This window comes from Etheostoma cragini, chromosome 18, assembly GCF_013103735.1.
Source record: "Etheostoma cragini isolate CJK2018 chromosome 18, CSU_Ecrag_1.0, whole genome shotgun sequence".
NCBI lineage: Eukaryota > Metazoa > Chordata > Actinopteri > Perciformes > Percidae > Etheostoma > Etheostoma cragini.
Window position 1 is genome coordinate 11,150,393 of NC_048424.1, and position 120,010 is coordinate 11,270,402.

The 120,010-nt window shown below is 39.8% G+C and overlaps 9 protein-coding genes and 2 long non-coding RNA genes across 19 annotated transcripts; 4 read left to right on the plus strand and 7 right to left on the minus strand.

The window, feature by feature from the left end:
• Positions 1-11,632: 11,632 nt before the first annotated feature.
• On the minus strand, positions 11,633-15,565 carry eif2b2 (eukaryotic translation initiation factor 2B, subunit 2 beta). The gene is made up of 8 exons (XM_034900598.1): positions 15,256-15,565; positions 14,507-14,627; positions 12,842-12,993; positions 12,556-12,719; positions 12,336-12,431; positions 12,121-12,258; positions 11,974-12,040; positions 11,633-11,826 (listed from the first exon to the last, which is right to left on the minus strand). Exons 1-8 carry the CDS (start codon positions 15,425-15,427, stop codon positions 11,669-11,671), a joined length of 1,068 nt encoding a protein of 355 aa, XP_034756489.1. The 5' UTR covers positions 15,428-15,565; the 3' UTR covers positions 11,633-11,668.
• A 1,985-nt stretch (positions 15,566-17,550) lies between these two features.
• Positions 17,551-23,460, minus strand: tmed10 (transmembrane p24 trafficking protein 10). The gene is made up of 5 exons (XM_034899512.1): positions 23,187-23,460; positions 22,375-22,495; positions 21,943-22,016; positions 19,297-19,423; positions 17,551-18,937 (listed from the first exon to the last, which is right to left on the minus strand). Exons 1-5 carry the CDS (start codon positions 23,361-23,363, stop codon positions 18,816-18,818), a joined length of 621 nt encoding a protein of 206 aa, XP_034755403.1. The 5' UTR covers positions 23,364-23,460; the 3' UTR covers positions 17,551-18,815.
• Positions 23,461-27,897: 4,437 nt separating this feature from the next.
• LOC117961113 lies at positions 27,898-28,642 on the minus strand. Its single transcript, XR_004660324.1, has 3 exons — positions 28,597-28,642; positions 28,412-28,479; positions 27,898-27,931 (listed from the first exon to the last, which is right to left on the minus strand). It is a non-coding gene; the product is annotated as an uncharacterized LOC117961113 (long non-coding RNA).
• Positions 28,643-33,998: 5,356 nt separating this feature from the next.
• On the minus strand, positions 33,999-36,284 carry LOC117961111 (proto-oncogene c-Fos-like). Its single transcript, XM_034899511.1, has 4 exons — positions 35,992-36,284; positions 35,380-35,604; positions 35,149-35,256; positions 33,999-35,033 (listed from the first exon to the last, which is right to left on the minus strand). The coding sequence occupies exons 1-4, from the start codon at positions 36,124-36,126 to the stop codon at positions 34,359-34,361; spliced, it is 1,143 nt and encodes a 380-aa protein (XP_034755402.1). The 5' UTR covers positions 36,127-36,284; the 3' UTR covers positions 33,999-34,358.
• Positions 36,285-36,518: 234 nt separating this feature from the next.
• On the minus strand, positions 36,519-38,428 carry LOC117961114. Its single transcript, XR_004660325.1, has 3 exons — positions 37,937-38,428; positions 37,492-37,651; positions 36,519-36,655 (listed from the first exon to the last, which is right to left on the minus strand). It is a non-coding gene; the product is annotated as an uncharacterized LOC117961114 (long non-coding RNA).
• Positions 38,429-40,308: 1,880 nt separating this feature from the next.
• Positions 40,309-43,108, plus strand: LOC117961110 (proto-oncogene c-Fos-like). The gene is made up of 4 exons (XM_034899509.1): positions 40,309-40,636; positions 41,181-41,390; positions 41,877-41,984; positions 42,184-43,108. Exons 1-4 carry the CDS (start codon positions 40,484-40,486, stop codon positions 42,901-42,903), a joined length of 1,191 nt encoding a protein of 396 aa, XP_034755400.1. The 5' UTR covers positions 40,309-40,483; the 3' UTR covers positions 42,904-43,108.
• Positions 43,109-50,276: 7,168 nt separating this feature from the next.
• Positions 50,277-61,572, plus strand: LOC117961616 (jun dimerization protein 2-like). Its single transcript, XM_034900417.1, has 5 exons — positions 50,277-50,477; positions 51,528-51,580; positions 59,012-59,229; positions 60,128-60,232; positions 60,473-61,572. The coding sequence occupies exons 3-5, from the start codon at positions 59,035-59,037 to the stop codon at positions 60,662-60,664; spliced, it is 492 nt and encodes a 163-aa protein (XP_034756308.1). The 5' UTR covers positions 50,277-50,477; positions 51,528-51,580; positions 59,012-59,034; the 3' UTR covers positions 60,665-61,572.
• A 656-nt stretch (positions 61,573-62,228) lies between these two features.
• LOC117961765 (leucine-rich repeat-containing protein 74A-like) lies at positions 62,229-67,235 on the plus strand. 6 transcript variants are annotated; one of them, XM_034900654.1, is made up of 14 exons: positions 62,229-62,466; positions 63,216-63,430; positions 63,530-63,631; positions 63,937-64,044; positions 64,210-64,303; positions 64,398-64,447; positions 64,540-64,618; positions 65,460-65,545; positions 65,641-65,835; positions 65,947-66,042; positions 66,153-66,281; positions 66,459-66,563; positions 66,700-66,785; positions 67,134-67,235. In XM_034900654.1, exons 2-14 carry the CDS (start codon positions 63,401-63,403, stop codon positions 67,186-67,188), a joined length of 1,215 nt encoding a protein of 404 aa, XP_034756545.1. In that variant the 5' UTR covers positions 62,229-62,466; positions 63,216-63,400; the 3' UTR covers positions 67,189-67,235. The 6 variants fall into 6 exon arrangements, with proteins under 6 accessions (XP_034756545.1, XP_034756544.1, XP_034756540.1 ...); XM_034900653.1 differs by having other exon boundaries at positions 62,230-62,466; positions 63,530-63,705; positions 67,130-67,235; XM_034900649.1 differs by having other exon boundaries at positions 62,230-62,466; positions 63,530-63,705.
• A 4,182-nt stretch (positions 67,236-71,417) lies between these two features.
• Positions 71,418-78,143, minus strand: LOC117961637 (dihydrolipoyllysine-residue succinyltransferase component of 2-oxoglutarate dehydrogenase complex, mitochondrial-like). Its single transcript, XM_034900443.1, has 15 exons — positions 78,003-78,143; positions 75,313-75,346; positions 74,991-75,033; positions 74,749-74,813; positions 74,588-74,662; positions 74,406-74,461; positions 74,193-74,301; positions 73,715-73,849; positions 73,135-73,202; positions 72,932-73,029; positions 72,632-72,762; positions 72,392-72,465; positions 72,197-72,280; positions 71,931-72,098; positions 71,418-71,591 (listed from the first exon to the last, which is right to left on the minus strand). Exons 1-15 carry the CDS (start codon positions 78,063-78,065, stop codon positions 71,457-71,459), a joined length of 1,338 nt encoding a protein of 445 aa, XP_034756334.1. The 5' UTR covers positions 78,066-78,143; the 3' UTR covers positions 71,418-71,456.
• Positions 78,144-78,927: 784 nt separating this feature from the next.
• Positions 78,928-86,221, plus strand: LOC117961230 (prospero homeobox protein 1-like). The gene is made up of 4 exons (XM_034899742.1): positions 78,928-80,382; positions 80,823-80,924; positions 81,486-81,680; positions 85,811-86,221. Exons 1-4 carry the CDS (start codon positions 79,003-79,005, stop codon positions 85,976-85,978), a joined length of 1,845 nt encoding a protein of 614 aa, XP_034755633.1. The 5' UTR covers positions 78,928-79,002; the 3' UTR covers positions 85,979-86,221.
• Positions 86,222-91,590: 5,369 nt separating this feature from the next.
• ylpm1 (YLP motif containing 1) lies at positions 91,591-113,075 on the minus strand. Of its 4 annotated transcripts, none has more exons than XM_034899738.1 (22): positions 112,359-113,075; positions 109,949-110,164; positions 107,452-107,640; positions 106,658-107,172; positions 103,727-106,468; positions 103,260-103,383; positions 102,909-103,050; positions 102,733-102,822; positions 102,247-102,427; positions 102,122-102,145; positions 101,818-102,008; positions 101,280-101,431; positions 101,125-101,187; positions 100,801-100,920; positions 100,478-100,654; positions 100,303-100,386; positions 100,113-100,196; positions 99,927-100,001; positions 93,453-93,504; positions 92,801-92,922; positions 92,464-92,648; positions 91,591-91,907 (listed from the first exon to the last, which is right to left on the minus strand). In XM_034899738.1, exons 1-21 carry the CDS (start codon positions 112,941-112,943, stop codon positions 92,502-92,504), a joined length of 6,075 nt encoding a protein of 2,024 aa, XP_034755629.1. In that variant the 5' UTR covers positions 112,944-113,075; the 3' UTR covers positions 91,591-91,907; positions 92,464-92,501. The 4 variants fall into 4 exon arrangements, with proteins under 4 accessions (XP_034755629.1, XP_034755628.1, XP_034755632.1 ...); XM_034899737.1 differs by having other exon boundaries at positions 101,280-101,434; XM_034899741.1 differs by lacking the exon at positions 102,122-102,145.
• Positions 113,076-120,010: the final 6,935 nt, after the last annotated feature.

A 120,010-nucleotide genomic window follows, 5' to 3' on the forward strand; every position in this document is an offset into this window, starting at 1 on the left:
TCTGGCACCAATCTTTGGATCTGCTTTGAAACACTCCCTTTTTAGATCAGGGCTGAATCCAATCCAACCAATGTAATCCTGTAAAATCCTTTTTAAAAAAGCTGGCCCCTGTACTACTGTACTTTATCTGAAGGTAGGTCTGAAAAAACACCATGAATACACAACGCTGTAATGCTAACCCAAACAATGACAAGGATGTGTTCAAAGGGGGACACAGACTTAACACACAGGGAGAAAAGGGAGAGACAGGTGGCATAAGGGCAGGGTTGGGAATCGAACAGGCGGACAACACACAAGGACAGGAAGTAAAGTTACAAACGATTGGCCTAACGATTTCAAAAATAGGATTTTGCCTTGAGGTCAATGAGGGTCATTTTCTGTACGTCAGTAGTGTGTGCAATTTGCTACCTACCTGCCAATTTTTGTGACTTCTGGTTTTACGGTTTTTGCTGAACTAACGGACCACTAATAAAATGACGTTGTTAAGAACCAGAGAATGAAAGAGAGCGGAGTAAAGCGACTTAAATTACCTTCCGCATCTCATGAGAAGCTATTAGAGAGAAATTTCATTAGAGGTGAATGAAGAGATCAATGCCACACCAACAGCTATGCTAATGAGGTTTCTACATCACACACACACACACATACACACACACAGACACACACACACAGACACACACAGACACACACACACACACACACACACACACACACACACAAAAACACACACACAATGCATATGAATCAAATCCTTCCACTTGGATCAGGCTGCAGCTAGAAAAATATTTTTGCATCCCACAAAGCATCAAATCTCAATGCTTTCGAACACAACAGCTTCTTAAAACTTTAGGTTCATCTAAATCCTATTGCTTTACGAATGTCTGTGTTAAAAAAAGAGAGAGGAAGCACAAAAAAATAAAATAATGTGTTTAAAATGATTTCATGAATGTACTGGCTGGCTACAGTAAGGTCTTTGCCTAACACAAACGCATCGGCACGATCCAATCTAAACAGCGAGTTGTGTTTTGGGTTGAAATAAACAATGCCAATTTAAGAACCAGTTGTGAGACAGTGTAATGTGTAAGGCATGGTACTCTGTGATCATTTGTATCAACCTTTGCTACATTTAATATGCGTAACATATCCACTCATTTGGTATTATTTAATCACTCCCTGTATCATAAACCATTTGTTTCTATAAAGCACAAAAATTACCTTATCTCTGGTTATAAGACATGGATTAAATCTATGGGGAAAAACTCCATGTACAAGAAAAAATTTGATCTAAGTTTAAAACAGCTAATATTGTGAATACTGAGATGTTAACAGTGCAGATTGCACTATACTGACTAAAACCTTCTGTCACTGGCATACATACACACTCAATTTTAACCATAATAAAAATGAATTTGTTAAAAAACTGATAAGACTGCAGCTCTATCAATGTGGTGAACACAACAGCCAAACCGCTGTTTACGAGCTGTACAAGAGCTGCAAAGAAACACAATAAAGAGAGAAAACACCATAATGATGAAATTACTGAAGGAGACTGTTGGGCAATACGTAGGCTATACTCCAAATAAGTCTTTGTCCACATTTGCTTTCTATCAAATGTAAAAATGATCTACCATAGAACATGTCACTCAACTCTCAACACATTAGAGCTTCAGTGATGAGTTTAATTCTGAACCAGCTCTTTCTGTCTGATCCATTTTTCTCTCAGTCTGAGGCTCAAGAAATGGCTCTTCTAATCTAGCTAATTGCTGTTTCCCAGAGCTCTGCATTTAAGAAAAAGAGCTGGGTCACCAAACAGCCGTTGATCAAAACATCCTATTAAGGTGAAGAAACAAAAGGCTCTCACAATCCGAACAATGCGCCACTGGTGATTCAACAGTTTGCTCTGTGGGCACAAAGCATTAATTAGGGCAATAACTTCATGCCATTGCCATTCTATAGTCTCCATTTCTGTATGAGTGCATCTATTTAAGCTCTAAAGTTTGTGGGGGACTCTGACTTGCCGAGTGTGCCACATTCCCCTGTTCCGTGTGCAGATGTGTTATTGGCGTAATGAGGAAAATACTTTGGGGAAAACGTGGGAGACAAAGCCCCCCAAACCCCAAACCTTTCCGGACAAAATAATATTCCTCATTGTAGTTACTCGTAAATGAGAATTGACATAATTACTTGGGCCCGTTTCTTGTCTAATTAGCACACTTCCACAGTGGACAGGGACTAGCAGTTGGGCAGGGGAAAGGAATCGGACAGGCATGGCAGTAGCAACACAAAAAGGGGCCTCTACTTTCAGCGTAATTAGGTGAGACAATGCCCCTGACTGTTTTGAGCCATGACAGTGGCTCAGAGCTGGGGCCGAGCAGACGCCCCGTGAACTACGTCTCCCCGAGACCCTAATAAGCCCCTAATTGTCTTTTTTTGATTCACATGGGCAGCACCAGCAGACATGAAGACAACATACTCTTGATCTCCCGCAGAGAGCGTTTTTTTTCTTCGTCAGCAGGACTGAAGAGATTTGAGTTGACTCACTCGGGACCTTTTCTGCTGGCCCTCAAACTCCAGAGAACTTGTGTTAAAGTCCTGTGACAGCGTCCCAAACCTGGAGAGCTGCCAACATGTTCAAAACAGAGACGCAAGAGCAGCTATGTTTCTTCACAGCAACAGTTTTCAATGTCAACATCTTAAGATGGTTGAACTAACTATCTGGCTTGTCAGGTTATGAAGAAACATGAGGTTGCATCAGAAATTATTCATATTATCTGCTAGTTTAATAGATGGAGAAAATAACCTTATAGTCTTGGATTACCCTTGACATCTGTGTGCAATCACTTTGGCTGAATAATCATCTGAATATAGTCAATTTTGATTTATTATAGATAACAATGTACTCATTTATGTATGTTATCTGTCTCTTTATCTTGATAACATTTGTAACTGTATGGGCACTCAGAGAGCGTGGACCTCCGACAAGGCCACACCACATCACACAATTTTAACTAAGGGGAAAATTAATTTATGTATCCACTCTGTGATTTGGTTCTCCTCCAAAATATTATGGGTTCTTTCTTTGCCAAGTCAGCATTTGAATATGCAAATAGCTACAGAATGAAGAATTATACTTGTTTGTTTCTTATTTCGAATAGTTGGTTTGTCTTAGCCAACTGGATTCATTATTATTATAATTATTATTATTATTGCATACACTTTCTTTTTTCTTGCAGCTCAACAAAACTTTGAATCCCAAGCAGCTGGACTCTACAGGCTGCATTTCAACACTGAGCCTGTTACACCAAACACACACACACACACACACACACACACACACACACAGAGTTCCATATGTTTGAGGCCACTTCTAATGGCAGGTGGTAACCAGAAGACTCAATATTTCATAATTCCTTTCTCTATAACATCCCCTGCAGTCAAGACCTCTCCACTCAGAGGAACGTCAATCTGATGTGCCCTCACTCCTTTAATTAGCTGTCAATTAGTGCAAATGAATCAACTCTTCGCCTAATTAAGCAATGCCACCAGGCAGCTCCCATATACAGGCCATTGTGTGAGCAGCATGAGAAAACCACAGCTAGCAAACTCGCTTTGCATCACGAGTGCAACTTAACGATCACTGACACACTGTGTTCAGGGAGCTGTGTGCGTGTGTGTGTGCGTGTGTGTGTGTGTGTGTGTGTGTGTGTGTGTGTGTGTGTGTGTGTGTGTGTGTGTGTGTGTGTGTGTGTGTGTGTGTGTGTGAAGAGCGTAAAGAAGGGTAATGGCAATGCTTCATTATTTTCCTATATTACATTCTTTGACGCAAATGCACAGGACTAAAAACACACTCTGACACAAGCACTTAACTCTCTTTAGGCCTTTAAATATTTCTGATCTTATTATCCTAAAATATCTATAACAGTTTCATGTCTGATTCAGATGGCTGCTCTGAGGATTTATGACCAGCTTGTCCTTTACTGAGAAGACGTACTTTCACCAAACATGTCACTCATGGCTGCTGCCATGCCGGGTGATTTAAAAACCCTGGAAGTACATGAAGTTCACTGTATTTGGTGATGCATTTCAAAAAGTTGAGGTGTAATTTACAATTTTGTTTCTTTTTTTTTAATTCAAGTGTAGTTTTCTGGAATATTTGTTCTCCCAGTGACATGAATAATCAAAAGCTTTAGGTTTTTAGATGTGACCTTCCACCAGCCAACTTTCTCCTCCACATGAAAGGGTTGTTTTTAACACTAAAAAGAGTTGAGATTCTATTTTCTAGGATTTCTCCTCTGAGATTCAGACCCTGTGTTTAAAACCTCAGACTTCAGTGATGATGTTGTCATGCAGTCCACATACTTAATTTACAGTGGGAGTGAAAATGTAATCTCTACAAACATCTGTTCACTTCTGACTCAAGGCAAAAGCCACTTTTTATTCTAAAGAGCGATATTTCTAAATTGATGTTGGCATCACCTTCGATTTAAGTCATCAGCACTTTGTTTACAAATGAGTTCAGAGGACATTGAATTAAGCGTCTACAGTTTGACTTTACACAATCATTTTTCAAGGTTGCTTCATTACGGAGAGCACACTTATAATCATGAACTAGATCCAATTTTCACTCAAAAAGGCACAGGCTATTTTACACTCACACACATCATGAAGATTGATGAATGAATCGGTTAAGGTGTTGCAAAAGGTCAAGTGGGCTACTAATTACACAATCTGCACCTTATTGTGGCTCTTTCTTTGTATCAAGAGCATGAGCTGCACGTGACCTGACGGTCAATGCAGTGATAAATCAATTAGTCAAACATTAAGTCCAAAACATATTAAATGTTTATCTTGGGATGACTGCAGAGACGTAGCCAGGATTTTTTTAAATACAGAAGTCATGAGGCAAAGTCCAACCAAGACACCGAAAAGAAACTGGTCTGAATCTTTTGATTATTTTGGATTTTTCATTTATTAAATAATTAATTAACCAACTCAAAATGAATTAACTCAAAATAAATGCCTGCTTTTTTCCTTTAAATAGTACATGACATAAACGTTGACAGGAAACTTCCTAGGAGATGATTAGGAAATTAAAGATCCATAAAACGTAATATTTGTTTACCTGCTAAGAGATCTCAGTGCTGGTTAATTGGTTTGACTCCTAATTCATTAAAAGGTTTTGGAAAACAGAACCAGGAGCTAAAACCAAACACTGTTTTTTGTAATTCAGTAAAAAGTGTGTCAAGTGGTTGTATTTTTGACAGAAATTTAAAAATTAACATACGTATTTCCTGATATAAGGACTTTGTTTTTAGGTGCATGCTTGGCCTTTTAGTTATTATAAACTGAAGGGTTATGCACGCTCCTGAGCTAGCGCCCTCTTGGAGTGTCTGTTAGTGTGTGTGTTAGTGTTTCACGTGTTGCTGAGGTTACCTGTCGGTCTGGGGTCTCTTGTTATTTGTCATGTGCATGGGTGACCAAACAAGTTTCCCCTGTGGTAATAATTAATGTTGTCTAATCTAATCTATTTTAGTTCACATATTTGCATTGAGCCAAGGAAAATTGTACATACCTGTAGTGTATTGTTATACAGTATCAATGCTCCTTCCCATTCATATGAAAGAATTATAAAATAATGTTCATGTACGTTCACAAATATAAAGCAGATTATATAAAACAAATAGAATTGCAACCGCATCAACAATAAGCAAAACATCTTCAAAACATAGGAAGTAAATAATTAAATTGAATAAAAAACAGACAAAGATCAAATTACTAAGTAAGATGCAGAAAATAAATATAAATCTTAGAACATAACTCAGATAAGGCATTCTAGGAACATGTATTTCCTTTCTTTAGTCCACTTCTTTTTAAATCAGTTATAAAGCCCTCTGAACACTGATAGGAAATATTAAATCCTTTGTTTATTAGGTTAGCCTAAAATTAGTCCATGTATATGGAGTCTAGAAAACACTGAAATTAGCATAAAAAGTATCCCCCATGCGTTTTTTACAGTAGAACACACGCAAATTACTTAGAAGGTTGCTAAACCCCCCCCCCCCCACACACACACACACACACACACACTTGCCCCCAAAATAAACCTTTAACAATGTGCATGCTGCTGGTCCACTCAAACACCGTGACGTAAGGATGCTTTGTGTCATGAAGAAGCAAACTCATTTTCAGGCCTGTGAGCAGTTCAGCCATGTTGCCTCCCTCCCTCCAGCAGCCACTCCAGACCATTACAGGCTGTAATTGTTATTTAATGGATTAAACATTCATCCTTCCTGTGAAAACCCCCAGAGGGCCGAATGACAGCCTCACCATGTTCACACAGCTAAACATCCCCCCATCACACACACCCGTCGACGCTCATTTGACGGCAGTGTTTGTGCTTAAAATTCAATTACCCACTTATTGATAGCTCTCTGGGGTGTTAAAGAAGTGGACACGGTGCTGGTGGAGGTGTGGATGATTTCCCAGGAGGCCTCAGTCTCCTCCGCACATCTCCAGCTGGATCTATTTCATGGCTTTACTCATCAGCGGCAGACACAGATGAAGCAGAAGCAGCCGTCATACACCTGCACACACCAGCAGAGACACACACACACACACACACACACACACAAACACTGAACTTTTCACTATTCACTGATATTTCACTGAAATTTGAAATGAAAAATTTAGTAAAATAGAATACTTAAATCAAATATCCCCACAAGTAACCAAACTAAGATTATGTTTGATGAAAAACACTTTAAAATTCAGGGCTTCTACTGAGGATTACTTTTAACATCAATTATTCTATTATTCAAATGATTGATTTAGTCCATAAAATTCCATAAAATAAAAAAGTGCCTTACACTATTTCCTAGAGTTCAAAGTGTCTGACAGTCCAAAACCAAAATATTTTAATTTAAAATAACAGAAAACAGAAAAAAGGGTGACACACTGAGACCACAGTCTTACAATAAATGAAAATCCGTTATCCGGTTATTATTATCCAGAGTTAATTATTAATGTTATCTCCTCAGCTCTGATAATAAGGGTAAAATTCTAAAGCAAATCCATATCCAATTGCTGTCTCCAAACATTAATAAGGAAAAACAGGTTTGTTTCATTGCTTTAGGTGCAACAAATCAGCATTTGACTCTATGCAAAAAGCCACAGGTAGCCCCACAGGTTAGCCACGCGTCTGAAAGTCCCCTGAGGCCTGTAGGGGCCCCACAGGATCACTCGGCTTGCTGCTGGCCTCATTCCCCCGCTAATTACAGCACTCATCTCTTCTCTCCCATGAGACGCCACCACTCTGATGACAAGACGCTGCACAGTTTGGAGCTCTGCATCACCGGGCAACAGCTGGGGCTACACGTCAATACCCTGAGGGGGGAGGGGGGGTATTGTGTGTGTGTGTGTGTGTGTGTGTGTGTGTGTGTTGGGGGAAGCATGCAGGGGTGATTTTGTTGCTATTATGCAGATGACTCCCAAACTCTGATCTAGTAATTGCTACTCAAGCTATTGATTTTGACTTGCTTTGACTCTGAAACTCAAACCGTAACACAATAGCATGCAGTCTTAGAGCTTAGATATACAACATCATCATATAAACCAACGTGAGTTCTGATTAGAAAATAAAGATGAATCCTGTTGTCCTTTCATGTGACAGGGTCAGACTACAGCTTACATGTCCCTAAGGATGACACTGGATCGATGAGCTCTGTACATACTGTACTCCTCTCAGGGTGATTGCACTGACTGTTCATTAGCAGGACGCTGGGCTTTAATGGCCTGCTCTCTTCTGTCGGCCGTAAATCTTCAAGACTCCACCCAGGTTTGCGCCCCTGTCTCATCAAAGGACTGTGAAGAATGAAGTCAGCGTGATGAAAAAGCGAATGAGATTTATCTGCCGCTCTCCTCCTCATCGTCCTCCTCTTTAACGCACCAGGACGAGCTTGTAAGCACAGGAAAATGACAAGTGGGATCTCGCCATGGCACACCCGTAAATGTGATGAAGCCACTGGATGTGTTGGAGATGCTAATCAGCCTGCTGGCACAGTAACATCAGTGGGTCTCTCTGTCACATCTAAATGTGGTTAGTGTGGGTTTACTTTGTTTGTTCAAGCCAGGAGGAAGCAACAGACAGGCAGCTGGCAAACACACAAAAAAAACAAAAGGAAAGAGGCAGAAGAGAACGATGTGGCCGTGGCACAAAGACATGTAGCGAAACTGACAATAAGGCAGTTAACCAGTCTTTGTGGGCAGGTATATATGCTGTATGTTGAGAGGCTGATTAAGGGAATAAGGGGACTATACTGGACCTGCAGGAATTATCAACAGTGGTTAAAAAAGTACTCAGATCTTTACTAAATAAAAGTAGCAAGAGTAAAAATACTCTGTTACAAGTAAAAGTACTCATTATGCAGATTGACCCATTTCTGAAATGGGTACATACTGTGTAAACTTATGTTCATAACTTTAATGTTGGAGCTGGCAATAGTGGGGTTTCAACTACTTTATATACCGATGGGTAGCTTAAGCTTTAGTAATACTACATCATGTTTTAACTGATTATACTTTGTATTAATTATCTGACTTTGCAAAGTAACTAAAGTTAGTACATAAATGTATGTGGTAGAGTATAAAGTACAATTTTTCCTTCTAAAATGTATCTTAAAGTATAAAGTAGCATACGTTGGGAAATACAAAATTGTACTTAGTTACATTCCACCCTTAAATAACGGTGAGTGTAGTGATTGTAATGGCAGGACATGAACTGGAAGGCTTGGATAATGAAAGGAAAAATGTAGAAAACGTATACATCCTAAACAATGGAGGTTTGAATGAAAGCGCATTTTGCCAGGATGGTGACTTTTTTTATTAAGTGTGTTTTTTGTTTTCTCCCTTATGAGTTGCTGCTGCATAGTAATATTTCTTTTTCAGGAAACAACAAGAGCAACCTTAAACCTTGACTTCTCATCTTACTCCTCCTTTCATAGTATATGTGTACTATGGTAGAATTAATAATGATGGTTCTTGTTCTGGCACTTTTAAGCCCAGCAGTTACCAAATGTAACTAAATATATTTTCCAGTTATCTGTTCAAATTGAAAAATACAGAAATGCCATTATTTCCATTAATCCTTAATAAATTTCTCAATTTAATGTCTGATATGAACTTCAGGAAGGATGATGAATTCAGAGTCAGATGACGTACTCTTTGGATGTTTTACCAATAACTAGGCAGTCACAGCCAAACCTATTCAACACAAGTTGGATGAATCATTCCGATTATCTTTTATAAACTGAGACCCGATATGTTACACTGCTGGTTGCAGTTCTAAGTCTTAATCTTTTCAGAAGGGCTAATTGACAGAAAATGTTGTTTGACAGTTGGATGATGTCATGGTCTGACCAGCGAGTGTTGGGCACTGGAGAGTGAAGACATGTTGCGTCCCATTCATTCTGACCTTTTTTCATGCAGTTCCAGGTCAAGAAATTTAGGTCAGAGAACAATGCACTCTCTCTCTGTTAGACCGTAGCGGGGTGCCAGAACCCCTCTCATGCTCCCCTCTGACCCTCATCCCAAGCCTTCACATCCAACCACTCAACACGTTACACTTGGCAGACACACCAACACTCCCTGTGGATTTCCCTGTGGAGAGCGGTTTCATACCTTTGAATGAAGCAGGGTGGGGAGTCACCTTGTGGTTAGACACTACAATTACACTTCTATCTCTATGGACTTTGAGGTCATGTTCTTATCCTTATTTTTGTGTGGGAATTTTTAAAAGGAAAGTTCCATTCCACGATTTGAAAGAAAAAGACACATAATGAATATTTTATAGAGTGGTTCAAGTATTTCTAACAAGGCATAGTTAAATGTTCCACATTTTAGGTCATTAAAAAAACAAATGTCAGATTCCCCATTAGAATTGAATTCCTGACAGTCTAAATAAGACTTAAAATGGCAGTAGACAAAATGTACAGAAAACGTAGTTATACGGTTAACTAAATAAACAAAAACATGAAAAATCCAGGTGTGTCTGTGTTCTTTTGATTACATTTTCAGTATATCAGCTGTCAACATTATGAAAACTATTAATAAAATGAGCTGTAAAATACGTAGGGAGTTTTTTTTTGGTAGCAAGCTTGGAAACAATAGGCTATTGGGGGATGCAACCAGCAACAATAAACCTTTCATGGCAGCAGAATAAAGCATCCCCAAGGCAGCCTACATGGACAAGTATAACTAATATAAACTCCACATCAGCTGCAGCCACAAGTCACATCTTTCACAATTACTTGAATGTGTTGTTGTACTCACCTAAAGTATGTGAAGGCATCTTGTGAGTCTTGAGCACCATGAAGTCCTCCTTAATCTGCTCATGGTTCAAGTTCTCAGCTCGTTCATTCTCAAAGCATAAATTCACTAGTCCAATCAGTCCCAGTAAAAGAAGTGAACTCAGTAATATAACAGTCCACTCAGTCCCTCTGTCTCTGTCTGTTGTTTAGCTACCTGCTGTTCATTAAACCAGTGACTAACAAAGGTTTTTAATCAATGCGAAGGTACAATATTACTAATCTTGACCATGACCACAACCTATAATTACGTTATTTGTTGTATTGCTTATTGTATACCACAGTGTGCTAACCAAATCAGTATACTCCACTGCAGCTCTGATTGGACCAAGTAACAGATGCTGTAGTAGGCTACAGCCTGAGAATTACAGCAGAACTCTTCAGCTTCAGCAGCGCTTCTTATCATCTTATTATTCACAACATGAAAACTTTGACAATCCAGCAACTCTGCATGTCCTATACTGCCTCCACCTGATGGACACCTACATGTTTAACAACCACATATGACATATTTCTCAGCCATAAAGCTTTTAATCGTATATAATGGGGGTTTAATTCATCAGGTTTGTTCTGACTATTACACATAGTCACACATGTGACGTATTACACATAAAAATGCGTTTACATGTGCACTAATATCCTGACACTATAATATACAATAGGACTGAGTCCTATTGTATATTATAGTGTGTAGTGTGTCTCCCCCATGAGGAATTCTAAGTAATGACAACACCACTGATTGTTACATGACGCAAGCCTTTCATAATCACGCAGGCGCCCCACCCTTCCTCCACAGTTGCTAGTAACCAAGGAAAGGAAGATTAAAAAAACATGGACTTTTCAGAAGAGGTAATTATCTTCACCTGAGCTTCTGCGTGGCATAGTCGCTGGACGACACCATGTTCTTAACATACTTAGCCATACTGAGAAATACAGTTTTTTTGAAGCTGATCAACTAATTTGGCAATGGCTTGAATGTTACAGACGGTCATTAATATAAAAGGTTACGCACTAAAGGTCTATTCCTAATTGGGATTTGGCTTTACATGGAATATAAAAAACTGGTTATTCATATCCCTGTATAGTTGTGGAATAGAGCATTATTGTCTATAGAGGAACATTACACAAAGATTTGACTAAGTTTGGAGTAATTTATTGGCTACTAGTTGCCTTTCTTTTTACAGTAAGTTACTGTGAGACACTTAAGCCTTCAAATCACTGTGATATAGCAGAATGCTGCCAAGTCATCAAAAGAGACACAAATGATTGCATCAATAGCTATTTGATTTATTTGTTAAATACACCAGTTAAAGTTCGTGGTCTTCTGGGTGGTAAAGTTCGCTCATCAGTCGGTAGATGTATGACGGTGCATGTCCTCCAATGTTAGAAATGAACAGTGTGATGAGCTCAGGCGGGACATAGTCAAACACTGGACAGTGCACGTTCACCTTTGAGAGAATCTCCCCTGAAATACAAATTGTAAACAGTGAATACCTCAGAAAATGAACCAAAAGACGATCATTTATTGTAAAGGGTTAAAAGCCGATGCCCTAAGCATGAAGACTTAGTTGAATTGCAGTAAACAAGCATTCTGTGAGAATGTCAGAGTTACCTTCAGTGAAAGGAAGCACCTCATGTGGAGAGACAAACTTATGGAAGGTATCCTCTTCATTTGGGAACTAGGGACACAAAACAGTTCACCGTCACTTTGCCGTCAGCAGAAATGACAGAAATCTGGCAAACTAGAGAGTCTTCTTACCTGAGGCGAGAGCTTGAACATTGGAGCACAAACAATCAGCGGTGTTGAGTGGTGCTTGGCTGCAAGAGCCAGAGTGTGTGTCCCATTAACGGCCCTGAGACCTCCGTTCGCCAGAACTGTCTGCGTACCGATGATGACCTGGAAAGAGATCACCACACAGGTTAACCCACGTGCTCTGACATGACTGTTTCAAAGTCTTCTGTGGTTGTAATTACCTTATTTACACGAGACATAACTGCAAATATGGCAGCGTCAGTGATCACGGTTGTTTCAATGCCGGCTTTCGAGAGATTAGTTGCCATCTCATGTCCCTGATGGGAGGTGAATAAATGTGATAAAAATGATCATCTTTAATCTCAGAAACAACAAATTGTCTTGTTTTTCCTACAGAAAAACTAATTCTTGTAGCTTGTGTCTTTAAAGTGTTTTTCCTACCTGGCAGAAGGGGGCGCACTCTGCCACGATGACGTGGAACTTGCGTTTGCGTGCAGCGTCTTTGAGGAAGGCCTCCACGGTGCGAGAGCGGCCAACAGTCATGATGACCTCATTAGAGTGAATGTGCTCCAGGGCCTGCATTGCAATGTTGTCAGTTGTTCCCTCTGAAAAGTGAAGTGGTGAAGGGAGAAACAGCAAAAATTGTATCTCACAGAATAAATACAGACTTCACTTCACTGTGAATAATGAATACCAGCTGATAAATGACCTGCTTCATAAAACCTACCCAGCTCAGTCAGCAACTCGTTGATGGCCTCGATGACATTTGCTTTGAGGGCAGCAAAATGCTGTCTGAAGTTTTCCTCGCTGAGTCCTCCAGAGGTCAGCAGCTTGTGGAGTGATTCCTGCTGGTCTGTCTCTTCACTGCTACCTCGAGATCTGCAACAAAAAAAAAAAAACAGAGTGAAAAAGCTCACAGAAAGAGGAACTGTGCAAACTCAGCCATTTTTGCTGAAACACTATTGTTTAACTTAAACGATGCAAGACAAGGCAATGTAATAAACAAACCATACAAGCGCTACAGAAAATACACAAACATTGAATGACGTGAAAGACACATTGAAGGTACCACATATGGCTCTGTATTTTCCTAGTCTCGCATTGTGAGACCTTCCTCCACAACGCTGCGGAGGAGGGTCTGGCTAGTCCACACAGCATTCTGTGATGGGAGAAAAACGTGCTCTGGTTTATTTGAATTTCTTTAAAGCAATCACAATCGTCTAGGGCGCTAAGCTCTGTACAAAGCAACAGTGCCGCTGTGAAATAGCCTCGGGAAAGATTTTTTTTTTTGGTAGAACGTGTATGTTCATTGGTTGTTTTAGTTGTGCCACAGAAAACTCAGATTGGACAGATAGTCTAGCTAGCTTTCTGAATTTAACGTGCAGAGATCGGAGGAGCAGTTAACCATAGTGCTCATAAGGCAACAGACCTAAATGAGGGACATCAGGCGGAATTACCAGTGGCCCTTGAGGTTGTACCAGAATAGGTTTACATAGTTTAATTTTCAAAAACCACCACATTTGTGTTGTACGGCACATTGCTGCAGATTCTGTTTACACCCTGTGTATTTACGTCTCTGTTTTAGCTACAAAGTGTGACATCTCACTTCTTTACTATCTTTGTTGGGAGTCACACATGCGCAGTGGCTAGGTAAGATCAAATCAGCTCTTTCTCCAACATTGGTCAGTCCAAGGCAGTATTAACTGGTAGACTTCCTCTAAACAAGGGCCAACTTGTGGAATACCCACAGAACAGGGATTTGGAATAGTTCTCTTGTAGATTATGGTGAACTAGTGTGTGTTGTAGCAGTGATTTCCATTGAGAACGAGCTAGCATGCTGGCATGTGGAACGGTTGGCCACCTCGTCTCGGCTAGTGACGTAGAAAGCCGTGCAGATTTTGAACAGCTCACCCAGAGACTGAAGGCAGAGGACATTCAGAAACCGTATCTCACTCAGAACAGCATGGATAGATTTTTTTTCCACTTTGGGGGGAAGTGGAAGCACCAAAGACACAAAATAACACCCCACATTTTTTTTTCATGATATGGGCACTTTAAAACAGGGCTTTATTTTGTTAAATCTAATCTTGTGAAAATATTATTTAGATTGGTTTATGTCACATAGTCACGAAGATCATACAACAAATTCAAAAGATTATTCAAACTAAGAAAGGCTGCAACCATAATAAAAGAACAACAATAATGGACACTAGTTTGTTTCCATAACTTAACAGCATCTGCTCAATAACTATGCCTTCTTTGTGCAATTATTCCAGATCAGCATACATAAAAGTGTATAGGCTATGTCAGTGGGGATAATTAACTACTTTAATCTATGACCGTTCCAGTGTAGTGACTGGTCTCAACAGCAGTAGCTCGGTTTAGTCCTCACCTGGCATATTCCTCTCTGACAATCTTCAACACGCGTCTAATCATGTTTCCAACCGTGGTCTCTGATGGCTGGGCGGCAGTTATTCTCCTCCCTTCTTTACGGATTATTTCCATCAGATCCCCTGAAACGGAACATAAGACAATATGTAAATGATTAAGCATTCACCCATTACATGGAGTGGAGAGTGTAACATAGATGCACCTTTCTGTACAGTTTACTATGTTTTTAGTTGTAATACAGAAACATGTTATGGTACTCTGTATTCTCTTTCACATGCACTGTCGTCAGTTAGCAGTATTACTTTGCAAATGTATTCTATCTACATGCATACATAAGGTTTCCACTGCACATACACATATAGTCTCTTACATGTACATACACATATAGTCTCATATATATACATACACATATAGTCTCATATATATACATACACATATAGTCTTGTTTGCACATCATGTAACGTAAAATCGAGATTTATTTTACCATGTACAATAGCAGGCTATGTTTGGCACGAAGTAACGTTTGAGATTATTACAACTATTTTGTTGTATCTTTTTTTGAGTGACCTGTCTCGCTCAGTTAATGTGATTTGAAACTCGTTTTCTCTAAAACCTTCTCTATCTGTGAAATTACTTTACTAAAAATGTTAAACTATTGGCTTCTGACAGGTTTGACAAAAGTCTTCACTGTTCAGCTATAAAGCTAGCTTTACTGCTGTAATGTCTGAGTTAACACAGTGACATTAGCACCTGCGCTGCTCCACCGAGCCTGGGCTGTGATTCTGCGGAGCAGGGCTGTCGTCTCTCGGGCTGTCTCCGCTGAGCCCCGCAGCGGTCCCGTCCCGCTCCCTCCCCGCTTCAGGTCGGACAGAAACGCTTCAATTCTCTCCGTCAGGTCTGTTTCTTTGTCTGGGCCCGGCATAGTTGTTTTATTGAGGACTTGTTGTCAGTTTAGATACAGACTAAGCTAGCTACCAACTACCATGCAAATGTTTGACGAGGAAGTACTTCAGGACTACATCCGGGTGATTATGACTGCACTATCATTTGATTGGTGGACCGCTTCACGGGATCTATTGCATCAATTCTTTAACTGTCAATTATTCTGTGGTGTGGCAGGGCTATTTCGGCATGGCAACTATAGTATTTTATGGATTACCATGACATTTTGTACAGACAATAATGGTCCACGGTTGAACCTAGTGACTTTGGTGATCCTCTGACTTTTCTCATAGCACTACCATGGTTGACATTTTTGGTTTTGAGTGAAATTTCAATCAATCCAATTTTAAATTGGATGTATTCCCAGGAATTGATGTCATACAGTCCTGTTCCTCAAAGGACAAATGGAACATTTCCTCTTGAGCCATCATCATGCCGATAGTATTTGTCCAAGACTTTGGTTTATGATCAAATGCATGCGTAACTTATGAAATTCCCATCTGCCACAGCTACTTTGTGCAACCATTTTCTGAAGGTTAAGTAGACCACAGCTAAATCTCTACATGGTAACTTTAGACTTAACTCCAGATCTACTACTGTGTTTTTGTTGTATCACACATGGGTTCTATAAATGTAGGGTGGTTGGATGTTCTGTTACTGGCACTTTTGTTTATATGCTTGTTACATATGGAACAACATTCTTGTCATTTCACTTTCATGAGAAATTTTTCTTCTTGTGTCAAAGATTCCAAAGTTCTTCTTGGTGATGTTTAGCACCAGTGCATTGTGGGTGACTCTTCTCAGATGGCAGAGCTGTGTTGGATTTATTTTGCTCTCTTAGTGGATTTTTGTTTTTTTCACATGGAGGCTTCCAGTCTGAGATGGCATTGTAACTGGTAATGGGATGAGATTCTCACTGGTCATCAAACTATGGTTTCACTCAATCAAATTACTTTACAGTCTGTGAAATAAGATTTGCTGGTGAATCAAGGTCACTTATAAGAGATTTTAATTTCAGCCTGGGCAGTAATTACAATGTGGCAAGTATCCTCTGAGAGCTCACCTTGATCCAGGATGTCCAAAACCTGCCTGATATCTAAATTAATGAAGGGACATCATATTTGTGACCAACAAGCAACATGGATAGAATTTTATTATTTCTAAAGAATATGAAACAACAAAACTCTTTGATGCATCAAAGTAATAACATAGCTCACTCGCCCTGTTGTGAAGCTTTGATTACATACAGTACGAGGGCCACAATGAGCCCCTGTAGTACTGCAGCAACGCTGTAGAATGCTTTTGTTTGTGCTGAATGGATGTGGTCAATTTGCATGCACTTATTGGAAGTTGCTTTGGATAAAAGCATGTTCGAAATGAAAAGACTCCATCCTCTCTTCAAAGTGCACCAAGGACATAAACAGCTGTGATCATGTGACCAGTAACACCGAACAGAGAAAATGGCTCAAATCTGATTTGTTGATCAAAAATTACACATGAAATTTGTACTTAAAAATATGTAGAAAGTCAATTTGTAGTTTAAAAATAAAAGTGTCACTATTTTGACCAGCAGAGCAACCAACAATTAATGATCAGGTAATATTGTCAATAATTTAAGTGGTACAACTGAACTGTTAATAGTAGATTATCACAATTTGTATCGAAAAAAGAAAACGATCTGGTAATATGACATTGTTTACCCTCACTTTCTTAATCACCAATACTGTCTAATATTTATTACTTTATTTTTAATGATACATTTTATTCCTTCTATAACTCGCACTTTTTAAGATTCTCATGCTATTACCTGTGATCATCCTTTTCTTATATGTATTTTATTAGCATTGTTGAAGGACCCTGAGACCTTTGATTTTCATTGCCAACGATGCTTCCCTGTAATTGTTGTTCATGATAAATCAAGACCTTGCAACGTCATATAGTTCTATGTCCTTCTGTCGCAATTTGAGTCTAGAACTCACAGTACTGTGATATTAAAGCCTACACCTGTGGGATGGCAAAATGCTTTTTAAAATCCAAAACCACCTTTCAGACCCCATACATTAGCATCAAACATGGGAAATGCATATTAGACTGCACCATGACTAATATAAATCCATCCAATATTTTATTGAATAAAAGCCCAACACAAATTTACAAAATTTATCAGTCAACATAAAAATCATTGTGTGCGCACAATGCGCATGTCCATTGTTAAAAATGTACCTCTGACAGATGCCTCAATTAACCCCCGCCAAAAACAATCTGAATATTTGCAACCACCCACATTCCCATGTAACCCAAGCCTCAAAAGTATTTCTAAAGAAGGAAGCATGCTGGATGGATCGGCACTGTAATTAGCAAGTGATATTTGAAAATTGTGTGAATAAAAGGGGCTCACGACTGAAAGGAAATTTCCAAAAGGGTTTGGATTGCCTATTTTACATTTCCTGTCAAAACCTCTGACAAGAGAAACTTGCACAAGTATATATGAATTGTATCCTAGAAGTCAGGTGGTTAAATTACTCATAGCCATATACATGAAATGTTATGCTGCAAACTCCTTCCTAAAAAGGGACAAGGTTTTTGGTTTCTGGCTACCATTGATTTGTGACAAATTATAGTTCAGTTGTTTCAAAAACAAAAATGTGCAAGAGCATATAGAAGTGACCTAATTTATAACCAAGAGATTATTACTATGACAATTCACAACCCCCCAAAAATAAACCTGTAGAAGCAACTAAGTAGCATTTACAATATGAAAACAAACTAAAGACACGGTTAAATTTAGCTACCAAACATGTATGCAAATTAAGTGACATAACACAGAAGTGGTTGATATCTTTCTCAAAGTAACAACAAACCACTTTTTCAAATAGCCTTCACTTGATAAAAGGGCACCAAGAATCTAGTTTGCTTGGCATGGCAAAGAATGTGTACATCAACAGAAGGGCAAAAGACATTCGCTCATGGCACATCCATTCAAACTGAGCTCAAAATCAAACACCACTTTAACTGGTTGAAGGAACAAGTTCTTATTCAGTCAGCTGCAACATTCAAAACAGTGCAGACAGAAACGTAAAGTACCATGAGATGGACATGTCGCCAATGCGGTGACATACGCTTCCCATGTCTCACAGGGCACTTCTACCTACAGCGCTTTTCCTGTTTCAAACCACTAAATAAGAAAGTGAATCATTTCTTTCAGAGGACAACCTTGGTACTTTCTCTTACAGCCGTGAAAAATAGAATTTGAGCCCCTCAACCCCACTTGCTGTTGTTTGCTGAAGCTAGTCCAAGGAAGGTGGATGTCTGGATGTGTTGGCTGACCGGCAGGGAGCTTCCCCCGAGGTAAGGAGCTACGAGTTGTTCTACTCGATTAGCTTCTTTGCCTTGAAGAAGCGCCGCAAGTAGAAGACCTGCCATGTAGCCAGCCCAATAAGACAGCACATGGAGAATATGCTAAAGTACAGCACACGTGTGTTGGTGGACTCTGGAGAGTGGTGAAAAAGAGAGAGGTAGTTGTGTTATTGGTCAGGAAGTAATACTTTGATTATAAAATGAACTAACCAACAAAACCAGGAAAAAATATGAAGCTGCAGAGGCTAGAAAAAGCAGACAATATGGCATGTATGTTCTTCTGCAGCAAAGTTCGGTTTTATTTAACAGTAAAGACTGCAAGTTTAACCACACGACATAGAATACTACTCAAATAATATTAAAAGTAGCTCATCCCAGCATGGAGGAGAACTGATCATGAAGCTGCTCAAACTGCAAATTACAATTATGATCAACTGCAGTTGACATAAAGTTATGTGCCGTCTGACTGTCTAAATTGCATTATTGTCTTACCATTGGTGTCCCGCATCTCTTCCTCTCTCTTCTTCATGTAAGCAAAGTCATTGACGATAGACTCCGACAGGTCCTCTAGTCGCCTCAGCTCGACCTCCAGAGGTTTCAGCTTCTCTACCTTGGCAATCTGAAGGTACAAAACGGAAGCTACTCAAACCCCCCCAAAAGAATAAGTACTGTTTACGCAGTGCACCTGCACACACTTTGTCCAGCAGATGTCACTCTTAGGCTGTGTAGTAAAGTCAAGTCAATTTTACTTGTAAAGCCCAACATTACAGATAAAAAGGGTGTACAAACCTTGTGTGTTTGAACAGACTGTTTGCCGTTAACTCCTGTTTACTTAGGCTGGTGAGAAAGCTGCCTCGTGAACAACTGAACCACCTGAGAAGGTCGCGCATGAAATAGACGTGTGACGTATACACATTTAAAAGATGAAGTGAATAATTCCCAAAAACTCATGGTTATGGCAACCATTTTCTCCAATGTGTGGTGAAAGACACTTTCTATTCCTCACTTTATGTAGCGGTCTGTTATTAATCTTTTTACGGTGGAAGTCCAGTTGCAGTCTCTCAACTAATAATGCTGACAACTACTTGTTCTGTGTGTGCGCTTTTAGAACAACTTGCTATCTGCCACAAGAATGAACATGTCTGTGCAGGACAGGTCACTAAACCTGCCTAGTGATGGTAATCCACATTGTCAAACACATTTAAATATTGAGCCATTACATTGAAAATCTTTCAGATAACAGGAGACTATAATTCTTTTAGCCTACTCTGTAACAATAGACTACCTGAACGCCTTTCTCGTCTCACGTTTAACTATCCACACTGCTGTTCTTTGGACAAAAAGTCCCGTCCTGAGATTGATAATGTTGTCATACACTTCCAGTAACAATCTGAGCCTTTCAAAAGCACACTCACACACCAAAAAACAACAACAACTGCCCTATTAGGTTACATTGCAGCTCTGTTTGTGCCGGCCGTCAATGTAATCTTGCTCAGTACTGGACCAAAAACATTTTTGGTCACATCTGCCTATTGAAAAACAACTGCATGGGGAAATGGAACCCAGGTAAAAAACAAACAAAAATGGTAGTTACCCTTAAAACTAATCGGCAAGAACACATTGGTCTGACTTTTGTATGAAATGAACCAAACTATAACCTTAAACTGCACAGCTGTCCCTGAAATTAAGATTTACAGGCCCGGACACAAACATTTTCCCAATATGGAACTTGTATAGCATGCATCTGCAGAGCAGTACACATTACCAAACACTGACACACAGGGACTCTTATCGCACATTTACTCTCTACCAATGCCTCATGTACAGAACAGCTTGCAAATTTGTTTAAAGTAACACACCCATCTACATAGGTGAACACAACTTCAACTCCACCCTCTTACCCACAGACAGACAAGCCCTCTTGAGCACTCCCTTAACATCCACCTACACACTCACTGTGTTTATAAAAAAAAAAAAAAGTCAAGTTTGGGCACAATGTGTGGGAAGCGGGCGATTCTCAGCTTACAGGGCTTTATCACTACAATATTATTAGGCGTTGCATGAAGCAGCCACAGTGCCAAGGGCGATCCATTCTCAGAAGGGCTAAGTCATGGAAGTGATGCTGCACAACAATGAGTCCCTCCCTATTTAGGAAAATATTGTATTAGGTAGAGGCATAGAACCCCCTCCACTGATTTCTATATAGTATACACTGGGACACCTTGACGTTATTATGTTTTGACAATGGACTTTTAACAATGCTACTAATACAGCTCAAGGCATCCACATTGTTGCCAGGAGGAACAAATATCTAATGTGGCATAACTGTACATAAGGTCGCAGAGCAGTATGTTTGTGTTTCCTCAGTTTGACTTGATTTATTAATCTCATGAAGTCATTGCATATTTCGATGTTGTGAAACAATTACAGGAAAAGGATTGCATGTCTCTTGCATCTCCTGAATCTGAACTCATTTAGTTTGACAAATGAAGCTTTTATCCTTACTAGGTGGGTACTGTATCATTCAAATGGACCTGTAGATTACCCGTAAAAACTGTAATAGTGAATATATGTAGTAAAACCCAAGCTGCAAGTGTACCCATGTATTACATCCACTGACCTAGTCTACAAGCTGCAGACAGACTATTTTGTCTGCAGTAACTGTGTCATTCTAGTCTTGCATTGCCAGACCCTCCTCCACAGTGCCGCAAGGAGGGTCTCGCTAGTTCACACAGCACTCTGGAATTGGAGAGAAACATGCTGTGGTTTAATGGCATATTTTTTTTCTAAACCAATCACAATCAGCGCCGGACGGGGCACCGGTGCCTCTGCAAAATAGCTTCGGGAAGGAACTTGTTTTGGTTGAATATGTGCTCGTTCAAAAGTTATTTTTAGTTGTGGAACAGAAAACTCAGATTAGACAGATAGTCAAGCTCGCTGTCGATTTACCCTGCAGAGATCTTAGGAGCAGTTAACCAAAGTCCTCAAATCAACTGGAGTTTAGAATGCCAACACAAAGACGGCGGAACGTTTCAGACATCCGGCGGAATTTCCGGCCGCACCTGAACAATCATGGAAATAAAACGTTGATATAGACTAGTGTCATTCTAACTAACGGTTTGGACTCCCATGGCATACCTCTTCATAGTTTTTTGCCTCCACACCATGCTTCATGTCCAGATTGACCAGCTGGTCAGGCACTCTTCCAGTTCCTAATTGACAAGAATGGAGATTCAGCATCATATGCAATTTACTGATATACATTTTAAAAATTGTGTTCACTAACAGATGCTATTTAAACTTGGATCCAGTTAAAAATAAAATGCAAAAACTTTATTTACATCCTAACTAAGAAGTTTTTCTGTTATTTCATGTATGCATTAGTTTCCATTCTATCCTTCTACATTAATACTTTAAAAAAAATGCATAGTTGTTTGCCTGTCTCTACTGTGCAAATGTAAACTATTACATAAAACATGACACGTGGTTCATTTCCATAAATTCATATCTCTAATTTCAAAACCATCTGTTGATGTGACCACAAAATAAAAAATAAAAAAGCATACTTACCCATGGGGGATTTGCTCTCAAAGCACACCTCAAACATGTCATAGTCCTCTGTGGTGAATGCAAATTTTCCTTTTGTTGCATCTTCCTTGGAGTAAAGAGTGTGGCTGGAGGAATCTGTGATCTTAGTACCAGAAAAAAACAGTAATGTTTTTTTATTAGGCAGCTTTTAAGACATGGACTGTTTACAGAACCTTATTATGAATCTTTTTTATGAGGATACAATAAGTTAATAATGTGAGGAATATACGCCCTTGTATGATGTATGGAGGAACACAATACAGTAAATAGCCTACCAGCTGTCGTTGACATGTGGCTAATGTGCTAAAGTTAATGCCGCTAGCTAGCAAGCTGAATGGCCGGTAAGACTGACGTGTAACATCAGCAGAGCCGAGCGGATGACAGTGACGGGATAATTTCCCATGGTGTAAAACGTTAATTGTTGAATAACCACCCACAAACATGTGATAATATTGGCCTGTATTGGGTTCAGAGGAATTTTACTTTTCGTCAGAATAAATTCCTAACGATAATGTTAGCTAGCTAGCTAATTAGAAACTAAAACCAGGAAGACGTGTTTGTTGGGGCCTAAGTTAGCTACAATGCTAACAACAGTTGTCACACATTTCAGCCACACTTCGCCGACATTTAAGACTGCTTTAACATCAGCTATGATTTTACTTGTAACGGCTAATTTAGCTGAGATTAGTTAATAAACATAGCTAGCTAGCCGTTAAAAGACTGAAGCCGTTTCGGCCTCAAAATAGACTAACGTTAGTTGGCTATGTTGAATGTAGCTAGCCGGCTGCGCTCACCTTCAGATTAGTTTTGGTGTTCGCCTGTTCCGTTATTTCATACTCCCCCGTGACAAGGACGTCTTTGTGGATTTCCTCCCGTAAACACTTTCTTGAGTTAACCGGTAAAAAGAAAGAAATGCAAAACACCGATTCAATAAGAACAGGTAACAACAGTAGCGCAGCGAGTCGAGCCATGGCTACCCTCAACCAACCAGCCCGTGCCAGCCAACCAGTTTAACACAGAGTTCCAGCTCACACAACCGGCCCGACTGAACCCTCCAGCGCCGCCGCTGACCTGGAGGGAGAAGTACGCTCCAACTACCGAGTCTTCTTCCGTAAAGTTGTAGTGAATGTCTGGGCATTTGCTCACTTTGCCTGGTTATTTGTCCGACCTCGCCTATGAGTGGCCAAGCACTGGGGGATAATTAATTGGCAACGTTTGAAAAATATAGAGATATCTAGATAAGGCACGCAGTGCTTCACATGATGAACATTTCTAAACATGCAATCCAACAGAAAGTAAACAATGGGGGGGGGGGGGGGGAACAACAGTTGAACGAACAAAGAAAATTATTTCAATAAAACCTAAATCCCAAAGTTTACAAACAAGAGTCAAAAGTGAATTTAAACAAATGTGTCTGCAGCTGCTTTAAAAAAAGCTTCAACAGGGACTGCAGAATGTAAGATGGAAGGGCGTTCCACAGGTTTGGAGCCAATGCTTCAAAGGAATGGTCCCCTTTAGTTTTTTAACAAGTGTGTGGGACCAGCTGTAATCCTTGGATAGAAGACCTGACCGACCTGTTAGTAGTGTAATGATAGAACAGGTCACACCATGCAAAGATTTATAAGCCGGAACAAGAACTTTAAATTGGATCGTGAACTTGATCGGAAGCCAATGTAATAAGTATAAAATTGGAGTGGTGTTAGATATCCTGCTGGACCTGGTCAAGTACTTCTACTTTTACCAGAGTATTTTTTAACACATTTATTTGTACTACTTGAGTATGGGAAGTGAGTACTTTTGCCATCTCTGGTTAAAAGAGACATACAGCTGGATGTCATCTGCATAGAAGGGTGATACATGGAGAAGCAGCATTGAGACGGCAGAAAAATGGCAGAAAGAAATAGGAGCACAGTGTGGCTACAAGTGAAACAACAGCAAGCTGTATAATTTGCTGTATAATTTGTAAAAAGGCTGTAAGATACAATGTTAACACATTTAGACAAGCAATTGACAATTGAAAATGAGAAAAATAAAGGATTTTTTGAACATTAAAACATGTAACCATGTTCTAGTACAAACACAAAGTACAAGTATTAACCTGAAAATGCTATATAATAGTTGCCCTTTAAGTATTTTAATTTTTTCTTCTACTCCATCACAATTCAGAGTCAAGTATAGACATATTGTAATACTTTACCATTCATTTTTTTAACTTAAGTTACTCTGCAGATTCCGATTAATAATCCAAAACATTATGAATAATCCATGATGTATTAAAGTGAGTAAAGATGAGACTTTGTTTGGTGGTAAAATTCACTCAGCTAACTGCCAAGTCATACTTCCGCTGTCTTTTGGTGAAAGTAACTCAAAAATAACACAAGTAGTGTAAAGCATTACAATTAAGACACAGTAATATTGTAATAATATAACTAATTACTCTCAAATGACATTAACTAGCAATCTATAGTGTATTTCATTTCGGAAGTTACTTGCCCAACACTGGTCATCATCTGGCATTAGCAATGTGATGCTTTGCCACGCTGTGACAAAAGTGTGTGGATGAAGCATTAATTGTAAAATTGTATACAACACTGGTTACAGAAAATACGCCTAACAGCGATCTGATAAATAGCGTCTCTCTTTACCCCAATCCCTGACAATAGGACACTACTTTGCTGGGAGGCTGAGTGAACAGCAGCAGCTCAGGAGAGTGGAGACTTTTAATTGGCGGCTGTAGTCACTCGAATTCAGCCAGCGCAAACCCCAGTGCTGGGATAACAGCAGGCCAGTAGCACGCAGTGTTGGCTCCATCGAAAAAGAATGGTTATAAATCCCATTCAATTGAAGTCAAGGTATTTAATTTTATGAATGTCAAATTTGTTTAAAATAATTTTTTAAATAAACTAAAACTAGTTGATCAGAAAAAGAATACAATGTCATATTTTACTAAAATAGTTCACCAAAACTTGTTTTTGAAAACATTTTAAACAAGAAATAGGCCATGCACTTGCTGAATCTGTCTTCATTTCAGATCGATAAGGTCAATTTAAAACATTTTCATCTAATTTTGAGAGACTCTAGTCATGCTCATCCCGCTCGTCATTTCTGGGGTAGCACTCCACCAATCAAATTGGAGTCCAACTGCCGGGGGGTGCCCGCCTTCAAATTGAGCATCCGGTCGGCCAAAATGAAGGCCGCGAGCCCCTCCGACGGAGGACGGTACAGAACATACCAAAATGACTTGAGTCACCGACCTTGCCAGACTGTCCAACGGCCGATAATAGGGTTAGTGTGTCAGGGCCTTAGGGCAGAAAAGACATGTGTAACATATGTGAATGTATCCTACGTGTACAGTATAGACATACAGCAGAACAAAAGCAAAGCCTTACAAAGTAATGTAAGATACATTTTATTAATATATCAGAATCAGCTTTTTTTCGCCAGGTATGAGGACACGTATATGAGAAATGTTTCTTTGGAGCATCGTCGCTCACACTGTGCTTACACACAAACACAAAAAAAACACAAAACAACCAAAACAAAAAATATACACACTTATATACACATACAATATACATACATACTCTAAACAGAACAATATAGAGGCATGAGTGAAAAAAGAGTTCAATAAAAAATATTTAAATATGGAGCATATTTAAATAATATATCCCTATATTACAAATCAAAAAACACAATCTTCACACTATACAGCAACCAACATCCTCTGTCCTAAGACCCTCGACTTAGATGAGGACCAACTCACAGGCTTTGATCTTGTTCTTCACCCTGGCTCCGATGAGCTGCCCAATTATCACAGCTCGTTGTAGAGAGAGTGAGAAGGGTAATTCAAGACGGTTTTAATTTGGTTTCTTGTCCTCCTTGTCGCCACCACATATATTATATAAGTCTGTACAGACATGGATGCACTGTAATCTTCCACTTGACGGATTGGTGAAGGCATACAACTCAGAGGAGGTAATTCTTGTTAAACCAGTTGTAGCCCACTGAAAATTCGTACTATGGAGATGGAATATTTGTTAGCATCTTAAAACCAATGGACCAAACCCTATATACAAATAATGGGACATTCCTTTTAAATTAATTACTGTAAGCCAACCCCATTATAATAATCGTTACTATTTTCTGCATGGAATGTATGGCATTGGAAATTATGCATTGCAAATGTTGTATCACATCCTGTGTCCTTAAGCGTCTATGATAAATGGTTCATTAGTTATGAAAGGGGGCGTGGTCATTTATACGGTGTGAAACACTGATGAAAGGAACTCTTCAGGAGTGCAATGAGGTCTTGTGTAAGAGTCCATGTCAAACAGTTCATTGGTTATGAAAAGGAGGAGTGGCATGAGACAAGCATTGTGCTCTATATCATGTGTACATCACACCATGTAAATTTAATTTCGTCCCACATTGATGGTGCTCGGGCCCTAAAAATAACTACCAAAAAATAATAAACGCACATTAGACTCTGAATTAAGATCTATGACTGGTGGTACTGAATATACCATCAGATATGTGCAAAATAATCTGCTGTTGTAACTACACTCAACATTAACCCTTGTGTTGTCCGCGGGTCAAATATGACCACTTTACAAAAACTCTTTATCCAAAAAGAATGTTAAAAAAAAGTGACAAATGTTGGAAAAAAACTACAAAAAAGCAGGACAAAAAGCAACAAAAACACTTTTTTAAAACGCTGCAAAAGTGACCAAAAAAACGGAAAAAGTGACAACAAAAAAAACCACTGGAAAAAGTGACAAAGAAATTGTTAAAAGAATTTACTAGAACATAATTAAAAGAGTCAAAAAAGTGACAAAAAATAGGAATACAATTGACAAAAACATTGAGAAAAGTGTAGACAAAGAACAACAAAATGTTGAAATTGCATCCCAGAAAAACAAACTTGCAGGTCAACGGGAAGACAACACAAGGGTTAAGACACTTTTAAGTGCCTGAGAAATTCTCTCTGAGGGAGTCTGGCCACAGGTTATTGAGACTGAAGCCAGTGGCTGCATGCTTGTGATGAGTCAAATCTACATCACTTGTCTTTTTTGCCGTCCTGCTGTTGTAGTGTCTGAGGTGTGGATCCATGAAGCACCAGCAGTCCAGACAGAGTGAGAGAGAGTCCCACCCACCATAGAACTGCATGACTCTCTCCAAACATCACTGTCCCCAGGACAGCCTGAACACACACACACACACACACACACACACACAGTAAAACTCAGACAGAACAAGTCTGAAACGTCTACAAGTCTGAATACTTTCACAACAACCTTTTGCTGCTTAGTAGATTTGTTTTTAACAGGCTCAACAGTGCTTGAAGTAAAACTGAAAATGAAAGGTGAATGGAGCACCGTAGGGGAGTGCTTACTGAGGAGATGAAGTTGGATGCAGTGGTGGTGACTGTAGCCCTGGCTGAAGAAGAGCAGTGTCGGAGCGCCTTGGAAAAAAAGGTCCACATGACAGCATTACAGATGAACAGTAGGCTTCCACACAGAAGCCGCAGGGGGATGTGGAGCTGCAGATACATATGTAACATGAGAAAGCCATAGTGAGCCACACAACCACAGATGGGTGACAAATGAAGGAACTTTATATATATATATATATATATATGTATGTGTGTATATATATATATATATATATATATATATATATATATATATATATATATACACATACATATATACAAACATATATACACATACATACATACATACATATATATACATATATACATACATACATATACATATATACATACATACATATATACATACATACATATACATATATACATACATACATACATATACATATATATATATACATACATACATACATACACACACACACACACATATATACATACATACATTATACACATATATATACACACACACAAATTCCCTTTGGGACAATACAAACTAGCCTATTTTATCTCTTATGTTTTGAGAACGAGACACAAGGAGAGGTGTTATATTTGACGTAACGTTACCCAGTCACAGACTGTTGCAGGATCGGTCCAGCTGCTGAGCCCTGAATCACACTTCTCTCTGAGGTAGTCTGCACCGAGTGATAGTTTGGCAAACAATGAAGCCACAGCACCCAAAAAGCCCGCTAATAACGCGTAAAAAGACCCTAAAACCATATTTGAAACATTACCGGAACAGGAGTCCATACCAACTGTAACGTTACCCGTTAACAGTCGCGCTAGGCTCGTTCTAAGCTATCTATATCACGGATGTATTTCTGCCATAGACATTTGATCGCAACATGCTTACAGGATGTGACTTCGAGTGAGTCGCGCATATGCAAAACGGTCGCCACCTCTGACAGCTAGCTACGGAAACACCTCTTGGACAAACTATAGTTTCCGACCGACACGATACGAAACGCGAAATGTAAATATAGGCCTATAGGAACCTACACCAATTATAACATCTGGACAAAAAAGGAGGATTTACCAGGTTCAGGTTACACCGTGCCAGTGGTTAAAAAAAGTGGATGATGAGAATCTCACCCCAATAAGTCTTCAAGTCTCTTACCAAAAGCTATTAAACACCTTAAGATCGCTGTTACTCCCTAAAGACAGGACCGAGAGAGGAAAACTGAAGTGGAGCATTGCATGAAGAATATGAAACATATGTAATGATTTCGGGACAAGAGATTGAATGAACACCAGAAGGACAAGATTCGTTGACAGAGAAGAGCTCAAAGAGTTCATTCAGGAGTTATGGGATGGCGAGGAGAAATTAAGCACAGCGTTTACACCCAACACCAGACAACATCTTCGAACAGAAACGGGGGTTACAATCTCCATCACGTGATGGCACCTGAGCTAGATTACACTGGGTTAAAAGTGGGCACACAGCAGTATTTACGTCTGGTTATTTTTAGCTGCAAGCCTAAAAGGACAGCCTTACTTATATTTAGTGTAAGGGGACTGTAAAAGATTTGGACAGTACAAATATCACAATTCAAATGTACAAATAGGCCTACATTACACAAAACCAAAGGGCCCAATGACGCAATGAAACAAAACATAATGTAGTGGTAGGTTGTTAGGGTTACACAAGCAGACCTAACAACCAACACAAAACCTTTTTAAGACAACCAATAGTTTTGAGAATACTTGAGCGGTATGGAGCTCTTCCATAGAATACAGTATTTAGGACATGAAGCCCTGTGGTGGGTCCAAATGTCCACATTCCTGAGACTAATAATGAGAGTGGGAAGACATGTACTAACATGTAAAGTCAAGGTAGTGAAAACCCCAGTAGATTGACCGTTGGTTCTCACTTATTTTACAGAACTAAAAAGTAACAATCTTAGATAGGTGTTTGTAGCATTTATTTGTATTCAAATGAGACTAATGGACAAATACCATCTACAGGTCCTACCTTCATGCAGCCAACATGACAAGTTGGTCTCTGAATTAAGAATAAAAGCGCGACACTGTTTCATACAATGTAAACTGTCTTGGACAGTAGATACTTCCTTTAGCTGAATGAGCAGTAATCTATATACTTTTATTATTGTAGGCTACATATTTTTAACCTGCTCCAATAGAAGTATATTGATACTGGACACTGTAAAAAAAATGGTAAAAACGGTAAGAAGTCTGGTAGCAAAGTTTGTTTCTTATTTCACAGAAGTAAATCTTTTTTTTTAATAAAGATATTTCCTGTCAATATTTTCTGCATTTTTACTGTCTAAATATTGTACATTTAAAAAAAAGTCTTGTTATATAACATTTCTAGAATGTCAAACAAATGTATAAATCTTTATCAAAACTAAGATTTATTACAGAAATACCTTAAACTTACAACATTTAAATGAAAACTGCTGTTTAAAAATGGTTTTCTTTTGGTAAATTCACAAGATTACCATCCATCCACATAATTTCTAATCTTATAATTATTTATAATATATATAACTTATAATTTTTTTTTGTGCTAGTTTGCTAAATGTTCACAATTACCTCATGGATATTTGAAGATTTTCAGTTCTCAAAAACATCTTTAATGTTACAGTAATTGCATAATAATCCATCCAGTATGTAATAATGGTAAATCTGTATTACAAAACACATATATCATGCTCAGTGTTGGCTGAGGTATTTATAAAATGTCCAAAAGCTATTATTTTGCTGTCAGCAGCTCAGGGATTACCCAATTACATAGAGCTGTCCAGTTTCTAGGGAAACATCTCTGTGTTACTGATCCCACGCACAAGGACTCGCTACTGTGTGAGGGGAGTCTGGCTCGGTGTGAACAATTATTATTGGCTAGAGAAATCCCTCCAGTCTTGTAGCCTAGTGCGTCAAATAATCACTACGAATAGCATGTCACCCACTCCTCCATACGGAGCATTTAGGCTCCAAGTGAAATTCACAAAACTTTAACATATAGCTGGGACTAATCAAAATGTTAGCATCTTTTATCCATACTTAAATATGAATGTCACACCTGCCCACTTAAGCTTACTTATCTTTTGCTTACCACTTTCAGTGATTTTTAATCTTTAAGCAGACTACATTTTGAGCAATATTGCGGTCAGGTGCAGTGTGTAAGCCACTTGTAATAGGTAGTTGAATAATTTCCCTATTGATTGCCCAACCTTTTTATCACCTCTGGGCAGTGAATAAGCATTGCATATCCTACTTTACAGAGAACAATGCTTCCTTAAATCAGCATGCACGCTGACGCAAGCGTCTACACACCCTTCAAGTAATTGCTGTCATTCAAATTGTGCTTGTTATCATTTCTAGATACTGAAAACACATACACAAATCAGACCATACGCTGATAAGAGCACAGACTCCAGCCTGAGTTCAAACCCAAATTTGATTTGTCATACACTACCACTGGTGAACACACAGTGCCATAGACTTACACTTCATGTAATAAAATATTTGTACTGTGTCAGAGGGACTCACTCTGACATGAAACAAAGAAGAAGGAATATGATGTAATTTGCTTCACTAAAAGTGTAATTTGGTGTCACTGTAATTGCCTGACTGAGTATCACTCTGTCACTCACGCAGACTTTTAGTCACAGGAGAAGACACTGAAGTATTCATGGTTTTGTAAAGCCTTCACTGTATCTTTTGACAAAAGAACATGATCAGGGGAGAGCTCTCTGTGAATATGGATCCGAGCCATACTGAGCTCTTGTCATCATGGCATAGAGGCAACATTTCACTGTGCTCACATTTACACCCAGGAAGGGATCTCTTTCTCTCTCCCTCCTTGCATCCTCATATACTCATCATTGTCTTCTCTCCTCCTCCTACCCTCGCCTCGCTCTTACTTTCCTCCTCTCTTTCTGTCAGGCTTACGCTGCCTGGTTCCTCCCCTGGGTTGCAGCACCGACGCAGTTTGGCGTCATAGTGGTCTAATTTTACTTCTGTTGATGCTGATGTTAAAAGAAGCAATGGGCACCTGCTATTTCGGCTGCTTCCCCATCTCCCTGGGGCAGGCAAAAAGGTATTAATAGACAGAGTTATTAGGCGCTGCATGGTCGCACATATGGCTTTGTTGAGGAAAAAGAGGCTCTGCTTAAGTGCAATGAAAAGCAGATGGGTACTCAGAATTCAGCTGTTATGCAACAGCACAGTGCTAACAGAACAAACAGGCTTCGTAAAAGCACATTTAATCCAAGTGTTTTGCAAGCAGGAACCAAGGAAGTAGCATGGTACTCCTGCACCTTTAATTCTTTAAACTATATCAACCATTTGAATTGTTTTATTTGTTTGAGGTTGTACTTTGGAAGAGCAGGCCTGTGCTCACACAGGAAGCAGAGTAACTGCTGCTAATATCTTGGCAGTGTTTCACAAGAAGGGTGTGTCAGAGTAATTTAGTTATTGGTTAGTCTGACACAGATAATTTTCCTCATGTGCACAAACACAACACGCATATCCTGTGCAAAGCCATTAAGCAATCCACCTTCCGGTGATTCTTTACACGGTGAAACATTGATCGACGTGAGATGTGAGGCGTACGAATGACAAGGAGAAGGGAGGAGTAAAGGTTTAATGACGATTTTCATGTAATATTAAGATAATGAGATAAGATGAATAAAGATATGATAATGGAAAAACATCACCATATAGTTTAATTAAACTCAGCAGAAAATGTACAAGACAGTCACACAAGATCCCTCCCCTTAGTTTCATTTGAAATGAAATACCTTGCTGACCATTGTGTTAGTGATGAATTAACTGTCTCTATGTTCATGAATTGGCATTCTTTTATAGCAAAACTTGAGCATGAAGCTATGAGATGAAATATCGCACCTTAATGTTCGAGATTGAATGAAAACCATGTAGATAAATGAAGAATTAAGATAGTAATACGCAATTGCACATCTTATTAGTAACAGGATTTATATAAGTGTGCATATCACTGTGTGTCTGCCTGCGGACCATCAGCCAACTACACCATGAGAAAGAAAAAAAAGATAATATGGCCTACTAGACCATTTGTGAGTTTCTAGATCAGGTATTTACATGTGACCTACTCATCATGTATGGAACATCTGTATTCATTTTGCCCCAGCTGTGCTTCCAGAATGCACATTTAGGGTATTTCTAGTGGGAATAAAGAGAACAGGCTGAATGAAAAGACTACTTTGCAGACAGCCAATTTACACATTAAGTCCAGCTGTCTGCATGTCCCAGTCACACAAGACACAGCGAAAGAAGGTTACGTCCAAACTGCTCTCGGTGACTTTATAAATGATTTCTCGGGACTAGTTCTTGCATTGTGCTGCAACTCACTCACATGTGCGTGTTTGACGGGGGGGAAGTAACATTTGGTCGACCTTCAGTTCAGAGAGAACAGAACACATTTTAACCAACGTAATCGTGGTTAAAACGTTCCTTTCGGATCCTCTTGCGAGTGGTCTTGTATAACCAACTATGTATGCAGCAGTTCCTCGAAACGAGCACGTATGCTATGAAAAACATACCGTTTCGATTAGAGAGGCGATGCCTCACGTCTTTTGTCTTCCTCCAATAATCCAGTCTGATTCATCAGGAGAGAAAACCCAGACACAAATACTTAGATCTATTGTTTTAGCGGAAAAAGCTCCGTCTGTATGCTGATGGCAAACTGCAGCAACAGCGAGTCTTCGTAGCGGTCTATATTTGGGCACGGAAGTTGGCTACGACGTCATCGCGCTATGTTTGCATATTGAAAAAAAAAAAAAAAAAAAATGGAACGAACGCACTGACGTAGGAGCCCTGACGTACAGTTAACCTTGGCAACAGACGGAACAATAAATAGAGCCAGTGTAGGTGCAGGAAAAATACTGCTATCCCTTATGTAGGCTCATTTTAGACATTTTAAATTATCTGTGGAATACCACTGGCAGAGAAAACATTTAGGTAGGCTATTTGTGTGCATATTAATAGTGTCACAGATTCAAGCAGACAGGTAATTGAATATAAATATCACTCTCTTTTATTTACAACATTTATCTTAACCCTCTGTGTAAAAAAATAAATTGAAATTTCATAACTTAAAACCACTATTGTTTTCACAGAAAACTTGATACTAAGATAGACCACTCCGACCATAATGGTTAAGACAAAGCACGTCAGTTTTTAAGTTTTTCCACAATTACTCTCACATTCCATCAACCAGAAAACAAATTGGAATCATTAATAACTATTGCTCTGAACACACATCAACACTACAACAAGTTTTGTTATCTAGCACCATAAAATTATATAACTCATTAAACGTCTAGGTGGTATTGGTTAAAACATGCTTTTTAAACTTGCTACATGGGAGTAATAGGCAAGTATAGATAAAGGCATATCAAATCATAAATAAATGTGCTTTCTGGTAAAAGTCAATTCCATAGCCCTGTGATCTGCACATCGGTCTTATACATCAAGATATGTGCTCTATAGGAAGTATTGTTTTTGGAAGTCTTTAAAGGGCCAGCAGGGTTGGGGAGCTGAGGGAATCAGAAGACTGGTCGTTGCTGTTGCTTTCTCTCCTGTGGGCGACACCACAAGTGGGGAAGGTCTCTGCCTCTGGGAAGCTAAACACAAAAGAAGACGTGTAGGTGGTGCAGGATGGTGTGCAGGTCACCACAGGCGTGCACAGGGGCTCAAAGTCACCGTTATTGGCTAAGGCGTGAAGGGGCTCCCAGTCCTGAGTTGTGTAGAGGGAGTTGGACAGGTCAACCTCTGGCACTGACCGCGCTGTCTCCATCTCGGTCTTTGCCAGCAGATCCAAGGACTCCTCGAGGACAGAGGAGTCGAGGTCTGTCATCTTGACCGCGCTGCTGGTGATGGTGGCGGTGGAGAGGACGGAGCTACTGCTGGAGAAGATGGAGTTGGAGGTTGAGGTGAAGGTTGGCTGGCTGGAAGTGATAGTGTTTGCCTTTGGGATGATGGTCTGTGGCTGGGAGGACACTGCGTTGGAGAGGATGGGCTGAGCAGGAGAAATGGAGGCCACAGAGAAGTCCATGTCCAGCTCTGAAGGGATTTTGCAGATGGGTTGATGGGCAGCCAGAATGAACTCAAGCCTTTCCTTCTCCTTCAGAAGATTAGTAATATCGGTCTGCAGGCTGGACTTCTCATCCTCAAGCTGATCGGTTTCCTGTAGCGGGGAGAGAAATAGAGGAAGTTGCATTAGCTTGGCTGCTGGATTACACGGTTAGCTGAGGCGAGAAAATCCATTTTGATGAATGATGGTAAATCTGTGGCATACTTACAGCTTGCAGAGTGTCTGTAAGCTCTCTCCTCCTGTTGCGGCATTTTGCGGCTGCCTGCTTGTTTCTCTCTCTGCGAACTCTTTTCTTCTCTTCCTCCTCAGGTGTCACCTGCACATAACACAAGAAAACGTTAAGTCTCCAGATTTGGGAAAATGAGTACACCTTAACATAGAAAATACTACATGTTATGTAACATTTGAAGTAGGCTATACATGGTCAGATAGTAATTACCTGATCCATTCTGGCCCTCTTGGTAGAATTATGAGCCCTGGATGAGGACCTCATGCCTGGTCTGGAGTACGCCGGGCTGGGGCTGGAGCTGTAGGGGGGAGCTCTGTGAGAAGGGGCCACTGAGGAGATCAAAGGCTGGACCATCCACTGCAGATCCGGGCTTGCCGAAATCGCTGTGACAGTGGGGATGAAGGAGGCACTTGATGCTGTCAGGTCGGTGAAATCCTGTGGGTAAGGCAAGAGGATCATGAGTACATTTGGTATACTTTCAGGAGGGGGATGCATCATTGCAGGATATAAAAAGCCGGGTGGTTTAAAAATATCCATATGATGTCAACTATGACGTTACAGTCTATGGATGAATGAAGCGCGACTTGCTCTGTTTGCAGCAGTTTAAGGCTATTTCAAGCACAACTCAGCATAGGCTATTAATTGTCATTCAGCTTATATACATTATTTTAAACCTTATGTTTAAGCTCCATGAGAACAATTTAGAGAAGGCTAGCATGAGATTTATCTTTTCAAGTTGTAAGCAAACCAATAGGCTATGCAAATAGCCTGTCACATAGACTACATAGTAATAAAAGTTGAATAAAATGTGACTGGACAAACCTGAGACTGGGGAGATCCCATGCTGGAGTAAGACCCCGCTGGTGACGGGTAGTATCCCAGGTTGTCACCGGACGGGGAAGCGGTGCTGCAGCGTGAGGAGGAATCGCACTCCGTGTTGAAAACGTTAAACATCATCCTTCCGCAGAAAACCAAGTAGGAAGATTCAAACAACTGTAAACTTGAGATGAAGAAATCCTTTTGTAAGTTTGTGAGAAACTCTTAAATTGCCGCTCCCGATATAATATCTCTGGTCGTTGTTCTGCAACTGAAAGTTTGACTGCCAATTCTGAGTGCTTGGAGCCCTTTTATAGCCCGAGAAAGGACCGGCCGAATGACGTCGGGAACGGGGAGTGCTCTTAACCCGACACCGTGGGGAGAAAAACACCAAAACAGCCACTTAACAACGCAACAATAATGCCAACTATTGCTTGTATATTGTATTAATACACTGACAATTGAATATGCAATGCAAATTTGTGCTGTTTAATGCTGAAAAGTAATATTAAGATTTTGTTTTAAACTCACCCTTGAGAAATGGAATATTCCAGAAACGGGATCCCCAATACGTAATTTTCCATATATGGTGCATCCTGTAAAAGGGGCGGACCTTGCTGGGAAATACACCATCTGAGATTGGCCGACAGTGACATGACGTTATGTAGACCTGTAAAACAACAAACACAGAGGCTGTTGTGAAAACTAAAGAACTGGGATAATGGTCAGCTAAGGTAGCCTACACAGCAAAGTGCCAGAAAAGATACATTTGAACATGCAGATAAGTCAGTTCTGAACTGAAAGTTTCAAACAAACGCATCAAAATACACACTGCTGTTTTTTTTTTAACACTGACTATTTGAATCTTTTATCAACATGTTACTATTTAGGCCTATATCAAGACTATGAACATATAGCCTAGGAGTATTTTCATCTCTGTTAAGATAGCATTTAATGCATTGTTATAGCTTACTGCCAGATGCATAACTACACATTTTGCCTTTGTCAGCTTCTACAAGATACATTCGCACTTTCCAACATGTTGTGGTTGAAGAAACTCTTGCACAATTAATCAGGCATGCCACAGTGCTATTATGTAGCATCAAAGATTCAAAGTGTCTTTTTTTACACAGTCATACAATAAGAGCAGTGAAATACAGGGTGGCTATACTTTCCTTATCTTTTAGGCCATACCTCAAATCTTAGATGCAATGTTTTGATATAATCTAACTCCCATAGGTAGCATGCATTTTAGACTTCTATGCAAAAACCTAAAAACAAAAATTATGTATGTCAATGTAACTATGTTGGCAGTAGCCTCTTTTTTTTTTCTAAAACCGTGGGACTCTTTTTGTAGCTCTAAATTCCAAAGAAATGTGTTGAATGGGATACATGAAAGTGCATAATTTGTTTAAAATTCAAAACAGCTAAGAAAATATGCCAGGAACGCCATAAATCCACGTCAGAGGCGATTGTGTGTTTTCTGCCCCTAGGCACTGCTTGTACCTTTGGTGTGCAATCCATCCGAGGGTGTGTTTGGTTGCACAGCAAACTGATAACTGGTTTGTTAAATGTAGGCCCAACTTTTCCACAACAGCATGTTGCTTTTCTCAGTAGCCTAGTGGCCAGACGTGATTATAAACAATAGCGTGGGTCTTCTCTGAGACTGAGGTAAAGGGAATCCTCATGATTTACATAACCTGTGAATCATGCAGCTTTGACACTGAGCCAACATTCAGACTTTATGTTGCTCTTCAAATTAAGTCTTTAACTTAAATAGGCCTGCTTTAAAGGTTTATAACCTGTTAATTCCAAGTTCTATAACTAGGTTTTGATAAATAGTAGTGTCAACGAATTCTTGCTGGTAGTTTTTTCTCGACATAGCATTTATACAAAGTTATAAATAGGCACAAAACATAAACTCTTGCCACAGCCTTCATTCATAGCCTACACTCACTTGCGTTTTTCCTTTTCCTCTGAATGTCCTGTTTTAACCGTGCAGGCTTCAGTTTCGTAACATGACGTTAATAAAAGATATAAAGTGTTGACAATAGTAGGCTATAACTGTGTCAAAGTGCATCGCTGTAGGTTAAATGGGCTAAATCATGTTTTGTTTCCCGCGCTCGTGTTTTGTTGAACATTCCTGGTTGTCACAGCAACACTCCTCCCCTTCGCGTCATTGACGTCCTCATTTTGCATAGCAACAACGATCGTTTGTGTTGTGATGACGGATCACTCGAGTAAAATAAAAAAGCCGGCTCTTCAGCGTCGTCTGTGCAGAGGCCACGCACAATACGTCATGACGTTTTTTGGGGGTTCCAGGAAACAGTGTCAGAGTGAGAGTTCTGTCCGTGCCGTGGCTCTCAGACAGCGACTCTCTCCATGGTGTCTGCGGAGCAGCGGAATGGAACTAAACACAAAACAACCATGCACTTTACCTTGTGGATTGTTGGAGTATTTTGTATGACTGGTTGGCAAAGCAGCAATAGGCTACTGACCTAGACTAGGCTACTTGTTTAAAATAATGTTTTTAGATCTTTAGATGTAGCCTAAAAATAGAAGATGGGCATTGATCATTGAATTGGTGACCAAAATTAATACTAAATAGCCTACGTTAGTTTACAGCAACACAGATGAGAGTTAATTGATGGGATTATATTCACAAAACCCATTGATAAAGCATTTTGAATGTAGCCCAATAGGCTATAGGCCTAATTTAATGTGAGCCTAGTTTAGGCTATGTGTAAAATAACTAGCCTACCGGTGCCATTTAAGTTCAGCCTAAGTGACAGCACCAGAGATGTTATTCGCAGGAGCACAGCCACTAATTGTCTACTTGCCTAATTCAGGCTATGAACTCTGAACGCTGACATCACGGAGTCTAAAAATAAACTTCTGTATTCATGCAAGTTGATTTGATGAAAGCAAGTCTTTGAGCTGGGTGTCTGCAGTTATGTCCGACCTTTGAACCCTTCGGTTCTTGATCCGCAGCGACTGAATGAGCTCAAGCCGACCACCTAATGATGTGCCAGTAAATAAACCCAAAGGGGGCTGCGACTGCCGGGAAGCAGAATGGAGAGCAGCTCTTGTGAGAGGGGAGACGCCCCCCTCTATTCACCAACTATCCCTTTCACTTCAGCGGATCTGTGAGGTCATCTGAAACCTAGACTGTGGCATATCCAGTCTATACAATCCCTTTCTTATAGGAGCTGAATTAGGTTGTGCGGGAATAACGCATGGCTAATTAAATAAAGTGAATCAACATATCCGATTAGTCTAGGCCAAGTCAAAGGACAACTGTGGACAGCCTACACTGCATGGATGATCATCACCAGGAAATCAGTCACCAAATCAAGTGATAATAGAAATGCAGAGGCATAATAGCCTATTTGTATTTCTCTGGAATAAGCTATTGTGATGTTACTATGATGCACTTACAGATCTGCCTTTCCTATTATTGCATTTCCTATTCTTGTAGCTCTTGTCTAGTAGAGGGGTTTGTCCTCGTCTTCTTGTCCTAAAAGTAGCGCGTGGCGCAGTTGTCAGGTACGATGCATGACGAACCTTTCAGCGCATATTCACTTTCTGAGTGAGTGGGCCCCACACACAGCTACACGTCCGTCTGCGCGCTCACAGTGCGCCACAGCGCGGCCCCTCTTCACCGGAAACTCCATATATGGCTCGGTGGGTCCATTCGGCGATTGGCTGCTTTACTAGAGCGACAATTCTGTTGCTGGAGCTCTATAGACAGGTGAAAAGGCATGATAGGCTATATATGACTCTTTATCAGCAGCTCATAAATAATCAGCCGTGTAGGTACTGAAAGCATGTGTGCAATTATTAGCCTAAATCATGCTGGGTTTCATAATATTGGTCTAAATGATAAGTCGGGGCAGCTGTTTTATTGCATTTCATCTTCAACAGAATGCACCAGTTCTTTATTAACAATATAAAAAATGTAGGCCTACGTTCCCATCACCTTCCTTCAATTGCAAGAATATTTCTGTTTCCATGAATGCGCCAATAAAAAGATAGCCTACGTCTTGTGAACATGTAGACTTATAGGGGACATAAGGACTACATGATGCAGATGCTGCATACATGAAATGACGTAGTTCATTCATGGAAATGGGCACTTCATGCAGGCGGGGGTGTCACTTAATACATGCTTGATATTTTTTTACTATGCGAGTCAATAAAATAGCTAAGTGTAAATGAGAAGGTTGTTAATATTGTTGTTCAGACATTCCACGGATTTAATTGTTCAATTGAAAAAAACATCTGCTCGCTTTTTTTCTCTTTCTTCCCTCGCCCTCTGTGCGATGGTTCGGTCTCACCACACATATTTCATTCATAAAATTCCAGCTCACTATAAAAGGCGGGCCTCTCCACTATATCTGCACAGTGCAATTTATGAACCCGGCAAATGGAATATAAATAATAAGGGGGTTTAGAAATCAGTTTTCAACTTAGATTAGATAGACTGTTCTATCTTTTTATGCAGTTTTTAGACGAGAGGAACATGCATCCAGACTCCAGCACTGAGTTCGACTCATCTTCCAGCTGTAGCACAGCATCGCCTGGCGGGGACACCCCTGGGTGCAGCCAGCATCCTCCTGACTCGATTTCATCATCAGGGGACAGCGCCAAGGTAGGAACGGATCTGATCATTCAAAAAAATATTACACACAAATCATTCACGCATAATTCTAATACTCGCTGCAAAAGGGAAACTATAGTCCAGAATGTTCACACATCCAAGAACATTCCATAGAAGCATTTTACTGGACCGTGCTGGAAACGATTCTATACAAACAGTCTCTGTAGTCTAATGAATCTGTAAATCCGCCAATAAGCCAGGCCTATACAGCATAAGAATCTCCAGTCTATAATTTCAGGGAAATTGTTTGTATACAGACATGTCTTGCTTGTGACCTTTCATTTTACAGTGTTTATAATAATAATGAAAATGAGTTTTAAGGACGTGATGAAAGGCATGTATCTGATTTTGATAGATTCGTAGACTATTAAATTGGTCTTTTTTTTGCCATTTTTTTCAGCCAAATGATTGATGTACCATTTTAGCACATCTAGCCTAAATGTCAGCCACGAACGTTGATCCTCACTCATCAGATAAGCTAAATCAGTGTTTGACTGCATGCATATGCATGTCTCTGTGATGTGGGCTTTTCCAGGATACTGAGATCAGTGCAGCAGACTCCTTTGTTCCGACTGTGACTGCAATCTCAACCTCGCCGGATCTAAAGTGGATGGTGCAGCCGACAGTCATCACATCTGTCCCCCCGTCATCCCGCCGTGCAAAAACCAAAACTCACGACTCGAGCCAGTCGTCTTCCGCGGCAAACAAGGCAAAGCCCTCCAACAGGAAAGGGCAGAAAGAAAAGGTATGCAAGCAAACAGGGTGGGGGATGGGGGGTCATGAAATGTCAGCTCCAAAAATAACCTCAATCAATCAATCAATCAATCAATGACAACATGACGTCAAAGAGGATGCAATTTTTTTTTTTAAGTTGAGGTATACACGAGTAGTGCAATAAATGACTGCGGGGAATAGCACTTCAGGTATTTGGATTATGTCTAATTGGTGCAGCGATTACATTAGGAGTAACGAGCACAGCATTGTTTATGAATGGGATGGGAAATTGCATAAAAGTGCGCGCTCTCGTGGCTGACTAGACCGTGCCAGTGGTGCAGCATTTTAACGCCTGGACTGAAAGAGAGTCTGCACCGACCAGATCAGTATTCCCAGCATCCACTGCAAGGAAGATTTTTTTTTTTTCTCCTTTTATCTTGTGCTACAGAGCCAAGTACTGATATTGCAAAACTCAGCAGGATGTGCATTTTAATTGCCTAGTTCTGGTTAATTTTAGGCTTCCAAAGAGGAGGAAGAAAGGAGGAGGATCAGGAGAGAGAGGAACAAAATTGCTGCAGCAAAGTGTCGTAACAGACGGAGGGAGCTGATAGACACCCTGCAAGCTGTAAGTATGCAATCATATAGAGAACATCCACACAGCATATGCACCCCTTAAAGCGGAGGATATGTAGGCCTACAGCACTTTGGGACATGTCTCGTAAAGACAACAGGCACGGGCGGGATGACCGAGAGCACCGGGGCAGCAGTGTTATCATGACTCTCATGCCAAGTCTTTGTTTGATTCTGTCTCCTCTTCACTTCAGGAAACTGACAAGCTCGAAGATGAGAAATCTGCACTCCAGACGGAGATAGCCGACCTGCTGAAGGAGAAGGAGAGACTGGAACAGGTCTTAGTCTCCCACAAACCATCCTGCAAACTACCTGTAAATGACAATGGTGGTGGGGATGATAATGATGAGGAGGAGGATAATAATGAAGATGATGATCACGCAATGCTGCAGGATCCTCCGGCCTCCCCACAGCTGCTGTCCATGTTGGAGAACGGGAAACCTCCAGAGGGCAACCCAACCATCGGAGAAGCCTCTATTGGCCAAGACATGGACACAGTCCCTTGCATCCCTGCTGCAGCCATTTTGGGGAACTCCAACATCCTGCTGTGTTCGAGTGCAGAAGAGGAGGCTCTGAAGGACTTGAAAGGAGATGACTTGGATGACTTGGTGCCCAGCCTGGAGACGGCAGTGAGTCCAGAGATGGCTGCATCCGTCCCTGACATAGACCTGAGCAGCCCCTTCTGCCTCTCAGACTGGGAAACCCTGTACAAGTCAGTGGCAAACGACCTTGAATCTTTGAGCACACCAGTTATGTCTTCCAGTCCAACTTGTAGCAATTACCGCACGGTGTTTTCCTTTAATTACTCTGAGATTGATTCCTTGGATGAGGGCTTTGAGAGCCTCAAAGGCAACCTCGGTGCATCTGAGTTAATGAAAGATAGTCTTAACTCTCCAACACTTCTGGTCTTGTAAATGCAAAGAAGTTATGCAATGCTACTGTACATGTATTCTAACCAGCCAGCAAGGTATGATCTCTCTCTTAAAAACAATGTTTTGTAGTGTGAGTTTTGATGTTGTGTGAATCTAAACATCAAAGGTTGTGTACATGACATGTTTTCTGTGACTGTAACCGGGTTGACTTCTTCCGTTCTACTGGTGCAATCCTCTGAGGTGAGACTTTGCGCCGGGGACAAACATGCATGCAAATACAAGTCATCCGTAATCCAAGAAGAGGTGGCATCTAGTGTTTTTAAATGTCATGTGAAGTAAAGTTAGATCACGCTCAATAGCATAATGTGTATGTAATAATGTTGACAAAGTTGTGCTGTAACAAGTGAAAATAGCAGGGTTACTAATGTGTAGTGTATAGGTGTCACATCTTGCTGTAAGGTGTCCCCTAACATGACATTTCCTTTCAAGTTTTTCCATAATAAAAAAAAGATGTATTTTATGACATAGTTTATTTTTTTACTTATGAAAAAGGATCAGATGCAAAAATTGTATAACGCTGGAAATAAAATAAGACAACCATGAACCATGTCTTGCTGTTGTTATCATTCTGTCAGGGATATTCATTTGAATAAACAATCTCGCCACAAGGTTCATTTAGCATAGCTTGTTCTGGAGCTTTCTATCATATCATATCATATTCATCAGCAGATGGAGTTCGCTCAGTAGTCCTGCGATTGCTTTTTTTTCCTGAGCACTTTAAGGCCTTCTTGAGTTTAAAGTGTCTCAACTGGGCAGGACATTGTCTCTACGTCTGCTGAGGAAAATTGTTTAATATAGCTCCAAAGCAGCAAATTTTCTGAGTTTGAGAATGAATTTTGAACCTCAGCTAATAAGCCAACATGGACATGAAAACCTCAAATGTTTGACAAAAAGTAAATACTAACATTAACTTGCCTACAATTCCATGACAATTGGGCAAAAAATATCTGTCAAAGAAGAAGATCATGAGATATGATCAAAGCTCCATAACAGTTAAAAAACACCTTGTGGTAGGATTGTTTTCTCTATATCCAAGTTCAAGAATCAACCTAATTTATAAACCAACATGAATGACAAGCTCAACAATGGAAACCTTAACATCTACAATTTCATGACAACTGTTCAAATCTCCATCTGCTAATAGGCTACGTGATGTAAGATATCTTAAGAAAATGTAGCGTCAAGAAGAACGAACTCAGGAATAGCCTATTCATATTTTCAGCTGTGTCCATAAAAATGTCCGTGAGCCTATTTTGGATTGACGATTACATAAAGCACAAGCACCGGGGACTCGACCGTGTTTAAAATGAGTGGGAGCAGCAGAAACGGGTTAATTATTTATTCACAGCTCGTTCTCGGCTCCTCTGTTGTCACGGTCAAGGGAATCCGATTCTACAGCAGCAGCGCAGTGCTCGCTGCGCGTGACGTCAACACGCGATTGCCGTAGCTTAGTTCGTTTCATTTCCGTTGACCATATTTGGGTAATTGCAGTTGTTTTGTTTCCATGGTGACGGGTGTCATGTTTCGGAGCCGGAGAATGTTACCGGAAAAACTCGATGCAGGAGCGAGCAGCAGCAGAAACAGCGGAGCTGTTTAGCGACGAACAGACTCGTCAGTTACAGAGCGGGCATCACGTGCATGATGATAAGTGGTGTAGTTAACGGTCCGAAGCCTTTCTGGGAACAGCATAAAGGGAATTTAGTTCTCACGGCAGCAATAGCGCCGCAGTGGATGCACTTATAGGCTGTTGACTAGCTGGCCTATGCATTTTTCATCTTTAGGGGGAGCTACTGTCAGCGCGAGCACTGTCAAGCATCAAACAACTGATCTCTTCATTTTATCAACCGCATGTGTGCGTGATGTCTTGGTGCCCGGCTATTTTAGAGTGATGATGGATGGGCCTGTCAACAGCTCTCTGTCTTGGTCCACTTGTTCCATATGATTATGTCCAGAGTAATGATGACCTCCATGGCTTGATTTAAAGTTTTAAAATAACACATTTTATTGATCCCATGGTGAAATTCACAAGCTCTCCATCAGCATATGTAGTAAAGTAGGCAATACTAAAACAAACATTATTCTGAAATTGGCCCTTTGGTATTAAGTACTAGGCTAGCCTATTACTTTTTGTTATTTAGCCTATATCTTGATGCTATTGGGCTACTTTTGTAGATTTACTTAAGTAAACTGTTACTTGTAACAGAGTTGTGCTACACTGTAGCCTATTGCTACTTTTATAGAATGTGACTATCTGACTACTTCTTCCATCAATGGTTAGATTATTGTATAGCCTAATATATTCCTTGAATGTGTTATGTAAGATCTTACGTGTAAGCAACATTTACATATTGAAGCTGGTGGAAGTTTAACTCTTTTAGTTCATGTAAATGTTGTTGGGTAAAGAAGAATCCATTGTATTTCATAAACTAATTACATATATTAAGTAGCCTAATAGTCTGGTAAAGTTGTCAAATAAATGTAGTGAAAAAAGTATTTGACTTGAAGCAGCTAAATGGAATTCAGCCAACATCAATTTTATTATTTAAACATGTGCTTTTCCTACTATGGCATGTCAAAATGTGTTTCATGAAAAGCCCTTTTAGCTACACTTTACCCTTTGCTGGTTTTGAATTAGCTCTGAACTGCCTTTGGAATTAGGAAATTGTCCATAATGGTTACTTATTGATAGTAATATGATGACATACACCAAAATCTACACTTATCACACAAACATGAATATGGACTTACATCACCACTTAGTTTCCATTTGATAGAGCTTAGTCTAGCCTCCATACTTTTTGTTTTGTGTATTTTCATAGTGTACACGTCACCTATATTGTTTTATGTTTTTGTGTGCTTTTAAAGCACCTTGAACAACTGTGAACTGTGCAGCATTGACTTGCCCTGACTAATTAATAAAATACAAAACATGGAAAAGTTAGCTTATTGCAGTAATGTTTCCGGATGAGCTAACACCCAGCATGATCAGCACTCTGTAATATGTCTCACACTGCCACAGATTCCTATCTTTCCCTTATTTGTTGTGTGTTCACTGTTTCCACCTCTGTTATCTCATCCTCATACACCTCCTGACCACTCGGTTTTATGCTTGCTGTGATATTCCCAAGGAAGTGCTATATTTACAGGAATAAATCAATGTCATACGGGTTTGGGAAGACTGGGTCACCTGACATGAGTAACGCTGTGAGAAAGCATCATCACAGTGTCAAAGATGGTGTCAATCCGAACATGAACACATCCAAAATGATCTTGTGCATATTTGGTACTTTATTTTGAAATGACTCGTATATTTTTTAGGACTACTGTCTGTGCCATTAAGTTATTGACATGTATAAAACTGCAAGGATTTCATTTCATTATACAAAGTAATGTTTGTTTTTTTAAAGACTTTGATACTATTACATGTTACCGGTGAATATCACAGCACCAATAACACAGGGAGCTTTTCCTCAAACAGCCTGTTGTTGTGAGAGGGAGATGAAGATGAAGAGGGTTTAAAGTCAATGCCGCAAGCAATTGGTGCATTAAGTGATTGATTTGATATCGGTGAATGGAGTTGATGGGAGTAAACAGGAACATCACGATTCAATTCATAAAAAAGAGCATGTATTTTGTGTTAAAAACTCAGGAATGTCGCGTTGTGTGATAAGGAGAACGTTTTATATTAAAATATGTATGTTTTACAGTTGAGACACTGATTTTATTCATCATATGGTATGACTGATTGTATTCCTTTTTTCTTATAAAAGTTTGATTTTTAAACTAAGACAAAATCAGATTTGCTTCTAAACAATCGTTTTTCAGAAAAGGGGAAATATCATTCTGTATTTATAAAAAATATATAGGACATCTGTCATACAGTTTTAAATAGCCTTTTTCTTAACAGGTTACTAAATACATTTTTGACATGTTCTACAACCATCTGAGATTATTTAAAAAAAAAAAAAAAAGGAAGGAAGGAAGGGAGAGAATTCAATTGAGCGATGCATAAAAATAAAGTGTGTCTATACTGTCTGCAGTGCGGTGGACGATGAGTCAGGATTGTGTCTGGAGGTGTCTGGTTTTGTGGGTATTTCTTAGAGATGTGATATTGGATACTATTACGACAAAACACTTAAACTCAGCCTACAGATTTTAATCGGTTTGAAGAAAATATAATAAATAATTCTAATATATTCTAATCTAATGACAATAGAAAATATGACCGACGTGTTTACATCTTGTTGAATAGTTAACAAGAGTGTACTTTGTGAAGTATGAAGCAGAAGCTGATGTTTTAGCATCACATTTCATAACGTGTGTGCAAACGCCTGTCTAAAAATGAAGAGACAGAAGAGTAACCTCACCTCATCAAGAACATCATGCTTGGTGGTGCAAAAAAAAACTGTTTCCTTGTTTTGACTTTGACTTCTGATGCCCACACAGCAAGAACTCTGCCTGAGTGTGGCAATGCTGCAAAACCACAAACTGATCTCCGTCTCCGTTCATCATTTGGACAGCTGATGGAACATGAAGAATATGCGTTAATGTAAAGTCTTTCTGGAAGCTTGGAACAAAGAAAAATAAAGATCTTCATCCGTGTGTTGAGATATGATTCTGAACTCTTAAACAGGACAAAGGAACCACTTGCACTTGTTCTTATTCACAGACATAACAGCAGTGCTTCTAGTCATGTTTGCGTATTCTTACACATTACATGATACTCCTAAAACACTTTGGTTGATCTAATGAACATGCTCTGCATACTTGGTCAGCAGATCCAGACTCGTATATTTTTTCACAGTGTCCTTATCAAAGTGTATTGTTCTTGGCAGGGACACTTCCCTTTAAAAGGCTTACAGAGCCAAATGGACCTGCACCATATGTGTTAATGTACTGAGTGACGTTTCTGGCTGCTTTCCTGCAGGCACAGAGGAATTCAGCTGAAAGGCTACACCTGCAAAGGGAAAACCTCTTACTGTCTCGGCTACAAATTTCCAGGACCCTCCAGTTTGATGAAATCTGTCTGCTTGTTGGCTCAGTTCTGCTTTATTAACTCCCCTAAAATTTGTCATCTATGTTAAGAGCGACTGTGACGCACCGTCCCCCCGACCTCCCCTCAGATGCGAGACATAAATCACGGCGGAACCAAATTAGAATCTAAAAAAAGGAACAGAGTAGGGTATTTTGGTGAGCCTCTAATAACTTGGCTGCTTGTTCTAGGTGGAACAGTTGAGACGGCATTGTGTAAACCCCTTCTGAGCCTCAGATAATGGCAATGATAAACCCTGGATATGATTTAAAAAAAAGGTGCACAGGATGAATGGGTTGTTCTTGAATAATTACTAAAAAACTATATTTTAGTGCAATTTGAAGATAACTACCCACATTTATTTATTACTGGATAATACTGCAGTTAAGTTGTGACTGGTATTGATATTTGTGAAGCAATATACAGGTTTACATTCAGTAAAGACTTTGGAACAATTACATGGCTATGTGAAACAATCCATTATACTCATGCACAACTTAAAACATTAAAATTAATAAGATTAAAGAGAGAGAGAGAGATAGAGTGAGAGAAAAAAAAAGCAATTTAGCATTATATTTGTGAGGGTTGTTTTAAGAGTATAACTTCATTCCATAAAATTTGCAGACATACATATTTCAGTTTTATTAGAGCAGACCAGTGGGATGTAGTTACAACTGACCACACTAGAGGGAAGCAGCAAGAGGATACGTTCAGAATCAGATTTCTCTGGAATTTTCTGGAACCTCCATCAGAAATAGTTCAACGTGGTTTTGTGCCTGTTTATTTTAATTATTATGCGTTATAAATCAAGTAACAGTTGCAATAAGTAGAGAAAATGAAATTAGATTCCACAGCAGCTAAAGCTACATGTATGAACCCTGCTAGATTTACTGCATTACTTACTTAAGCATTTAACTTCCTCTACCACCTGAAATAATAAGATGTCCACTCTCTGTCAATACATCTGTGAAAAGCAGTGGTGCGTTTCTCTCTCAGTCATATACGTATATGTAATAGATAGAATTAAAAGGAATACATATGCACAGACATCTGAATGCAACTTTGAGGGACAAATAACTTACAGGATGAAAGTACAAGAAAAACAACCAAATTGTGTCATAACAGTTGTAAAAATAAGATTTTCCAGTTCTGTACTTTCATTTTTGCCCTAGATTTTTCTCATAGCTGAAAGGTGATTAGCCTAGAGGCACCAAACAGGAAGGGAGTACTCTTCTCTTTATTGGAAAATAAGAACATAACATGTCGTAAAGATTTAAACCCTAACTATTTGATTTGGAACTCTATAGCAGGTGTTAAATTAGTTGTTTTTTGTCACTTGCACGATTTATTTGAGTACTTTTGATGTCAGGAATCATAATGGGCTGTTGACAATGTAAATTCCCCGGAAGAGCCCATGGCTAATTTCCATATCCTGGAGTTTCAAAGCAGTTAAACATCTTCTGAAAGTAATAAAGCCACATACATGCTATAATAATCACACATAGTATGTTCGGAGGGATTTTAATGCAATTTAACTCTAATGAACACTACATGTGCTACTGGGGAAAGTGTCCCTGTGTCAATCCTCCACACCACACACCAAAGCCCCCCCCCCCCCCCCCCCCCCCCCCCCCCCCCCCATCTTATTATACTTCTATCACTGCATTCCAGAGTGAGATATTGTTCTTTTACTCCATTACATTTATTTGACAGCAATAATAACTTTTCACATTAAGATTTTACAAACAAAACAGTTGGTGAGCTTAGAATTCATGGTGCAATATTTTACTTTTAAACTCACCAGCATATAAAGTATTTGAAATTGGCAACTCATAAGGAAGTAATAACAAATGGAAAATATATGTTATTAATAATATAGGCTAGGCTATTGTAACACTCTGAAAAGAGTGTTTCTGCATGAGTAGCCTACTTTTACTTTTGATACTTTAAGATGGCCACATTTTCTGATAGTAGGCTACTTTTGTACTTTTACATAAGTGAAATTTTAATTCAGGACTTTTACTTGTAATGAAGTATTTTGATACCTATCGGTTATACATGATGTACCTGATATGCATAATGAACTGATATATTTGTGAAGCATTTTATTGTTGGCAAGGGGGCAATTTTTGCACTATCACCTGTCACAGTCAAATAATAAACCACCGGCAGCTAAGACGACTGTGTGTTTATAGCCAACTGTATTTATTGACTCGTTTATGGCTGGAGGCGTGTATTTACTCCATGTCTGTATCTCTAACTAGCTGAAACTTTCCTCTCATCCAGGCTGTGTATATTTTTTGGTTGCTAGGGGTGGAGCAAACAAACCTCTGTGTCTTCAGCCCTCCTCTTACATTATTTTCATCCATGCTTACGTCTGGGACAGCAGTTCCGCATTCCTGAGCTCTCACAGACAAGACTTAAACGGGCTGATGCAACGGCTTCAGTTAGTCCCAAAACCTGCATCCGACTCTTAACTCCCGCACCGTCACATTCTTACTGCGGATTTTTGGACGCACAAGAGGTAACGTTAAGACTGCATGCACCATGTTGCTATGGTTTTCTCCTCTCTTTTGTTTTTGTGCTAGTTCTTAACGTTAGCTAAATGTTAGTACAGGCTTGTCATACCTGCACATTTTTGCAGTTTTCTCACCACGCTGTAAAGAGACTCAACACGCTGCATTTTATCTGTTACACGAGTTTTTGTATCATTTAATATTAATATATGAGAACTTATTTTTACTTAGTTGCTGTAAAAAAAAAAAAAGTCTGTTTAATAGTTTTCAAGTTGTCGTGCTTTGTTGTGTTAAATACGTTGTTGTTACAGCTGTTGTAGCAACGGTCGCATACCAGCTTATTTACAGACCCGTTAGCTAAGTTACATTACACACCAGCTTGTGTCAGACTAGAGGTATTTTCACCTCGGGAGTCTTAATTTCAGTGTTCCTAACAGAAGTGGCGGTTAGCATGGTGAAGACATTATGTAACGCTACACACGCCGCACACTGTGGGGTTTCTAGGGAGCTGCAAGCTAAGCTAGTCTGGTGCACCAATCTGCACGGACTCTGCAAGGTTTTGTACTTTAACGTTTAAGACACATGTTAATTACACTTTGTTTTTGCTGTACAATCATACAATTTATCTAGACTGTTACATTACAATCGACTAGCTCGCCCAGTTCATCTACCTTTGTCCAACTCTTTATTAGAGTCACCACTTTGCATGCAGCTGCAAGATACATGAGCTAATAATACCAGATTTACAAAATGACCGTAAGATAGCAATGTGTCTCACTTGGTATAGACCGAGAAAAGCAATTGGGGCTGATTAATCATAATAATGTGAAGCAATAACTACCCATCAAAGTTTTCCAGAGCCCAAGGCGATGCCTTCAGCTATTACATTTCCAATGACATAACAGAAAAAAGAACACTATTAAATTTGGTAAACAGGAACTAGACAATGTCACTTTTGCTCCATAATTCACGTCAACTATTCACTGATTATCAAGTGTTTGTTTGAGCTCTCATAACACTTATACTATGATAATAATAAATGTATTACCTCTCTACAGCGTCCAAACACTGTTGCATCATTGACAGAAGACAACTGACAAGTTTTCTCTGAGTAAGTATTGTGCATTTAAAACCTTTTTAGATTGAATTAATCAGTGATGCTCAATTATTTCCTTCTGCTGCTCAAAACATGTTGCATAGCTGTTTTACCTTTTAAAAACACAAGTTATGTAAATGAAGTGTGATGTTTGTTTGACAGCATGTGAGTACAGCAAAGAATGTGAGCTCAGATTTGTAGGCTAATCTTTGCTTTGGCCCATCATAGTGCACATGCTCTGTATGTTTAACTGCACTAGATAAAGGAAACTCTTTGTGCGTTTGTGTGTGTGTGTGTGTGTGTAGGCCTCACATGGGAATTTGCATACTACAAAAAGACCCCAGTATTAGATTTCTTCATGATCACCACAGCAATTCTTTGTTTCCCTGGTGGTGTTCTGATGAGCTGTGAAATATCATCCTTTTGTCCACATCAGGGTCTTTTAAAAGATTTACACGGCACTGTGTAACAGTAACTTTATCTTGGCCAGCTTTAGGTATATGCCTTTTGTTGGCCTGAAGGTTCAAGGCCAATCGTGGAATGGGAAATATGACGGGTAGGGGTTGATCATGTGCATGGGGTTCATAGGTTCAGTGTTTTCCTGTATAGTGAGTGCATGTTCTTCAGCTGGTGCAACGCTCACCCGTACAACTACATGCCATTCACAGGAAACTATTTGTCTGTTCTTTTTAGATGTTTCCTTTGTGCCTTTATCTGTGTTTGCGTGTGTCTAAATGAACGCGCGTGTATTGCAGAGGGTTTAAATGTCCCAACGCCTGCCAGGGCACATCCATAGGATGGTTTCTGCATAAATGGAAGGCTGCCGCGGATTAATGGGGAAGGGCTGGCGAGCCGACAAGCAGCGCAGGGCCGACAGGGCTGAGAGGTTGGACGTGGGCGCACACAGTTTATTTTAAGTAGAAATGCCTTCCAGTGCGTCTCTGGAGAGCTGGAATTGCCAAGCTGCACCCCAGTACACTGAATAGACAGCAGACGCATTACAGGCGAGCGAGCCAACTATGCAACAGCTAAGCTCAATGATACTAAGGCTGGGGGGAGCAGCTATTCACTGCTGTGTGTGTCACATTTTCAGTATCACATTGTAGACTCCATCAGCCTTTCCACATGGTTTGTAAAAACAGTGTGTCAGGACAGACTAGATGCACACTGTGGAAGCAAATGTCCAAAGGTATAACCAAGAGTAGAGACATTAAGCCAGTGTTTTATTTTTTTAACGAGCACAGTAAAAACTCTTCTAGATGGTTATGTTTTTCAGATTAGCTGAATTCCTTTTGGACTCAAAGCTAGTTTTCTCTATTTGCACAAAAAACAGTCTTGTCAGTGAATGTCAACATAAACATTGGTGTGTTGCCTGCATTCATTTAAGATGAACAAAAGGATTGAACACACAGACACTGGGGCTTGTTTAGAGTAAGCATGTGCTTGGCGTGGGGCAGATGAGGAAATGTCAGAGGACAAAGTATAAAACAGCATTTAAGTGACAACCACATGTTACATAATAACGATGATCGCTTCAACAGGCGGCAATATATCAGACTTTCCGCACTTGGTTGGCCAATACCTTATTGTCAGGGATTATAAATAACTTGCCTTGGTTTGTCATATATGTAAAGTCCATACACTTGAAATGGCTTTTGTCTGTATTTAGTATTTTGATTCATTAATCCATGTCTGAGCTAAATCAAAGCTCAGTGCCATGCAAAGTCTAATCCTGATTTGCAACATGGAGAAAAATAGTAACAATATAATAATTCAACCAGGACCACCCAGATGCAGAATATAGATGTGTGACTGTTTGAATGGCATGAAGCAGGCCAAGCAGGAATCCAGCCAATGATCACATAGTAATGTTTGAATGAAGGCAGCCACAGTCCTCATGCTTGTGCATATCTGCAGGTGCTTTGTGTTTTGATTTTCCTGAACCTTTTTTAATTCTGAGGCTGAAGTCTACAATAAAATGCAATAGTTAAACTAAACTGCTCTTTTGTGTAATTTCATTGATATCCTCTGCATGCACTGTACTCCAGCTCACTCACTGCTGAGACATCCAAACTGTAATTGTGAGGGGAAATTTAGCTAGCTGATTATCTCTGCAGCTGAGGGTCTCATCATCATTGACGATATTGCAAGGTTAAATGTTCATAATTGCATTAAATTGCTTTGGGAAGGTTTAGTCATCTTCACAAGATTCATTTTGAAAGGTTCCTTCTATCCGTGGCAGCTGTTTACCTTATAAGAAGAGCCAAAAGAGAAATGAAAGCTGAAATGAAAAGAGATCCTATTTTCTGTTGTGATAATCACTTCCACTCCCACACGCCGTCACCCCTGAGTTTAATGGCTGGAGTTGACCGCAGTACAACAGCCATTATTACAGTCTCTCTCCTTCTCATGCCTGTGTCTTGTCCGTCCAATGAAAATATAATGAGGGGTAAGAGGAATGTTGATACTGTATATTTGGACTGTCCCGTCCTCAAGGAAAGTCTGTGCCAAATTCCCTGGTTTCCTCAGAGGATTGCGAAAGGCTGTAACTCAACACAGCAGGCTGAGTGCAGACGGTAATGATGATCGCCGAGACCTTGGCCACAGATTGAGAGAGCATGCCTTGGCCAGAGCCTTTGCGCGCATTGTTCACTTTCATCGTTTGTGTGGAGTTAGAGCTGTAGAAGCTGTTTGAAAGAGTTGAGCTTGTGTGGGCCGCGCAATACCTTAATAGTCCAAAATTAGACTTTGATAAAGTATGCTGACAAAAAGTGGTCAAATAGAATCTTGGAAAGTGTGCATGTCTTTCCCGTAATGCCACGATTAAGTGATTTAAAGTTGAGTAGTCTGGCAGCACAAATATTTAACTTTGTGTCCCAGGAAAAGATAAATTAGCAAGCAAAATACTTTTAACTCCTGCTTTCAGTCACCACAATAGTTGCGCTTTGCTGTTGGTGGGCTCCTTTTTAAAAAGCCACAGTATGTAAAGGCAATGTGTAGCCTTCGAAAAAACCTCTGTAACCCCCGTTGCACTCCTCTACTTCACCTATAGGTAAGGGGCTGAATTCCTAAGCACTGTTAATTGCTCTCAGGAAATGGACACATATACTAAGACACAGTGGCTGCCTGCACATCACATTTAGAAACTCTTGCATGATCACACACACTCTTCTCACGCACTTCCAGCTATGTACAGCTTTTGGTAGAATGTACAGCTTACAAACTCATGCTGTTTAAGTTGTTCAGACAGTGGTTGCCCAGGACAGTGTCCAACATGACATCAGGGGGTCACAACCTGTCTCAGGCAGAGTAGTAGTTCATGTCTGTCTCCATAGATGACAGGAGACGTAACTGTCCGATAGTCCGTAGATGTACGACAAGACAGTGCCACCTCAAGCGCTCTCATCCCCATCATGGTCTGGGGAGAAAGTTACATACACATATTTACACAAACTCACTCACTCGCATTCATACAAATACACGCATTTAACACTCACACGCAAACTGCAGTAGTGGCGCACACATAGAAACCCTGGATAAGATTTTCTTTGACGCAGATGGTCACAGATGAATGTACTGCATGTGATCTGGGGTACCTACAACACTGTGACTTGTTACGTAGATAAGAAGAGTTGTAAATGATCCAATAGCATTTTCATACATGCATAGATGAATGAAGAAGGAACTCATTTGGTTATCTCTAATCTTGTCTAGGCATGACTTTACAAACTCCTTCAGAGAGACAGGAACTTCAGAGTTGGGATTGCACGACGTGACACTACATTGCGGTTGAACTGTACTGCTTCATCGAGATTCATTAAATGCTTCTATGCAAGTTATTCAAGTCTCCCGAGCTTTCCTCTCCTATCCGGAGTCAAACTACTCCCGAGTTCTCCCTACTGTGGCTCACATGCAGTTGGATTAGTTTTGGGCTGAATTCAGAACCTGCATTGAGTTTGGTCCTATATTTCATACCTAATAAGTGACATTTCCGCTCCCCGCCCTTGGCTTCAGCTAGTCCCCCCCTCAGTTAGCCCTGAGAGGCAGCGATGCTGGGCTGTGTAGGTGTCTTTGTTTGAGGTTAGTGTGGGCCTAAATGCTGTGGCACTGGCTTTTCTGCTTGACTGCAAAAGCACAGAAGTGGCGTTGCATCATCAAACGCTGACCGCTAATCTTCAGCTGCAGGCTGCTGTTGACAGAAAATGAAGGAGAAAAATACCCCTCTTTAGAAAAATGTAAAAATCACTTTGACTCATGCATTTGAGTATAATTATGCAGTGCAAGACATGCTTCAGCTTACTTTCCCTGTCTCTTACAGATGAGTTCTTTAGGGTTTCATGTCTCGAGGCTTGAATTTGCAAGGGGGATTTCAAGACACTTGTGTGGCAGGTTGAAAGAGACGGAACAGTTCAAATATAAAACAAACTTTCTACTCAACTTAAAAGTCAAGTTCAACTCAAAAGCGAGGCGCGTCAAAAGTCTTTTAAGTGTTTGAGTTTACAACAGCACTATAAATTGTCTGCAATGGCGTGTAACTCACTTTTATGTCTCATAATTGAAGGCGCCTGGCTGCAGACGGCTTTTCACCTTTGTTTTGGAGGCCGCTGGCCAAACTACCTCTGTTAGATTTTTGATTTGTGTGATCTGATGTCATGCAGACAAATATGAGGTTGATGTACTGCATGTTTATATACTGTAGTATTTCTGCGTGTGTGAGTGGATGGATGGTCTCAGCGGCATGCTTCAACAAGCCATAGCATTAAATGGGGGCTTTCCTTGCAAGATGTCTGACCGAGCAGGCTTGCATTACAATGTACTGCACATGAGCCAGCCTCAGACATAACATGGGATTATTGCTGAATTGTTTTTAGTGTCCATTTCCATTGAGAAAATGTTTTTGTCAAGGACGGAGTCAAATCTGGGTCTGTAAACCAGTTCCGAGTGTCTGGCCAACTTGGATATTGGACTCCATGTTGGCTCTGAAAGTGATTCCTCATTCCTTCAGTTTCAGTTCCTGTGGCTGTTCTGTCACAAGTTACAGATATGATGTGAAATTTGGACCTTAATCCAATGGTCTATTAGTGACTATTAGTCTAGACTAATAAGACTATTAGTGAATGCAGTGGTTCAGTCACAAAACAATAATGTATACTATTGTCTGGCTATTATTTAAGAGCCCTCTCTCATTCACCCCCGGATTAGCTGCCATATGGGTTTGCTGTGTTCTTAGACAGCCTCTGTGCAGAAAGAAAAGGCCTTGGCACCTTTCAGTCCTCCACCTCACCAGGGAGTTTGAAAGCGAGGGAATTTTGTCTGAGAGAGATTTTTACCAGGGCTGTCTTGTTCTTTTCCTCTCCAGCAAAAACAACAGGCTGCTGCCAAGTGCAGTGTAAATGGAAGTATACATACAGTGGGAGAGAGGGAGAGAAAGAGGGAGGGGGCTGTCAGGATTTAAATAATAAAATGCCTCATTGGACACTGGCTCCACACACTAACTTGTCCTTGAAGCGAATAAATCATGCAGGCTGGAGGTGGTAAGGAACAGGTCAAAAGTAGTGTGGAGATGTGACAGTCAACGTACTTGTCTGTAATTCCGTATGTTTTAGTTAATTAATAAAAGGAATTTTAGACACTAAATGCAGTAATCTCGCACCAAAATTCCCCTTCATTTGTGCCTACTGATTGTTAAACCTACGAGTTCTAATGTTGACAAGACGGTAGGAAAAAGGAAATGAAGCATGATGTGACAGATATGTCGCAAAAGTCTAAATCATTTCGCATTGAAGCACCACTATTTTGTTTCAGAATTGATCCCCTCTCGCTAAAAATGGGCAGATTTGGTTTCCACCATGCTCGACAGTAAACTCCAGTCCAACTGTGAAAACACTTTGAGACCAGCCCATTACCAGGGTGGAGTACATTAGAATAGAGTTACATAACCTTGTTTTTTTCATTACCTCCTCTATGACTTTTGTAATAGAGCAAGTCTTTCAGCCCTGCCAAAAAAATAAAAATAAAAAGCAGCAAAGAAAGAATAACTTGGTTTAACTTACAATACAGTCGGCCTGTCAGCTAGTCACCCACCAGCAAAGTCAGCTTTTTCCGCAGCACCTCACAATACTTGTCTTTGTGGGTTCCATATGAGAGGGGCTTTGTTCGGCTTGTGCTCAACCTTTAGAGGTTCAGCTTCGGCCCAATCCTCTGGAGGCAGATGCTGCTATTTAGAAGTCACACTGATATCATCCATCTTTTAAAAACTCTTCGTAGCTTTGGGTTTAGCGGGTAATCCTAGCTGATGTTCTGTCAGCAGAGTTATTGACGTGACAGTTGGTCAGTTGCATCAGTCATTTAGGGATTTTGTCAAAAACTAAATCAGTTTCTATTCAGTATACCATTTCATCAGTAGAAAATGTGTAATTGCAGTTGAATGTTTGCCTCTATCTTTGAGCTACTAGATGTATTGTTTTTAACTTTACTACACGCGTTGTAAGTGTGTATTATTCTACATAAATACTAGAGAAACAATTTCTTGTTTGTCTTTTCTAAAAATCCACTAGTCTAACCCTGCCCTTCCTCAGAGATTGCAGGGATGGGCAGGGTATGGTCGGCTCATGTTTCACTGTTCCCATCTGTAACATTTGTTTTTTATTTGGCCATCAGAAGTTTTCCAACTCTCGGTCTTACAGTAATTAGAGAGACGTCTTAATTCTCCAGCCACTTCCTTTAGGCCTGCACATGTTCTCCTTTTTCTCCCCTGTGTCCCTCATTCCTCCCTGATTACATTAAAAAGTGCTGTGGTCAACCCTGCTGAACGACCCAATATTGTTGAAAGAGGGTGGCGGTGGAATGCACCCCCGCTCTGTTTTGACACAAGGTCTTTTGATACCCTTTGAATCGTCTTCACAAAAACCGAATCAACATTTTTGGACAAAAATCTCAGTAAATTATTAGTGTGGAAGTGTAGAAGATGGCCCACAATTTATGTGATCACACCAAATGGTTTCATGGCTTCCCTTTGCATGTGAAACTACAGAGATGAGTGTGTATCTGCCGACGGTGTGAAGTTTGTTTTTTCACCGGCTGCTCACTGAGAAGATAACACAGCTGTCAAAGCTGTCAATGTTTGAACGCATTCTTGGAAACAGCAACCTGTTTTTAGAGAGATGTTTGATGAAGGACAGAAGACAGTAAATTAATCTTTTTGTGGGTGGAATGCCAACACTTTAAGAGCGCAATAGGGATAAAAGATACTGTCGGATGGCTACAATGTTATCGTGGAATGAGCCTCATGTTACGACCAGAGAATGAAAAGTTTAAATAAAAGCAAAGAAATTAAAAATCTTTACAACAAACTGCATGTACTGAAAAAGTTGAACATTTTTCCTTGTCAGCGAGTTCTTTTTACACACTGACATGGCCTAATTGTTCCTTGCTCTCTCCCCATAGCGGCGGTGGTGGCCGGGTCGGACATGATGCCAGGACAGATACCTGACCCTTCGCTGGCGGCGGGCTCCCTGCCCTGCCTGGGCCCGCTGGCGGGCATCTCGGCCACCACACTCACTGATCAGCTCAAGCTGGCGGACTTCCGCCAACTGGGCGCCATGCTGTCCCCGTTACATTTCCTCGGAAGGCTGGGGAAGAGGCCGCTCGCCATTAAAACGGAGGTGAGGAGGAGAGGAAAAGAAAAAAAGAGCTTCTCCCTAGAAGGGAGTTCTTCCTCGCCACTGTCAAACTGTTGTTTGCTCTGGAGGGAACTACTAGAACTGTTGGGTCCTTGTAAATTAAAGAGTGTGGTCTAGACCTCCTCAATCTGTAAAGTGTTTTGAGATAACTCTTGGTATGAATTGATACTATAAATAAAATTGAATAGAAAAGACAATAGTTCAGAATAAGGGTGTGTGAGATATTTACATTGAGTCTGAGGGTAGAGAGAAGAAGGATGGTATTAGATCCAGGATGTTTCAAAGCCTTCTATCAAAGCATTTTCTTTAAAAAAGGATATCAGTCTCCCGCTGACATTTCTCAGTAAAGAACCAAAAGATTAATTTCACATGTCACATGCAAGACGCTCTGATTTATGTTCATAATCTGAAGTGATGAAAGGAAAGAAATGAAAGAAAGAGAGCAGTTTATAATGACTGAAGGGATTTTATATCCTCGGTGCTAGTTGCTCATAAAAAGGGTATTTAACAATGAATTACAATTTAAATGTCCCAACAGCAGGCTTGGTATTAAACAAATAATATATCTCTATTCTATAAAATACTATTGTCAGTAGTTGTAGATGCATTGGTTATGGGGCTTTGACGTTTTAAAATATCTCACCTTAAACTAGATTAAAGTGATAAGTAGACAAATTTACAGTATGTGGGCATGATAAATTGGTATAGGTCATTTTGTAAGTTGAATTTTGCCCCCTCTAGAGCTCACAACAAGAACACTTTTTTTGTTCTCCCATCTAGGTGTTCACCACTGTTGGTTTATACAATTTAGGAAGTCGTTTTCATATAAAATAGTCAAATAATGCCTGTTTCTTATATTAACAATACATTGTGTTTGCAGATGGATGAAGATGAGGAAAGGAGGAAACGGAGACGAGAGAAAAACAAGGTAGCAGCAGCGCGATGCCGAAACAAAAAGAAGGAACGGACTGACTTCCTTCAACGGGTGAGTTTATGAAACAGCACTGCATACTGATGGGCAGCAGCAGAGCATCTAAGAGAGCTAACCAAAAAAAGCCTGACTTAAGTTAGCCTGAAACTCTGATTTAAGCCATGCATACCCACTCAGAGCTAACACAATCAGGCTAATACAAGCCTGGTTTAAACAACGACGATTACTGTACAAGTCAGGGGTTTCAGAAGTGATAAAAAAAGTAGTATCTAATAATTCAACCTCTCTGTCCAGGAATCAGAGCGTCTGGAGATGGTGAACTCCGACCTAAAGGCCCAGATCGAGGAGCTCCGTATGGAGAGGCAGCAGCTAATGGTGATGCTCAACCTCCACCGGCCCACCTGCATTGTGAGGACGGACAGCGTCAAAACACCCGAGAGCGAGGCCAACCCCCTGCTGGAGCAGCTGTCCGCCGACACCAAGTGAAACCAGGAAACCAGGACGTGGAGTCCCTGATGCCCAAACTGGCACCACCGTGGCAGCCATTTAAACAAAAATGTAACTGGCAATACATTTCTAAACAAGCACTTAAGCTCCAAGCTGAAGACTTTTGGATACTTTGCCCAAAGACCTAAGGTTGTAGGGCATCCATAGTACTGCTACATGAGCTGGCTCTGTCCATTGGAAGACTGGAAATACCCAGTTTGATCTCCACATTAAGTGTTGTTGTTGACACCCGCTGTGCCTAGTTGTTACTTCAACCATCTCTACATAAAGGGACCAATGGAAACAGTAGAGTGCGACTGAAAACAACGCTGAGGAAACACACTAATATCAATATGGTGCTCTGTTACAAAAGCCCTGAGTAGATTGTGTGGCATTGTTTCAATGTAGAGGCCCACAAAGGCTTAGTGTTCTGCAGCTTTCCTTTGTATGCTAGCTGAAATATACAGGTGTAGAGTTTTTAGGATACAATACCCAATAGAAGTACACCAGACGGAGTAGAGTGGTTTTTTTTGTAATGTTGATTTCTATAACCTGCCTCGACGATGGCAGTTACCGGTTGATCCGATTTGTGGTGACGCTGGCGTCATGAAAAGCACATATACACAAAATGTTTACACCCTTGTTTTTTGGACTTGTTGTCTGTCAATTATTGTACTTGTTTTATACTGCTTTGTATACATAAACATATATGAAATGCCTGTTAATCACTTGATGTGATTTGTCTTTTCAACCTTTTCAGTCTGTGTCTGTCATGTTGCGCTGTCAAACAGCTGTGAAAACAAGCAGAAATCTTTTCAGCTGAGCAGTATTTCAATGTCTCTACTGGACCTGTATCTGCTATGTATGACTCTGTTATCCTGAATAGATTAAATTTTATTTTCTAACTATAAGAAGCATGTCTTCATTTTGTTTTGTTTTTACTCCATGAGATGTGCAATATCTCACATGTTTTTCAGTGAAATGAGTCCTTGTATTTGCTCCTCCCAGTCATGGCATGAGAACTATCAAGTGACATAAGTTGTGCAATAATATTTTCTTCAGCTGAGGCACATTACTTTCATTTTCAAAACTCAGAAACAAGGTTGTATTATCTACAAACTTGATAATTGAAGTAGGACAACAGAACCTCACCTTTACTAGGCCTAAACTGATTGACATTTTCTTTCAGAAAGCAGGAAAAGGTCACCATTAAAATGAGTCATGTCCTAGAATTTCTTTTCTAGATATTTTTAATTTCCCTTACTCACAATTATTAATCAATAACACGCACTCCTGGAACATTAAGTGTAATGGGGAGGTATTGTCATAGACCGTATATTATTGATTCATATTAACGGTCTATGGGTATTGTACAGTATTGTCCTGAATGGTAGCTACTGTGTACTAACCAGGTAGCCTGCATGCCTAAGCACAGACTGTGGTCAACATCTCCATCTAGTGGAAGGTTTTGTGAACTACATAGTTTGCAACAGATTCGATGAGTCAATAAGACCTCACTGATTAATATGTGGTTATCTCCTAAATAGACATGTAAAGATTATATGTATATATATATATATATATATATGTCTATGATCTTATATGTCATTTATATTATTTAAAAGGGTCAACTATTGTAAAGACAAATGTATGGATAATATATATTTATATATAATTATTTTATTTTAACTCCCTAGCAACCGTTGGTTTTCTGCGCTTAACGCTAAACCTAGTTAACGCTAGCTAGCTAAACGTTAATATTTTTCTTAAAAACATTTGAGAAAGTGACACAATTCACTCAGGTAAGCGGCTGTATCTCTACTCTCAACAATAACTAAGCATAAAATAGTACTACAATAGGTTTTCCGTGGATATTAAACAATGATTTAAAATACGGATCAAAATGTTTTTTTAATTTTTTTTTTTTACAAATCTTACTGAGAGGAAACGTTAGAGCTATGTTAGCTAACATTAATTAATGCTAACACTAGCTAGCAAGAAAAGGCAGTTTTTCGTATTCATTGTCACTCAACTGAAACTACACAAAATCACGTTTACTAGCTAGCTAGCCAACGTTACAGTGAACCTTTAACCCTCCTATTGTTTCATCATACATTTGGGTCTCTTTCAACCAAAGTGCCCAAATATAACATTACAAGTTCACAAAACTGAAATGGTTTCAAAACAGTACCGTTAACGCTATAGTGACAAAACTTTGACGATCAGTTTACCCGTCTGTGATTATCCACTCCAAATCTTTCATAATTTCATATGTAAATGAAGTTTGTTGACCATTGAATTCCAGTGTAAAACTACTAGTGTAAAACTAGTGGTAACAAGTTGAAATGAAGTTGGCTAAGAAGATGTAACTCAGAATTGGGTGATACTTTGCTTCATAAGAGATAACGTTGAAACAGACGGAGGACAACACAAGGGTTAAATTGGTTATAAATTGTGTTGAATCTGGTTTATATTGTATTTTGCACATTATTTCGGCTCAGACTGCTAACGTTACAGAAAACCTTGAGTAAACCCCACCTTTCTCGTCGAGGCTTCATGCAGATACAGGGAGGCTGCCAGTATCTTGCGGTTTGATGATGGATCAGTGGGAGGAGATCATTGAGGAAGAGGAAGAAGAAGAGCAGCCATCTGATCAGTCAGTCCTGCCCCCAGCAAGCCAAGATCAGCTGGAGGACGAGGAGAAGCCAACCCAGGCTCAAGAGGGGAACAGTGGTGATGAGTGGGACACTGATCTGGAAACAGACAGTAGGTTAAAGTGACCACTACGTTCAATAATAATAGATGCATAGTCTTCAACCCCCTCACTTTTTTTCGTCTTACTTTTTTCAGTTTTGTTTCTTTCAGATGCCACCGATGAGAAACAGTGTTTGTCTAGTGCAGAGCTGTACCTGCAGGCTTGTCGGTGGACAGGGTCCATTCCCGTATCCTACTTCCTCCGTCACTTGGGTGAAGCCAGTCTCAACTTGAACCACTATGGTGTGGGACCTCTGGGGGCCAGAGCTCTGGCCATAGTTCTGAAAGTAGGGGTCTTCAATCCCTTCATCTATTGTCGTGGAAATGATTTGTAGTAGACATGAATTTAACAAAAGGAGAATTGTCTTTCAAGAGTTCATTGCATAATAAATTGTACATACACTCTTATATGGCACAGGAAAAGTCATCACCCTCAGAGGTTAACAGTTGACCTTTAATTAATACCCGCTGCTTTATGTTCATTCATAGCACATATCTATCTTTTTTACGTGTTTTAGAATGACATTTCCGTCACCAACCTTGAGCTGGAGGACAATGGACTCGGGGCTGAGGGGGCGCGCCATCTGGTGGAGATGCTTCAAACAAACATCACCATCCAGAGTCTAGTAACTATTCTAAAACAGTCACACTGAAAGCATCAGTTCTGAACAATATGCCTGGTAGTTCTCTGCTGTGAATTTCAAGAGGAACAACATATTTTTAAAATAACAGTACAGTAGAATGCACTAATGGTTAGTTCATCTCAAAATGGCTGAACGTCTTCATTTCAGAATCTTTCCAACAATCAGCTGAAGCTTGAAGGAGCACACGTCATTTCCAAAATGCTGTTAGACAATTACTACATCAAATCCATCAAACTCTCAGGTGATCATCACGTCACCTCTCATCCCTGCAGCCCAATGTAAATAAGGGAGGTCCTTTTTGGACTAGTTTATTAATTAATTTACCGTTCCTTTAGGAAATGATTTTGATGATACTGCTGTGAAATATGTTGCTGATGCTTTGAAGGTTAGTATTATTCATGACCATATTCTGGCTAGTGATTTAAGAAACTGTCTTATCGAAATTCACGTTAAGCCTCAACATTTCTTTCTTCTTAGGTTGACTATGTGGTCAAAGAGCTGGACCTGAGTCACAACAGGTTCGGTAACGCCGGAGAACATCTGGGTCATATGTTAGGTACAGTAGCTCATTTCGGATCACCGCTGATGCCAATGCATCCCTCGAATTTCTCTCATAAAACTCACACATACATATCAACTGGAAATGTAATAGGAAGAAAAATATAAATTGAAATGATATTAAAGCTATTGTGGTATAGTTTTAAATTTTTCAAAAGAGGATAAAACTGATTTTGAAAATAAAGTAGCAACAGCTGAGCCTAGCTGGCTAACACTGATTTCTAGTAGGCTTTACTTTTTGTTTGCGTTATTTCAACGCATTGATAACTAACTCATTGATATGACCTTCTAACTCTGTGCAATGTATGTCTCGTATTATACAAATACGGGATTATGGCTATCATTAGCTGTCTAATTTCCTGGGTCCAGTTGTGGGGCTATGGCAAAAGACCACACTGTCAAAACTCACAACACATTACCCGGTGATTAAATTCATGACACAAAGTCACAGAGAAACATACGGAGCGCTGGATTCACAGAGAGGACTTAGCCACGGCTAACTACACGGGCCCAACTGGTTATCTGCCTGGCAAATATAGGGATTTAAGTAATACAACAAACATGTTGTCCCATGCAAGAATATTTATCAAATTAAATTACAATGAAAATAGAGTGATTTCCCTACAGAATTCCAAGCATATCCCTATTCTAGGAAACTATGAAACTATAAAATACTTCTAGCTCGTAACACAAATATCCAAGACCTTACCATATATTTAGCAATGAAAACCAACACTTAGGATATGAGTGTATACACGCATGTCTTATATATTATCTTTAAATTACTGAATTCAAATGTATTGTGAACTTAATTTACATTTGTTTCCCCTTTCTCATAGCCACAAATGTGGGTATTGAAGTCCTAAATCTGAGCTGGAACCACCTTCGTATGGGTGGTGCAGTGGCTCTGAGTGCTGGGCTGAAGGTGACCAACACAACACACTCGAGCACAAGGCTTCGGTGAATATTTACCGCTCTGTGTAATGGCATCATAGCCGTTTATCATTGTCATTTACGCAGGTGAACTCAACTCTGAAGCAGCTCCAACTGTCATGGAACGGGTTTGGCCACATTGAGGCAGAGTCCCTGGGTCAAGCACTGAAACACAACAGCACGCTGGTGCTGCTGGACCTCGGCAGTAACCGTATAGATGACCAGGCTGTGGCACTTCTCTGCCAGGGCCTGGCCACCAACGACACCCTCAGGGTCCTCAAGGTGAGCGCACCAACAGAGTAAATGCCAGAGCACTGCTATTATTATTTCATGTTGTGTTCGATTCATTTATGTTAAATGTGAAGTTTTGTCTGTCTGTATGGTGTTGTTCAGCTTTCCCATAACCCCCTGACAAATATCGGAGCTCTGACGCTGCTCAAAACAGTTACCAAAAACATAAAGTCAGCCGTGGAGGAGATTGATATTTCTGTAAGTAAAGTTAAACTATATTCACCTTTGCATAGAACTCATGTATAAATATGAATCTTGTCTGTATGTGAATGTGTAATTGTACTACTTCTATGCTGTGTGTTCGGCAGACAGTGTTTGTCTGTGAGGCCTTTGTGGAGCTGTTGGAAAAAGCTGTGCAGGGGCGTCCTGCTCTGAATGTTCGACACAGCGCCATGAGTTCTGTCACCAGGAACTCATCCGCCCTCCAGATCTTTCAGGTCAGCGGTCACGATGAGAGGCAGAGAAATCTGAAGGAGGAATACAGTTAATGACTAGAATATTAACAAACTATCTTTTAAAACATACAAAAGTATTTACAGAAATAGCCCAAAGCTCCTCAAGAGATCATTTCTTTGCATGTATAGTTTTAAAACATGATCTGGATACTTTTATAGAAATTCCTTGAAGAGCGAAATGAGAGCATCATGGATTTCTTCCAAGCTTTGGATAAAGAAGGAACCATGACGGTCTCCACCTCTGACTTCAGGAAGGCTGTAAAGGTCAGGCTAACAATCTCTCACGTCACACTGAAAATATCACGTCATTACGTGTCGTTCATCACTTAACTGGTCTCAAGTATTCAGATATTCACTGTTGTATGAATGAGCATTAAAAAAACTGATGTCATGCATGCAGGCAGCTAACATACCTCTGGATCAGCGGCAGCTTGAGTGGTTGATCAAGACGTTCGACAAGAAATGCACAGCCACCATCATGTACAGGTTAGTCTGTGAAATGGGGAATGTAGAATCATTGTCATAGTTCTGTCATCAAATATTTACCTTGCAGACAAACAAAGTACTTTTTCTCTGCTAGTCTATAAGAAACTTAATCAGTAACTAGGTGTTGAAACCTGAATACATCTAGCATATCCCTCGGGTTTAGTGGGAAACATGTTTCTTGTTAATTGTTGACCTTGGAAAATAGTAATTTTACAAGCTTTTTCTAGAGTTTTCAAACTACTCACAGTCTTCAGTGCATGGAGATTGCTCAGGTGCAATGGCCCGTGTAGCGTAGTTTGTCACTCTTAAGGTTTTAACAACACACTGGTCTCTCTTTGTTGCAGTCAGTTTGCAGAGCGCTCATAGATACAGAGACGTACAGCACCACCAAGATGAGGATTAGAAATAACAGAGGACACATTTATAAATAAAAGTTAATGGAGTCTGTTAGTTGATTTTGTTCCTTATATGCTAGAAATGGGACTTTGGAAATTCAGAAGGGACTTCATTTTTTTGCCATACAATCTCACGATTTCACATTATTTCAAAATGTAGATACTTACAGTATCCTAATAACTCACCCTTCCACGGTAGTCCTTAGCTCAACCACATTCTGTCCAGTGTGAATACTTGAACCTCTGACACCAACCAGCTGCACCCACCTGAGCGCTGCCAGCTGTGTCTGTGCCTGGGCCACAGGGTCCTCTGCCTCATTCTCCCCATCCAAAAATAATCTTCTGGTATGACAACAGAACAAGAGGAGGAAGAAAAAGAGAGCTGGCGTCCATATCAAAGGGCCGAGAGGAGTGAAAGAATAGGGCCAGATGCAAGCTAGTTGTTTTGCCACATTGGTTAGATTTGAATGAAATAGCCTGTAAAGAAACAGCATGCTTAGCATGATTATGAATATGCATGTAAAGCATTACTTATGCAGACGCTGCAGGGTAGGATTATTAAGGGGGAATTGTCTCAAGGTGTGATATCCAACAGTGCAATCTGTTTATGTCTAGTGGCTCCAGTGTTAACCACAGAGACGACAATGACAAGACGTCTTTACTGAGTCATGTGTAAACGGCTTGACACCTAATATCGTGGGTTATCAGGACATATATATATATATACACACACACACACACACAGATATAGCTTTTTGCTTTGTACACCTACTTTGTTACTTTGTCATCATCATCGCTTTCCCCACCGGATCCTCCAGTCTCTTCTTCTTCAACATGGTGTTTGACTTCCATGTCAGCTCCAGTAGCAGCTGTCAGAGTTGTGAACTCTTCCAACCCTCCTCTTCATCATCATCATCATCTCCTCTCTGGAACTTCTCCTGGATCCAGACAGTGCATTGTAGGCAAAGGCTTTCGGTTCCTTCACTTCATTTAAAATGTGTCTGGTAGAGATGGCAATGGGCTGCCTGAGATCCTAAGATCTGGGCACATCTGTTAAATGTCTGTGTGAAAAGATGAAAGTTCTTACCCTGATGTGAGCCTGGCCTGTGTCTCCTTATTCCTGTATCTTAAAAAGATCAGGCATATACATTTAAATCCACATTACAGTATTGTACATTCAAATTTAGCCAGTAGAAACTCCTCACACTGGGATGTCTACTAAATACACTGCACACAATTATAAGACATGTACTTAAAATAAAGCAATGTTTATCATTTGTTTTGTACATGCTAAAGGCTCGCATAAAAAAAAAAAAAAAAAAAAAGAACCTCACCAGAAGTCCCTCTAAACTATAATTAGACTTTCAAAGTGAAATGTAGTCGAAGAAATCTTTGGGGTAAAGTGTTAAACTCAGAAGTCCCTTGTAAACACGGCGGTGGCGGTAAAATAAAGGAGGATAAATCTATTCGGAACAACCTCAATTCAAACATTAGAGATCAATGTTTAGAATATCACAGAATAAGACAACTGACTGAAGTGGAATTCAGTCATTTAAACTTCTTTTTAACTTACTGCTACCCCTTAAACAGCATAATATAATCATATATACAGTTGTTGTACATACAGTAGTTCAGGTGTGCAAATTCCACCTCTGACAGTGTTTAAATACCAACACAACGCAAACTAAAGTTATTCTAATCCTGTAAATTATTCAGAAATAATACAATTATCAAAGCCTACAAACTTACCTTATTTATACAAGTTTCTTTTTCAGTGATCCGGATGCTTCTCATAACCATCAGTGATGTAGAAAATGTGAGTCATTGCTGGGGAAGTTTTACTTTACTTCATTGAACTGGAACTAATAAAGCAATTTAATGCTTTTCTGTCACAACCAATTGTTAGTTCACATTAGTTTGTACACGTTTTACAAGGGTTATACATTTGATAAAATGTGTGAAGATGCTCTACTAAATAAAGAGTATTTAAAAGCCTTCTCATACTCTAAAACATTACAAGGTAAACTCAATCAAATTACAATCACAAAATAGTTAAAAGGTTAAAAAATGAAAATTTTGCTTATTAGTATCACCTTAAACGAAAAACACACTGTTCCCAATTGGACTAAAATACAAATTTGTATGACATTGATATAATTAGCTATTTAAAAATTGAAAAAAATAACAGAATAATTTAGGTAAATTATCTCTCTGATGTGCCTTAATGAAAACAAACAGGTAGCTGCCAATTTCTAATGGGCCATCTTTCATCTAAATGGACACAAAGACTTAAAACCCACATCTTATTGAGCAGTCCAATTGAAAATGCACAGATTTGGCCAAATTTTGAAGACGAAACAAAAACCCGCCAACAAACCCTTCAGATGTCTATGCACCCACTGGCACACGCTGCCAATTAACATGATCTCGAAAGCGCTAATGGAATCTTGAGCGGTAATAAAAGTAAATAATTAAATTAAGGAACCCTTGTTTCATTGTTCGCTGTATTCAGGCCCATTAGGACCTCCAGTATTCTCATGTTAATCTAATGTTTTTTTTTTTTTTTGGTTTTCTGATAATGAATTCTGTGCTTTTCCTCCAAACAGTGTCGTTCAGACATTTGTGTAGGCAGAGAAACAAAGACGTACATTAGGAGCTATTGTACCCTGTGATTATTTAAGTAAACAGAAATAGTGAAGGGGTATCATACACAGCTGCACACACTTGAGCCTTTGTTTGTGAAGTGGGAGAAAGGGCCAAGCAACCCTTAAGACTTTGTCAGAGATGATCCCATTATTTGAGGCTTCTCAAGAGCCGAGCGGTAGGCTGGCTAATGGCTCTTTGAAGATCGGTCTTCGGCACAGAATTCATCCGCAGCAGAGAATTCAGGAGCAAAATAGATTTGGCTCGGGATAAAATGCTTCAGCCAAGATCGGACATGAAGACGCTCCCTGCCTCAGGCTCTCTGGTGCAGTGTGTGCTCTTGGCATCGTTTGGTCAATAAACATATCATATAAGGCAATATAATAGACAAAAAGACTCTTAAAACACAAACAATGAACTGATAATCAGAATCGTTGATGAATAGATTAGTCAATTAAAGTAAAATGAATGGACTAAAAGTTTGTGCAAGAAAATGTGCAAGACAAATTTTAGTACATAAAGCTCTTGAGATGTTTAATGTTTAAAATGGTTTCTTTAAATAGATACAAGTATTATATATATATATATATATATATGATCGCACAATGAAAATCTCACATTAGAGATTAACATAAAAACCTGCTGTCAAATTGTCAATTTGAAGATTACTCCCAACATATTGCCTGCAAAGTAACTAACTATATATACAAACACACACACATAGTGTATTAAAATACAAATGTGTTTTTTGTTTTGTACAGTGTCCACTTATAAACAGTGAGTTCATGGATCACGTGTGTCTCATTTACTTACAGCTTGTAGCTTGATCAACATTTTTAAGCTTTGATGGTTGAACAATCTGCACGACAGGTTTGAAAAACAAAATCTACATGTGACTGTGCAAAGCAGGAATATAACGGAGTCCTCAGGAAACATGGTACCTGTACACATCTGCTCCATACAAAAACCTGGTTACCCAGTCGCTGATTCCTTTTTGCAGACTGTTGCAAGTAACAATAACTAGCAGCAAAAGAAGGAATTCTCTTCATCCTGTGTTAACATTGAAAACATATTGAACTACTTTAAGTGAGCTCCGCTTGGCCCGGGTGTAGAAGAAAGCGGCTCAGGAGAACCAACTAACAAGCTGGGGAGAAAGAGTCATGCAGCTAACTGTTGCCTGGAAAAGCCATTTTGTTTCAGGATTACACAAAAGTGACACAGGGAGTGTTTATCTACTACTCGTTGTTCGTCCAACTGAAGAGCACGACATTAAAATAACACAACCATATGAGTTATCCTCAACATTTTAAGCCTGTTTGAGCCAGTATTTGTCCTACGACGTGTAATGTAAATGTCACTTTTCTTTAATAAATTCAAATGTAGCAAAACAATAAGCAATAGAAGATGGCAAGCAATGTTTTAGCTTTGTTGATCTAGCCCAAGTACATTCTCTACAGAAAATACCTCGTATTTAAGCTTCATATTAGTTTTGGGACACAACCTCAACATTATCCCGGCAGTTTGACTGAACAGGTGAAAACAAAATAGTTGTGTAGGCGATTTTTGTATGACTTGTGCGTGTTTGGTGATGTGGAGTTTAGCTTTAAATAGGATTAATGTGGTGGCAGAAACATCACATGTCCAGAAGCAGCACTCGTGGATCTTCCACCACCGCTTTGATCTTGCGTAAGAAGGTGACCGCTTCTCTGCCGTCAACGAGTCGGTGGTCGTACGTCAGTGCCACGTACATCATGGGCCGGATCTCAACCTGCCAAAGCAGAAAGCGCTTTAATCGTTTACTCACGTTAGAGTGCATCAGATTTGGGAAAACCAGTAGATCCATATTAGTATGTATGATCATTGGCATTCCAGGCTGTCTGTACCTTCTTTTTGTCATACAGCATACCTTTGTTTTTGTCATCTGGCATTAAATCCTTTTGGTATTAAAACAAAACACAACAAACTTTTCACACCTCATCTAAGTTTTTTGTACCAGGAGCACTTTCGGTAACCGATTAGATAAATTTAAGTCACTCTTCTCGCTTTTCTTAGCCAACGCAGAAACAATTTTGTGACCTACAGTACATCTATGGACAATAATTCTCACCTTGCCGTTGATGGCCACAGGTCGGTCGAAGATGCCATGCATGCCCAGGATGGCGGACTGGGGGGGGTTGATGATAGGTGTGCCAAACATGGAGCCGAACACGCCACCGTTGCTGATGGTGAAGGTGCCTCCATCCATATCTTCCACAGCAAGCTCATTGTTACGAGCCTGAGGCACAGAGCACAAATGTTTTTTTCCCCCATTACTGTGTTTAGCCGCCTGAAAAGGCCAAATATCTGGGACGCCTACTGCACAAAGCTTTTTACCTTTTCTCCCAATGCATTAATGGTTTTCTCAATGTCAGCAAAGTTCATGGTCTCAACATTACGGATAACCGGCACAACAAGCCCCTAAACAAATAAACAAATACACGTTATTCAGGTGGACCTAATGTTACCGAGCATTTAGCTGCAACAGTTTTAACACAAACATATAAAGTTTTATAGAGCCAAAAGTCATACCTTTGGAGTTGACACAGCGACGCTAATGTCTACGTAATCTCTGTAGACAATCTCTTTGGTTGAATCATCAATAACTAGGAAAACATTTTGAGGATAAAGTTAGGTGACATTTTTTTCAAAGCCATAAAAAGCACAATACTTGGCTATGCTCTCTACTCCAAAGGGAGTAAAGCTCTTTTAGGGAAAGTTCAATATTAAATGAAAGAAAAAAACTGTGCAAGTAAATCAGTGTTGTCTTACCGGCATTGACAGCAGGTTGGTCAGTCAGAGCGTGTGCTGCAGCTTTCACAAACGCTGACATAAAACCCAGCTTGATATTGTGCTTCTTTAAGAAAGCATCCTTATGGATTGTCCTCATGTCCTGAATATTTCTGAAGCAGAATTGATAAAGTATTAGAGAATTTGCTTAGTGAGGAAACCTCATTTTAAGTCAGAAGTCCCTTGAGTCAAATAAATCCTATTATGGTAATAAGACTAGACCATTACATTAGACCAATGTAAATACTCTGAATAATCTTTTCAGGAGCTGCCGCGGCTCACCCCATGTCCACCTCGTTGAAGGTGGTCAACATTGCGCAGGTGTTCTGAGCCTCCTTTAGCCTCTGGGCAATCCGCAGCCTCATACGGTTCATCTTCACCTGGACAGAGAGAGAACACATCCTTCATTATTTCCAAAAGTATTGTAATGAAAGAAACAACGAATGAATAAAACATAACACGTGTGTCATCAGCATGTTTGTTACCCTGCTTTCTCCTCTGCCTCCTGCTGTTGGAGGTGCTGGAGCTGCAGCTGTGGGCTTGATGGCAGAAACTTGATGAAGACGGAAAAACAGAATGTGACATTAAGAGCCAAAAACAGTGCTGGTGGCCTACTCAGATAAGTCCTACACAATAGTAATAAAAGCCCTGAATGGCAAACCAACTAGAGCCTTACTCCTGAAACGCTGCTTTTACCCTAAACACACAAATGTACATTTTTACTTTTCTTTTATCAAGATTTTATGTTGATAAGGCTGCTTACCGTTACTGCACATATGAGCACTATTATGATGTGTTGTACAAGGGAAGTGTGCAATTTTGTTGGCAGTGGCGGTATGTGCATGTCCATACAGAGTGAGTCTCTGTGCAGTATGTATGTATGTACAGTATTTATGTATGTATATATGTATGTATGCACGTGCAGTATGTATGTATACACTAGGTTGTGCTGAATTCTCTAAACAACAGACTTTTCATTAGTCAAAAACCAATTTCCTTTAGGACACTAAAAATCTAAATGTTTTCTGCAGCATGTAGATTTATATGCTAGAGAAGGAAACACACCAGGTTTGGCTTGGGCAGCTTGTGGTGGCACCGGGGGGACTGGAGGCATGGCACTGGGGGCTGAAGAGGGAGGCGGGGGAGGGGCTGCAGCTGGGGCCTCTGCAGCTGGGGAGGGAGCAGCTTTGGCAGCAACCGCTGAGGAAACAGAAACATTTAGTCTTGGTATGCGTCAGTGCTGTCATGATTCATAACATTTGAAAATCAGATTCTCACAACATATGCAACACAGCTACAGCAAATTTGTAACGTGGTGAAAAATGGAGATGTCTGCTCAGCTCGCCTAAGCACCGCAGTACTACTACACTGTACCAGTGTGGAGCTACTACACCGTACCAACTGAATTATGTCTATAGTACTAAGCATAGAAACTCACAAATATTTCCCATTCAAAACCAATTATGAAAATAGTATACTGTATATTCTTAAGTAGTCTCGCATTGCCAGATCTTCCTCTACAACACTGCTCAATTTAGCTCACCTCCTTTCCGTAGTTTGAAGAGGGGCCTCCCTGATTCCACCTTCTCTCCATCAGGCACCAGCAGTTCCTCAATCACGCCAGCTGCTGGAGAGGGGACTTGTACTGAGGTCTGGAAGTACAAAATAACAACATTTTTTAGGAGGTCATTTTTGTTATACTCTGTTTAAGGGAAATTAAAAAACAACAACCGATTTGATAGTTTTTTGGTCATACCTTGTCGGTCTCAATTTCACAGACCACTTCATCTTCTTTCACTGAGTCGCCCACAGCTGAAACATAAACAGTCAGAGCATGTATTTCATGGGCAGTAATATGATTACTTAAAACATCTGTCTCATTGGTGATACAATGAAATACTGACAACCTTTGCCTGAGATATATTGACTTATACTAACCTTTTTCCCACCTCACGTCGCCCTCTGAAACTGATTCTGCGAACGCAGGTGTTTTGACTGTAACAACTTCATCCCCTGTACAAAAACAACAGCTGCTGTAAATTAAACACTGAGCAGAGTTGACTTCAATGCATAATATTAAGAACTGTTGCAATACATACTGTGAACAGCTGATGTCTTGAAGAATCTGATGTGGGAGATATTCACTAATGATGGCAATTCACATCTAAATGTCAAAAAAAAAAAACTAAATTACTTGTATTTTTACATTAATGCAATTGTACAAACCAAATGACTGCATTTCATGTTTAATAGTTACTGCACACAGGTACAGCTTAGTTTACAACACATACATGAAATAAACAGATCAAAGACAGACAACAGAATGGGAGAGAGCACTTACGGCTGAGAATTCCTGTAAACTAGCCGGCTGCAGACAGGGAGGCCTTAAGAGGAAAAAAGAAAAGAGAATAAGAAGAAAGAAAATCACTGCTTCCCCTTGAGGCTTAAACACAATACATGAATGGAGCTGCAAATTAACCACGTGTGGGCTCCTAAGGCATCTCAGTCATTCAACAGGCATCACTTATTTAGCTTTGGATGATCCACTCATAGAGCTTGTTTATTCATATCAAGGAAATTAAGACTGCAGTTTTAGATGTTGCATTATAGATGAGGTTCTCAAATCCAGCTGGTCTAGTCTTCTTAGTCAGACGCTCACTTACCTGATACACTTTGCCGGACCAGAACATTGTTGGCCTGAAAAGTTAAAAAAGATAAAACAGTAAAAATCTGTTTCATATGAATATATTGATACATGTTTTTAACGTCTTTACTACTGCTATAGTGCATAGTTTCTGTCTCCCCCATGAGGACATCTAAGTAATCACAATAAAACTGTTGGCGTGTCCACATGATACAAACCTTCACATTACTGTGATTTTGATTAGTTGCCCTCCGCATACTGTGATTAAAATCGCCAAAGGAAAGAATCAAACCTTAGCCTTCTTTTCCCCTAAATCGAACAGGTTCAACCGTTAATCTGCTGTAGCACTGCTGTCTCAGTTTGATCATAAACAAACAAGCCAATGTAAACTGTGAGTCTACGAAATAAATTCACTAGTAAACTGAACGAGCTTGAACTTTCAGATCCAAACCCACTTGTTTTCCCAGTGCTGACTTTAAGGTCAATGCGCTGCATTGCTGTGTGTTATGGGCGTCATTGGTGGGTAGAACCGCTTTAACACTGCTGTGTCTGCTGGAGTTGCTGGTTACCCAAACTTAAACCTTTTGATGTGGGATGCCAGAGGAGGGTGGGGCTGTCAGAAATGGATCAAATGTTCTACCGTGGATCACAGCATGTGCAGGCATGCAGCCAACAAGTTTCTTGAGTTTTAATTGCTCTGACTCTGAATCACTAGAACAGCTGGTGTTGATTATGTACCGCGAAGAGTGGGATGTACAACACTACACACCATATTTACTTTAATTCTGACTTCAGTCTCCCATTTACTTTTTCAATCTGTTCTACTTGAGTAGGTTTTCTTAGTCAAAAACTCTGGATGGATCATTCATTTCACAAGATTAATGAGTTTTTCTTTCATTTGTGAGGTTAATGAAAGTACTGCAGTATGACAGAACCACCTACAATAGATCCAGCCTTCCATAACTCAGTCCCTCTATAGCTAGAGCTCAAACAATTGTTTAATCTGTCGATGTTTTTTGAGCACCAATGCAGAACATTCACAGATTTGAGTTTCTAACACTAAACCAAACCAAGCAATAATAGAAGTAATTATTAGTTTCAGTATATCAGGTGCCATATTTATAGTACACATAATAACACTAATAATAGTCTAATGCAACTGCTCTGCAATAAATCCTGCCTTCATGAAGATTATAACGTTGAGTTTTTGTTTTAGAGGTGTTGATTCAACTGTGTGATCATTTGAAGGATGTCTTTTGTGGTGCTGTTGAACTATATGGCCTTATATAAAAAGATGTTTTTAGTTATTTAGCCAATCCTCATTGCTATAAATGGGGTGGACAAAATGATAGAAAGACCTCTTGGTATGAGGCAAAATGACTTTTATTGACACCTTTTCTTCAAAAAAGGTCCCATGACATAACAATTTCACTTTATGAGTTGTTTTTTTAAAACATTATTATATCAGCGTGAATGTCAATTTTATTTCTATAGCACATTTAAAAACAACGACAGTTGACCAAAGTGCTGAACAAGGTTGATTTCCAATACATAAATAACACGTGTAAAAATCACTCCAACCAAAATCACAGGGAGACAAACAACAACACTTATATGAGTTCCCCCAGCCTGCCTATGGTACCCCAGTGGCTAGAAATGGTGATAGGTGTAAACCAAGCCCTGGGTATCCTGCTCTGCCTTTGAGAAAATGAAATCTTAGATGGGCCGATCTGGAATCTGTGGAGGTAACCTTGCCCCTTATGACCTCACAAGGGGCAAGGTTACCTCCCCTTCCTCTGCTTTGCCCCCAGAGAATTTGGCCCACCCACAAGAAAGAGACTGACATCATGGCTTTCAAACAAGAGAAGTGGCAGTTGGTGGAGGCCTCAATAGCTAAAGACTCAGAAATGGCACATGCTATGAAAGGCTCATTGTGGGACTGGCTCTAGTGGCTGTAATTCTGCACCAAGGCTGATATTTGGGAAAGAGGCTTCAGATACGGTATTAGGGGACCACTAAGGTCTATATAAAAGCATCCAAAGAGCACCATGTCATGGGACCTTTTAGACTCTTAACACAAACATGAGCATAGTAACCTTCATGAATGTATGCTTTATTGCAGAGCTGTTTTAGACTACACTACTTTTAGCCAGGTGTACCTACTAAACTGACAACGGAATGTATTTTTAAAGACTCACATGCATAGCCATAATCCATTGGGACAAGACTGACAAGTTTCAGCTTCATTACCTGCTCAAAGCTTCAGGGCAAAGCCATGTTATCCCCTCACACAGCACATATATGTCTCATGACATGGGCTATTTCCATAGACAGGCTATTTCTGGCAGGTCAGCTGCACACACCTTAGTCTTCCAAACACACACACATGCTAACATTAGCCTGTCAAGACTGCTTCGTGCACTGCCAAACCAGTTATTGAAAGAAAACACTATCGCGTACAAGAGGCATAAAAAGCAGCCCTTTAAGTCAGACAATTATTGCGATACTGTTCTCCGCTTCTTCTCACTTAAGCTCACTAACGTTAGCTAGCTTCCTCTGAAACTGTCCGAGTCTGCAGTGTCTGGCTGCCCTTGGTAGGCGAGGCCCTGCTTCACAAGCTAACGTCAACGTTGTCTTGTCAGTCGAGATAGTTTCAGAGTTAATACATAACTGTATGCGCAGTTCAGTGGGTTTTTTCTGCTAACGTACCTGGCTCACCGCTGACAGAGAGCGACCAATCGTCCGGTATGCACATCTAGATTGTGATAACATAGTGCTAGCTAGTGTTGCTTAGCTACTTGACAGCAGTTAAGGAGCGGTGCGGAAGCTCCCTGCTCCCTGGCGCGAGAGGGGTGGGGGGTGGAGGGGCGGGACTGGACGCTGTATGCATCCTGACAGAAATACAAGTTAATTTTTCAGATGATAAAATAATTACACTCATTTGACTGCATTAAGTAGTAATCTTTACTTTAACTTCTTTAAATCTTTTACTTTTAACTCTTTAAAATTAATTTCACGATATGCCACATTCCGGAAAAGGTTGAAAAGATGGTGTTTGAAAGAAGAGTTATTTCCTCACATAGATCATACACAGTGGGTGGTCCGATTCAAACAACATTATTTAATAGTATTATGTGCTGGTTGGGAAGGGATAGGTTGGCATACGTGACCACACCTCCTATTTGTTGGAGGGCTCTCAGCTGGACCACTACAAATATTCAGTCAGTCCTCCTCCTGACAGCTCCAGGCCTGCAGCCTCCTCGGGTCTTTTTCGGCAGACAACAGGTGGGTTGACTAATACTCTGTTTTTTAATCTACATGTTTTAGTTTTTCAAAGTAGAATGCAATCTGTTTATCCCGATCTTTGAGTCAAGTCTGAAATTTGAATATAGCTAAACTAAAAAAAAAGCTGAAACTGAAAAGTGAGGGGGAAACAACTTATCTCTGTTGTAGGCCTACACAAAGAAATGCATTAAATGTTGAATTAAGTTACAGTTTTTAGTTCAATGAAATGATCTTTTCATCTGGACATGTTATTATGATTTATTTGCAAGGCAATTTAGATCAATTACTGTACAAAAACATGTGTTATTGTGACAGATCCAAGAATTCCAGGAAGTAATTTTATTTTAAATTGCTCACAACACCTGCATTACAAAATTAATGACTCCCCCCCCCCCCACTACTGTCTTTTTTTGACCCATCAAGCATGAATCCAAGTGTTTTGAGCAACACTATGTATTCTTCCAGCGGTATTTGCCTTGACGGCTGCACTGCAGAGCACTGCTCCTCTTTTCAACCAGACCCCTTGCTGTCAGATTCAGGTGCGCCAGTAGATTCTGTTTTCATACTCAAAGACAACGAGGAGATCAAAATGCTACCGGAGAGTGCTTTTTACAGCAGCAGTGATGCTGCTTCAAGTTTGATCTGTTCCGATCAGCTGGAGCACAATCCAACTAGAGACAGCACCGCTGGACATTTACCCACGAGCAGACCCCAATCTACTGCATCCGGTTCTTGTGGCCATTATGACTGGAAGTTCAACAGTGGCCATCAAGCAAAGCGTGCCAGAGTAGAAAATATAATCAAATGCATGACCAGCTCTCCTGGCATGCACTGCACTGATGTGATGACAAATCTGCACGAGGAGTCAGACGGCATGCAGGAAAATGAAAGGATTCAAGATCAGGAGCACATGGAAAGAAGTGGATCTGACAGCCAGATGAAACAAAAGCAGCAGGAGAGTCCGCATCAGCACCTCAGGCAGCTCAGAACAAGGTTCAGACATGTGGATGGAGGAACCGACACTACATGCAGTAGGGACAAAGACAATCTCCCCTGGAATGATTCTTCTGAAGCATCTCCCAGGGACGCATTTACAGATTCACACTGTGAGTTTGAGAGCAGCTCAAGTATAAAATATCAAGGATGGAAGAAGGGAAACGCGACAAACTATTTCCAATCCAAATCTGAAAGAATAAAGCTGATAGCAGATGTTTTAAAGTATGAACTGTCCAGAGCAGTCACTAGAAGTGTTGACTCTATTTTTAAAAGCATGCCACTTCTACAGACAAATGACCAGATGAATGTAGAGACTGATATTCCTCTTTGTTCACCGGTTGGCACAGATGATAAATTAAGAGTTTGTGGGAATGCAGAGGTGCAAGTCCCAGATGTTCAAACCGAAGCTCTGTCTCTGGTTGTACAAAAGCCTCAACTGGAAGGAGATGACAAGTTCATGATCCAGTCCAGATCAAGAGCTCACCGTCGTCCCAGTGCGCCAGTCCCCTTCGGTCGTGTCTCCGCTCTGCACGAGGATCGGCCGTCAGAGAACAATCACAGCACCGCCCTTCAACACACCCCCAGGTTCTCGCACAATGGATGCTCTGAAGTTGATCAAGCGAAGTTTGAGGCGTTTGACAATCATTGGAGTTCAGTCAAAGTGAGATCGAAGGTCAACTCCAGATGTGTCAGAAGCCCACAGACTCGCACTGTGGCGGTGGATCCAATGCTGTTGGAAAGCCTGTGTCTCCCTCATGTGAAGATTGAGTCTGAATGCCTGGTGAAGAATAACCTGTACATGCTAAATGTATCCTTTACACGTTTTTATATTGAAGTAGTCTACCGTTCTATTTATTATGTGTTCTTGTCGCTTAAAGAAGCAACCAGCAGTGACAGATTAGTATGTCTTACCTTATTGTAGCTTCTGAGGCAGCTGCCTTTACATACCAGTGATACTTCTTCTTTTGTGTCACAAACCTTATCATCCCTCCCAGGTATGTGATATATAATGAAATGTTCAATAATAATTGTCATTTTTAAAGAGGGCAACTTTGTTGCCCTTTACAGAATCCAAGAAGTACTCCCTTTGATCTTCCAATCTTGTAGAAAATAGCATTCTTTCCATTTGTCCTGAGTTGAAATGATTTTTGGGAGAGAAAATGTGTCCAGCCTCGTTAACAAAGACATGTCCTACTGTCTCTTATGCCTGGGATGTGTTTCTTTTACCCTTAACACTGGTGCGTTTAGGAGGGTCTGACCACACATCATCTGAAGAAAGCAAAGCTCATGTTCTTTTACACTCGCTACCCGAGCTCACTGATACTGAAGATGTGTTTCCATGATGTGCAGGTGAGACAATATTTGCAATATGGAGCACCGGTCTAATTCTTCCACACATGTGTAATTTTACTGTAACAAAAATACAGATGTATAGCATTCATTACAATCTTGGGAAAGTCATTGTATTTTGCATTTAAGGAGACAAATTTCTTTTCAACCGCAATCATAAAGCAGTCTCATAATGACCATGGTTTTTATTGTGTGGCATGTTTTTATGATCCAATTTTTCTTTTTGTCAAAATGAGTCTCAAAAATAAAAGAATCAGTTCCGGACAACTTAATACTTTTTTTAAATTTTTTTTTATTTGTCAACAGCATTAAAATCAAGCAATCAGTTAAGGATTAACAACTTTTTACGTCATGATTGCATTTCTGTAAAAAAAACAAGCAAGCTGTGTAGAAATAGCAACACAGATGTGGTGAAATACAGTTTATTCATATTTTATTTGCTTTATATTTTTAACACGTTTAGCAACTTCTCTCTGAAAATAGTCAAATAAATTACAATATAGCCTTTCAAATCACACACTTTGATCATCTCACTTACCGGTCTCTCCGTTTGGTCCTCAGTTCACGCGCTGCATCACCTCCCAGCTGATCAAGTGGTTCAGTAACTTCAGGGAGTTCTACTACATCCAGATGGAGAAGTTTGCCCGGACCGCTCTTCTAGAAGGAGTGGCCGACGTGAGGGGTCTGACTGTGGAGAGAGAATCGGACCTTTTCAGAGCTCTCAACATGCACTACAACAAAGCCAACGACTTCCAGGTAAACTGATGCTACACTGTACTTCTTACTGCTCGGAACAGACAAAATACTGCTGATATCCTCCATTATACAGATTCGTCACACATTTCTTTCTAATAGATCTTTGGTTTTGCTTCGGGAGCTTTCAGTGAGGTCATTTGAATGTCTCAGGTTGATCATGTGCAGTCCGACACATGATTTACTTTTATCAGATATGTGAGTGTATGTCTTGCACTTTATATTTCTTAAAAGTCTCAAAGCTTAATTCTCATAACATGTCTACTTCGCTGACTTTCCTTATTTGTAACTGCTCTAGATTATAGTGGCTTTACAAGTTGAATACATAAGTGTATGTAATGTTCCAGGTTATATAATAAACACATAAATTAAATGTGAATTGTTTTGGCAATGTAGTATTAGTAGTATAGAATATCAGAGATGAAAAAAGAAAATTTAAAAGGCATGCTTCACTAATGTGTCTAATATTGGCTATATCAGATGCGTTAATGCATACAAATAATACCAAGACCATTCATTAACCACATACATGAGTTCTAATATTCAAAATGTATCCATCTTCTTAAATGTATCTTTTTACATTTATTTATCACCAACTTTTCCAACGTGTAAATTGAGTCACATTGCAACAGTACTCCACGGCATAACTCATTTAGACAAAATATACCAAACACACACACACTCAAACAGAGTTATCACAAAAAAAGAGGATTAGAGAATCAGTACTAATTGATTAGAGGTTTTTTTTGTTCAAAGTAAGTAAGAAAAGTCTTCTAGAGTTTAACAATTATCTGGTTGAGCCACGGATGGATTATTTTACTTTCATTCAGTTTCTAAAAGAAGTGAATGAGGAAAAACCTTCTCACATTGTTTTTTTAGAACGTGATAAAGCCAGTAACATGTTATTAAGTGGTCCCTACATGAGCTGTAGGACTGTATGTTAAGTGTCAGTCTGTATGGAGAGTACACGTGGGCTGGTTAATATGTGGACTCACAAGTTGTAGTCAATCCACAATAAAATGAATAATAGTGTATTCCTATGCTTGCTGTAATTACAATGATTACGAGAGTTCCTGTTAGTAGCATTTTCACCTTAAACTAGGGATTTATAACGCAGTTAGTGTTCCTGTTGACCGGTTTGGATGAACATTGATATCAGGTGGTCAACTATACCATAATATTACAGAAGTGAGAAGTATCAAAGGAAAATTAGACTGGAGATGAGTTTAAGAGGTAGTTAAGGAAACTCAACACATAATACAAAATTAAATGAGGATTCGCTGATGTCATAATTCATAAGTCAAAACCATCATAAAGAACACAGCTCCTCCCAGTGTAAAGTTTAAATTTGTATGAATTTTAATTGAGATTTTCAGAAATGCATACAGTATGTATGGAAATTAAAATCCATTCACATTTTAATCCGTGATGACTAGATTTCAATAGTCTAATTAAATGTGAAAAAAAATCACTGCCAATTTAGTAAGGAATCACTTTAACAGTGATGAAAGTGTTTAAAGAGGGTTTCTGCAGGCATCACCCGTTCAAAAGTCATCCCTCTGGATGAGAACCAACCAGAAGATGTCACGTGCCACAGTGGTTACTGTCACAATGTGGACTTACTTGTGCCTCGAATAGCAAACTATTTGGTTTTTAAGTAAGAGCATGCTAAAGGTGAGTGACCTGCATGACTGGACTCCACACACACACACAGCATGACAGACTGATGTCTGACATTATCAAAGGCTTTACTGGCTGTTTTTGTTGCATTATGGATTGTTGAATTATTGGACATAATTTGCATTTTGCTATATTAACTGTTATATATAGTTATAACACATTTTGTATTGCATGGATTGTGAAACCATTTTAATGGTGCAACACCACTAACCATATTATATAGGGTTTCTGCAGGCTTCACCTGGTTCAATGTAAGAACTTTTTAATGCCATAAAATGCAAATCAATACGATCATACCGGGGAATGTATTAAAGAATTAAGAATGATATGGCCTAGAAATGGAAATGATTTATTTAGTAGATGTTTACCTATCAGCATATAATTCCTGATGATACAATTAATTGTGTGTTGAATAAATTGGACCTGGGTAAGCAGCAGAAAAGGGGTGGATAGATTATTGAATTAAAAATGATTTATTCATTTGTTTATATTAGATTTTGCTAAAAATCAACACTTTGAGTCACTGAGCTCAACAACAAGCTCAATTGTTTTAAACCTTTAGTTTATAGGTGCATCAACATTTAAACAGCATGCAATCAGATAAAAAAACAACAGTAAAATAACTGCCTACAGCAGGCAAGTATAAGTAGTTAAAACTTTGTAAATTAGGAATCTGAATTCTATGCTTTTGAAGACTTTTTTGAGCCATGCAGACACCTTGTTAAAGTGTTTTGGATGAGATTACAAATGAAGTCAAGTTAAAATGGACCTTATGTGATTAAACGCAGCGTGAAGTGTCAAGGATTCCAGAAAAAAACTACAACAATACCAAAAGCAACAGGCTTTAGACATAACGTTATACATAACATAACGTTAGATAACATAACGTTAGATTAAAGATAAAATTAAACTGCAGTAAATTCAAATTTAAATTCAAATGAAAGATGTCCACCATTTGACTGCTAGGGGTGTTATTTGTTTCCTGATGAGTGGCAGAAACCTGGAACCTTCAACTCTGAGTATAACAAAGTACACATTTTGGGTTTCCTCTCATGAAACAATCAATCAATGATGTGATGTTATCTGCATTGAAACCCTTTATGTCCCATGGTTCCACTCCCCTTTTCACTGTCATGTCAAACTTTTTTTTTTACATTGCTGTTTGGTCCAACAGATTACACACATGAACACACCCATCAGTGATGTTGGTGTGGGAGCTGAAATCAAACAGGTTTCCTTCTCACAACTTCAACAGTAAATGCTCATTTGAGCGTTGGAACTTAAGTTTTTTTTGCATGACACACTGGCATCTCCTCTTATTTTAACCCATGGCTGGACTGGAAATAACACGCCAACATAAAGATTAAAAACTCATCACATAGCTACCAAGGCAACCCTATCGTAGGTGTTAGCCTGTCCTACTGAGTTTATGGACACATGTTAATGGCGTTAAAAAATCCCAACATGTGATGTCGTCAATACAGCTGTATTGAAAAAGTACGTTATTTTTTCTCAGTCATTGAGAATTAGATGCACTGAAAAAAGTTGAATGATGTAATGTAATGCAATAACTTCTACCTGACCAACGTTTGTTAAACTCACCAATTTTAGTTTTTGGCATACTGAACATCATAGTGACACTTTGGCAGTTCGTAGAAGTGGTGCTGCCAAATTCTCTAACCTCATGCTTTTAGGAGAGGGACGTCTCAGCAAACTGTAGGACATTTGTCTTTTAGATTCTGACAGTCTGTGTGCAAACCTGAGCACATCGGATAAATAGAAAGGGTCCATCCTATGGGGAGCACAAATGTGCTTACAAGATTTCATAGTAGAATTATTTGTTTGATTGTGATATTTGTACTAGTTGGCCTATGGACAAGTAGTACTGAGGACACTGCTTTTATAAATTGAAAAACCAAGGCATATGCCAAATAGTTATCAATCAAATCAAACTAATATACGGAAGCAAATATTAACTCATTGCAGAAACATTGGTATTGGGATTTCACAATATCATAGGCAGAGATATTTTCAAAATTTGCATTAGTCATCTTATTTTTTTAGGTAATTTATTTTTGCTTTAAGAATTTCATTTCTGAAAGTGTACACAGTAACTGTGAGGCACCTAAAGAACTGAACCGAACCACACTCATGCAGTGTCTCCTAATGTACGTAAGGTCTTTGACAGTGAACAGAATTTTGAGAGCAATTTTTAACCCGTTTACATAGCACTGCTTACCAGCTCCTGTATTGTTTGAATTCAACAATATTACAGTTACAACATAGATTTATATAGGTATTTAGAAACACAGAAAACCTAAGGTTTGTTTTATAAAGTAATTTGCCATGTTTTGACTTGTTACTTACCTTGATTTCCCAGGTCTGATCATGTAAAATATAAACCCTATGTGTGTAAAAGGTCTTATTGTTTTTAATCTTCTATGGATTCACAGGTCCCTGATAGATTCTTGGAGGTTGCCAAAATTACATTGAGAGAATTTTACATTGCCATTTCAATGGGCAACGATCGTGATCCATCGTGGAAGAAAGCGATCTACAAGGTGATCTGTAAACTGGACAGTGATGTACCGGCTGAGTTCAAAAGTCATCCCTCTGGATGAGAACACACCATAAGAGATCATGTGCCACAGTGGTTACTGTCACAATGTGGACTTACTTGTGCCTCAAACAGCAAACTATGTTGTTTTTAAGAAAGAGCATGCTATAGGTGAGTGACGTACATGACTGGACGTGTCCGGTCTCCACACATACAGCATGGCAGAATGATGTCTGACATTATCTATTCTAGGGCTTTAATGACTGTGTTTTTGCTTTATGAGGTCATTGGACATCATTTGCATTTTGCTATATTAACCATTTTCTATTGTCTGGATTTTGAAACCATTTTATTGGTGCAACACCACTTTGTTTTGAGAAGCATTGTTTTCTAATAAGCACAAAATAAGGTCCACACAATGTGAGAAAAAAGTATTTAATCAGCAGGGCTCATTTTCATTCCATGTATGTACAGGATATTTAAAATGGAAGTTGCATGTAGTCTAAAATTACTGAATCAGTGTATACGTCTATGTCTGTAACCCGCTCGCCCCTTACAAACTGTTCTTACAATAGCAATGTTTCTGTCTCTCTTCCATACTTACCATAAAAATCCATCCATTTTCTAAATGACACATGGTGGCTGGCTGTCCGCGTGTAATCACACATGGTCTTCATCAGAGGTTCCTACTGTTTCTTCATAATTGATGAGACTTGTTTTGTCTTCAGTTACTTCTGTAACAGCGTTGATAATCCAGATGAAAATTTGTCATGGGTGAAAATTCTGTAGTCTTTGTTCAAAAAGGTACAAGTTTTGTAATTGTAACATGTATCTTAATAGTGAATACACCTGTTTAGATATTAAACATGATAATCACTCAGTGAGACTGAAATTGGCTCCTTTGAATTTCTCCTTTAAAGGCATTTGAAAACTGAAAACCAACACAACCACTTCTGTGTGATATTTACTTATTAATGACCTTGCTGTCAACAATGAATGATGACAACAAGGGTCAAACAGGCAAACTCTAGTACATATTAAAGCTTGGGTAGGCAGTTTAAAAAAAAAAGGCAAAGCACACGCCAGAATTTGAAAATACAGCAATCCTCCTGAAGCTCTCCCCTCTGTGCTAAGCCCCTCCCACCACACAAGCATGTGCATATACACGTACTTCATACCTGTACGAGTACTAGTCTATCATTTTAATCTTCCCGATCATGACTGTGATCCCAGCGCCGTTACAAAGCGCTAATTCTAAGTGAACTACGGTTTCGTTTGCAAACCTGTGGGCCTGTAAAGCCATTTGAGATGAAACACTGTGACACAAGTTCATTTTATAATTAAAACACGTCAATATGGGCAAAGTATTACAGAGATGGTGAGAAAATGTTGCTAACCGTTTAGCCTCATGCTAACCCTAGCCATCAGGTTTAGCCACAAGCATGAGTCTTTGGCTATGGTAAGCATAAGGCTAAACTATTAGAGAGATTGAGAGAAAATGTTGCAAATAGTTTAGCTTTCTACAGACGCCGTTAACGTCTGTAAATAAGCCGACAATTGTTTTGAGTTTCATCACTTCCAAGTATTTAAATCATGGGCTAGATTTTCTAAAGCCTGAAAAGAGCCAAAAGGAAGCCGTTTTCCCTCAGTCCATTCGATTTAAAATATGCTGTAAGGTTATTTTGGATTAGATAGATGACACAAAAAGAAAACTGCCTAGCCCAGCTTCAAGTGTGCAACTGTATCAAAAAATGATTGAACAAAGCAGTAAGAGCAGACATTTTGTATAAACATCTTTTTTTCACTTGTAGATTGCCTACATACATTTGCAGCCGGTTCTCAGATTGTTTCAAAGTTTAATTAACTTCTGAGAAAGATAAACTAAAAGCACTTCATTTGCATTGTTCTTTCTTGCTTAAATTAATATTATGGTTAATTGTGGGTTTCATAATGTATAATAATTTTATCTTCACTTTGTATTTGAAAATGAATGGGTGGTTAAAAAAATATGGAATTTAAATGTGACCAAAATTCAAATATTATTCTCGTCATGAAAAGCCACTGTAATTGACTTTTTAATGCAGAAACCCCAATGCACCCCAATGTTCGCAAGCAATTCAAACCAAAACAAAATGCTGCAAAAAGCACGTACTTCTGATTTAAAACTCTTAGGACTTAAAACTGGCCCCCCTCTTGTAGAAATGCTAATTTTTAAATTTTAATGTAAAAAACTAAGACAAGGAGAAAAGGTGTAAAACTATGCAATACAGTACATTTGCATATGTTTCACACTGAAATTTGCCAATGTGTAGGGAAGCTTCATGTGGATTCTCTAAACACAGATATGAGTGGACATTTTACATGAAAACGCATCACAAAAAGTTAGTCTTACCATCTCTTACTTTCATCCTTTTTGTTTAACCATACACACGGATAAACAGGGGCTAAACACGTGAAGCCAGACAGATGCAAATAGTTAGTGTGTGTGTGTGTGTGTGTGTATATATATATATATATATATATATATATATATATATATATATATATGTATATATGTGTGTGTGTGTGTGTGTGTGTGTGTGTGTGTGTGTGTGTGTGTGTGTGTGTGTGTGTGTAGATACCACATCAGGCTTGTGCAAAGCATCTCTGCTTCCGCGATCTTGGGACAGGGTAAGACCCATTCTGACCATTAGGAATCTTAGAAGACACTTTTGGATGTTCATGTGAAAGAAATGCCAAATGGAATAACATTTCTATGATGAAAAAGTTATTTTACTGTTACAAACATGTTGAATTTAATATCACAAGAGATAACCTTTTAAGCCTAAGTTAAGTGACTGTGCAGACACAAAATCAATCTAACACTAGCTTATGTCAGGTGAAGCATTTTTATTTAAAGCTTTAGTGCAAAACCTTTTTATAATAATGAGCATCAGTTACATTCAAGCCATTGCCAAACAAGTTGATACAAAGCCAATTAAGACTATCGGCTCACACAACACTCATAAAAACACATAATGAGCGTGGTGTCGTCTGGCGACTCTTGCACGTTGAAACTTGAGTGACGATAATGACCTCTGCTGAAGAGTCCATTTTTTTTAACCCTCTGTATCCTCTTTGGCTACTAGCAACTGCGTGGAGGATTGGAGGGGCGCTGCGTGATCACGGAAGGCTTGTATCATGGGGAGGCGCCAACAGTGCTTATTGTCATACTTAGAATTACTCATGGGGGAGACCGAAACTTTGTACTATAGCTTTAAAAAGTTCCTCAAGTGGCCACTTAATGCAAGCCTAGTCTTTACAAACACTCTCGCTCAGCGGCCAGGTCCATAAGCCCCCCTTGCCACGGGGACCCCGCTAATAGTTGATCCAGGGTCGGGATCCAGTATGCGCTTGTGCGTTCCGGTGCCACCATAATGACCGATAGGCTCTCCTCCTAGAGGGGCCCAAGGGTATAGGAGAGCCCTTGACCATGGTCGTGAGTAATGGCATTGACCCCCAAAGGTGGGCTGTCCCCTGTGTTCATAGAAACCAGGGTCCACTAGGTATTCTCTTGTGAGCTGAACAGAACCACTTTCGCTCTCCCAAACCTGCTCCATAGCCTCTGCAAAAGAGTGGATTCAATGTCCATTTGCTGTCCCCCCCCTCGACATTAGGTCTGCAGCGCGGATCAATACTCCCAGGATGTACACCGCTCTGAGTGACAGCTGGTGTCTGTGAGCCCACAGTAGAACGCTCCTGGCTATCTTCAACAGCCGAGCACACGCCGCCCTGACGGTCTACATATGCCTCCACAATCATGTTATCCGATCTGACGATCACATGCCTCCACAACTTGGGCGAAATGTTGCAGGGTAGACAGCTCCAGGCAGTTTATGTGGGGAAGAGGGGAAACTGGCCATTTCAGATAAACTATTGTCTGCAAGGGAACCAATAAGCTCTTTAGCCAGTTTATGGCAAAGCTCAGTGTGTGTAGGTGCTGCACAAACTCTATTGTGTGGAGTGCAGCCTTCTCCTGGGAAGGAGCCATAATGGTTAAATCAGCCAAATAGGGACTTTGATACTTTCTCCGCGTAACGGCTGTAACGCTATCTCCATGCATTTGGAGAAGGTGGAAAATAGGCGTCTCACCGATCCACAGACGTAAGCCTTTCGTGGTGGCGGACACATTTTAACATGTGTCTGATGTCAGAGCAGCTAACTCCTCAAAGATGACACGGCTGTTTCCGACATGCCGTTGAAAAAGGTAGTGGAGGGCTGGTAAACTGGGGCGTACAGCCTTTTTGTGATAAGCTTGACCGCCATTCATTCTTGGGGGGCAATCGTTCCTACATTGCTCTGAGAGTGAGCAGGCGCCGCTATGCTGTGGATGCATGGCGGGGCAGTCATTGAGTCAGACGTCTCCTTGTCCCGCTAGACGGCCGGGGGAGGAGTGACTGTGTGCCACCCACATACCGAGTGGGCGCTCACTCCCGCTGTTTACACAGTGTGGGAGTGACGGGGCTCTGCCTACGACACAACACATATGCAAGGTGTCAGAGCAGTTATTTGAACTCGAGATAGCATGATAGTTTTTACCGTTAAGAGCTGGGAAGATGAGGCAAGATGAGGAGTATAGCCAAGTGATGTTTGTTGCCATAGCAACAGAGAGCGGTGAGCTTTCCCACGCTACAGCGGGACTAAGAGAGTGGCACGTGCATGCCTGTGTGAAGGCAGACTGACTGAGAGGGAAACGCTGCTTTCAAGGGAACCGTTTAGCCCTTAAAAATGCCCTTGTTTCCAACTCTAGCTGGAGTGAGACATGCGTTCCCGGTGCCCCGTCACTGGCAGTGCTGCCGCCGTTTGCTGAACGGCAAGGTGGGCGCTCCCTGCCAGGTCTCCTGGCTGCGCCGCTATAGGTGGAGCTGGAGCCGTGGCTTGGAGAGGCGTAGCAGGGTGCCAGCGGCAGGATGTAACCGATCGGTGGTTGGAACACGCCGGACACCGCTGTTCTCCGAAGTCTTCAAACTACTTGTTGCTGAAGAATAAAATGGGAGCAGATCTCTGGTCACACCACTGTAATATACAGTATCTGCGGACGTAAGAGAGGCCTTAGTGTGGCACAGGGCGCAAAAGAAATCTTCACGACAAGGGATTAACCAAATTGTAATCTCTCTTAAGAGGGCGAAGCCTATACGAAATAGAACCCACCCGTTTAAATAACAGTGAGGCTTAAAGCCGTGCACTGTTACTATCTACACAAGACAAGGATTGGTAAAAAAACCACATGATTAATTTAAACAAGTATCCTGCATCATAAATCATGTCTGGCACATGTAACAAACCAAACTGCTTGAAAATCAGTTAAAATTCAGTGGCAAATGAGGATTTTAATATTGGATAGATTGCTGCAATGAATAGCACCGGGCAATGTGGTATCTACGTGTGTGTGTGTGTTGTGTGTGTGTGTACACACACACACACACACACACACACACACACACACACACACACACACACACACACACACACACACACACACACACACACACACACACACACACACACACACACACACACACACACACACACACACACACACACACACACACACACACACACACACACACACACACACACACACACACACACACACACACAATCAAGCCCTAATGCAAGAGAGACTCCCCAGGTTGGTCATTTTGTCAAAGCTTTATTGTGTTTTTTAAGTATGCATGGACCAAGAAACAGTTCTACAGGTAAACAGTACAGAAAGCATGAAGAGTATAAAACAGCAAGAAATATGACTGATTACAGAATATGTGACCAGAAGAAGCACAGTTATAAACTACAAATTGATCAGTGAATAACCAGGAAGCTAGTTTAAAAATAAAAAATAGACTATCATCATCAATGAAATAACTAAGAATTTAATAACTATTGATGATGTCGCCACCTTGAAGAGTCTCTTGTTTCACCACAAGTACGCTTCAGTGTTTTCACATTCTGGAAACCTGCAGAAATAAAAAAGATCACTGATAAGTTGGCCAAGTTAACTTTTATTTGTTTTATAACTAAGAGAATTCTTTCCCAATAAGTTAAAGTTTGGTATAGACAGGTATATTCAGACATTCTGATAAAAATACTTTCATACAAAATAAAGTTACAGCTGTATTTTTATCATTATAGAAGCCATTACAAGAGTTTTAATCAGTAAAAAAATATAACACTTAGTGGGGTTAATTTTGAATTATTCACAGCATTTTATTCCATCTTTGGAAAATAAATAAATAAGAAAAGCCTTTTTTTAAAGGGCTTGCTGAAAAAGACAGTTTCATTTGCTTGCATTTAACAAAGTATTGATCCATAAAGTACATTTTCAATAGAGTTCATGTAATAAGAAAAGATCTTAAACATGTCCTCATCAAGTTAATAAATATTATAAATCTAAAACTAAATCACCATTTACATTTTCAAAACGATGATATGATTACTCTTCTAACATTCAACAGCCATCAGTAACATCTACAGCCATCCTAACAACATTACACAAAAGAGTGAGATACATACCTTTACATGACGGGAAAAAGGGGGAACAGATTATCTTCTTAGAAATACTTGGTACGGTTGAGAGCTCTTTGTGCCAGCTGCCCGCTCTCATCCGTGATTCTCTCCCAGTCTGTCTGCCCCACCACAAAGCCGATAGCGCGCTTTCGATCTGCTTCCTTCTGCTCTTCGAGATCAGCCCATCGAACCTTGACAAAACAACCACAACCTTGTGTTATGACCAGTGGATGAATTTTTCCCATTCAATATTTGAAGACATTCAATATGTTGGGTCATTGGCAAACAAGTACATTTTAAGATGACCAAAGCAACCACTTTGTGGCACATCCCCGCAATTTACCCTTTTCTTTCCCGGTTCAGACATGCGCGTGGCATAGTCGTCTGGCAGCTGAAGGTAGTCCTCCAGGTCTGCCATGTCTTCACGCTTCCTCTTCCCACCGCTCCCCAAACCGTCCAACTTGTCTGTATAAATGGAAGATCACTGTTCTGGTCAGTTCTCCCCTCCCATGACATCTTTAACCTCATCATCCTAAGATTAATGTGTCCATAAAAAGGCAGCTAGTCAATCAGCATGATCAGTTTTAGCAAGGTCCTGCTTTACAGTCACATACAATAGAGAAATGTAATCACATCAACACTACTAGAGTAGGGTTACCTATTTACTTTCCCCCCACTTTTGCATGGCTCGTGATTTGTAGAAATTATGACCATGTTTTGTTTACCAGGATGTTTTACTATATGGCAAAGAATGCACAATCTGCGCGTAATAAATTCACCTATATATTAATGTTTTCTACAGATGAGGCTTTATGTTCAATTCAAAGCATCTTTTAATCACAACATGAATAGTTTAGGTTTCTTTAATGCTTTGTGCACAGTAAACACAGACTTCCAACATCATAAAATGAATCAAGTCAATTTTGTTATAATATTACAGAGGTCAAAGACAGTAGTCAGTCATAAGATAAAGACTAACAAAAAGGAATACCTACCAAGCTTTGCCTCAGATGTGTCCATCTCCCATTTGCTTTTTGGAATGTAGCCCTACATTATATAAAGAAACACTGCGATGGTTAAACATTTGTGTGACACAGGGAGAGGGAAAGAGAGAGAGAAGGGGGTGGCTGAAAGAGAGAAGACTGGTTTATTACACAAAGACAACTGACGGACGAGACAGTGTGAGGACTTATATTGTTAGGACATAATATAAACAGTGGCATACAAATATTTTTATCTTGCAGGTTCAGATAAACTAATGTGTTCGGGCTTGCCTTTGTTCTTTTTTTGCTCCATGCAAAAGAAAAGTAAGAATGGAAAACAGCTATGCTTTGCTTTGGAGAACACTAATTTTGTGCCAAAGTGCTTTCCTTTAAAAATAAAACGTTCATCAAGAAAACATCTAGCTGCTCTTAGAAGAAGAAAAAAAAGAAGAGAAAAACAAGAAATTAAATCTTCAAACACGTAGTTTTTCTGTGATCAACATTTTAAGAACAAGAATGACCCTGCATTGTCTGCAGTGCTGCTGCTCAAGCTTGTAGACAAATATTTGTGTTACATGAAAAAGTGTCCGGTCAAAAAGCACGCTGCACTTTTCTGACATAGAATCGCTTTTCTTTAACTGATCCTCAGCTGTCAAATTACACTGATGCTATTTAGCTGGCTAGCACCAGTCCTAGGTAAGGGCACACTTATTTATTCTTTTGATTTTTAGAGGTAAGATGTCAACAACACCAAATGATATATTTTGTAGAAAACTTACAATATATTCAAAATAACCTTGCAGGATAGTTTGTTAATCTTGGAAGAAGTTATCTCGGATGGCTGCAAGTCAAAATCATGACTAGCAGGTGAGTGTTTAGTACAGTGTATCACAAAGATGGCACCTCTTTTTTCCACCTGACACAATGTTAAATTAAAGAAACAGGTTTATTATTGTATCTATGACAAACTTGTGTGACAGCCATAAGAGCCTTGCAACATGTGATGAAATAAAATGAGTGAAGTTGACTTAGTTGCACCTGTGGCCAATTTCAGTCAAAATGTTGTGATTTAATGTTCTGCTTGTTTCATAGGTCCAATAACAACACAATTAGGTCAACTCATCTTAGTTTTTTTATTGCTGTTTCTGTCCCTACAGTCCTTTTGTTTTTCCTCTTGCCTCCTTTTTCTTTTTTAAGGCTTTGTTGTGAAGACATTTCTTTCTCACACCTTTTTATTTCTTACCATTAATTTACCCTTGCATCACAAACTAAACTATAGTAGTAGGTCAAAAGAAAAGAAAATGCATTCTAAAATATATTTATGCATTTCATTATTTTTTAAAATATATTTCTGACATTTTTTTGTTGTTGTGCTTGACATTATTTGGTTTTCTTTATATTTTATTTTAAATCACAAAAATATATTCTCATACTTTATTATATTCACCCAAAAATTAAAAATACCCATTTTCCTTTTTAGTGCTTGTGTTAGTTCTCCACTGTTGGGAGACAACTGCCTTTGTCTGCCTTTTCTTCCATATAATGGAACTAGATGGCGCTTGGCTTGTGGTGCTCAAAGCGCCAATAAATGCATTTGAAAAACTCAAGAGCATGGTCCCTTTCTGGAAATCATGACCCCGTTGCTCAAGATAATCTTTACCACAAGTTTTTTTCTATCAATTTTTCTGATTAAGACCTCTTCTCCGGTTTCAGATGGGTAGAGCTTTTCTGAGACGTTCGCAAGTGACAGAGATGTGACTGTCCCGTGCGGTCTGTCCACGGCCACTCAGTCAGTACTGACAGTACGTCTAATCAGGCACAGTAAGTGAATACACCTGTGTGGGTGGACATTGGGTTTGTTGGAGCTTTAAAAGAAGCCATTGTTTTTATTCGGTATATTTAAAGTGCATATTGTAAAAAAATTTTGTGGCAATGTTTAAAGTTTACAAAATGATGCTGAATATACCAGACTTTTTTCATTTGTTATATTAAATTTTAATAATACATTTTATTTATAATGCCCTTTACATTTCAAAAAGAAATCTCAAAGTGCTACATTTATGAGTATCCATACATGGGACGACAAAGAAAAAAATGCATGGATGACACTGCTGAAATCTTCCAGCAGCATCTGCTCTGGTTTAATCCAAGTTCAGGCACTCTGGATTTCAGAGTTTAACAAACAAACCGATGCTTGTTAATAAGCTGAAGAAAGGAGGCAACCTGTTGCTTTACAAGACAACAGACTCAAAGGTCTGTTCCAATTATTTAAAAGTATATTAAATTAATATATATATATATATATATATATATATATATATATATATATATATATATATATATATATATATATATATATATATATATATATATATATATATATATGGAATGTCATAGAAGACAGGGTCATTTAGCAGCTGCTGAATGCTCAGTTCACACACTGGCAGTAACATCACTGTTGGATGTGGTCTCAGGTGCAACAAACAATATCTGACCACATCCAACTGTGATGCCGGGTGTGGTAAATAAAAATGGCTAATTCTGTATATTAACAGTGAAATTATGTTGCTACCGCAGATTAAGTTGGTGCAGCACCACAAAAAGACATTTTAAAAATTATGTTTATACAGTACCCAATTATCTGATTTATGATTAACATTTCAGTAGGTAACATACCTGTTTTATTATTACATTTGGCTTGAGGAAATTTGCTTAAAACCAGTATAAAGTGGCCTTAATAAAGTAGTGTCCTTCTCTATGAGGAAGCTTAATGGACATGTATTCTTGTCAAAGTTGTCTCCATAATGTTGGTTCATCCTGGGGACACCAAACATGGACTTCATTAGATGAAATGTTTCATGCCCCCGGGTATAAGAGATTTACAGGTTACCTACTATGCTCATTTTCAGGTTTATACTTGTATTTATTGTTTCTAATAGAACATGCTTTGATGTTCAAAAAAACACTTTTTCTTGAACTTCCCATGGCTGGTGCACCTGTATCTCCTCTGTCCGAGACGCTGCCTGTTTCCTTAACGGTTGTTGCATCCGGTGCTTAGCACCACCCAAGACGATTGTGATTGGTTCAAAATGCTACACAACCCAGACGTTTTTTTCTCCTACCCTAGAATATACCCTAGAATTGTAGCCTGACCTTACTCCACAGCTCTGTGGAGATTGTGCTGGCGATGCAAGACTAGTTTTTTATGGTCTATATATACACGTTACCTGATTTTTTAAAAAACTTATCCCACATTAAATAGGAATCTTAACATTATATTCATAACAGAAAATAACAAAAACCATAATTGTACTCCTTTTGACAAATCTTTCAAATGTGACCTATATTTTCTTGTTGGGGCTGAAATGAGCCTTGTTTTATATGATTTGATTTTGTTCCTCTAAAGCATCACTTCAAATGTCTTTCTGCAAACAAGGAGCATACATTGTCTATTTACACATTTTGTTAGAATTTAGGGAAAAGTTGGGGGCCACAAAATCGGGTTTGGAAAATCTTGATAAAAGCTACAGTTCACATAGATACTTCACAATTATTTGTAATCAGTCTATTCAGTTGGATGTCTGTAACTTCCTTCTGTTGTAAATCTTTCTCGATTACAGCCACAATAGTTTATCTATGATGCCAGGAAGATTGATATATATATATAAAAAAAAAAAAAAAAAATCAAAAACTTTTTATACAATCTAAAACATCTCACTTTTGTCAAATAAATAATTTTAATATGTTGACTGGGTTCAAGAAGACAAAGCTTTACACTATTTTAAAGAAAACTTTGATTAGAAATGTGACTGGAAAAATTGTCTTTTCTCAGAGAACCAAGGTTACAATGTAACCAAGCGTTTTATTGCAGCAATAAACAAGGGAGTAGGCCGCTCTTGTATTGATTCAGGACCATTTAAGGCTGAGGGTAAAATATTGCTTTTATTTAATATAATTTAAAGTAAAGATTCAGACTCATTCAATAAAACAACAGAGAAAAAGAGCGAGCTGCGTACACTGAACTGCATGCCGCAGTCTGTGTGTGTGTTAGGCACGAGAGTGGGACCCCGTACTCTCTAATGTTCGCCGGGTTTTACTGGCAGCTTTGTACAATTGCAACTCTCCTACCGCTCTGCAAAAGTGAACTCTGGGTCAACTTTGGCAAAAGGCAGGGGATCTTCTACGCCAATTTAAAAATGAAAAAAAAAATCCTGAAACTTTTTTTTTTGGAAGGGGGGGGGTTTAAAGTCCTCCTTCCATTAAACAATAATAAAAGTCATCATTTAAAAAAAAAAGTTTTGGATACATTTTTTACTTCTTCCGACCATATACTAAATTAAGAGTCAGTTTAGATTTTCATATAGCAATAATATCAAAATCCTACCTTGAATCATTGTGAAAACAAAACTTTCTAGATGTTGTTGTTACTTAGGTCATCATCAAAACAGTGAATTAGTACAGTCATGATTTTGTCCATGTTGACATTAGTTGCTTGGTTTACATTTATTAAAAACGTTCATATAGCTAGACGTCTAAACTCCGGGGAAGGTTTATTCCAAGCTTTGTCAAGGCAGTTTGGGCTACAGATAGCTTTTACCCAGTGGCCAATGTTAATGACAAATCATGACCCGCTATGAACGTGCACACATGTATTGTTTTTAATCACAAACACGGTCGGTCAGCGAAGGCGTAGTCGCAGCGGTAGCCGTCGATGCCGGTAACATACTCGTATGACAGAGTGCACGGAACAAAGCTTTGTGACTAGGATCTAATGACTAGCAAGCACTTTCTTACCGCTGCTGCCGTACAGTGAGAATCTTCCTTGAACATACGTTGCAGCCGGGTGCTCAATTTGAGGCACCAAGTGCTAAACGGCTTCCCGTCTCCACCCTTTTCCTCTCGTCTTCTACTCATGCCCAGCGCCATTTGTTTTTAACTCCTTTTTCAACTAAAGCTGTATCTATATTTTTTGGCCACGTTGCCACGGAGACCACACACTGCACTCTAGCTCTTTGGCAAGGTTCCGCCCTACTTTGCATCTGATTGGCTAGACAGCTTGTTGTTTCATTGGTAGGTGGAAGTTTGATGAGTGGTTAAACCTAGTGCATCAAAAACAAATCCTACGTGCACTTTAATTTATTTTTCTAAAATTGTCATACCCCAGAAATCCGGCACCAGGTCTGAGTACTTTAAGCTCCGCGTTAGTTAGAGTTGCGTTCCTCTCATATGATTGGTAGGTGAAATCAATTGACTCGAAAATATAAAACCGCATGGAAGTTCCCAAATTTATTTATTTTGCCTCACGCCGGAGTTCTGGCACTGTGCCGGAATATTTAGCAGCATTTAGGTAAAGCAGATCTGTTGTTAGGCGCTTGATTATTAGGCAACTGTGCTTTCGAGGCCAATGGCCTATTGTTTCTTCTGCTTCCCCCCCCCCTACTTATTAAAATTACTTTCATAATCACGAATTCACAAACTTTTGCCCCACAATCCACTTGATCGCAAGCTATGTATACATATGGGGACAAGGAACAGGAACAAGAAACATTTAAATTTAAGAACTTTCGAAAATCTGTTGCTAAGCAGTAAGTTCTACAGCTTTCAAGAATTGTTCACTGAAACCTACTGGATATTAGAATATTAGTCTGTCACTCTGATATTCAGGTAATTCAAAATTATTAATTTTATAGTTGGTTAATATTTTCCCAAGAATAGTACAACATCTTTAGAGCTGGTTAAATTATGATATAATTAGATATGTGAAATCGTCTCAAAATCTGAGGCCAAAAACAGGTGTCTGCCTTCATGTCAAAGGCAATATTACTTCTTTGTAAAATTCATTTGGCAGAAGAATAAATTTCATACATTTCTTGAAAACCTCAGAATTTCATAAAAAAGATTCATGATAAAAGTATAATTCATAAGAATGTTTTGCACAACATCACTTTTAAAAACAGATTAGATTTTTGGGGTTAAAATTATATTTGTCTTTTGAAAAAAATGCTTTTGCATTTCTGTAAATAAAAATCATCAGGGATATGAAGCAAAATGGTCCAGTCTCATCCAGAATGAAGAGGTTAAAGTTTAAAAAGACACCTTTGCTGATGTTTGTACTTTAGCAACAACTTTAGCAACAATACAAATTTTAAAACGTTCTTTTGAAAATCCTTGATGTGAAGACAAAAATAATTTCAAATGAAGAAAATCCTCAAAAAGCCAACCACTAAATATCTACATTAGAAGCCTGGCAACTGCTCCTTTAGTTAATAGACTATTGCAGCTATTATTTCATTTTAGGATCGATTCACCACAGTATTCCCTATCACGCTCCCTGACTGTTCTGATCTGGTCCTGCCTCGTAAACATGATAACTACTACATAATAAATTAAATGTTCAAATAAGCCTATGTGGTAGATGGTAATACAAGTAGGTGGAAATGATTCTGAAACCAATGTGACTATAAATATAAGCTTTTCATGTCCTACCAGATCACCCTCTTCTTCCTCCTCTCTCTTCAGCTCCTTAGGCTCGTCATCAGGATTGAAGTCTTCCATTTCAACCTATCACCAAAAGCACAAGTTAGTTTCGCTCAATTACTGAGAAAGGACTACTATACAGTATGTAACATTATATCTAATATTATAAGAACTTTTTAAGTCTTGAGACCTCACCTCTTCTATAGCAGCATCCTGTAGCAGGGACCGGACATCCAAGCGCACCATATGACGGGGTGAAGACTCCCAGTTGTTGGACATCTGTGTACAGAATGCAACATTAGGAATTGCATTCTATATGTAGGACCTTTAGTAGACATCACTCTTATAATGAATGTATCGGAGACAGTTATTTTATATTACAGACCTTCATTATATCCTTAAGCGTGCGCCCATGGACATTTCTCTTTGCACAAGTCTGAGTGTCTGCAGTGATTTCAGCAAGATAAACCTTGAAATAAGAAAATCAAAACATCTTAAGCACATAGCCGATTAGAATAAAAACGTTTTTCCCTCCGGAGTCATTAATGAACACAACTTACCTCAAAGCCTTTCGTTTTGGCTGCGCTCCAGAATTGATCAAAATGTTTAACCCTGTCATTAATAGTGTCTAAAATGATGAAGGGGAAAAAGCCATCATCCAGAGTTTTCTTGAACGTTTTAAGCATGCTGTTCCGGTAGGTATCTTCCATCTCTGGCTCATACTCATACTCAAGGACCTAAAAGACAGGTTTATTGTATTACATTCTTTATATTGTCTACATCAACTGTACAATTGAAAGGTGATACTGCTCACTGATGCTGAATTTGATTTACAAATGCATACTTCAGCATAACATTTTTTATTGTTGCATTTCAGACTCACCTTGGTTTTGACTCTTCTCCCCGTGTCTGGGTCTTTCTCTACTTTCTCAACCTCAGTCATGAAATAATCGTCCAAAACGAGAACTCTTGGAGGAGCACCGCCACAATCGACTTCCTTGTCCTTAATGTCAACAAGATTGAAAAGCAAAGTTTTCATGGTTCTATTTATTTTGTTACAAAAGGCCTTATTTGTTATGTAAAACATGGAACACTGTGGAAGGACATATAAACAGGCTATAGTATTGTTTGTATATTCTACCTAAAGTTCAGTTCCATTACATCATTATTACATTAAAATATGATTTGCTGGTATGACTCCACTCACCCTTATGAGCTTAGCAACATGGCTTTTTCCACTTCCTGGAAGCCCTCTCATTATGATGACAATCTGTTCAAATATTTCACATAAATGAGTACTTATCATAAAAACAAACAATGTGATATTGTTAAATTAAGAAACATTGCAGCAGTAATTAGTACCCTTTCAGGGCGAGACGATCTGCCAGGGGGTTTGAGGATATCGTCAATATTCTTGATTTCTGGCTTCTTCTCGACTCGTGGGGGTGGCTGGGGTGGAGGTGGGAGGGGTGGTGCAGTGGGAGGTCCTCGGTCCTCTGGATAACTTCTTCTTTCTACTGTATGATATTTATTGCAAAGTATTTATCTGAACGACATTTTACAATAAATGATATGTCATTTAGCTGACGCTTTTATCCTAAGCGACTTACAATTGCTCTATCTATGTCACTCTCTCTCTTTCAGAGGTCGCACGCCTCTGGAGCAACTAGGGGTTGCTCACGGTCACATTGGTTGATGTGTCGCAGTGGAAATCAAACCCAGGTCTCCCACACCAAAGGCATGTGTCATATCCACTTTGCCATCACCAATGCCATTTTCCCCACATTACAGTTGTATTGTAATTTAGATATAAACCTGTGATTTTATTGTGAAGTGAAAACATTCCAAACACAGCTGACGTATGTGGATAAAAAACTGTAAACATTGGGATAGAACATACCGTAAGGTGAGGAGCTATGACTGTAAAGCTCAGGCACACTGCGGTCGAGTCCAATGCGCTCGTTTCGAGGTCTATCATAGCCAGGCCTTCCATAATGTTCTTCTCGATCACGACTGTCACTTCGCTCCCTCTCTCGAAGATCCCGCTCTCTCTCCCTGTATCCTGAGCGTGAGGAAGGGGCCAGTGGAGATCTACACAGAGGAGCAGCATTGTTAAGTGTTTGTTTCATCAACAGAATTTCTTGATACAAACTAGCACACACTGACGACTAATCACAATGTACTGACACAATGTGATATAGTACCTTTCTTCAACCATGGACTGTGTGCTTGAATTAAAAACAGACACATAGAAAACAATATTACATACGTACAGAAGCAGCATGGATCGAGTGTGGGAAAAAAAAGGTGTCAAAGAGGGACAAGTTACCTGTCATCTCTTTCTCGTAGGGGATAGCGCTCCCTCTCATATCTTTCCCTTTCATATTCAGGTGGCAGCTTTTCTCTGTATAATTCCCTCTCTCTGCTGTACTCCCGGCGGTCCATGTAAGGGTCCAGTCGTCTTTCATAATATGGGTCTCGGCTGTAAGGATCTCTGGGACCAAGAGGTTCTAGGAAAATGAAATTAAACTGTTAACGCAGCCAAACTTTCTGTGCATCGTGCGATTTTCCTTTGATACTAAACAATGCTACCCATTCAATAGCCTATAGGCTCTGATAAAGCTTGAGGGAGGACGAAAAAAACGTTTAATATTTTACGCCCGTGAGACACAGCTGAGAGGCAAGTCTGCAATGAGCTGGTGCTGACAACTGCATAGGTTAAAATGCGAGAGGACCTGTAGCGTGACACGTGCGGGGGGGAAAAAACGCACCCACATGCTTGCAATCTAGACAGGATTACCGTATTGAGACTCACCTTTTTCATAGCCCCTGTCAGACGGCACTGGGTCAGGCCTCAACAAAATTCTCTCACCATAAGAGATCCGCTCAACCGTGGCTCCAGGTTCTGAAACAATGAGGCTAATGTCACCCATAGTCCTGAAAATTAACCCATTTTATTTGTTAAAATGTGTTTGTCTTTGCTGTTCATACCGTGACCATGCCCATAATCCACAGTCTTTGGAATCACTGAAGGTTTGGATGCAAGGAGAGATGGCTGGTAATCTGTGGCAGCAGGTTTAGTATCCCAAGACACAGATTCGGTTACAGGTGTCTGTGCTGCTGCAGTCATGCCCTGAGGATGACAGATTTAATATGATATTGAACAGTTAAACACAAAATATAAAAAGAATAAAAAAAAAAATACACAGTATATTTCTGAAAACATATAAAAATAAAAAATATCCCCCTAACCAATGATATTGCTATTCTTACAATAAACTCTTAAAACTATGGCTAAAAAAGTTACAATAGTTAAGTAGCATAAGTAAAAATATAAATTACTTTTAGAACATTCCTAACATCTGCTGGGATCTCCAAACCAAGAAGACCAGCAGGAAGCTCGGACAGGATGTCAGTTGGTGCAGGCTGAGGCTCAGGACCAGGTGGCTTTGCCTCCTGTAATTCCCTGTAGACCCAAAAGAATGAAAGTTAAGCTCACCTAAAAGTTCCTCAAAGTCAATTTGAGCATAAAGTAAATAAGTTAATATACTAACAAAAATGAAACAGCCTTCTGCTTTAATCACAACAATGTGCAAAGGCAGGCCAGCCAAACTTGTTAAAGTTCTTTTCTAAGGATTTGAGCACAACAAATAATATTACATTCACCTCCACTGTTACGATGTGGTGGTAGAAATCTCAGAGGTGAATATTTCATACTGGCTAGATTTAACTAGAGATAAGCCAGAGTGTATTTTTTTGTAAACCTAAGATAATAATGTTGTAAATAATGATGTAAGTCTATAAATTACCTTATAAATTTAAGCTCTTGAGCAGCTTTCAGGATGATTTCATGCTGACGTTGGGAGAGAGCAAGCACATTTGCAGCACTAGTTCCTTGTGATGCAGGATCAACTGAGCTCTCTGGCAAGTTTGAGACAGGTGCAGCAGGAGATATAGGTGGACGTATATCCAAAGGTGGCTCCTTCCTGTGCTCTTCATAGCGAGCTCTATGCTCTTCATAGTCAGAGGGATACCCTCTATCTTGTGGTGGAAGAAGTCTTGAAGGCCTATCCCATTCCGAAGGTGATGGGTATGGTGGCTCCTCTTGCCGATGGGGTGGCTCATCCCTATATTCACGAATTATAAGTTCTCCTCTTCCCCTGTCATGCTCATCATAAGAATATGGCCGGCCTCTTTCTCTTTCCTCTAGCCAATGGCCATCTCTGTAGGGCTCTGGTGGTGGCATGCGGGGGGGATAATCCCTTCCAGGAGGAGCACGCTCTCTCTCCCATTCAGACTCATAGTACTTGGCTTCATGCCGATAGTCATCAGGAGGATAGTCCTGTGGTGGCCGCCAGCGATACCCGTCTTCCCCATGACCATAATCCTCCACAAAACCCTCGCGTCTCTCTTCATATTCCTCGTGTGTTGGACCTGGCCGCCACATGCCTCTTGCCATCCCTCGACCCATAGGTCTCCTCCTCATTCCTTCCATACCTATTATCTCATGCGGAGGCAGAGGAGGGCCTCGGCCATGTGGCGGTTGCCATCCTATTTCTCTTTCCATGCCTTCATCATACGATGGCTCCTCCATAGGATCCATAATTTCCTGAGGTGGTTGTGGCACACGACGCCTGCCTCTGCTTATATCAGGATGCATCGGACGGCTATGAGGGTCATGTCCATGGTACATGCCGTCCATTTCTGGATCCATTTCGGTATCATTGATGTCCATTTCATGACCTAATGACTCGTGATCCATTGGGCCACGTGCTGGATGAGGGGGCCTTCCTCGTCCCTGGTGCATGAAACCAGGATGACCAGGTGGGGGACGACCCCGGGGATGTGGAAATGGAGGTCTCATGCCTCTAATTGGAGGTCTCCTTTCTCCCCAGTAAGGATCCCCTTCTTCTGAGTACTCTTCTGACTCAGGCTCTTCCCAGTGCCTGTCCATTGGCTCTCCTCTTCCCATAGGTGGTCCGCCTCTTCCCATGGGATGTCCTCCTCTTGACATAGGGGGTCCCCCTCTTCCCATAGGAGGACCCCCTCTTCCCATAGGTGGTCCCCCTCTCCCAAAAGGAGGTCCCCCTCTTCCCATAGGTGGCCCTCCTCTCCCCATAGGTGGCCCCCCTCTACTCATTGGCGGCCCCCCTCTACCCATGTGCGGCCCTCCTCTACCCATTGGCGGCCCCCCTCTACCCATTGGCGGCCCCCTTCCCATAGGAGGACCACCTCTGCTCATAGTTGGCCCTCCTCTTACCATATGAGGCCCTCCTCTCATTATTGGGGGCCCTCCTCTCCCCATAGGTGGTCCTACCATTGGCTCTTCGTAATAATCTTCCTCTGTTGAAAAATGATGTCCGTCTGGCATCCACATTTCTTCAGGGGGCACCTCCGAATCCTCACCAACACACTGCTCGTACGAAGGATCTTGCCATTGATACTCTTCCTGCTCTTCTGGCATTCCCAAGTTTTCTTCAGGTGGCATGTACTCATAAGACGTTTCTCCCATCTTCTCCCCAAGTGGTACAGTGTTCGGTCCCGTGAACGCTCCCCTGCCCCTCTGCCCACGTCCACGTCCATGCACTTGGGCAGGTACTGGTGGCTGGCCTCGTCCCCTCCCAGGGGGAAGCCTTGGAGGATCGGGTCTCGACTGCAAATGGCCAGAAACTTGTGGCTCCTGTTGGATTCCAGAGGGCGTTGGAACCAGTGGGGGTTTGTTGTTTATCAATGGTCTATCTGGTGGGACAAGATTTTGTGTAACAAGACTTTGTGCAGGAGTATTTTTTGACGCCACAGTAGAAGGAGCCGTTACGGAAGGCTTGCCATTACTAGATTTGTTTATCTCACTGTTGTTAGAAACATTATTGCCTTCAGATTCCTCAGGCTCTGTGGGTTTTTTTATTGTCTGGGGAATGGGGTCATTTTGGACAAAAAAGCCATCTGTTCCAAGCAAATTGTCATCTGTCAAGTCTTCAGCATTGGCTTTATCACCTGGTTCTGATTCTCCTTTTTCTTTTTCAGATTGTGGCTGCCCGGCTGACTTTCCAGACATCTTAGAATCCATACTGGCAGGTTGTTTAGTGACTGGTTGTGCCTTAGGTTGGGGGCCTTGTGGTTGTTTTGGCTGGGGCACAGGTGGACATTCACTGAGCCTTGGGGGCTGTTCAAACCTAGGTTGCAGCCCAAATCCAGTTTGGTCAAATCTGGTGGGACCATCAAAGCGGTGCCTTGGTTGCTCAAATCTAGGGGGACCATCAAAACGATTTCTTGGTTGTTCAAATCGAGGAGGGCCATCAAAGCGTTGCTGTGGTTGGTTGAACCTTGGGGGGGCATCAAATCGCTGCTGTGGTTGGTCAAACCTTGGGGGGGTATCAAAACGCTGCTTTGATCGGTCAAACCTTGGGGGGCCATCATAGCGCTGCTGTGGTTGGTGGTCGAACCTTGGGGGAATATCAAAGCGCTGCTGTTGCTGATCAAATCTCTGAGGACCATCAAAACCTTGCTTCGGCTGGTCAAATCTAGGGTTGTCTCCGCTGGGAGCAGCAGGACTACGGAGATTGTACAAAAACATTATTAATAACGCGCTCTTTTAGTGATAGCCCACAAATGTAAAACAATATATAATAATAGCCCACCTGCATTCAAATACTCTCAACTGATTTTATAAAACATTTTTAAAACCCATTTTTTAAATAAATAAATGCCAATAACTGTAGTACAAAACAATCCCTACTGACCGTGGACCTCTGAAGCTGTTGATGCTTGGTGGCTGAATGGTGGGAGGACCTGGAGGTCTAACTCCTATGCCAGCAGGGCCCACTCCTCTTACAGGGGGTCCAGCAGGTGATTCTGAATGTGGCCCAAACCCAGCGGACCGTGGACCTTGAGAGTTGGGACTTACACCAACTGGGGAATGCTGCATACCCAGGTTAGCGGACTGCTGCTGCATTTGAATGTCTTGTCCAGGGTACTGACCAAACTGTCCCATCATACCACTACTATACTGGCTTGAGGCAAACGGCACCATGGCAGTGAGAGTGGCCACCCTTTCTTGAAGGTGGTCATTGGTGGCGTTCATCTGTTCCTGCCACTGCTTCCATTGGCGCTCATAGTCCTGCAGTTGGTCTTTGTGGGGATAGGTCTGAAACTGCTCATACCACAGGACGAAGGAGCAATCCCAGTTTTGGAATAAAGGGGTAAACTGCTGCTGCTGCATTTCGTAGTGCCTCAGCTGCATTTCAGCAGACATTGACTGAAACAAAGGACATTTGGTTAAAATATTATCATATAGGTACACGCTGAACAATGAAATCACTGAGACATGTAATAATGGAAACGTGTAGGAGTCCAAGATGCTGCAGGGGATGCAAATCAGAGTTGTTGCATCTCCTCCACACTCTTCTAGCCTTTTTTGGTTTGATTAAACATACTTTGCTTGCATTTCACCTTTTATTTTCTGTACAGGCCACCTTCAAACCAACAAAAATAACCAGCTGAATAGTAGCTGTCAAAGAAACTACCATTTACATACCTGTAGGTTTGATGGTTGCTGAATCAGCTGTTGGTACTGTTCCAGGATCTGCTGAAGCTTTTCGTGTTGTTGCATGAGAGCTTGGTATTGCAAGCCTGTTCTCTGTTGCTGCACCTTTTGCCACTGTGCTGCTGCAGCCTGTAACTGCTGGAGGCGGGCAGCTTCCTCTGCGTCTTGTGCGACCTCAGGCTTTAAACACACACAAGACAAGATTTTCAATTACCTAGGTAGTAATAAGATCCAGTAATAATCTCAACTCTCTGGTATAGTCTAGTTTAAAACTGGAATTGGGGGCACCTGGATAGCTCAGTTGTTAAGAGCGGGTGCTAATATACGGATGTTTAGTCCTTGATGACGCAGGCCCTGGTTTGACTCCGGACTGCGTTCCTTTGCTGCATGTCATTCCCCCCCTCTCTCCCCTTTAATGTCTTCAGCTGTCCTGTCAAATAAAGACCTAAATACGCCCACAAAATAATAATAATAATAAAAAAATTTAAATAATTGGAATTGGTGTGTTCTTAAAGGCTGTTGAATTCAGCACTCAAAAAGCACTTACACATGCCCAAAAAAGCCACATGTTGCATATAAAAGAGCAATCCGGCAGCGGGCAACTCCACTTGCTCAAAAAACTAGTCAGTTTCTGTAGTCCTACTTCTATCCTACTTCTCACTTGATTTAAACATGTTACAAATAAGTTAATGGCCTTAATCACTAGGTTGAAGTTTTCTTCAATTTAGCACAATGTTAATTTTGAAAATTATGTCCCATATGTTTTAAAATTGACAATAAAGTAGGGCTGGGTGATAAATCGATTTTTTGTACTGCAAAGTACAATACTACCAATTTAATCATCCAAAAGCACCATGCAAATTCAATACATCAATCTATGGTATTTTGTCTTAGTTAGGAAAGTATTCTTTAGTTTGGAAATCTGGTGCCTTCAGTCTCTTCCACAGGGTGGAAAGAAGGTATAAGGTACACTAGATTATTGATTCAACAACGGTATCGATAGGCATCGGTATCGGGACTGAAAAAGTGGGATTGGTGCGTCCCTAATCAAAACGGCAGTCCACAAACCACTAGGTCACCAATGCTAATTCCATTATTTTAAGGTCTATATCCAAGAAAAGTTTAAATTCTTACATTCACACTGGGGCTGCACAATATTGGAAAAAATGACATCCATGTTTTTTTCTTGCAATATACTGTACATTGCAATACGAACAAATACAGACTTCTTTTTAAAGATAACTTTTTTGGGGCATTTTAGGCCTGTATTTCCACAGGACAGATGACAACATAAAAGGGGAGAGAGAGGGGTAATGACAAAGCAAAGGGCCGCAGATCGGAGTCAAATCTGCAGTCGCTGCGTCGAGGAGTAAACCTCTATATGTGTGCGCCTGCGCTACCAACTGAGCTTACCTGGCCACAATACTGACATTTTCAATAGATGACATGAATAGATCTGTTTGGAAACAATCATTCATTCTCATATTACTGGGGTGATTTGGTTGGGGATTCCATCTGCACAAAAATGACCATGCAATCTTGAACTTAAATGCTTTACAAACACAAAAGCAAGTGAGCCCTTTGACTACTCTTCTGAAGTGATTTTGGAGGGGGAAATTAGGTGGATAAATACAATGGTTGACTCACATAACACCATTGTATTTCATACACAATCTACTATCTCTATTATCAATGCAGGCTAAAGTCATGAGTAATGATATTGTATTAAAAATGTATGCATGTTGCTTTCCCTAAAATAAGGGGTCTCCTTTATGTTGATTAACTCATGTTACTCGCTGATTTTTAGGGTTGTGGTCGACAACTAACGTTAGTGGGGCCTGCTTTGGTTGTCTGATAAATTGATCAGTGATTGTTACCGGTGGTTCGCTCTGCATGCAGAGACTGCAAGTCATGGACTAGCAACAAAATGTCTATTCAAGAAGCCTTAAATCAGTGTAAATCACTTTATTTCAGACACAGAATTCTCTTGCAGACTAGTGTTACATTTCCATCTTCACAGCTCTGAACCGTAATGTTAGTTGAAACAGACAGACCCCCATTTCTTTAGGCTAACTAACTCAGTTAGCTTTAGCCTGGCTTGTAGCTGGTTACTAGCTTTTGGTCTGGTAACTATGGTTAACATAAAACCCTGACTAACGTAGCTTTCCTACCCATGGGAAAGCATGTGCATCACACCTGGCTCTCAAGGTAACAACACTTTTTACACGCACAAGGGACAGTCTCACTTCGCATAAAAACCTTGTTGGACTATGTCACATACGTACACGTTGCCCACATGGCAATTGGTCATGGAAAAATGAGAACCATGTAAAGTTTTCATTTTGTATCAAGCAGCAAAGAAGTTGTAGGGTTTACATCGCACCTCCTGCCATAAGACTATTGCACTTGTACAAATCCAGATGTTGATGCTGAAACTAAATATGGTTCAGCCCTAATTAACACTATGTAACATTGTAGTAATGCTTACCTTTGCCTCATCGGGCGGTGGAGGTGGTGCTGGGGGCTCCTCTTTTGGAGGGGGTGGAGGAGGTGCACCTTTTGGTGGTTCTGATGGAGGAAGAGGAGGACCTTGGGATTGGGGCTGCGGAGGACCATCGCCCTCGTTCTGATTCTGCCTGGCTTTCTCTTGCTTTAACTTCTGTAGATTCTGAAGATGTTGTTTGTACCAAAGTTGCTGTTGCTCCTGTGTGAAACAATGCGAGACAGCGCACACAAGGAACCTTGTTCTTACTTTTCAATTGCAAGTTTTTGTGGAATCTTGCTTTCCTGGTTTCACATGCCCATTACTTGCTCAATTGACATAATAGGGTACATTTTCCAAATTTTCCTTAGAGCCTACCTTCAAACATCCCAGTTGTTAAATGCTCTTTTACCAACTTTATCTGATTACCGTAATTTGCTGATTAATACAGTCATTTGTACAGATGTTTGTTTTCAAATCATATCCATGTCTTTTTCTCTATTGGTAGAGTTGGCTGCATAGTTTGTTTGTTACAAGAAAAGGGATGGCTCTTTCAATCTACCATGAATATCAAGCTAGACCTATAGGCCCAATTTTAACAGTATGAAACACAGCTTTGTGGGTGGATCTCGGGCACTGTTGCTATTATACGGATAAATGACTCTTGCGCCCGACACAAATCAAAAATGGGTTGGTCTGAAGTAGCTACATTACATTACACCCAAACCACACCTATGAAGTGTGGTTTGGGTGTAATGTACAATAAACCAACCAGAGCGTTATTTCACATTCCCTTCACATTCCGCTTGTTCAAAGGCGGAATGCTATTATAATGGTGGATTTGCTAGGCGCAGGCTCTTAATACATCCATGGTTGCAAGCCAGGAGTGTTTCACAGTCGAAGAGATCGAGGTTTGCTATTGATGTAAAAACAAAAAATGTAAATGAAGATGATGTCACAAAAACATACTTGCCAATGTTTTTGGGCTCACTCTCACTGAATCACGAGGTTATGAATGCATGGTGATATTTTTGCAATGTAGTTGAACATTAGACCGAGATCATCTCATTATAGACAATGTAGCTCTGTTTCTCCTCTCCCATGCTGCTGCTGGGGCATTTGGGTTAAGTGTCTGATGCAGTTCAACACACTTTTTGCTGCCTCGCCCCAGGTAGCGCAAGAAAATTCCGTAAATTACCGACATGAGTCTGAGGAGGAAAAAGTCTGCTGAGGGGCAGGTGCAAAATAGGAATGATACATGCGTCTGTGTACAATGTCAATGGCGCCTGGTGAAGACAGGACCCTGTACGTGGGTTGCCTAATTATTTTATGTACAGTATGTCTATGCTCTCTTTTTCGGCACTCGTGCCTAAACTCCACATTTTTGTCCCTTGTTCCATCCTCTTTCAGTCACTCTGTTTTCTGATTTGTACCTTTCTGGAGAAAGAAACTTTTAAATAAAAACACATTTTGAAAAAGAAAAGAAAGAACATCGTTCTAGAGAGAATCGCGATGCATCTAAGAATCGATTATTTTTCCCACCCCTATTTTTAATAATGTATCTGTGGTGTAGCCAGACCTTAATCCACAGCGCTGTGGACTAAGGATGTGGACATTTAAATTTGTGTTAACAATATGAACACATTGCTTGCTTGTAGATTGTATAAACATCAAGACAGTAATTACTTTTTGTGTCCATTTTCATAACTGCATTATATAGAATAACACAGCATGTGGTCATAGCATATATTACATCAGTTAACATACTAAATGGTATTTAGGTAATAAACAATATGTGTAAACCATAATATTGATTACAGGTTCAGGATGGAGCAGCTGCACGAAGTGTACTACCAAAAAATAACTGGATTTCCCACTTCTCTTCCACATTTGAAATGCACAGTATGATATTCTCATGCAATATGTGGATGCATTAGTTTGCACAAGAATGGCATTCCCTGACAGCAAAACGGGACTGTGAGACAAACATTTACCGAGTGTAAACACATTGATGGGGATGCATAGGCTACAAAAGGTGATTCCTTTCTAGTTCCATCAATAACCATTGTGGCTAGGGCTGGGCAATCAGAAAAGAGAAAATCAGATATCACAATATTCTTGACCAAATACCTCAACATCTATATTGTGGCGATATTCTATTGGTGCTTTAACAAAATATCATCACACATAGATTTTAGATTGACGTGGATATAATGAATAAGTGGGTAAAGGCAAATAATAGAACATCTAGAACAGTCTGGTAAGTTCAGAAAAGTACATCACTTTACTGTAATGCAGCCTGTAATATCAGTAAAAGACACCAGTTATGTCATATCACGATATTAAGTTCTGGCTACAGGTAAAGTAAATTATTTAGCACCAAAACATGTCAACACAAAGAAACACACGACATTACCTGCAAATGTAAGGATTTGTCGTCCTCTGTCGTGGGTGGATCTTTCTTGAAGGCTTCTTTAGCTTTGGGAGCACCGTTGTTCTCCAGTGGCTTGGATGAGGGGGGCTCTGGAGGGGGAGGACCCGGTTGGGGATCGGTGGGCTGCGGTTGCGGGGGAGGGGGAGGGGGAGGTGGTGGTTGACCCGCTTGAGGAGCGAGGGGAACTCTGCTCGGCGGAGAAGGTGTCTCGTCTTCTTTAAAGTATGAATGAGCTCCAGCCCCACTGTCTGAATGCCCTGCTCCTTCTGAATGCCATGAAGACCCCGGATATCCACCTTGTGCACCACCGTACGAATTAGCGTTAGGGTTGCTGCCGTGGTGTAACACAGACTGGAGCTGTTTCTGGTGCAGCATCTGCAGTTGCTGCATCTGCTGAAGGTGTTGCTCCTGTAGGCTGGATAACATCGAGCCGCTGGATGAGGCCTCGAACCCGCCGAACCCTGGTGCCGGCGGGCCGGCGTGGCCGACACTAGGTTGCTTACGAGGCCCAGAACCTCCATAGCTTTGCGCCGGCGGTGCCCCATAATTTCCCCAGGAGGGATACATTGTTCACAGTCAGAATTATGTTTGTGATGTGCTTCTGAAAAAAAAACCGAGGCAGTGTAAAACGTCTTTTGTACTCACATCCAGCCAGGCCTCTATGGCTAGAAGCTAACGTTAACACTCTGCCGTGAAGCCTACATTTCCATTACCCGACTGGGCCTGGCCGCATTAAACAAAGAATATAAACAGCAACTCTGTAACGTTAGCAAGAAACGGTTATCCGTTAGGGAACAAAATGTGCACGTCTAGCCTTAAATAGGAAACAAAAAGTTATAACAAAGCTGATATCGTTGAGTTGCTGTTGCTGCGCATAGACAGTTAAAGAAACGGTGCGAGCGACACTGATGACGGAAGTACATCACAAGTCACCAGGCGACCACTTCCGGTAGCACTTATCGTGAAATAAATGCATTTTTTCCCTCCTATTTACATTATAAACAATTGTGTTACAATGATCTGTAAAATATTTATATTTAGATTATTTTGATTAATCACGTTTTAGGGGAAAACTTGTTAGCAAACATAACTATTACGATTATTATTATTATTATTATTATTATTATTATTATTATTATTATTATTATTATTATTATTATTATTGTTATTATCAGGCTAGCAGTAGTAGTATTTAGCTTTGACGTTCTTTGTTTCTAGACTGTATACACTACATAATGCCAAAGATTGATCATATCTTTGTTGTCCGATAAAGCATTTAATCAAGAAAGGTTTTGGCCAGATGCTTAGGCTACTATAGCAAATTATGTATTTACACATAACTCACCAAATGCATGCACAGCCTACCATTGATTAGACAGAAAAAATGTAGGCCTATAACTTAAAAAGATGCAACACACAGAACATTTTATTTCTTCACAAAACGTGTTCAAACGGGATTTCTGAGCAGGCCAATGCTCACTTTTCAGGGTTGCCAACGGCAAAAACATGATGCCAAGCAAAAAGCTGACTCCGGATCTCAAGCTTTAACCACCAGAGGGAGATATTTACATAGAAATGTCTACTTAACAAGATACCTTTGTCTGGAAAAAGAAAAGAAAAAACTCAGAAACCAGTCTATGTCTCAAATGAAACAACAACAAAACAAGTAATACTAAAACTAATAATAACAGTTTAGGTTATTCATTCACAACTTTTAAGCTCTAAAAGCCTTTCATGATGATGAAAATGTGTCAGACTGCTGGTTGAATTATACGTAACATTATTTAAATTGACAACAACAACAATAAATACAATACAATACAATACAACACAATACAATATGTTCCTTATTAAACAATGAATCAAAATATCCTGACAAATCTTCTAGGATAGGCCTACAACATGCATGTCGTAAGGATCTACAGTAGTTTGTTGTCAGAGACCAACTGTGTGAGTTCTGACTGTGTTTAACAACAGAGATGTAAAGGTGGGAGGGAGAGCAGTGGGAAGTAAAAGACTAGTGACTTTAGGTTGCCCTTGAGGTTTGATACACATAAGAGTATTTTTTTCTGAAGATCACCAGTAAATCTGTATTAATTTTAACCAGAACCACTTAAAAAAAATCGTTAAAGCGGATTAATCAAGCCAGTCCTGTTTAATGTCTCCCGTTAATTAGTTTGTCAGCAGTGTTTTAATATCGCCTAATGACTTCATATTTCACTGATGACATTAAAGGGGTGTTAAAAGAGGGGAAATGGCCCATTCAGGATTCAGTTCTTTTGCCATAAGATGCCCTCGATGAATAAGACAAGGTCACGGAGGCCTAGCCTTTAGGGAGAGATACATTATCAGGGGATGGGGCTGAGAGAAATCCCATAGAGGAAGCTCTCTCCCCTCTAAAACAGCATGACGGGCACAATGTGATACAGTTCTGTCTTAGAACAAAACACAGCGCAGGGAATTCATGATACAGCTTAGGGCAGCCACGCTGTATAGGATGGCAGGATAGCCCCACAGTGTACAATAATACTGAGACTGGGGACCAATGCCCGCGAGGGGACTGATTGTTATACTGTTCATTTGTGTAGTGTATTATAACAACACAATTTGAAGTTGTTTTTTCAATGCATCAGAAGTTAGCGCTTTTCAATCTTCATCAGCAGTTTCTGAAGCTTTCTAAGCAAGAACAAAGAAATCAGAAATCGTATAGTTGTAGCTCACAGTATTGAGGACACTGCATTTTCTCTGTGATGAAAATCCTATGTTAAACAAAATGCTCAATGGAAGCTAATGGATCTCAAACAAGTCCATGCACTGCTTCCAAAATGCTTTGTTTGACAAATCAATTTTCCCATAACCCGGTGAGGAGAAAAGTGATGCGGATTGATCGCCCCCCCTGACTTTGTTTCCAGAATATTGTTTGATGGCTGGATAGATTAATTGGTATGACATTTGAAAGCCTTCTCTTGACTGTCAGCATCCAAGCCTCTGTACACCAATCGAACCTCGATTTAAGTGTCTCCTCTGTAATACCTCACTTCACAAATTAGAGACGGTGCCTCTATAAACTGTTCTCAATGTAAGACCTAAACAACATCACGCTGCTCAATCAGACCCTGGTTTGAATAGGGGTGATGCTGGGCTGATAAGATTGAGCGCATTAAAGGGCATCTCCCCACACCGCTGCGTCAGCACATCTTCCTCTCAGCACAGTAGATCTGAAATATACAAATCAAATCCAAGCAGCTGCTCCAAGTAAATCTAGAGTCGGTAATGTACAGCGGGTCATCCTATTTGTATCTTAATTAATATGAGTAACGACCACTGTGAGGAACACACAGAGAAAATAATCAAAATACCTTGAAAACACTGGTATGTTATGTTAAAGATGTAGTTTTAAGATTTGGTTTTTAATTGTGTTTTTTAAGTCTGTTTTTCTATGTGTACCATTGTAAAAGACATAAATAAAAGACATCCTGACATGCCACAATGAAAAATAACAGAAAAGTACATAATAAATAAGAAAAGTAATGATGGCTGGATTCCATGCTGCTGCTTCAGTTTCAGGGTCCTGGTATTGTGCATGCCGTCTCACTTTCACACTGTCAAGGCTTACTGGGACGCTTGAATGGCCGAGCCATTGTTACGTTATAAGACACATTGTTTCTATGATTCAAAATATGTGCTGTAAAAAAAGGCCTAATACATTAAAAGTAGGGTTGCACTCTATGACAGTAACCTCTATTGTGTGAGACAATATAAATTTGTGCAACAGAGATTATGCCGTGGTACATCCTTTTCTGTGGTTGCATTTGACAATGTGGTAAATGTTCCAATAAGCACAAAACACTCACACGATTTCTTATATAATTATCCAAATTGACATGATTTCTCATTGTGATACATTTTTCAGACATTGACTTCTCTGGATTATATAGAAGATATCATCCACATCCCCCACTTCTAATTCAAAGGAATACGTCTTTTGTTTCATGGATAAAATATGTAAAAACATGAAGCTGACAGTTTCTTTTTGGGACCACCTTAACCTTCAATAACTTCCTTGCTTGGACTCCAAGTAATACAATGCAGTATAATACACTACATGCATGACATAGTACATGAATAGCAGTAATCTTCACTCCTATCAAAGAGGAAAGATAAATAGACCTTCAAGTGTAGTCTAACAGTACTGTTTGCATTTAATCTTTCGTACAGTTTACTTTATATTCTTAGGAAGAAGTTCACGCCTGACTCCAATGGTGGCTCAGCAACCAAGGGAAAGAAAACAAAAAAGTTAATCCAGTAAAATGTACTGGTCCCAATATTGAATGCAGATTAGTTTGGGGGTAAAAGAAGATGGACACTCTAAAATACTAAAACAGGCAATAATCTACATTCTATATAGTGTCGTTATTTTTCGACATAAAAAGGACCAAATTTCCCTGAATCAAATAAGACTGCAATTATCTACCCGCCACAATTCATCACCATTTATTTATCATTCACAATGACTAATTGCCTGACTTGACTTCAATTTTGTGGGCTGGGTTCCTCACAGAGCAAGCTGCTCGGCTGCCCACCTCCCTATCACCCCAACACACCCACTTGCCTTTGAAAAACTGTAATTGAATGAATTTATGTCGTCAAATTGATTAATCATATTAATTTGTACTTATTAGTGGGATGGTTGAAAGTGATGACAATTAGATTAATGAAATTAGTTAATTCTTCCTACCCACACCACACTCCCAACTATAACAAACCACAAAAAAAGCATAGAAAGGGATACTGTTATGACAAAATTGGCAATCAAGATTTGGCTGCTAATTGAATGTCTGCTTTTATTAATGATGAGGTTTACAAAAAGACCTTGAGAAAGGAATATTAATTGATTAATCAAAGTGCTCCAAATTAAAGGGGAGTATACAAAGCAGAGGTCAACATTTTTTCTCTCACATTTGATTTGAAGAATGCTGCACCGTCTTTCACAGAATGAAAACGTACCTGATTGATAAACAATTAATTGTTTACTGACATTTGACTATATTGTTTAAATTCCCTGTTGACTGAAAAATTTGGTGAAATGTGTTTTGGAAGTTTTGGCTATTAATATTAAATGACAATTCATTGAAATTGTCTATCAGTAAATTGTAATTAAAACCAATGCCTTTGCAAAGTATTCTCCACACATTACTGTGATCAAAAGATTGAGTATTTGTCAGTACAACGTGTTGACGTGATAAAGAGGCTCCACTCCAGCTTAAACAGTGAAGATGGAAGTTGCCTGACCACAGATCAGTTCTGCAGGGAGCCACGTGTCCCGGTGGGACCGCAGCAATTCATTCATCATGCCTGTTTGCCTTTTGTGGAAAAACAAAATCCACATAAATATATGTAGATATAAGTAAACAGAGTGTGATATCTCTTGAGCCAACATACTGCTTTGAATTTCATTACGCAACAAGCTGTCTGGCGGTTACAAACGATGCTCATGAGAAAGAAGTGATGGTTCGATGTGATAAAGATGAAATGTAATAGTTTATGCTACCATGAATCTGATTGTGACATCAAGACTATTAGAAAGACAGATAAGAGCATTTATGACTATTTGCTTTGTGTCAAAAAGGAAAGTGGGGTCTTTGATTAATATGACCAACTGGCTGGCTCCAGGTTCAACAGACTGTGTTGTTGCATATAAGTTACAGAGGAAGTAATGGGTTGGTTTATATACTAAAATGTGAACTGTCACACATGTGAGATAAACAAAATTATGACTAACACATTCTGCATTTACACAGTGTAAGGTTTGATATGCATGCTGTGTAAATGTAGGTGAGTAATGTTTTTGTTTTCGCTGAAGAAATATTTACTCAGATGGCAAGATGATATCTGGTCATGTGTTCTACACAAAAGTGTAAAATAGGTTGGTTTTCACATTCAAAAAACATGTGCAGTAAATCTTGCTTGTAGTTATGCTGCAGGAATGGATTGCACCATGATTTCACCTATTCAATCTATGTATTGGGTCAACATTTTGTTTTTTGTATGTAGCTTCTATTAGATTCAGTGCATTCTTTCATATGCAGGGAATTGTTGTCAGCGAATCAAAAGAGGAGCTCCACCAATTTTACACAACAAAGTTATTTTTCTTCCTATTTTTTTAATTGCCTCAAGTGATGTCACTTAAGTCAGGGACACTAAGGGTTGAATACCAGTTTAAGGTCCAATGTGTAATACTGACAGCTAGTGTTTAAAGTGGTTACTGTGGTCGAAATTTGAAATGCAAAAAAAAGAGTTGTCCCCCTTATATAAACTATCCATGATATTTCCAACAAGAGTTACAAGAGTGCTATGGAGTATTCTTTAAAGTTCACAGACTCTTATTTTAGCAAAAAAAACGACAACAGTGTATTTACATCATATGTATTTTTTTGCATGTATGTTTCACAAGCTTTATAGACATCAAATGGACAAGTCTTGTGAAAAAAGATTTAAAAAATGAAACCATGAAAAGACACTGCTGGGTTCGCATCATATAGACCTCTTTACTCATCTGACATTTGCACCTTGCAGTCCATGTATGGGGCTTGTTAGAAACTTTGAAAAGACTCAACTATACAGCAAATACAAATTTATGAAATATTATAAATTGTGTTTACATTACAGGAGTAATGTAATATATAACTCTATATTGTATTTGATCTCGATCATAACATTTTTATCACGCGTCTGACGGATTTGCTGTCACTATATTACACTCATGCACATGGCCCATTAACACAGCGGCACAGTCATATTGTATTCAAAAAGCTGATGCCGGAGGTGTGGTAATGGAAAGTCTTCAAAGATGCAATAAAATGTTTTATTTGTAATAAATCACAAAAGCAATGCCATCCAGGTTTTTTTGAAGGAATTCCAACCATGTTATTGTGGAAAATGTAAACAGCTAATTCAGTCTCCACAAAGAACTGTATTACAAACTGATTTCTTATAATGTCTGTAAATGAAAACATTTGTAATCAAAGAGTGATGAAGAAGAGTTCCATTTACCTGACATTAATTTATACACCCATTAAAACATTTAATCTGGATCCTTGAAATGGATTTGCTGTTGATTAAATGTGTCTTCATTCAGTTCTTTTTGTGCAATTCTGCAATAAAATGTAAAGACAAATAGTAAAAATTGCAGTTTCCGAAAGCCCAAGTGACGTCTTCAAATGTCTTGTTTTGTCAATAACCCAAAGATATTCCTATTAAAATAATATCAAATGTAGAAAAGCAGCAAATCCTGACAATGGAGAAGAAATTTTAACTGATGAATGACAAAATATGCATTGATTCATTTTCTATCGATCAACTAATTGATTAATCCAATAAATTGTGTGATTAGTTGTGATTAATGCACTTCTTAATATTAAGAAGAATTTTAACCAGCCGCACGTGTGCCTCAGTCACTTTGAACTGGACAAGGTGAATCTGCACACTAGACACTCACGCGATGCTGTTATTGGATGCCCATTTGCCAATACCTGCCTGCAACACCAGATCCCTAATGGCCCTATTAATCCTTCAATGACCACTCATCTTTGGACCCAACCCCTATACATTTCAGAATCCTGATGTCCCGCTGA

Excerpts from the sequence above, each read along its gene's own strand:
- eif2b2 (XM_034900598.1), bottom strand. The coding sequence starts at position 15,427 with ATGCCGGGCCCAGACAAAGAAACAGACCTGACGGAGAGAATTGAAGCG. Across the intron at positions 12,259-12,335 it reads TTATGTCTCGTGTAAATAAG|GTCATCATCGGTACGCAGAC; the intron begins GTAATTACAACC and ends ATCTCTTTCCAG. Across the intron at positions 12,041-12,120 it reads TGTTCAAGCTCTCGCCTCAG|TTCCCAAATGAAGAGGATAC; the intron begins GTAAGAAGACTC and ends TTGTGTCCCTAG.
- tmed10 (XM_034899512.1), bottom strand. The coding sequence starts at position 23,363 with ATGGCTCGACTCGCTGCGCTACTGTTGTTACCTGTTCTTATTGAATCG. Across the intron at positions 19,424-21,942 it reads AGGCAAAAAACTATGAAGAG|ATTGCCAAGGTAGAGAAGCT; the intron begins GTATGCCATGGG and ends TTGTACCTTCAG. Across the intron at positions 18,938-19,296 it reads AGAGATGCGGGACACCAATG|AGTCCACCAACACACGTGTG; the intron begins GTAAGACAATAA and ends ACCACTCTCCAG.
- LOC117961765 (XM_034900649.1), top strand. The coding sequence starts at position 63,259 with ATGATGGATCAGTGGGAGGAGATCATTGAGGAAGAGGAAGAAGAAGAG. Across the intron at positions 66,564-66,699 it reads ACTTCAGGAAGGCTGTAAAG|GCAGCTAACATACCTCTGGA; the intron begins GTCAGGCTAACA and ends TCATGCATGCAG. Across the intron at positions 66,786-67,133 it reads ACAGCCACCATCATGTACAG|TTTGCAGAGCGCTCATAGAT; the intron begins GTTAGTCTGTGA and ends TGTTGCAGTCAG.
- LOC117961616 (XM_034900417.1), top strand. The coding sequence starts at position 59,035 with ATGATGCCAGGACAGATACCTGACCCTTCGCTGGCGGCGGGCTCCCTG. Across the intron at positions 59,230-60,127 it reads CGCTCGCCATTAAAACGGAG|ATGGATGAAGATGAGGAAAG; the intron begins GTGAGGAGGAGA and ends TTGTGTTTGCAG. Across the intron at positions 60,233-60,472 it reads GGACTGACTTCCTTCAACGG|GAATCAGAGCGTCTGGAGAT; the intron begins GTGAGTTTATGA and ends CTCTCTGTCCAG.
- LOC117961637 (XM_034900443.1), bottom strand. The coding sequence starts at position 78,065 with ATGTTATCACAATCTAGATGTGCATACCGGACGATTGGTCGCTCTCTG. Across the intron at positions 73,203-73,714 it reads AGCTGCCCAAGCCAAACCTG|TTTCTGCCATCAAGCCCACA; the intron begins GTGTGTTTCCTT and ends GTCTTCATCAAG. Across the intron at positions 72,099-72,196 it reads TTAATGCATTGGGAGAAAAG|GCTCGTAACAATGAGCTTGC; the intron begins GTAAAAAGCTTT and ends TCTGTGCCTCAG.
- LOC117961110 (XM_034899509.1), top strand. The coding sequence starts at position 40,484 with ATGCAGTTTTTAGACGAGAGGAACATGCATCCAGACTCCAGCACTGAG. Across the intron at positions 40,637-41,180 it reads CATCAGGGGACAGCGCCAAG|GATACTGAGATCAGTGCAGC; the intron begins GTAGGAACGGAT and ends GGGCTTTTCCAG. Across the intron at positions 41,391-41,876 it reads GGAAAGGGCAGAAAGAAAAG|GCTTCCAAAGAGGAGGAAGA; the intron begins GTATGCAAGCAA and ends GGTTAATTTTAG.
- LOC117961230 (XM_034899742.1), top strand. The coding sequence starts at position 79,003 with ATGAATCCAAGTGTTTTGAGCAACACTATGTATTCTTCCAGCGGTATT. Across the intron at positions 80,383-80,822 it reads ATAACCTGTACATGCTAAAT|GAGGGTCTGACCACACATCA; the intron begins GTATCCTTTACA and ends TGGTGCGTTTAG. Across the intron at positions 81,681-85,810 it reads ACAAAGCCAACGACTTCCAG|GTCCCTGATAGATTCTTGGA; the intron begins GTAAACTGATGC and ends ATGGATTCACAG.
- LOC117961111 (XM_034899511.1), bottom strand. The coding sequence starts at position 36,126 with ATGATGTTTAACGTTTTCAACACGGAGTGCGATTCCTCCTCACGCTGC. Across the intron at positions 35,257-35,379 it reads AGAGGGCCAGAATGGATCAG|GTGACACCTGAGGAGGAAGA; the intron begins GTAATTACTATC and ends TGTTATGTGCAG. Across the intron at positions 35,034-35,148 it reads TTACAGACACTCTGCAAGCT|GAAACCGATCAGCTTGAGGA; the intron begins GTAAGTATGCCA and ends TCCCCGCTACAG.
- ylpm1 (XM_034899737.1), bottom strand. The coding sequence starts at position 112,943 with ATGTATCCCTCCTGGGGAAATTATGGGGCACCGCCGGCGCAAAGCTAT. Across the intron at positions 103,384-103,726 it reads CAAGAGCTTAAATTTATAAG|GGAATTACAGGAGGCAAAGC; the intron begins GTAATTTATAGA and ends TTGGGTCTACAG. Across the intron at positions 102,009-102,121 it reads CAGTCCATGGTTGAAGAAAG|ATCTCCACTGGCCCCTTCCT; the intron begins GTACTATATCAC and ends TCCTCTGTGTAG.